Source organism: Erythrolamprus reginae, chromosome 3, assembly GCF_031021105.1.
Source record: "Erythrolamprus reginae isolate rEryReg1 chromosome 3, rEryReg1.hap1, whole genome shotgun sequence".
Classification (NCBI taxonomy): domain Eukaryota; kingdom Metazoa; phylum Chordata; class Lepidosauria; order Squamata; family Dipsadidae; genus Erythrolamprus; species Erythrolamprus reginae.
In genome coordinates, this window is record NC_091952.1 from 184,231,684 (window position 1) to 184,361,516 (window position 129,833).

The 129,833-nt window shown below is 39.0% G+C and overlaps 2 protein-coding genes across 11 annotated transcripts; one reads left to right on the forward strand and one right to left on the reverse strand.

Moving 5' to 3' along the window:
* Positions 1 to 33,890: 33,890 nt before the first annotated feature.
* On the forward strand, positions 33,891 to 48,924 carry NRSN1 (neurensin 1). The gene is made up of 3 exons (XM_070749122.1): positions 33,891 to 34,038; positions 44,540 to 44,740; positions 46,261 to 48,924. The coding sequence occupies exons 2-3, from the start codon at positions 44,549 to 44,551 to the stop codon at positions 46,657 to 46,659; spliced, it is 591 nt and encodes a 196-aa protein (XP_070605223.1). The 5' UTR covers positions 33,891 to 34,038; positions 44,540 to 44,548; the 3' UTR covers positions 46,660 to 48,924.
* Positions 48,925 to 57,350: 8,426 nt separating this feature from the next.
* On the reverse strand, positions 57,351 to 120,722 carry DCDC2 (doublecortin domain containing 2). 10 transcript variants are annotated; one of them, XM_070747355.1, is made up of 13 exons: positions 120,545 to 120,722; positions 119,266 to 119,380; positions 117,895 to 118,217; positions 115,372 to 115,423; positions 101,238 to 101,252; positions 83,017 to 83,093; positions 82,513 to 82,644; positions 74,041 to 74,187; positions 71,185 to 71,239; positions 70,290 to 70,440; positions 62,837 to 62,937; positions 60,593 to 60,880; positions 57,351 to 59,448 (listed from the first exon to the last, which is right to left on the reverse strand). In XM_070747355.1, the coding sequence occupies exons 2-13, from the start codon at positions 119,353 to 119,355 to the stop codon at positions 59,338 to 59,340; spliced, it is 1,542 nt and encodes a 513-aa protein (XP_070603456.1). In that variant the 5' UTR covers positions 119,356 to 119,380; positions 120,545 to 120,722; the 3' UTR covers positions 57,351 to 59,337. The 10 variants fall into 10 exon arrangements, with proteins under 10 accessions (XP_070603456.1, XP_070603464.1, XP_070603457.1 ...); XM_070747363.1 differs by having other exon boundaries at positions 60,613 to 60,880; positions 120,545 to 120,721; XM_070747356.1 differs by lacking the exon at positions 120,545 to 120,722 and adding an exon at positions 120,126 to 120,387.
* Positions 120,723 to 129,833: the final 9,111 nt, after the last annotated feature.

Sequence of the window (129,833 nt, forward strand, 5' to 3'; positions counted from 1 at the left end):
TGCTCTCCAAGAAAAAAAATGTTAACTTCTGTGCTATGCTAAAAGCATTTGTAAGCAAGACGTCCTTTACCGTGTTACTTCTTGAGTCTTTATATTAAGGATGAGGGCCCTGCTGATGTTTTGGACTTGTAAATTGTCCAAATTACTTATCAATAATCATGCTGATTGGGACTAATGGGGATTGTAGTCAAAAACATCTGGTTAGCTTTAATTCACCAATATTCTCTACTGCCAAGCACTTTGCAAAAAGCAAGCAATCCTATTTTGTCCTGTTTCATCATTGAAATAATCTAAGAAATGATGTTCAGGGTTCCTGTGCCAATATTATACAGTAGTACCTCTACTTAAGAACGCCTCTACTTAAGAACTTTTCTCGATAAGAACCGGGTGTTCAAGATTGTTTTGCCTCTTCTTAAGAACCATTTTCTACTTAAGAACCCAAGCCTGGAAAAATTTCCCAGGAAATTTGAGAGTGGCATGAAGGCCTGGCCAATTTCCTACCATTCCCCTAATAATCGCAGGCATCTCGGGCTTTTCTGGGCTGCCAGGATCAGGTTGGCCATTGTTGGAGGCCCGTCCTACATGTGCTGGAGGACGGGGATGAGCCATGTGCCTCTCACAACAGTCAACTTGACCCTGGGCAAACCAGTTGTTAAATTATTGGATCCCACCACTCGGATAAATGCAGGGGTGGGCAGCAGGCAGGATGGGATGGAACACAGTTCCACCGACGGAAATGAAGATATGTGCACAGCTCCAGCTGATTGGCAGCTGTCACATCCTGGATTATTGGTCTCGGCTCGGCTCTCCTTTTTTTTCCTGCTGCTGCTGCTGCATCTGTGCTCCTTGCTTTTTTCCTCTTTCCTCCTTCCTGACCTCGGACGAGCTTCCATCTCTCCTGCCCGGCTCCCCTCCAGTCTCACGTGGCCACCTCCCATCTGAGGTGCAAGCAGAAGGCGTGGGTGGAAGTAATGGTGGCAGCATTTATGCTTCTGCCAGCATCCTTTCACCTAGCTACCCAGCCTGAGGTGGGGGAGCAACCCAGGAAGGAAAGCGCAGGAAACGCGAAGCAAATTGTCACTCCAGTAAGTGACACTGGTAAGGATGTAAGTCAAGGATTTAACAGTTCACTTGAATTATGATGATTGTTTAAGCTACTCCCGCCGGATCACATGACCATTAAGCCACACCCACAAAATAAGCCACACCCACAGTGTGGTAGTACAATTTTTAGCTGCCCATTACTGGATACATGCCTAGATAGATAACAGAGGTTCAACATTCTAATCCTCTTATGTAAAAGTCAAATATCTGGCAAGGAACAGTGCATGCTTATTTGCTTGCAGTATCCATTGCTTCAGGTCAAATCTCTGCCATTCTGTGCCTGTAGCAGGATATGCTGGAAGAACAGAAGGGAAAAAGCAGCTCCTCTGTAGCTTTTGCATATGCATGACTTCATGTCTCACTTGATTACTCAGCATCATGCAGGGGATGAGACAGGGAGTTATGAATATGTAAAATTGATGAAATGTTTTGAAAGTGTATAAATATCACCTTTTCCTAGCAATTATTCCCCAGAAAACTTGATTAAAGCTGTAACTCAGGCTTGTCAGTTGTAGAGGAATGGGCGAACAAATGGCTAGAGTGAGTATCCAAGATTTGATTTGATGCTTGAAGTTCCAGGAAGGTAGAAACAAGCTTCATTATCAAACCTTTGATTTATGGTGCACCAACGTTGTGCAAAAACGAATGGCCATATGTCATATAATGAACGCAAGTATATCTGCTTAATAACTCTGATATATCTACCCAGAGTTATAATAATGGACTAATTAATCATCTATCTTGTGGATTAGATGATCAATAGATTAATCCTCTGGCCATTTTAGTTCAATGTAATTTCAAGAATACAAGGATTGTAGCCTTCACTGTCTTTACACCAACGTTTCCTAATATACTATTGAAAAACACGTTCTATTGCGGTAAACACTGCATGAATGCTCATATAATATAATTGTCTAAAATAGTACTGGAAAATGGATCTATCAAAAACACTGGAAGGAGATGTCAAAGAGCTGGGGTGGCGCAGCAGGTAGAGTGCTGTACTGCAGGCCATTAAAGCTCATTGTAGATCTGCAGGCCAGCGGTTCAAATCTCATCACCAGTTCAAGGTTGACTCAGCCTTCCATCCTTCTGAGGTGGGTAAAATGAGGACCCGGATTGTGGGGGCAATATGCTGGCTCTGTTAAAAAATGCTGTTGCTAACATGTTGTAAGCCGCCCTGAGTCTGGAGGACGGAAGGAAAAGGGGGGACATGATCGAAACTTTTAAATAGGTTAAAGGGTTAAATAAGGTCCAGGAGGGAAGTGTTTTTAATAGGAAAGTGAACACAAGAACAAGGGGACACAATCTGCAGTTAGTCGGGGGAAAGATCAAAAGCAACGTGAGAAAATATTATTTCACTGAAAGAGTAGTAGATCCTTGGAACAAACTTCCAGCAGACGTGGTTGGTAAATCCACAGTAACTGAATTTAAACATGCCTGGGATAAACATATATCCATCCTAGGATAAAATACAGAAAGTAGTATAAGGGCAGACTAGATGGATCATGAGGTCTTTTTCTGCCGTCAGTCTTCTATGTTTCTATGAGTCTAAGGAGAAGGGCGGCATAAAAATCGAATAAATAAATAAATAAATAAAATAAATGTCTATCTGATTTGTGTCAGTTGTTCCAGATCCAGAGAATGCTTCCTTATATAGGTCATGCTTCCTGGATTGGGGCAAAAAAAAAAGTAAAATCCAAGCAGGAGCAGTTAGGAATACTCCCAGTGTATTCCTATGGTTGTCCTGAAATCACTGTCGTTTTGTTCTCTTTGTGAGCTTCATGAGCATTGCTTTTTAAATACTTTTAGATCCATGCACATGTACGCATTAAAAGATTAGATCTAGGCATTAAAATAAAATAAAAAAGCACCTAATTCATTAATTCTTTTGACAAAAGACATAATTACAGTGAAAAAAATTGTTTTCCAGGCTTCTCTTGCACCAGACAATATTTCATTCTGATTGGCATCATGTGAATTACAACAACATTTCAGAATGAACCGAATTGCATCATTCCCATTTATATCCACTGTATTTGTCTTCAGTTCAATGGTCAACCCTCTACCCACCCTACTCCCTATTTGTCTCTTAAAATAAGTTTCGATGTAAACCATTTGCCTTGCAGGTTCTCTAAAACTCTCTGTAGTATCATACAAGGTAAGTGTTGAAAGGGATTGTGGAGCTCATATAATATAATCCAATATATTCCTGGGTGCAGAAATTCATTGCTTCGGTACAGTATCCCTTATATCCAGCCTTTCTTTAAATGCTTCCAGAAAAGAAAAATTCTCCAGTTCCCAAGGCTCTCTGAACAATTAATATAAAAGGGAGTCCTATATCATCCCAGCCAAATGGTTGTCCAGTCTATTTTTGAAAACCTCCAGTGATGGCGCGCCCACAACTCCATGAGGAAAGCTATTCAGTGATTATTTCTTCTCACTATCAGAAAAAAATCTTCTTACTTTTAGGTTGAATCTCTCTTTGACATGCTTCCACCTATTATTCTTTTTTCCATCCTCTGGTGCTTTGGAGAAGTCAATGCCCTCTTCTCTATGACAGCCCCTTAAATATGGAAAGACAGGTGTCATGTTCCATTTGATCCTTCTCTTCTATAGATAGACATACCCAGCTCCTTCAGCTGTTCATCATACAATTTATCCTCCAGACCCATTACCATCTTTGTTGTTCTTCTCTGCACACCTTCCCGGTTGTCAACATCTTTTTTGGTACCATGGTTATCCAGAACTAGACATAGTATTACAAGTGTGGCCTCCCTAGAGTGTGTTTTAAAGCTCTACTATCACTTCTTGTGATCTCGATCCTGTCCCTCTGTTGATGCAGCTCAGGACTTCATTAGCTTTTTTTTTGGCAGCTGCAGCATACTGCTGGCCCACACGTAACTGGTGGTTCACTAGGACATTTAGACAACTCTCCCACAGTTACTACGGCTGAACCATGTATAACCTATTCTGTATCTATGCATTTGCTTCTCCCTGCCTAAGTGCAGGACCTTACTTTTCTCATCAATGAACTGCATCTTGTTAGCTTCCAATCATTTGGCATTCTTGTGATGCTCAACTTTATGTTACAATATGTATGTGTGTGTATAATGTGGATTTGGTATTGCCTGAACAGGTCCCTGCCATTTTTCTGGCAAGATTTCAGAAGTAGTTTGCCATTGCCTCCTTCCTCAGGCTGAAAAGGAGTAACTGGCCCAAAGTCAGTCTTCCAATTCCTAGTTTAACCCAGTGATGGCGAACCGTTTTTTCCTCGGGTGCTGAAAGAGCATGCACATACCCATAATTCAATGATGAAGGGAAACAGCTTCCCCCGGCCACTGGAGGCCAGCAACGGCCTGTTTTTCCAACTTCTGGTGGGCCCAGTAGGCTCATGTTTCACCCTCCCCAGGCTCCAAAGGCTTCCCTGGAGCTGGAGGAAGGTAAAAATGCCCTCTCCCATCTCCCCAAAGGCTCTCTGGAAGCCAAAAACACCATCCCAGAGCCTCTGAGTAAGCCAAAGATCAGCTGGCCGACACACACATATACGTTGGAGCTGAGCTAGGGCAACAGTTTGCGTGTCAGCAGATATAGCTCCATGTGCCACCTGTGGCACCCATGCCATAGGTTTGCCATTGCTGACTTAACCTTTATTTATGTTCCAAATAATACTAATATGGTTTGTGGTGCAAGTTTAGCACTTCCTCTCTGTCATCTGTAATAATTCTAAACAATTTTTATTTGTTTGTTTGTTTGTTTGTTTGTTTGTTTGCTTAGTTATTTAGTTATTTAGTTATGTTATTTAGTTATGTTATTTAGTTATTTAGTTATTTAGTTATTTAGTTATTTAGTTATTTAGTTATTTAGTTATTTAGTTATTTAGTTATTTAGTTATTTAGTTATTTAGTTAGTTATTAGATTTGTATGCCACCCCTCTCCGCAGACTCGGGGTGCCTCATCTCTTACATGACAGGTGTTCGGATACTTGAAGATAGCCATCATGTCTCACCTACTTCCTCCCAGCCCTCCAACCATTCATTGTCAATTCTAGGTCTTATGTCAACTTGGTTAGTTCTCCTTAGTTCTCCACTGAACATGCTTCAATTTATTAGCAAAATGTCCTGACAGGCTGAAGCCATTTTATTTGGGATCTTTGGCCTGCCACACTTTATACTATTCCACTATGCATTTTTTCTCTGGGAAAATGGGAGGGGGGATGTATGAGGTTGTTAGTATGCAGCCATAACAAATTCCTCCTAGTAAGCCAATGTCATCCTTTGTCTCTGCACCTTTGCACCTGCACTGAAGGAGATGGGTAGACCCTGCCAGCATGGCAAATGGAGATTAGACAATGTAATGGATTTGTGGTTGTCGAGACAAGGACTTGAACGTTCCACTGGGTGGTGAAACCCAGAGGACTTCCGATTCGGGTTTCAACCAGATGTACTCACGTGGCTCTATTGATAAATTGGGACTTTGAGGAATACTTTGACTCAGACTCTGGTTTAATTTTGGATGCTATTTGGAACCCTGGCATTCCTTCTTCAATTAGAATATCTAATTAAGTAATTTTCCTTCAGAGAATACATTGACATTTTAAATTAAGAACATTTCTATTAACGAGGCTATAAATCTTTCCAATTAACTACTTTTTTCACCAGAATAACAGCTGATATTTACTTTGGCAATCCTCATTCAAGGAGGATGGGAAGAGAGATGGTGAAACCTTTGGACTCTTTTCCCTCAAATACTTATATGGAAAAGCACAGTTTTTGGTGATTAAACAATACTTGATCATTCCCAATTAGCCATACTGGAGTTTAGCTGTGACTATGCTATTAAACAAAAACTCGGAATAATAATTTCATTTTTCATACCTCGGTGATTAAAGATGCTTACCCTTTTCTAGGGAGAGACAGAAAAATAAGATATATTCTAAATAGTTCGAGAAAGGAACCAACTAAAAAAGCTTTTACTATATCTTTGTTAGATGCCTTTTGTAAAACAGAAGGATTTTGTCTTAGGATGAAAAGTAAAGAATCTTTTAATGCTAGGTTGTATTGTAAGTACGGTGATGCCTCATTTTACAAACCCCTCATCATACAAACTTTTCGCAAATGCTGCGATTTCGCTGAGGCTTCCCTCGCTGGGAAACCCCACCTCCGGACTTCCGTTGCCAGCGAAGCGCCCATTTTTGTGATGCTGGGATTCCCCTGCAGCATCGCAAAAACATGGAAGTCTAGAAGTGGGGTTTCCCATGGAGGGGAGCCTCAGTGGAATCCCACCAGCGCAAAAATGGGCGCTTCGGCTGGCAAAGGGGGTGAATTTTGGGCTTGCATGCATTAATCGCTTTTCCATTGATTCCTATGGGAAACATTGTTTCATCTTACAAACTTTTAACCTTACAAACCTCGTCCTGGAACCAATTAAGTTTGTAAGACAAGGTATCACTGTATTGTGTCTTGGCTTTCTACAGCCTTTCTTTTGGGAGCAGGACCTGGTCTTAGTGAAATCAAAATAATCTCCAGGAAATCTATGAGTAGTAAAATTGAAGGTTGCAAAAGATAGATTTTTTTTTAACCCTAGAAAAAGATCACTATTTATAGGATGCACTTACACAATGGAATGAGCATCACTCAAAGATGCTACACTTACTTTGATGCCACCTTTTCCAGGTTCAGTTCCAAAGATAACCCTGTAGGGGCGACATCAGACATCTCAGCAGACCGGATATGATCTACCAACCCAGATCATACAATTATAGTGTTTGGTGCCATGAGATGTATTGCTTTGGCAATAATGCATTCACCAATAATTATCACCAACAATGGCTAGATAAATCCTTCCCTTCTAGAAGCAATTAATAGAAGTGAGAGGTGGGCACCTTCAGAACAGACATAGCATGAACATAACATAAGATTGGTTCTGCCAAAAACCAGCTATGTGGACATTTTCATGCACAATGCATCTTGTGGGATCCATGCCGTTAGCAAAGCCTTCAGAGGCAAAGGACTTCCAGTTGCGAGATACTGTATTCTGGTTGGTTATGCATGTGAAGAAAATGTGTCAGAAGCTTCTGAGGGATGGTCAAGAGTGTCAAAATGGCAGGCAAAACCAGATAATTAAAGCCTTGCCTTTTTAAGAAACTTGAGTCATATACTTGTCAAAAGGATATGCTGCATCAATTGCCCAATTGAACCCGTCATTTTTGATAATATTCATTGCCTCTGCTGATGCACCTGTTCCTGATAACAGTTTGAGTTTGGAGTTTTATAGACAATGGTATAAGCTTCCAGTAAGCATTTTGCCTCAGTTATCCTTCAGTTTTTCGACTGCAGAAACCGCTTGTTCTACTTTATCTTTTCAATGGTCTGATAGCTGGAATTTACTTGATTCAGTGCTCTATTGCCACCTGGGAGAAAAAGCAACACAACTAATTCTCTTGAATGCAAAATCTTGCCACTATGAAAAATCAGGTAGAAGCACATTATTTTATTTATTATTAGATTTGTATGCTGCCCCACTCCATAGACTCGGGGCAGCTAACAACAATAATGAAACAATATGTAACAAATCTAATATTTAAATTAATTTAAAAGACCCTTATTTAAGAAACCAAACATTGGATGAAATAGTGGTCCTCAAATAAACAACATAGCATTATTAGAAACATAGAAACATAGAAGACTGACGGCAGAAAAAGACCTCATGGTCCATCTAGTCTGCCCTTATACTATTTCCTGTATTTCATCTTACAATGGATATATGTTTATCCCAGGCATGTTTAAATTCAGTTACTGTGGATTTACCAACCATGTCTGCTGGAAGTTTGTTCCAAGGATCTACTACTCTTTCAGTGAAATAATATTTTCTCACATTGCTTTTGATCTTTCCCCCAACTAACTGCAGATTGTGTCCCCTTGTGCTTGTGTTCACTTTCCTACTAAAAACACTTCCCTCCTGAACCTTATTTAACCCTTTAACATATTTAAATGTTTCGATCATGTCCCCCCTTTTCCTTCTGTCCTCCAGACTATACAGATTGAGTTCATTAAGCCTTACCTGATACGTTTTATGCTTAAGACCTTCCACCATTCTTGTAGCCCGTCTTTGGACCTGTTCAATTTTGTCAATATCTTTTTGTAGGTGAGGTCTCCAGAACTGAACACAGTATTCCAAATGTGGTCTCCCCAGCGCTCTATATAAAGGGATCACAATCTCCCTCTTCCTGCTTGTTATACCTCTAGCTATGCAGCCAAGCATCCTACTTGCTTTTCCTACTGCCTGACCACACTGCTCACCCATTTTGAGACTGTCAGAAATCACTACCCCTAAATCCTTCTCTTCCGATGTTTTTGCTAACACAGAACTGCCAATGCAATACTCAGATTGAGGATTTCTTTTCCCCAAGTGCATTATTTTACATTTGGAAACATTAAATTGCAGTTTCCATTGCTTTGACCATTTATCTAGTAAAGCTAAATCATTTACCATATTACAGACCCCTCCAGGAATATGAACCCTATTGCACACTTTAGAGTCTATTGTTTATCAGGTCAAGAGAAACATGTACATTAATTGAACCAATAAGATCATTTTCAGTAAACACAAGGAATCGTTTTACCACCAACAGGCAGGCTTACTACACATTTGATAACGAGTTGAATAAAGAATAGGATATTTTTCACAAAATGCATTCTTCACTTGCCTAGTAAGTTCTAACATTCAGAATATTCTGAAATAGATATCTAATACTTGCTTACAATCATCCTATATATAATTTAGTAGACACTGCCATGAAGAACCAAAATTCATCTTTTTGGAGCTAACAAGCCTTAATCTCAGATCAAAAGAATATAAGGATTAGGTTTCTGGGACAATTATAAACTGAATAAAATTTGCTTATCTAAAAAGGTATGGTGTACTCCAAAGTAAGTAGGAGAAGATATTCATGAAGAACTGCACTACGTGGTTCCTGGTTTTGGTTATACAAATCACCATAATTATTTTAGGCATGTCTGCTTAGAAATACCTGGATTTTATTCTTGTCATTCTTGTCATTTCTCCTCAGCATGCAGCGCACTGTTAATTTTAGGTGAGATTTTAAAGACACTCCATTTTTATCGCTCCTTCAAGAAAACTCAATGAGTCCGTGAGCAATGATCCTAGAACCCCCTTTTGACCCCCAGGTATTAAAAGACTGATAGATAATTAGCTCTCCTAATCCAATTACCTTGAAAAAAATTATTATCAGTTCCCAGCAGTATACAAATTAGATCATTAAAGAAATTCAAGGCTTCTTGGAAGTCTTTCTCCCCTGCAGCTATAGAAATGTTCTTTCAAATGGAGCTAATTTCTGTTTGTAGATAACAGGATGGCCTCATAATAGGAAAAGGACAAAAATCAGCCAACACTGTTAAACCTGTACTACATATGTTGCAAACTTCTGTTCTGGTGTATTACTAAACTAAGATGCCACATGATTCTATATAAGGGTGTGTGTGTGTTTGAGTTCATTAAGTCAGTAGTGATTGCTGGCAGCAAGCTAAACAAAACCCTACAGCAGTGATGGCAAACTTATAGCACGGGTGCCACCGGTGACACATGGAGCCATATCTGGTGGCACGCAAGCCATTGCCCTAGCTCAGCTCCAACATGCATGTGTGTGCTGACCAGCTGATTTTTGGCTCGTACAAAGCCTCTAGGAGGGTGTTTCTGACTTCCAGAGAGCCTCTGGGAGGGAGGAGGCTCTCTGGAAGTCAAAAATGCCCTCCCCTGGCTCCAGGGAAGACTTTGAAGCCTGAGGAGGGTGAAATACGAGCCTACTGGGCCCACCAGAAGTTGGGAAACAGGCCATTTCCAGCCTCCAGAGGGCCTCTGGTGGGGCGGGGGAAGCTGTTTTCGCCCTCCCCAGCCATTGAATTATGGGTGTGGGCACTCGAGCATGCGCGATAGTGCACGCCCATGCTCTTTTGGCACCCAAGGGAAAAAAGGTTCGCCATCACTGCCCTACAGTATTATTGGCAAGGTTTTTCAAAAGTGGCTTGCCATTGTCTTTTTCTAGGCCTGAGAAATGGCCCAAAGAAATGGTCTAGATGTCCAAAGACTTCTAGACCAGTAGTGGTATTCACTTACCTTCGCTATTGGTTCGGACATGAGAGTGCGAATGCGTGCACACTTGCTTTGCTTATGCATGGTGTTTCTGCACATGCACAGAACCTTTTGCCCATGCGCAGAGTATTTGTGATGATGGCCGGGCAGGTGGGTGAAGCCTCCCAGCTCCGCTGCTACTGGTTCGCCCGAACCTATGTGAACCAGTAGAATACCACTACTGATCTAGATTGGCATGACTAGAGTTCATGGTCTCATAATTGCTATAGTTTGATTCCTTCCTTAGTTACTACAGCAAACTGGCTCTCTGTATATAGTTAGCTATTCTGTTTTTCTAAATGCTTCTTCTGTATGATTATTGCTACACTTTCGAGAGAGTACAATTTTAAACACAAACAGGGCTTGTTATGTAAAATGGTACACATAACATCTATGTGACTATAGATACTCCATATACATATACATACCATCTCTGTGTGTATATGTGTGTATGCATCTTAGTACCTTCAAAAAATGGCTCAGAAGAAGGATTTCAAACCTTATGTATGTACAAATCATCTTTTTAATATAATACAGGTAACCCGCAACTTACAATCATACCAGTACATTTAGCAACCATTTGAACTTAGAACAGTACTGAAAAAGGTGACTTATGGCCAGTTCTCGTGCTTACTACATGGCAGTGGACCAGAATATCTCCGGAACCGCCTTGTACCGCACGAATCCCAGTGGCCGATAAGGTCCCATAGAGTTGGCCTTCTCCGGGTCCCGTTGACCAAACAATGTTGTTTGGCGGGCCCCAGGGGAAGAGCCTTCTCCGTGGCGGCCCCAGCCCTCTGGAATCAACTCCCCCCCAGAGATTAGAACAGCCCCCACCCTCCTTGTCTTTCGCAAATTACTTAAGACCCACCTATATCGCCAGGCATGGGGGAACTAAGACATCCTCCCCCAGGCTTTTATATTTTATGTTTGGTATGTATGTGCTGTATGGTTTTAATTGCTGGGGTTTTATATATGTTTTTTAATATTGGATTTGTTTTACTGCTATATTGTTTTATTATTGTTGTGTGCCGCCCCGAGTCTTCAGAGAGGGGTGGCATACAAGTCCAATAAATTATTATTTATTATTATTATTATTATTATTATTATTATTATTATGATCATTGCAGCATCCCCAGAGTCATGTGATAGAAATTTGAGTACTCTGAAACCAGCATGTATTTATGAAAGTTGCATCGTCATGTGATCACCATTGGGGACATTCCTAGCTGGCTTCCAACAACATAAGTCAATGGGGAAAGCCAATTCACTTAAGGCATGTTTTGCTTAACAACTGCAGTGACTCAGATAACGACTATGGCCAAAAAAAAAAGATCATAAAATTGGCTGCAACTCCTTTAAAACTGCCTTGCTTAGCTATGGAAATTCTGGTCCTATTTGTGGATCATAAGTTGAGATCTACTTGGATGAGTCAGAACAAGGGGTTCTGCTGGGTCAAGAAACTCTGTTCCCTCTGACGCCAAGTAAGGGGCTATTTAAACAAGATTAAAGTTCAGTTTTGTTACAGAATAATGCTATGCATATCATAAATAAGAGTCGTTCAGTTCTAGCTAAGCTGCTTTGGTTCCGGATTTTTTTAAATTGCAAGCAAGTGATGACAAAGTGAATTTAGTCTTACATAAACAGGCTTAGTTGGGATTTAACTTTATTTTTAAGTTTGCATTCAAGCCATTTCTCTCTGTGTATGTCATTCATAGGGCTTAGAATTGAACAGCATCAGGATATATTTTCTTATGTAAAATATTTCTTGCTTTCATCCCCCCCCCTCCTCTCTCCTTCATCCCAGTATAATATATCTAATTGTAGAATGACAAAATAATTTTATATACCTGTAAATGTTCGTGTGTGTGTGTGTGTGTAAGACACATCTTTTTACACACACACACCAAAAAAGAGGGTGAAAACTTGGGTGCATCTTATACACCAAATATAGCCCCACTTAGCCACCCTCACCCTTTAGCCTCTGCCTCCCAGCAATTTATCTCCTTGCAGCAAACAGAACAGAGACTGTTAAGCCAAGCAATTCATTATCAGCTACCCCAACCCTCAGCTGACTTGAGGCTGCAGACAGACCGGCCATGTGATAAACTGAAACTACCTGCAAGGAGGCAAATTGCTGGGAGGGAGAGGAAGATTTTTATTTTCTGCTGAACTGGATGCAAGGAAGTCAATAACTATAAATGTCTGTAGAAAATTCAAATTATTAAACATTTGGAGTTCCCTCTCACCGCCGCCATCCCCCAGCGACTGCCCGGGGTTGCTGCAGCCGGCAGCCTCCCATTCCTGCTGCCATTGCCCTCCCGCCGGGCCCCAAAGGACAAGCAGCACGTCCAGCAGCACATCCAGCTGCAGCCATCAGGGCTCCCGCTCGCAGTCAACCGCTCTGCCGCCACCCCTGGCTACTGCCCGATGCCACTGTTGCTGATGTCGTGTAACGAGAGAGAAAGAAAGAGAGATGGCAAGAGAGACAGAGAGAGAGAGAGAAAGAAAGAGAGATAGCAAGAGAGAGAGAGAGAAAGATAGCAAGAGAGAGAGAAAGAAAGAGAGAGATAGAGAGAGAGTTAGCAAGAGAGAAAGAGAGAGAGAGAGATAGCAAGAGAGACAGAGAGAGAGAAAGATAGCAAGAGAGACAGAGAGAAAGATAGCAAAAGAGACAGAGAGAGAGAAAGAAAGAGAGAGAGAGAAAGCAAGAGAGAGAGAGCAAGAGAGGGGGGAAGGAGGGAGAGAGAAAGACATAGAGGGGGGAAGGAGGGAGAGAGAAAGAGAGGAAGAAAGGGAGAAAGAAAGAGGGATGGAGAGAGAAAGGAAGGAAGGAAGAGAGAGAAAGAGGGAGGGAGAGCGAAATAGAGCAAAAGGGAGGAAGAGAGATTTTTTTTGTCCAAACTTTTTTTAGGGCCCCCCTCCCCTGCTCAATGTTCCCCAGAATTTTGAAAATATGAAAAATATGCCACGGCTCAAAAAAGGTTGGAAAACACTATTCTAGACAACAAAATGAAAATGCTTTTTTTAAATAAATGCTTGATCTGAAAAAGCCCAGTAGTATTGTATCTTCTTTTAAATAGCAGAGAATAATGTATACTTCCAGAAAGCCATATCAATTTTAACAGCATCTGTACAAATATAGTCTGAAATTTAAGAGTGTCCTGTTTTAGTATTAAGATAAGGCAGCTGAATTAAACCTTTACTTAGTCATGTTTGGAGTAGATCTATTGGGAGGAATTAGTGTGACTACATTTAAGAAAACTTTCTGGCATTAATATACTGCCATCATGTACATTTCTCCAATTCTTTTCTATTTCTATGGGTCAGACACACATGTACAGAAATATACAGCAAACAGTGTATACCATCTGTACTGTTTGCTGGGAGGCAGAGAAATATTTTTTCCCCTTGTTTTCTTCCCCCAAAACTAAAGTGTGTCTTATACTCCAAAAAATACAGTATTTCAGGGACGTGTTATAAGCCATGCTTCATTGAAAAAGCTTGAATTGGCTAACTTCTCACAATCCTTTAGGGTTAACACGATATCTCAATCCATTTAATTTCTGAAAGGTGTTCTGTCTGGGTCACTCCAGAAGCCAATACCAACCCAAAAAGAGAAGCCAGACACACCGATAAAAGGCAAAGGCAGTTTATAAAATTCAAGAAAAAACACAGGTAACAGAAAATGTCCTTACAAACAGGAAAATGCTGTATCTTCAGATATATCCACGAAGGCAAAAGCCCATGCAGCAATACAGGATTCTTGCTGCCAAGACGAGGCTGTAGATAGCAGACCTACACCTCCCACGGGTCTTCCAAACTGCTGGGCCACAAGCCAGGAACAGAGACGCCGAGAACAAAGCAGGACACCGTAACTCCAATTGATAACACTCCACATGGCTTCAAGGGCTTGCCTGCCTTTTAAACCCTGCTAAGGAGGACCACACCCAAGCCCAGCTGTTCCTAATTCAGTGCTGATAATACTTCTTTAATTGGTCCTTTCTTTGATCTGAACGTCTCTGTCGCATGTCAATGACGGCTTGTGCGTCATCACCTAATGACTCCAAGCTACTGGCTGGAGAGAAACCCCCCCCCCCCCGGGGCTCTCATGCTGTTCTCCTTCGTCCCATTCCTGACTTTCCTCTCCCCCGTCCGACTGTTCAGCCCCCTCCTCTTCGCTGTCCTCCTCCTCCGGGCATGGAGCCAGCAGAGACACAGCTGGTCCCTGAGCAGCCTCAGGCTGAATCACAACAAAAGGCACAAATGTTAAAGCAGCACAAGGGAGAATATTTACTTGGCTGTAAACATTATTTAGTGTAACACTGCCGATTTCCAAGTTAATGTATAAAACCTGGACTACGAAATTTTGAATTGCAATTGTCAATCTTTCAAAAAAAAATGGTTTTGAACTTTTGCTGCCTACATCAATATGTGGTTTCTTAGATGATGTTTTTCAAAGAGTTGGTGAAAAGTACCGCATACCTTTTGATTCTCTAGCCAAGAAATTGAAGGATGAAAATAAACGCCTTGGCCTGGGGGGGGGGGGGAAGTGATGTTCATTTTATTTTGAGCCTGAATGAGTCAGCAACTAGAAAATAGGTCCCAGTTATTACTCCTGGGATGCAGGCAAACACATAGAATACGAATCAAAGTTGAAGAATTAGCAGGCTGGAGAAGGAAAAAAGTAATTCCTCTTAAGAAATTACCAATAAGCTGAAAGCAGCTCTGCAGTATCTTTTATTGCACTTTAAAAATAAAAAATACAGGTTGTCCTTGACTTATGACCACAACTGAACCCAACGTTTTTGTTGCTAAATGAATGAGACATTTGTTAAGTGAATTTTGCCTCGTTTTAAAATCTTTCTTGCCAACAAGTGAATCACTGCACTTGTTAAATTAGTAACACGGTTGTTACTAATTTAACAAATGGGGAGAGTGGCTTCCCCGTTTGACTTTGCTTGTCAAAAAGTCTCAAAAGGTGATCACATGATCCTGGGACACTGCTACGGTCATAATTGTGAGTCAGTTCCTGTTGTGTTTGGGCCTGGGCCAGCTGTTGCCCCCACAGATGGGGGAGACGCGGGACACAGTGACTGTGAAAGCCTGGCTGACAGCCAGGAAGATGTAGCAGACAGTCAGGAAGATGTAGCAGACAGTCAGGAAGAATTAGCAGACAGCTCAGGGGAGGGGACTGGCAGTTCATCGGACAGTTTGTCCTCTCTCAGCTCGTCTGCAGGACAATACATTAATTTACGCAGCCGAAGGGCCTTACAAAGAAGGGATCGCTTTAAGAAGCATGATAAGGCATGATAAGCACACCTGGGCTGGGTGTGGTTCCCTTAATGAGGGCTAACAGCATAAAAAGGGAACGGGACCAAGGCAAACTGTGGCTGTTTATCTGGGTGGTTTGTGTGGCATTGTTGTTCCTGCTTTGAAGTTTCTGCTCTTGGATTTCAACTCAGCGTTGTGGGAGTTGAAAACTCTGGGACAAGCTGCTGCTTTTGTGCCGTGAAAATTCAGAGACCTTTTGGAACATTTATGCTACGTGACTTTTGTATTTGTTTGCTTTTCACTGAACATTGTAGCTGGCTGAATTTTCAACTCAACCTGTGTGTTACTCCTGAAGGTAAGGACCATTTGCTTTAGACTTTTTCTTTACTGTTTAATACAAGTTTGCTGATTAACTATGCATGTGTGTGTCTGACCTTCTTTCCTGGACCGTTAATCATTGCTTGAGGCCGGTCAGGCAGAACAGTTCCCAAGACTGTTCAAAGTTACAACAGCACTGAAAAAAAGCGACTTAGGGGCGTCTTTCACAATTATGGTCTTTGCAGCATTCCCATGATCATGTGATCAAAATTCAACCAGTTCATACCTATGACCAGGCGGGGGTTCCGATTTACCGCCCCGAGGTTTCGGAGAAGGGCGGCATACAAGTCTAATAAATTGAATTGAATTGAATTGAATTACCGCTGCTACCAGTATGATGCACGCACAGCTCCGCATCACTGGTGTACATGCATGCACATCCCAATGAGATTTTGCTTCTGCGCATGCACAGGAAGCAAAATCATATGAGGGGACGCATGCAAGAGAGAGTGATTTCAGCTTTTTTTTGCTTGCGTGCATGCGCAGAAGCAAAAAAAGTTGCTGAAATATCGCATGTACATCCCCTCGTGAGATTTTGCTTCCTTTTTAAAAAAAAAATATTTTTATTGAATTTTTCTTAAAAAGACAAGCAAAGACATACAACATTGAACATTCAAGGAGCTGCCATTGCTCCAATTATCTTAGAAGTCTAACTAATACAAAAAATAAAAACCTAACTATAATCAGATCAATAGAAAAATAGCACACATTTATTTATTTATTTTATTATTTATTTATTATTTAGATTTCTATGCTGCCCCTCTCCGCAGACTCAGGGCGGCATACAAATATTATATTAAGCATTTATTAAATTTGACTCTATATGTTAATTTAATTACTTTGTCTGTAAGTTACTTCTTTTAAAAAATATATAATATAGTGAATAGCATATCTAAGTTTACTCTACTATAAACATTTTTAAACTATTTTTTTTCCAAATCTTTTTATTGTTTTATAGATACATATATCACAATTTGTTTATACAGTTTACAGGTCTTATCCAACTTTTTTACCGGTTACAGTTGTTATATAGATAATATTAACTTAATACTATGCAATGCAAAACATGGTAAAAACATTCAAATGGTATTTTCATTTTTTTTAAGGTTTGTACTGCTATTTTGTATAGAATTATACAAATCTTTTCCTTTGAATCCACTCGTGCCAATTGTTCCACATGCTTTTAGTTTCATTGATTCTGTTTCCCTTAAGTAGGTTTGTCATCTCGTCCATTTCTGCACATGTATATATCTTGTCTATTATTAAATTTACATTGGGAGTCTGTTCGTTCTTCCATGTTTGCGCTATTGCAATTCTTGTAGCTGTGTTTATGTGAGTCAATAAAAAAAGGGTTTGTTTAGAGTATGATTTTTTCCAAATTCCAAGGAGCATCCCCTCCGGTGATTACTCTATTTCCTCCTTCGTAATTTCCTTTAACCATTTGTAAATTGTTTCCCAAATTTTTTGAATTTTAGAGCAGGACCACCACATATGGAAGAAAGTTCCTTTTTCTTTATTGCATTTCCAGCATACGTTTTGTAGTGCTGGGTAAATTTTGGCGCATCCCAATGAGATTTTGCTTCTGCGCATGCACAGGAAGCAAAATCGTATGAGGGGACGCATGCAAGAGAGAGTGATTTCAGCATTTTTTTGCTTGCGTGCATGCGCAGAAGCAAAAAAATTGCTGAAATATCGCATGTGCATCCCCTCGTGAAATTTTGCTTCCTTTTTTTTAAAAAAAAATATTTTTATTGATTTTTTCTTAAAAAGACAAGCAAAGACATACAATATTGAACATTCAAGGAGCTGCCATTGCTCCAATTATCTTAGAAGTCTAACTAATACAAAAAATAAACACCTAACTATAATCAGATCAATAGAAAAATAGCACACATTTATTTATTTATTTTATTGTTTATTTATTATTTAGATTTGTATGCCGCCCCTCTCCGCAGACTCAGGGCGGCATACAAATATTATATTAAGCATTTATTAAATTTGACTCTATATGTTAATTTAATTACTTTGTCTGTAAGTTACTTCTTTTTAAAAAAATATAATATAGTGAATAGCATATCTAAGTTTACTCTACTATAAACATTTTTAAACTATTAAACTCTAACTTATAAACTTTTAAAACTATAGGTTCAAAAAATACTAAATTCTTGTTACTTTAACTTGTAATGTTATTTTTAAAATCCCGCCATTCATATAATTTATTCCATATTTTATAACATTCTGTTTCTACTTGATTATTCAAGCGTTTTGTCATCATGTCTAATTCTGCACATTCCATAATTTTTTTATAAACTTCTGAGTTCTTTGGTATTTCCTTATCTTTCCATTTCTCCGCAAATGTAATTCTTGCTGCAACCAATATATGTATTATTAAATAATAAATTTCTTTTTTATACTTAATATTTGAAATACCAAATTAAAAAAATTCAGGAGATTTTTTAATCTTAGAAACATAGAAACATAGAAGTCTGACGGCAGAAAAAGACCTCATGGTCCATCTAGTCTGCCCTTATACTATTTTCTGTATTTTATCTTAGGATGGATATATGTTTATCCCAGGCATGTTTAAATTCAGTTACTGTGGATTTATCTACCACGTCTGCTGGAAGTTTGTTCCAAGGATCTACTACTCTTTCGGTAAAATAATATTTTCTCATGTTGCTTTTGATCTTTTCCCCAACTAACTTCAGATTGTGTCCCCTTGTTCTTGTGTTCACTTTCCTATTAAAAACACTTCCCTCCTGGATCTTATTTAACCCTTTAATATATTTAAATGTTTCGATCATGTCCCCCCTTTTCCTTCTGTCCTCCAGACTATACAGATTGAGTTCATTAAGTCTTTCCTGATACGTTTTATGCTTAAGACCTTCCACCATTCTTGTAGCCCGTCTTTGGACCCGTTCAATTTTGTCAATATCTTTTTGTAGGAGAGGTCTCCAGAACTGAACACAGTATTCCAAATCTTCTCCTTTGTTATTTCATTTATCCATTTCTCTACTTTATTCCAGTATTGTTTTGCCTCTAAACATGTCCACCATACATGATAATATGTGCCGATTTCTTTTTTACATTTCCAACATATGGGTGAAACTGTTGGGAACATTTTAGAGATTCTATATGGTGGAAGGTGCCATCTATAAAACATCTTAATTTGATTTTCTTTAAAGGAAATTGATTTTGTTATTTTCCAATTGTGAGATTTTGCTTCCTGTGCTTGTGTAGAAGCAAAATCTCATTGGGATGTATACGCACGTCAGTGAAACAGAGCTGAGCATGCAGCTCCATTTTTGTTACCGGTGCACAGCATGGGGCATACAGGGTAGCAACCTGATACTGCTTATGATCATTGCTCTGTCCCAAGGTAGTGCAATCTTCTGACAAGCCAAGTAACTGGGTTACTAATTTACCGTATTTTTCGCTCTATAAGACGCACCTGCTGATAAGACGCACCTAGATTTTAGAGGAGGAAAATAGAACAAAAATATTTTGAGCCAAAAAGTAGCTATCACACATGAGCAAGTTCTTGCATCCATAATTCTATCCTTTCTATGTCTTCCTCCCTCTTTCCTCCCTCCCACTTTCCTTTCTATCTCTCCCTCCCTCTTTTCTTTCTATCTCTCCCTCCCTCTTTCCTTTCTATCTCTCCCTCCCTCTTTCCTCCCTCCCTTTTTCCTTTCTATCTCTCCCTCCCTCTTTCCTTTCTATCTTTCTTTCCCCCTGCCTTTCTCCAAGCCCTTCCTTTTCCCTCTCCCTAACTACCCCCTTCTCCCTCCTTTCTATCTCTCCCTCCCTTCATCTTTCATTCCCTCTCTCTCCATCCCTCTTCCTTTCTCTCTTCCTTCCTCCCTCTTTTTTGTTCTTTCTCTCTCCCTCCTTCCCTCCCTCTATGTCTCTCCCTCCCCCTTCTTCCCCCCTCTCTTTCTCTTTCTCTTGCTTTCTTTCCCTGTCTTTCTCTCTTGCTTACTTTCTCGCTTTCTTTCTCATTCTTTCTCCCCTCCTTTCTTTCTCTCTCTCTTTCTCTCTCGTTCACCACGCCGGCAACAGAGAGAAAAAGAGAGAGAGAGGGAGGGAGAGAGAGTGGAGGGCGCCGTTGTCTTCGCCTCTTCCCGACAGCTCTGCAGCGAAGAGGAAACAGTCGCGCACAGCCTCCCGGGAGCCCAGCCGATTTTTGGAGCCGTTTTGTTTTCTGGGCTCCCGGGAGGCGGAGCGTGGCCGGGTACCGTGTCTTCGCCTCCGCGCGCTGCCTCCGCCCGGCCGAAAACAAAACGGCTCCAAAAGTCGGCCGGGCTCCCGGGAGGTGGTGCGCGACTGTTTCCTCTTCGCTGCAGAGCCACACGGAGGTGAAGACACGGTGCCCGGCCACGCTCCGCCTCCCGGGAGCCCAGCTGAAAACAAAACGGCTCCAAAAATCGGCTGGGCTCCCGGGAGGCGGAGCGTGGCCAGGCACCGTGTCTTCGCCTCCGTGTGGCTCTGCAGCGAAGAGGAAACAGTCGCGCACCGCCTCCCGGGAGCCCGGCCGACTTTTGGAGCCGTTTTGTTTTCGGCCGGGCGGAGGCAGCGCGTGGAGGCGAAGACACGGTGAACGGTGCTTCGAGACCTCCCCGCCTCCTGAAGCGATTTCCCTAGCCTTCCCAAAGGCTCGGAACTGCCAACGCTCCTCCGGTGCCGCTCCGCCTCCTAAACCTGCGCGGTGGAGGCGTCCCCCGGCCGAGCACTCCCAGAGGCCGAAAGGCGCGGCTCTCTTCAGGGTTGGGAAGAGGAGAGGCGGCGACAGAGGCGGGACACTTTTGGTGAGTATATCGCCGCCCCCCCCCTCTGCTCCAGCGCCTCCCCCCCTCCCTGCCTGCAGCTTCGCTCCATAAGACGCCGCTGATTTTTCATCCTACTTTGGGAGGGAAAAAACTGCGTCTTATGGAGCGAAAAATACGGTATCTCTTAAGCAAATCAACTTCTGTTATCCGACCAATCCAATCAATCAGGCATTTACAGTGGAGGTATCCCTCTGACTTTCCTGCCAATCAGCTTAAAGCTCTGTTGGGAGAATTGCTGCTAGACTTATGTTTGGGGGTCACCACAACATGGGGAACTGTATTAAGCGGTCGTGGCGTTAGAAAGATTAAGAACCGAAGAGAAATGACAGTTAATGTTTTGTGGCTACCTGACAGAACTAACAAAATATGTCTGTGATGAAATTATACGTCATTATATATAATGTATGCATTTTCAGCTTGAGTGGCTCAATTTTAGCCACAGCTACAGTTAAAATTGTATGAAAAATATTTGATGTGACAGAACTGGCAAGAATGGAAGAAAAACAATCATTAGAAATTAAATAATAGTTATCAATTCATTTCCAAATAAAATATTATTTCCATTTCTCTTTTTCCTCCATCATTTGGAGTTCATTTTTGGAATTCTTGCTTACTTCCTTTAAACTAACTGAAATACTATAAAGCACTATGTAAACTAGTATATAAATTGCATGGTTAGAATAAAACTTTAAGGTACCATGCTAGTCCATAGTGAAGTTTCTGAATTTACAGGGATTACTAAATTATTCTCTGGGTTTTACACACCATTAGATTTTGCAAGAATAGTCGAAAGTTCAGTGCTTGGAAACATACATTATGCTGAATATTTGTCCTTTCTAGAACTGGCATTTACCACATCCATAAAACCTCATTAAACCCTGGCCTCCTACCAAGAGCTTACTAAAACAATCACTAATTGAGGGTTATTTCAGGATTTCCTATCTACTAGAACAAACAGTTCTGCAACCTGCTAGCTATGCTCTAACTATACCAACGGCAATAGATTACATTATGGTTTATATTCTCTTTTGTCCTTTTTGCTGGATCGTTCTGTATGCCCTTTCCTAGAAGTAATTCTTGAGATACCACTGGGAATGAGATGCCCTTGTTCTTTTCATTGGGTGTCCCTTAACTCCTGCCAGCCACTCTTAAGACGAAACACATGACTTAGTTATGGAAAATAGAGGAAATTTTGGTTCCTTTGTTGTATTACTCACAATAGTTTAAAAGTATGCCCGATTATTATAAAACATGGAGCTCATTTTATGATTGGTTTAATAGGCGAAATAGAAATTTAACTTGAAATACGATAATAACAATGTGATAAGACATGTATCTATTGATAGAAAGATGAGATATGATATATATACAGCTGTTTTTGTGAAGACAAATTTTAATGTAACTAAATTAGTTAACAAAGAGTGTACAGAAGGCGATTTAAAAATAATAACAACAGAGAAGACATTGATAACGAAAAAGAATAATAGTGGATGCCGATGATTTTTATCCACCAGAAAATAATTTGATATCCGATAAGATTGTAACTTTCCTCCTCTCAAGAGGATATTGATAAGATACTTTTTTTATATGTTATTTGTATATTTGTAAATTTGTAATTGTTTATGGTGGGTTTTTTGTTCATTTTGGTATGTATGTGTTTTGTTTTGTTTTGTTTTCTTGTGCAATGCAATACAGTGAACCCTCGAGTTTCGCGTCCTCAAGGATCGCGAAAGGGCTATTTTGCTAGTTTTCAACCCGGAAGTAAACTCCACCATCTGCGCATGCGTGCCCTTCCACGCATGCGTAGATGGTGGAGTTTCCCCGCCGGGCAGAGGCTTCCCTGGGTCTTCCCCCTCTTGCCCCGGTAAGACCCCAGCGGCGGTGGGCTGGAGCGCGAGCTTGGGGCAGCCTAGCTCCGCTTCCCAGCTGGGAAGCGGAGCCGGCAACAGCGTGGGCGGGCGGGCGGCGCGCGCGAGCTTGGGGCAGCCTAGCTTCGCTTCCCAGCTGGGAAGCGGAGCCGGCAACGCGCGCGCGCTTGGGGAAACCCCAGATCTGCTCCCCAGCTGGGGAGCAGCCCCAGCAACGCGCGCGCGCTTGGGGCAGCCTAACTTCGCTTCCCAGCTGGGAAGCGGCCCCAGCAACTCGCGCGCGCTTGGGGAAACCCCAGATCCGCTCCCCAGCTGGGGAGCGGCCCCAGCAACGCACGCGCGCTCCCCAGCAACGCGCTGCGGCGGTGGAAGTAAAAACACCATCTGCACATGCGCAGATGGTGTTTTTACTTCCGCACCGCTACTTCGCGAAAAATCGATCATCGCTTGGGGTCCTGGAACGGAACCCTCGCGATGATCGAGGGTTCACTGTATTGCAAATATGTTAATGTATATACTTTTTTGGATTATACCTTTTAATATAATTGAATAAAAATTACTTTTAAAAAAAAGTATGCCCAGTGACAACCTAGGACAGATGCAAGGAATATAGTTTAGATCTTCCAACAAATCCCTGTTAGCAATATATGTGGTAGCTCTTCCCTGCAGTTTATTTTCATGATAGCATTGTGAGCTTTGTCAAAATAAGTGTAAAAAGCCTAAAATCTCATAAACAATACCATAATTTTGAATTTGGATTTTCCAAGACATCTGACACGCTGCATTCCTAATTTTTTTTCAGTTACAATTTTTTTATTTTTTTTCTCCAACATAAAGTAAAAAAAACAAACAATACATAGTTTCCAACACAAAATCAAGCCTTTTATCAAGCCTTATATACAATTTTTTTTCTTTTTACTTTGTAATCATTCAATGGAGGCTCTTATATCTCTTTCCCAAAAGGACTGTAGAAACATATAATATCTTTTATATTCAAAAACCTCTCAAAATATAGCTTTTCTCCATCTAATATTAAAACATTACAATAACCTTTACATTAATCGCTGGTCATCAAATTCACATCTTATTTGAGACTTACAAATCCATTGAGCTAATTGTTCCAAAAAGCAGTTTTCTTAATTTTTTCTATTTTTTTCATAGACATTTGATTGGTATGTGCACATTTGGAGAAGAACATTCTTGTGATTTGATTCACACATAATGCTAACCCATGCATCATTGTTTAAAAAGCAAAGTGCCTAATTGTGTTCATTAGGCACTGCATTGATCCATAATACACTTTGTTTAGTTTGGAGTTAGTATAATGTCTAAACTGAGCTATTGTGATTTGTTTTACAAGTCTAGGTAATGCAGAGCTTAGAATAATAGGAAAACAGTGTCTAGTGTGCACTTCATAGATGTTACCATATAATTTGTGTAGGGCGATGCTTCAATTATTTGTTGTTGATAGCAATTATATTACTATCCTATAACCAAAGAACAAATTATATTATTAAGGGGGGGATGGCGTCTAATTTACCTCGCTGCCAGTTCGCTTCCAACTGTGGCAAAAAAGGATATAAAAGTATGGCAAAGTTCACTTACCATATTTTTCAGAGTATTGGATATGCCAAAGTATAAAATGCACCTTAATTTTGGGGGAGGAAAATAAGGGGAAAAATCTGCCTACCAGGTATTTATCTGACTAATGTCTTTATTCTGGTCATATAATGTACATGTTATTTTATCCCCTGGTTAAGGCTTAAAAACACCTTATTCGGAGCAAGTAGCAATGAAAAAAAAAAGCCAGCAAATATTAAGGGCTGGAAAAAAATCTTCTTCAGAGAGAGTAGCAATGAAAAAGCTTGCAAGCTGGTAAGAACCATAAAGAATGTTAGCACCTTGTTAAGGCTGGAAAAAACATTATTTGGAGCAAGTGGCAATGAGAAAGAGCCTGAAAAGACTTAGGGCTGGAAAAAACATTATTCGGAGTGATTAGCAATGAAAGCTTCCCAGCCAGTAAGAGCTGGGAAGATCGTTAGCATCTAGTTAGGGCTGGGGGGGAAGCTTCCAAAAAGCTAAATTTGGAGTATAAGTTGCACCCAAATTTTCAGCCTCTTTTTTTTGGGGGGGGATGCATCTTATAGTCTGAAAAATACAGTAACTTCTGTCTCACTTAGCAATAGAAATTTAGGGTTCAATTGTATTTATAAGTCCAGGAGCCAACTGTATAACAATCAGAGGGTGGGATTCAAGAGTTGTTCTGCTAACATTATAACTATTGTTCTGTTTTTTTGTCAATGGAAGGACAGTTGGAGAAACAAGAATAAAAAGGATCTGTATGTGGAAGTTTCTTCTTGTAGAGATGCTGGAGCACAAAAGAAAATGTTACTCATTTAATCAGGACCCAGAGTGTTCCTGAATATGGGTCATCCAAAGCCCATGATCTTTTGAAGCAATAACTATAAAAATTCACAGAGCAGCTCCTTTGTCATAGTTTCACACTCTAAAAATACAAAGTGATGTTGCAAGTATGAGTAAGCTTTAAAAGGTAGGAGGTTGGGAAGTAACCTGTGAAAACATGAAGTTCCTTCCTGAAAACTCTGAATAAGTTGAAGCCTACAACATTTTAGGTTGTGTATTGATAGTCCCAGCACAGCCCCATTTCTCAGTAACCATAGAAGTTTTGAATCCATTTTCATTGCCCTAACACAGGGGTGTCAAACTGGCAGTCTGTGGACCAGATGTGTCACAACCTCCCCCCCACCCCAGCTCCGCAAATGGAAAAAGCATCACATGATGGCAATGTAACACTGTGAGTTTGACACCCATGCCCAAACAAAAGGGAAAAAAGGAATAAAGACTGTTCTCATTTAGCAACCACAATTGGGACTGGTAACTTGGTTGTTAAACTGCAGTTTAATGTTTCCAAATGTAAAATAATGCACTTGGGGAAAAGGAATCCTCAATCTGAGTATTGCATTGGCAGTTCTGTGTTAGCAAAAACTTCAGAAGAGAAGGATTTAGGGGTAGTGATTTCTGACAGTCTCAAAATGGGTGAGCAGTGTGGTTGGGCAGTAGGAAAAGCAAGTAGGATGCTTGGCTGCATAGCTAGAGGTATAACAAGCAGGAAGAGGGAGATTGTGATCCCCTTATATAGAGTGCTGGGGAGACCACATTTGGAATATTGTGTTCAGTTCTGGAGACCTCACCTACAAAAAGATATTGACAAAATTGAACGGGTCCAAAGACGGGCTACAAGAATGGTGGAAAGTCTTAAGCATAAAACGTATCAGGAAAGACTTAATGAACTCAATCTGTATAGTCTGGAGGACAGAAGGAAAAGGGGGGACATGATCGAAACATTTAAATATGTTAAAGGGTTAAATAAGGTTCAGGAGGGAAATGTTTTTAATAGGAAAGTGAACACGAGAACAAGGGGACACAATCTGAAGTTAGTTGGGGGAAAGATCAAAAGCAACGTGAGAAAATATTATTTCACTGAAAGAGTAGTAGATCCTTGGAACAAACTTCCAGCAGACGTGGTTGGTAAATCCACAGTAACTGAATTTAAACATGCCTGGGATAAACATATATCCATTGTAAGATGAAATAGAGAAAATAGTATAAGGGCAGACTAGATGGACCATGAGGTCTTTTTCTGCCGTCAGTCTTCTATGTTTCTATGTTAACCAAAGCAGTCAAAGGCGAAACTGCAGCTGTGCTTACAATCTTACTTCAGCTTGCTTTTGTTTTACAGACCTGCAAAGATCATAAATGCAAGAATTAGTTGCAAAATTACTTTCTCATCCTTGTTTTAATTGTGAATGGTCAATATACAAAGCAATTGCTAAATGAGGGTTCACTGTACAAAATAAATTACCACAACAGAACAATAATATAGATGAGATTCTCCTTTCAAATATTAATACATTGTTTTATAGATTCTTCACATATCCATTTTGATGATAAAGTATTAAATTTAAATATTTCTGCCTAAAAAACACCCTAAAATTGCAATGACTCCTCCAGTTTTAAAACTGCATGATCACCAGGAATTGTGGCCTGTCCACGTCCTACGCAGCTGATCATGGATTCTGGGGATCAAGAGATGGGTGTGGGTTGATATCCTAGGCTAGTGTACTTGGCATCTGAGTCTGATAGTGAAGAGGTCGGAGAGGATGTGGGGTCAGAGGCTGAAAGCCAACCAGGGCCTGTTGCACCTCCAGAAGTGCCCATGGGTGGAGGAGGAGCCTCTTCTTGATGCCAGAGTATGCAGAAGTGTGAGAAGACATGAGTGGCTGAGCAGGAGGAGGTCTCTGTGTGAATAGATCTCTAGAACTTTTGGCTACACCTTTGGGCTATATAAGGGTGAACCTCATGATGAGCTAGTGCGAAGTCAACTTTCAAATGTGAGCGATAAATGTTTGGATTTGGCTCTTATGTGAATTACCAGGTAAGAAGGTGGAATCTTGATGTCTGGGCTTCCTGCCAACTCATTAATTAGAGATTGGATCAAAGAGAAGTATTTGGGAGGTTTGGCTTTATGTTTGAGACTTTAATGAACAGCTGATATGAATGGAATTATTTCTTGCTTCACTGATACATTTTACACAGTTAAACCTTTCTGATGCTAAATTATTAGAATTACATGCTTAAATTTCATCAAAGCCGTATGTGTGTACTTATTTCTTGGAGAGCTCATCGCTTGGACAGAACGGGAATTCAACAGCTGAAGTTTTTCTCAGCAGAGAGATTTTGCCAATAAAGATTTTAACCGTTAGGTTTCTGCTGGTTTTTATTTTGTTTTGTTTTTGCTCTGTAACTGAAAGTAAGAGTAAAAGAAATGGAATACTAAATGGAATATTAAAGATGACTATGTTATGGGTTGCAAGAAAGAATTATAGGACAGGAAACATTCCATGGAAATTAAAGGTCCTATTCCAAGAAAAAATAGTTTTCTATCTTAGTCACAAAGTCACATGATTACTTTGGGCCAGGCACTCTCCCTCAGCCCTAAGAAAGGGGCAATGGTAAACCACTTTGAAAAATCTTGCCAAGAGAACTGTGCAGGCAGTTAGTTCGGGCAGTTGCCAGGAATCAACATTGACTCCAAGCTACAAAATAAATGAAGATATTTGAAGCATAGGACAGTGAAATATAAATGCTCAAATAAGTGAAAGATGGAGCCAGCCAGTCATAATACCACATAAATACAACCTCGATAATTTCAAGCATCACCTTGGAAATATTAAAAATCACCTGTCAATTCTGAAAGTACACTGTGTGCTATCAGCTGGCTCCATCTATATTCCCTTGATGGGCAGATCTGGAAGAAAATAATCTTATGTATTCATACTTAACTGCACATTCTCTATCTACTTTGTACTTTATTTCTTGTTCTTAAATATCCATATTGCTTCCCAACAGGGCATCAGCTACAACCATCTGAATACTTCATCACATTTTAATTAACCTAATAAATATTTTGATTGGAGACAAAATGAAACTCTGTACATATCTCATTTAGCATCACACTACAGCTACTGTGCCTCACTGGCACAATCATTGATTCTAATGTGTAAACTCAGCCATTGTCATTAAAGAGGCAACAAAAAAGTGCACTTTAAATATTTCAGTGTGGCTAATCCATTGAAACAGATTCCCAATCGATTTAAAATTGAAGTCACTAACATTAAAGTTGCCTAGAAGTCCCATTGAGTTCAAGGAATACTTTTGCCATATGCACAAATATGGCACCAGTGAACGCAAAAGGATCCATTTTTTAAATAGACATTTAAAAGTATCGGATTTATGTGTTAGAAAAGACTACATTCCTGAATTATTACAATTTTAGAGATGTCCTGGGTTCTGTTACTGGGCTCTTATTGGAACACAGAAAAAAACTCCTCTCAGATTCAGGGATCCTATGCCTAAGAATCATTAGTCGAAAGCAAAGTAATTGGCCTTTGAGTTTACTCTTTTTACCCTTTGATTAATCCAGTGTTTCCCAACCTTGGCAACTTATTTATTTGTTTGTTTGTTTGTTTGTTTGTTTGTTTGTTTGTTTGTTTGTTTGTTTGTTTGTTTGTTTGTTTGTTTGTATGCCGCCCCTCTCCGCAGACTCGAGGCGGCTAACAACAGCAGTAAAACAGTACAACAAAATCCAATACTAAAAAACTGTTAAAAACCCATTATATAAAAACCAGTCATACATACAAACATACCATGCATAAAATTGTAAAAGCCTAGGGGGAAAGTGTATCTTAGTTCCCCCATGCCTGGCGGCAGAGGTGGGTTTTAAGCAGCTTACGAAAGGCAAGGAGGGTGGGGGCAATTCTAATATCTGGGGGGAGTTGGTTCCAGAGGGTCGGGGCCGCCACAGAGAAGGCTCTTCCTCTGGGTCCCGCCAAGCAACATTGTTTGGTTGACGGGACCCGGAGAAGACCCACTCTGTGGGACCTAACTGGTCGCTGGGATTCGTGCAGCAGAAGGCGGTCCCTGAGGTAATCTGGTCCGGTGCCATGAAAGGCTTTATAGGTCATATAAAGCCGTTGGCTGGAGAATTCTGGGAGTTGAAGTCCAATTATCTTCAAGTTGCCAAGGTTGGGAAACACTGGATTAATCCATTAGTCTGAATATCTAGCTGTATTTCCCTATTAGTGCTAGTGTGAGAGCTAGCTTTGTCTAGTAGTTAAGGCGCCAAGTTAGAAAGCAGGAGACTGTGAATTCAAGTCCTTAAGCTATGAGAGCTAACTTGGTGACTTTGGGCCAGTTGCTCTCTGTCAGTCCAACTCACTTCACAAAGCCGTTGTTGTTAGGAAAATAGGCCAAAGAAGACATACTAGATATGCTTTGAGTTACTTTCAAATAAATAAATAAATAAATAAATGATGATTGACAAACCTCTACCCATGACGTAGCCTAATCCCATTTAATGTTATCCCAATAGGCATTCTATTTTTAACTTAATGAGACAGATTTCATCTCTGCTTGTGCAGAGATTCTTGTTCTTCTTCTTTCTGGCCCTTTTAAGTGTTGCAATATTGATTTAGGACCCTATATTGTTATTCTTTTAGATTGTTTATTTCTTTAAAAATACCCTAGTAATAAATACACATATTAAGCATATAAATACAGAATGATTATAGGAGGAGATCAGGCAGATCTTCTGGGTGGTGGAGTTAAACACGTTATCAGTTTAGAGACATTACATTGCCACAAACAATCCAAGTCCAAACCACTTTTAATCCATCTAGCACCATTTTAGTTGACTTGATTGTTTATAATTTTATTTATTAGATTTGTATGCCGCCCCTCTCTGCAGACTTGGGGCGGCTTGTGTATAGGCTTGAATAAATCTTTTGTTTTGCAACTGAATGTAGGATCCTGATCCTTTGTACCTGACAATAACCTATGAACAAAGAATACACAGAAGCCTAGCCCTTTATCCAGTGAACAGCATGATGGCTCATTTTATCACATGTTTACATGTACATGTCTGAATTTCTCACACAAAACCTACAAGCTTCTAACAGCAAGCTTCTATCAACAGATGCATAATAAAACAGAAAGCCTCATTAAAGATTTGAAGAATATGTGCTTTAACAGAATCTCATTAGTTTTCCTAGTATTACCTGAGGAGGCTTTTATTGGGAAATTAGTTAGTCACTTTATACAAGTAAACTGACCCCTTCCATAGCAGAAATCTGAGATTTACCTTAGGCAACAAAAGTGGATACTTTTGTTGCATAAGGAATTGTTGCAAATCAAGGAATATCTGTTACTAATATATTTTATTAATAACAATAAAAAAATAATACAAAAATAATACAAAAAGAGAAGATTATACAATCACTTATGACTACTTGTAATTTCTTATTCACTTCACATTTCTATAATCTTAGAAAGCAAAATTCATTTTTATTGTTATAACAGATTAAAAGATCTGTGCTGCTTGTTATCAAAATCCGAGTCGAAGTGAGGACCTCGCTAATCCTGATGCTGGTAGGCGGAGGTAGAATTCTTGTTTTCTTATTTTCCTCCCCAAAAATTAAGGTGCATCTTATATTCCTGTGCATCTTATACTCTGAAAAATATGATAATTCAAAACTGCCTGAATAATTATGTGATATTACAAAAAAGAAAGAAAGAAAGAAAGAAAATTGAAGCAGGATCACAAGTTCCAATCAGTTCAGAAACTTTAACATGGTAGTATCACATCTTTATAGCTCTTAAAAGAATGAAATAAATTTGTATTTCATGGATGAACATCTAAAAAGCCAAGTGGAATGAGATTTTATCCAGAAGTTCAGATATTTTTCATCAGTCAAGTCATATTCTCTGTGCAAAGAAATCTGGTAATATTGCATGCTTAAACTGACAAATGAAGCGTTGGCCATATCAAATCATGATCCCATTTTATAAGCAAGTTAATATCTTCTAAAGAACACTTATTTCATAAAATAGAAGTTTTGACCAATTTCAGGTCAGAAATGTATGCCTGCACACCTTTAAAAACCACAATATTTTGAGGAGCCTAATAACATACAACTCAATCATCTGCCTATACCAGATCCCCAGCAAGAACTCAAGAGGCAGATATAAAAGCCAACTCCAAGTCTGAACATCTGGCTAACTGTGTGACATACCATCATAATAAATATGTTAGAAGTTAGAAACCAGCCAGCGAGGCAACTGGACTGTTAGATGAAAAGGAAAATGTGAGCAAACTAAAATTGGCTAAGGATGTGGAGAAACTGAATGAAGGCACTCCAGATTGCATTAAAGAGCAAATTAATTCACTCAAATATGAAATGAATGATCTTCAAAGATCCTAACAGTGATCCCTGTTTCAAAGGATTGGAGAGTGGCCAATGTAATAGCCATTTTTTAAAAAAAAAATGGATGAGGGACAAATGCAGGAAATCATAGTCTAATCAGATTAGTGTATTTGCTGGAGAATTTAGTGCTAATCAAATTAAATATTCTTCTCCTTCTAAACAAATTTGGTTCCTACAAAGCAAAATCCCATCTCACCAATGCATTAGGATGGTTTGAAAGTCATAAGAAGACACATGGTTAAAGGGAGCCAACAGATATTGGCTGGCTTTACTCATCACGCTGTTACTAAGCAGTGTTGGGGCTTTGGTTTAATATAAAATGTTAATTCAACTAATAGTGACTTATTTATGAAATCATTATTGAGACAAACCTTGTACTAATAGGGATTAAATAAATATTGCTACTTTATTAAAGTCTACTCAGTGATTAAGGTTGCATATTAAAGTTTGGGCAGCTCTAGTCAAATTTTAATGAATCTGTTTCCAAACAAAACCCCTAAATGGTAAATATTTAGATAAGATGTCTTTCTGCAAACTTGGATGCATAATTACCATATGTGTGCAGTTGTTTACAGTTGCAAAAGAACAACATATTAAAATGGATGCAAAATTTTGAATATCTTTACAGCCACTGCTTTGTAACACTTTCTTTGACAGAAATACCAGTTCCCAAATTATTTCTGCAAGCAGCTAAAAAAAATTCTGGGTTTTCTCTTTTGAATGCTTTCCCCCACTGTTCCTTACAAAATTCTATTTCAGAAATATTCCTGGGTCTTTCTGTAGATACTACTTGTCTGAGATCACCCTACAGATTTTCAATATAGGTTGTTATGAATAATATTCATAAATTCATTCCAAAATATTTATCTTGTTTCCTGTAATTCCTACTCATTGATATAGTGGATTTGGGAAAACTGCAGGAGACAGTGGAAGATTGGGGGGGGGGGTTAGTTCTGTGCTATTATCCATGGGGGGCACAACAAGTCAGACATAACTTGGCAACTGAACAACAGTACAAGTCTCACATTATGCCCTCCACATTATGTGCCCCATCACTGGAGTTTTTTAACAAGAGATTGGACAACCACTTGTCTGAAATGCTGTAGGGTTGTGGTCACCAACCAATGGTCCATGGTCCATTGGTGGTTCGTGAGAAAATCTTGACGGTCCACAGAAAAATTATTTGCATTTTTATATTGCACTAAATACTATTTAGCAATAATATTTAGACTTATATACCGCTTTCACATCACTCTTTAAGTGGGTTACAGAATTAGCACATTGCCCCCAACAATCTGGACCCTCATTTTACCCACTTCGGAAGAATGGAAGGCTGAGTCAACCTTGAGCCGGTGGTGAGATTTTAACTGCTGAACTACAGCTAGCAGTTAGCTGAAGTAGCCTGCAGTGCAGAACTCTAACCATATTAGTAGTTTGCGGGATTTAAAATTATGAATTTAGGGGTCCCTGAGGTACAAAAGATTTGTGACCCTCTGCTGTAGGGTCTCCCACTTTTGAAGGAGGTTGGATTTGAAGACCTCCAAGGTCTCTTTCAACTCTGTTATACTGTTACACATTTCAAGTAAATAGCATACCTACAACTCCGCCTTCTGCCGCACGAATCCCAGCGGCCAATTAGGTCCCACAAAGTTGGCCTTCTCCTGGTCCCGTCGACTAAACAATGTCGGTTGGCGGGACCCAGGGGAAGAGCCTTCTCTGTGATGGCCCCAGCCCTCTGGAATCAACTCCCTCCAGAGATTCGAACAGCCCCCACCCTCCTCGCCTTCCGTAAAATGTTGAAGCCTCACCTCTGTCGCCAGGCGTGGGGATGATTACCTCCCCCTTGTTGTTTTTCTGACCTCTGTAGTATCATAAATTGGGTTGGGTGTGCATGATTGTGTAATTGATGATTTTATGATACTGATTATGTTATACTAATGTTTTTAATTAACTTTTTAAATTTTAATATTAGATTTGTAATGTATTGTGCTATTGCTATGTTGTGAGCCGCCCCGAGTCTTTGGAGAGGGCTGGCATACAAACCTAATAAATTATTATTATTATTATTATTATTATTATTATTATTATTATTATTATTATTATTATTATGTTTGACCCACTACTTCTTGCTGCCTCTGGGTGATGGGAAGTTTTGTGTTGTGCTGTGGGGACTTATGGTGATGAGAGCAATGGAGGCAGAGGGACCAAGATGCATGCAGCCGAACGCTGGAGAGAACAGCTCATCATCTGCCAGCCATGTACCCTAAAAAGAGCTAAGATTGGGCGCTAAGACGAGGGCAACGCCGTTAAGCGAAGCCTGCCGAACGAGCAGCAGCCACTGAGGCCGGCCAAGCGGTCTTCGGAAACGGCGGCGGCGGCGGCTCCTCCTCTCCTCCTCCTCCTTCCCCTCCTCCTGCATTGCCTAACGGCGGCGCGACTCTCAATGCGCAGGCACCGGGCTGTAAATAATACGTGGCATCTGAGGCTGGAGCAGCTCAGAACAGAGATGGCAACCGAGCGAGAGATCTGCAGCTAACGCGGCTGCATTTGCTCGCCCGGTGGGGAAAGACGCAAGAGGAAGAAGAGGCGGATCAGGTAAGCCAGCCGCTTTGCAACACCACAGTCCGCTCGCATTCCGGCCTCGAATCTCATTGCTTTTTTTTGCGTCGTGCCATTGCTTGATCCGAACCTCCGGAGCAAGCCAGGCTAACCTGCACGGAGAGCAAAGCCGAGAGAGGGAGACATCACCTCTGCTCATAGGCAAAGCGCGGGTTCGAGTCTGGGCAAACAACTCCATCCTTGCAGTTTTGGAAAAGGGGAATAAAAAGTAACGAGCGGAAGAGTTAAAAAACGCAAAAGGATAGAGCAGTAATAATGTTTTTTTTTAAAAGAGAAAGACAGTTGTTTGCAGCCCGGCTGGGATTTCGCGGGATGGGAGGGGGGTTGGAAAGCGCTGTGCTGGCTTTGTTGGAGAGGTATTTTTATTTTCCAGACTGGCCTGCCTGCTTTTCAAACATTATAAAATCAGGTCGAGCGAGGCGGGGAAGAGAAGCGACAAAATGGAAAGGAAGGGGGTTTAGAAGAGCGAACCGTTCTCTCGAAGAGCCAGACTCTCTAGGGGGAAAAGTATCAGAAGAAAGGAAAAGAAGTTTGCCATCGAAGAAGAAATCAACGAGAGCCTAAGAAGACCTAGGTCACCTAAACAATTTGCAGAACTCCTCTCTGGCCTTCAGCACCTTGGACAGCTCCCGCTTGGGAGCGACAGGACAAAGTGAAGGACATGGCGGCAGAAAAATGCACCCTCTTGAAATAGACAGTAAAAGCTACCCGTTGTGGGTTGCTATCTCAATTGCTTCTTTTCTTCCTTTAAAGGAAGGCAATATTTTCATTTATTTAGATCTCCGGTGTCTAAATTCATTTATTATGAATTTCTGTCTTCTAACAGACAGGAATTCATAATAAGTGAATTTATTAGGAATTCCTGTCTGTTAGAATTCCTGTCTCTGGTGTCTAAATTCACTTATTATAAATTCCTGTCCTCCCGTGTTTTCTAAAACTATAAGATTACTCCAGTGGGGCAGTCTTAGAAGGATAATATATTCTGTCATTTGTGAAGACTGCCCATCAAATATCTGATCGTACAGATAATAACTACTTTTGTAATTATTTTAAAAAAGGAAATTCACATCCCATTTTTAAAATGGCTTCTGCATATCATGTATTGGCTGTCATGTCAGGGATTTTTTTCATGTATTATAAGTCTATTGTAAATGTTATTATTATTTTGCTAAGGTAATGGGATACGTAACATGATAACTCAGGTCATACTGTTGGATAACATGATTTCTCCAGCAGGCTTTGTAATTTGTTCACAGCCAAATTCGATATGTGGTTCTAAGCTTCAAGATAATCATTCAGAGAATATGTGCCTGATGTGTTATTGGCTAAAAAATAAGAAAGTGATTTCTTGATCAAACTTTTTGGGAAATGTTACAGAATTATTTTTCATGCTCTGTGATAATAGTTTTTGGAAGCATTTCTGCTGTGGTAATGATTGCTCTGTAGAACATGAAAGCCTAATTAGACAGTGGCATCATAAGTAAAGTGCTGTCTGTAGCCCCTCCCAATTGGACTTCAAGGTTCATTTTTAAGTACATTTCATGTTATTGGTAAGTGTTTTCACTGTCGTATCAGTAAAATGTTACTGAATGTAGAGGTAGGTAAATTTGTGGCCATCACTAAGACTCTGTACTCAGTGGCAATAATAGTGTCCCTTGGAACTCCTTGTCTCTTTTTTAAATGTAAAAAAAAATTCTTGCAGTTCCTCTGGCTATATACATTGCTTCTTTGTATGGAAAGGGGCAGAAATGAACGATCCATGTGGACATAGAATACCATTGGATAAAGAAATTTAAAATGTCTAAAGTTGTAGTGTTATTGTTATAGTTTTTGTCAAAGAAGTCAGACAGCTTAAAGAATTTATTTCAGTTTTTCTTAACTGGAAAAAAAATGGAAATATGGAGTGAAAGATCAGTATATAGCAATAGCACTTAGAATTATATACCATTTTACAGTGCTTTACAATCCTCTCTAAACATGGTCAGCATATTGCTCCCAACAATTTGGGTCCTCATTTTACTGACCGCAAAAGGATAGAAGGCTGAGTCAACCTTGAGCCTGGTGAGATTTGAACTGTCAAATTGCAGTCAGCAGAAGTAGTCTGACAAATTAATTATTCAATATAAATATATGAAAAATATTATCTGTAACATTTTTCAAAAGTTATATTAATCATAATCTGAGCACACATGCATATATGAACATAGATTGGTTTTATCTGAAAAATAAAAACTGGATGTTTTAAATCAAGACTATCAATTATCAATTTCTTCTTGTTCTATTCTGTGGAAATAAAAAATGTACTTTAGAAATAGATGCATGGATATAAACTCTCACTCCAAACTCATTAAAATGGTGTGTGTGTGTGTGTGTGTGTGTGTGTGTGTAACATATTTTTGATGATAATGAAAATTATATATATATATATATAATTTTGCTTGTTTGAGTAGAGCATGAGATCATATGCACTGAGGTTTTGCTTTGAAAATTTTTCAATGAACTACTCATTCTTGTCAATGGCATTTTCTCTAAAACACTGTTTTGGATTTTTTTTCTTAATATAAAAGTATTATAGCTCACAAAGAGCAATATGCATAACATTTTTAAAAACTCTAGTTTTTTTATTTGACCATACACTGATTGTGACAAGTTTCATTAATTTTCCTGTTGGTTTAATGTTTAAATTAAGAATTATTTCTAGTTATTCATAAAAATGTTCCGGATTGGGTTATAAGGATTCATTTTAGTCTTTCTTCTTTTTCCAACTCTATCCTGTATACTCTATATAGTTGATTTATTCACAAATTTTATTATGCCTACAATGTACCACTGTAATAAAATCCTACTGAAAAAAAAATCATTCGAGACATTCATGGTACCATTTTACCATGGTAACTAAAGATGCTATGGGATTACCTAATATGAAACTACATGTCCTAAAAAATTGATTGCATTTTTGTCATTTCTTGATGATCTTACTGATACTATTGTTTAACCATAATTATAAATGTTTGTACCAATTAAATTTAAAAAATGTTTTTCCTTTGGAAAATTGGTTTTTCCTTGGCAGGCAAATGATTTATCATTTGTATATTGTTCATCTGTGAAAGCAGGCATCTGTTGATACTTTCTTCCTCTGTAGTTATGGCAGCTTATTTTTCATCCACTTTGCTGATCAATTAACTTTCTTCCTTCTGGTAAAATTACTAATGCAATTTGTTGCTGGCTGTTCCTATTAGATTTGCTCACGCATAAGACCAAAAAAATTGTTTTTATAAATGATATTATGAAATGGATTCACTGATGAAGAGTATGTGGATATTGAGAAGTTTATGAAGAGCTTACTTAAGAAATTCCTTTAGCAAATGCTGTTTTTTCCAATCCATATCATTTTCAGAGAAAATTCATATAGCATTCCAAATACAATCACTCTCTTGCTTGCCTTTCCATTATCTCTGATTGGCCTATCCACATGTCGAGTAGGACACTATGGCTGTATCACCTGCAGGTGAACTTTCCAAACATTCTCTTCTCAGTTTAGAGGATGTCTTGCACTGTTCATGAGATAGCAGAGAGCATTAAATCCCTGATGTCAAGAGAGCAATGATCCTCAAAAGAACTTGCCTCTATGAATCAGAGTTTGGCAGTCTTTAATGTAAAGCATTCTTTCTAACAATTTTTTAGAAAGGTTCTACCATGGGTTCAACTTCACAGATGTATAGTCTGCCTGCCTTAAGGTACCTCCAGAAAAACTTTCTGGATACTCAACCTAAAGCTGTTACTGTTAGTGTAATAATCCACTAATGGATTATTTATCCCAAGAGGGTTCATCATCTACCATATTATTTTTTTCACCGCAGACAAAGGTATATTCCTCCTCCACTCCATGCATTTTGTAGCATATACAAGACTTGATACCCATAAGATTTGTGGACTTCGACTGACAGAATTCCTCAGCTAGACATTCTGGCTGGAAATTCTGTGCATTGAAGTCCACAAAAATTTGCCAAATTTGGAGACATTAAGCTATCAGTTTATAATTTTATAATGTTGGAAGTGCAGCTTTTATTCATTTTCCCACCAATGATTATTGCAATTGTTGCATTCATTGTCCCTAATTTTAATGTTTAGTCTTATGTAATTTCTGTTATTAGATGATTAAAATTAAAATACATGTATGATTCCCCAACACAATTAGTCAATATTTAATTTATTTAGATTTTTAAAAATCCATCCTTTATTGTTTTTATAATATACATAGGTAATACTTATTCCTCCCCCTATTATCCCCACAACAATAATAATAATTATTATTTATTACATTTGTATGCCGCCCCTCTCCGTAGACTCTTCTAATTCTGATTCTTCTAATTGCTGTGTATGTTTCTCCGCAAACTTGTAGAAGCAATGAATTACGAACTCTAGCTGACCAGATTATGTGGGCTGAAGTTAAATACCCAGATTCACTTCTAATCATTTTAGGAGATTTTAACAAAGCAAACTTAAGGAAAGAGCTACCAAAATATTTTCAGCATGCTAATAATCCTGTGAAATAAGTTAGACTGAGGGAGAATAGCCGGTCCAAAGTGCCCCAGCAATAGATTATGAAATATACTGAATTGAACTTTGCTTGTGTACATGAAATACCAATTGGGCCAATAGACCACATCCCAAATTGAATATATTCAACAGCTGGGGATCCATATATGTTAGGTGACATTCAGCAGCAAATGGATAATATGGCTTAGCCAAAATCAAGTGGGAAATTTTGAATAAGCGGGTTTAATACGCAAGAACTACCGGTAAATCTGTCATTGTTACATGAGCCCTGAATTGCTTCCTTCTCAAAGTTACATGATGAATGGACTGGATTACATCCTATTGTTAAGGATGGATTATATCGCTAGTAGTACGTGTAAATAATGCTATATGAGTTTGACTGCCTCCAAGAAATGTCCACCAGGGAATAAATGAAGCATGATTCAGTAGTCATGATCATTGACTGCTTCTTCAGAATGAATTAGATTGAGAATGCGTGCAATATTAGAGAGAGGTTTATTTTTGTTCTCGTTGATATCTCTTCCTCATTGATGGAGGGAGAAAAGGAAATAGAAGATTGGCAAGAGGTAAAATGCTACATTAGAATGACTGTGATCTTTTGAACTAACTGCTTTCTCTCCAATTAGTCTAGAGTCTAAAGAAATTCCAACTGCCCTGTAGACAACAAAATTATCAATAATAAAATATGTGATACTGACACTGCTGTAGTAGTGTGTGAACTTTGTCAGATTTAATAGCCTGTTGCTAAACTGTGCACAAATGGGTTAAATGCACAAGAAGGACTTCATCGGTCTATGGATGAAGTTGACAATGTTTGTTTGGGTTATTAACCAAACAAGACAGACACAGATTTCCGAGGATAATCAGATCTGCAGAAAAAATAATTGCTGCCAACCTGCCTTCCACTGAGGACCTGTATACTGCACGAGTCAAACAAAGACTGTGAAAATATCTACAGACCCCTCATACCATGGACATAAATTGTGTCAACTTTTACCCTCAAAACAACACTATAGGACACAGTGTAACAGAACAACTAGACGCAATGACAATTTTTTCCCCAAATGCCATCACTTACTATTATTCTTCTCATCCTAGTTCCTATCTCTTCCCACATATGACTATAACCATGTTGCTTGTATCTTTACAACTTATATTGTTTTAGTTGTTTGCTAGTACGATATGACTTTCACTAAGTGTTGTATTTTATTATTCTTGATGAATGTATTTTATTTTTCTTTATGTACACTGAGAGCATATGCACCAAAAACAAATTCCTTGTGTGTCCAATCACACTTGGCCAATAAATAATTCTATTCTGTCCTGTACTATCCTATCCTATACTATACTATCCCCTACTTACATAGACAAATATGATTCTATGATAGCTAAATCAGCTTTTAATTAACTGCAAATATCATTTCCTAAAGGGTAGGCAGATTATCTGTTGCAATAAACAGAGGGTCGGTCATATGACAGGACTTTAAAGGCAACATCATTGACATTGTCTTCTGCATTACATAATTGTGCAAATAATAAAGCTTATGCCATATGTTAATCTTTAAGGTTAGTATTTCTTATTATTGGCCTTGTTAACCTAAGAGTACTAATGGTACTTATAGACCAACAGTACAATTATTAATATATTTATGGGCCAACCGTACAGAATTCTCTGGGTGTCTCACAACAAGAAATAACTGAATAATTTAAAGTATAACAATAGCAGACACAGTAAAAGTTAAACATTGTTGTGATTACTGACACCAGCTGAAAAAAACCAACTAGAGAAGCTGGTATAGGAAAATTTAAAAGGAAAATCTATTTGTCAGGCAGTTAACTTTCTTTATCCAAAACCATCAATCAATCCAATCTTTAGGGAAGAACCAAGTATTATAATGACAGGGGGCTTATGCAAATCCAGAGAACTTATTAGCTATAATTAGTCCACAGATAGGGGTGGCATAAAAGTCAAATAAATAAATAAATAAATAAATAATTCAATTGGATAGACATAATTATTATATCTCTCTTTCCAAGTTTCTGGTTTGAATTCAATATATTTCAGAATTATTTGCCAATACGGTAACTGCTTCATGCAGTGTTCCTGAGTATTGCTACTCAAAAAAAGGAAATCCCAAATATATTATTCCCTCCAAAACTACAAGAGGTTGTCTCTGAGATATGACTAAGTATTGATGATCCCAATGCAAGCATGATGCAAATTGCCATGTCCATCAGATATGTAATACATGGTCTTTGCTTATCCTTATGCAAATCATCCTCATAATAAGTCCACATACAATATTTTGGCCATACATTGCCCATTCAAAGGACAGTTCATGATAGAAGAAAGTAATGGAACATCAGAGCAAATATATATCAATATATATATTGTATTATTGTTGTTGTGAGCCACCCCACGTCTTCAAAGAGGGGCGGCATACAAATCTAATTAATAATAATAATAATAATAATAATAATAATAATAATAATATTGACATTAGCTATCAATATTATGGACTTTAAAATTATTTAGGCTAGAGGTTCTAAATTCAACATTTTGGAAAAAATAGTTGCACATTAAAAAAAGGAATCAGTCTGTTATAGCAGAAAAACAAAATTTTATCCAGAATTGTTTTTCTATTGCTAGTCAAAAATAAACTCAAAGGAGGTTGGAGAAATACAATGCATATTTATCCTGAACCTTGATATAATCTGAAGAATTTGAGGATGGTTGTCATAGTGATGCAAACATCAGGATCTATGCTAGGTTCTGTCATTTGAATGTGATTGCCTTCTGATTTCCATATAATTTAAATATGAAGGCCAGTGTTCTTCTCCATCATAGTTTATCTGAGTAGGGATGGTTGTTTTGCAGTGAATTGTTGTAATTGTCTGCTTGAAAAGGGATGTGATATCTGAACGTACTATAAGAATAAATTTAAAAACAAGAGTAGTGAGCCGTTAATCTAGTTTAAATCAAAATGTTTCAGGGAACATCTATTAAAAGAAACCACATCCAGTTTTAGATAGCAAGCACAGTGATTCACTTGAGATTCTGTTGATCTTCACACTTTTTTTATATTCTTCCGATTAAACTCGTTTTTATGGTTCAGTGCTTGCCTACATTCACAGCTCCAGTAGACCTGCAATAAACTCAACCATATTGCTTCCAGGTTTTGTCTGAAATAACATTTTAGTTATTGGTAAATATAAATGGATTTAAAATTTAAGAGTGTTAGGTCCTATATTTATTAGCAAGCAAGAATCTTCTGGATCAAGTATAGGACATACATATTTCCATGAAAAAAGTCTATAAGCATTTTTCCTGCAAGTGAATGAATTAGTATGAATACTAATATCAAATGATCTAAGTGCCAAAGCCCACTGCAACAATATTGCCAAAAAGGCTTCAAGAGTTGTAAACCTAATCCTACGCAGCTTCTGCTCTGGCAATCTCACGCTACTCACCAGAGCCTACAAAATTTTTGCCAGACCCATCCTTGAATACAGTTCATCTGTCTGGAACCCATACAACATCTCGGACATCAACACCCTTGAAAATGTCCAAAGATACTTCACCAGAAGAGCCCTTCACTCCTCCACTCGAAACAGAATATCCTACGAAAGCAGTCTATCAATCCTAGGTCTAGAAAGCTTAGAACTACGTCGCCTAAAACACGATCTAAGTATTGCCCACAAGATCATATGCTGCAACGTTCTACCTGTCAATGACTACTTCAGCTTCAATCGCAACAACACAAGAGCACGCAACAGATTCAAACTTAATATTAACCGCTCCAAGCTTGACTGTAAAAAATATGACTTCAGCAACCGAGTTGTCGAAGCGTGGAACTCATTACCTGACTCAGTAGTGTCAACCCCTAACCCCCAACATTTTTCCCTTAGACTATCCACGATTGACCTCTCCAGGTTCCTTAGAGGTCAGTAAGGGGTGTGCATAAGTGCACCAGTGTGTCTTCCGTCCCCTGTCCAATTGTCTCTCATCTCATTTATTTTTTCTTCCTTTCAAATATGTTCACCTATACTTTTATATCTTTTCTTCTATTCTTTTCTTTACTTATATTATTACATATCTTTCTCTTCAATGTGTATTATGTATTGGACAAAGTAAATAAATAAATAAAATAAATAAGTCAGGTTGGTATCCTAGTAAAGAAAAACTATGAATGATAGAGATATCATTTCAGTGACTATAGAAACATGGAAAGCTTTCTTATGTTGGTGAATATAAGAGGTCTGTAAGGGGCATGCATAAGCTCACCATTATGCCTACCATCCTATTGTCCTCATGTATCTGTACTTACTTTGCTCCTGTTTATGTTTATACCTATACCTGATATCTTGTATATGTTTGACAAATGAATAAATATAAGATATTGGTGAAATATAAGTCAGAAATGGTCAGGAACGTCTGATTCACTGAGTGTGATGAAATATGGTGCTAGGGTATAGTTTCAGTTTGCTTAATATGTGAACAAAAATGAATTATATTACTCTAAGCTCAGTTTATGGCATGTTATGTTAACCCTGCCAATTCTGCCCTATTTAACAAACTGTATTTAAAGTACAATATCCCAAGCAAACTATGTCTGCTATTGGCTTGCCTAAATAGTGCTAATATTGATAACCTGCTCTAATCCAAGAGGACTCTTGGTGGTGTAAAGAAATGTAATAAAATAAAAATATTTAATCATAAAACTAATAATAAATGATAAAATAAAAAGTCAAGAAAACACGTCTGTACTCAGAATCCTTAGGAGCTATAATCTTGCACCATTAAATTGATTGGTTTGAGGCTTTGATTCAGGTTGTACATATTTTATAGAAGTCCAACCAGTAATGAGCAGCCAAAATTTTTACTGCCACACTATGGGTGTGGCTTATTTTGTGGCTGTGGCTTAATGGTCATGTGACAGGGTAGGAGTGGCTTGTCAGCCATGTGATCAGGTGGGAGTGGCTTGAACGATCATCATTGTTCAAGTGAACTGTTATGTCCTCGACTTACAACCTCACCAGTGTCATTCACTGGGGTGACAATTTGCTTCGCATTTCCTGAGCTCTCCTTCCTGTGTTGACCCCCACCTCAGGCTGGGTAGCTAGGTGAATGGGTGTTGCCAGAAGCATAAATTCTGCCAGTGCCACTTCCATCCAAGTGGGAGTGGCCATGTGAGGCTGGAGGGGAGACGAGCAGGAGAGAGGGAAGCTCGTCCAAGGCTAGGAAGGAGGAAAGAGGAAAAAAGCAAGGAGCACAGATGCAGCAGCATGGGAAAAAAAGGAGAGCCGAGCCGAGACCGGTAATCTAGTTTCAAGTTTCAAGTTTTATTGGATTTATATGCCGCCCCTCTCCGAAAACTTGGGGCGGCTAACAGCAATCATAGACAATATACAATAATAATCCAATACTAAAAGCAAATTAAAACCCCTTAATATAGAAAACCAAACACACATACAAACATACTAATCTAGGAAGTGACAGCTGCCAATCAGCTGGAGGTGCTCATGCATCTTCATTTCCACCGGTGGAACTGTGTTCCATCCCGTCCTGCCTGCTGCCCACCCCTGAGTCCAACCCATAATCCACAAACCTGGTGACACAGCGTATGTGTGTGTGATTTTTAACAGATCCCCTCTAAATAATTGACCCAGTCATCTACAAAATAAAAGATCTGAAAGAATACTTAAGCTTGTTTTAAAAACGATCTATTCTAATATAAATATCTACTATTAAATTTATTTCACTGGAAAAATTCTCTGATGAGGTTTTTCTTTTTCTTTTTTTCCTTTTATTTTCTTTTTTCTTTCTTTCTTTCTTTTTTTTTGAGATCATTCTTATAATTGGTACAACCCAATTATAGCTCTGTGGGATCCCAGTGTCCATTCTGTCTCATTGCAGGTGGGAAGGATGAGTGCGTATGCTGACATTAATGCATCAAAGCAAGGACCACAGGGTTCCACAGAGGGTGGTTACCAGCGCTATGGAGTTCGCTCTTACCTGCATCAGTTTTATGAAGACTGCACAGGATCCATTTGGGAGTATGATGATGATTTCCAGATCCAGAGGTCACCCAACAAGTGGAGCTCTACATTTTGGAAGGTACAGCTACTATCTAACAATTATCTTGCAGCGGATTTGTGGACTGTTTGACTCCAAAGGCATCCCAACCCATAAGCACTAATGACTGATGGGTTTTTTAGCATTTCCATTATAGCTTCATGTTTTCCTTTGTAGTTTATGACTATTTTACCCTAAGCTCTATCTGTGATGGAAAGGTGGGATGTTTATTTAATAAATCAATAAATACACAAGGCATTTATTCTCAGCTGTCAATCTCCTTCTATTTTGAAAGCAGGAAATTAGAAGCTTTAGACCAAATGGTTGATACAAGCTATATAAATTTTCATTAAACTTACTGTCTCCTAAACTTTCTCCCTTCAAGGTAAAGGAATCTATAGTTTTAGAACATTTTTAAAAAATCAGATATTTGAAATGAATATTGGACGAAAAAGCAGTCCTTTTTGTTTCAGAATAAACTGCCTCAAATTCCATCATTGGGAGAATAATAGAAGGAAAACATAGCATTTAAGCTAGGAATGCAAAGGTTTACAGAAAGGATATTTTTTATTAAATCAAAAGCTCTTATACACACACACACACACTCACACACACACACATACACACTGATTTATTTATTGTTCATTTTGCTTATTAAATATGTCTAAAACTTATCAGGAAAGACTTAATGAACTCAATCTGTATAGTCTGGAGGACAGAAGGAAAAGGGGGGACATGATCGAAACATTTAAATATGTTAAAGGGTTAAATAAGGTTCAGGAGGGAAGTGTTTTTAATAGGAAAGTGAACACAAGAACAAGGGGGCACAATCTGAGGTTAGTTAGTTAGTTAGTTTGTTAGTTAGTTTGTTTGTTTATTGATTTGATTTGATTTGATTTGATTTGATTTGATTTGATTTGATCTGATCTGATCTGATCTGATCTGATCTGATCTGATCTGATCTGATTTGATTTGTATGCCACCCCTCTCCATAGACTCGGGGGAAAAGATTAGAAGTAATGTGAGAAAATATTATTTTACTGAAAGAGTAGTAGATGCTTGGAACAAACTTCCAGCAGACGTGGTTGGTAAATCCACAGTAACTGAATTTAAACATGCCTGGGATAAACATATATCCATCCTAAGATAAAATACAAGAAATAGTATAAGGGCAGACTAGATGGACCGTGAGGTCTTTTTCTGCCATCCATCTTCTATGTTTCTATGTCTATAGTCAATAGAGTTGATAAAGACCCTATTTATTTTCATGGGATTTGGGTATTGATAACTATGTTGTTTATAGACAGCTATCTCTGATCCCCAAATTCTCTAGATCTGATAAGACAGCAATTGCCATTAGTTCCACCCCAAACTTTTCCAACAGAGAACAAATTCATCTGTCAACAGGATGAAAGCCCTTAAGCAACTTAAATTTCATAGAAGTGACTATAAATATCAGTGACACTTTAGTCATGTTTAACATCTAAGGACATAACCACAAAGCAAAAGCCATCAAAATAGAAAATAGCCTTGTTGTTTTCTGAAATCTCTCTGTTTTTCAGATTGGACTCATCTCGGGGACAATGTTCATGCTGACCGGGATCATAGTTCTTGTAGTAGGGTTTCTGGTAACCCCCAAAATTGAAGCCCTTGGAGTAGAAGATTTCGTGGTGGTAGATACCCACGCTGTCCAATTTAACAGAGCCCTTGATGTGTGCAAGTTGGCGGGAGCCATATTATTCTGCATTGGAGGAACCACAATGGCAGCCTGTTTACTCATGTCCGCCTTTGCAAAAAGCTACTCCAAGGAAGAAAAATACCTGCAGCAAAAATTTAAAGAGAGAATAGCAGATATGAAAATCCAGACCTACCCAGTCACAAAAGCCCCAGCACCTGGAGAATCCAAGATCCCGGTTACATTGTCCAAAGTTCAGAATATCCAGCCATTATCTGAGACCTGATTCCTCTTCTCTTTATGCTAACACACCCTTATTGTGAATTTTAAAAGATGGTCTTGATTAGCACTTGAATCTGGGTTGGTAGTGTGACAATTCTGGATTCAGCAGCAAAAGAAGCAGACAGGGGATAGGGGAAACCCCTATTTTGATAGGACTATAGGAGTGACAAGGAAGTGAAGGTTCAGCCATGATTGGTTTTAATAAAGCGTTATCATGTATGTTGTGAAGGGATTTTTTTAAAAATCCACAGAACCATTTAGGTTCTCCCCTTCCAGAACATGGTTCGTTCTTCTCCACTTACTGTATCTCTTCCTTGTTACAGTTTATTCTTTATTTAACTAATGAATATGTCTGTCTGTTTAGTGTGAACAATTTAAACACATTGTCCTGTTCAACAAGAATGGTCAGAGTCCCACAAAAACTCTGTGGGTGCATGTATCAGAGAGCATAAAGCAGGCAATTTCTCTTTCTATCACACACGTTTATTCCCCTGGAGTACAAGCAGAACCACACCTTATGCAAACATTAAAAAAAAAAATCCATCATATGCATGTGATTCTGGTTTTTTTAATATATAAATACCCAAAGCGTTCTATCCATTCTAAATTTAGAAATTTAAATCCCTTTATCTTTGGCCTCCAAAGCCTCTTCCTACTGCAAGCGTGATTTCAGCTTGCCACTCTTTTGAGAGGGGAACACAATTTACTCATGTTTTGTCTCTCAGAGACGCTTAAGTTTTATGTTTTAAAAATATAGCACCTCGCTCCCCAAACCAGAAAACCACAGTCTTGTCCTCTTGCACAATGCAGCTTTACTTCACCGTACAAATTCATTCCCAACCATTTTATATATATAATAGTAGCTTATGATGGTGCCATTTTAAGTCAAAATACCATATTTTCCCCAAAATAAGACCATGTCTTATATTTTTTTGAACCGTGAAATAAGTGCTTGGCCTTATTGCCATGCACTCAAAAGCCCAATTGGGCTTATTATCAGGGGATGTCTTATTCTGGGAGAAGCAGGGTATGTAGTATTCAAGGCAAGTCAACTTATCGTCTTTTTAAAGAGAGTACAACCTTTGTAATCATTGAAAGATAGGCTGCATCGAACTGGTTCCTTTTTGGGGTCATTCTCAATTCCTCAGCCTACATATATCTTTATTTTTGTAATTCTCCGTTTCTGTTAAGATTAATGAAGACTATTATGAAAGGCACCCAGTGTTTTAGCATGGAAAATAATACAGAATTAATTAACAGGTCTGGCCTTGAGCCTTTATGAAGAAAAAAAAAACCATAGTCTGATTGTGCTAGACGGAGTGCACAGTTTTACCAGAACAAGTGAAGGGGCCATAAAAATAGCCTTTGCATTTGGATGTGTACATAGAGCTCTTATAGCAGAGGTGTTCAAACTTGGCTACTTTAAGACTTGTGGACTTCGATTCCCAGAATTCTGGGAGTTGAAATCCACAATCTTAAAGTTGCCAAGTTTGGGGACTCCTATCTTAAAACAGACATATGGAAATTCTTCCTTTTAATGTCATGGCTATCAAAGACACGCTACAACAGCATCAAATAACTAAACAAGCCAGAGCCACAATTTTGTATCTACTTTGATATCCAATACAGTAAAGAAGGAGTAAAGAAGAAGAAGAATGTCATGGTGGGAACAAGTACACCCACTACATAAATACAAACACTAACAAAACATATATACACATTACATACATACATACATACATACATACATACATTCATACATACATACATACATACATACATACATACATACATACATACATACATACATACCTGCATACACAGAGAGAAAAGGCCACAACAAGATTGGCCTTCTCCATTTGTGAAAACCACTATCAACATCCCTATCCGTGATTTGTTATTAATTTCAACAGGACTGTTGTAGGAAGAATGTCAGAAAGTATCCCATTTATTTTGATGTCTGAGATATTCTTCAATCTTTCCTTGAATCTGTTTGACCTTGAGCTGAAATATCAGATACCGTGTTTCTGATTAGGAAAGAAAGTTTTTCCTTAAGCAGAGAACAGCTGTGAAAATGCTTACTTACTGTTTTACCTTTTCACTAAAAATAGAAATCATCCATGTCTCAAGAGACAGTTACTGTCAACCCTTTTATCAATGGAACTAAAAAAAAACCTATGTAAAAATGTGAACTTTGTATTATTTGACATGTGTTCCCTACAATTCCATATATTTTTTCCAATGGATTAATAAAACTATTGAGAACTAACTTTCTTGATGAGGGATTTATTTACTTATTTATTTATTTTAGTTAGTTTGTTAGCTATAAATATAGCTAAAAACTAATATGAAGGTCTTGGCATATTCAGCTTTCTTCCCGTGTAGGATTCAGAGATTTCTGGCGAAGTTTCAACGAGGTATATTAAATGTTCACAGTGTCATGTAGGAGTTACTGATTGGGCTCATACATTGTTTAGCCTTAGTTTATTAAACAAGTTATAGATGTTTGGGTTCACAAAACACATTAAGCTATACATTAAATAAACAATGCTACGATTTAGACTAATTTGGCAACTTTATATTATGGAAAATGGGGGTAGGAAACACAAAGTTTTACAGTGATATTCTGGAAGCACCTTGAGGGTGGGGAGGCAATTAGACTTCAACTCTGCAATAGAATTGAAATAGCTTCTTGGATAAGAAGCGAAAAGTTTTCAAAGAAAAAACCATTGCCTTTTGGAAAAAGCACCTTTTGGTTAGCCATGACCTGGCTGCAAAGTTTAACCTAAAAAACTTTTAAGACGATTTATGATTGCTGCTGTTGTTGTTGTCTGCAAAACAGCTGGACAAATGCACACAGCATATACTGAAAACAGAGGGCTGGGAGAAGAGCAATTTATTTTTCTCTTTCCATTGGAAGTAGGGGCTAAGGGATTTTGTTATTTTAGGAACTGCCATAGCTTAGATAGGGAACCCTAATCGCAGGTTTTATATTCTCTCACTAATTAGCTGAAAGGAGCATTTCATTAGTCTGAGGTAGACAGACAAGAAGCATAATTATGACCACTAACCCTGTATTTATTGTAGGGTTACAAGAACAAAATTTTGCAAGACTGTATTTTTTCCTTCCCCTCCTTTTACTCCCTGAAAAACTAGGGCAGGTTCCTTTTGAAATCCTTCCCATGCCATCCTCTTCTCTCTGTTGACTGAGATTCCTTTTACAGGGCAATTGTTCACTCTGTGGCTCTTCCTCCTCTCTGCCAAGGCCATTCTCACACAGCAGAACAACAGAATAACAGAGTTGGAAGGGATCTTGGATGTTTCACTCCAAGAATAGAATAGAACTACAGTGGTACCTCTACCTAAGAACGCCTCTACTTATGAACTTTTCCAGATAAGAACCGGGTGTTCAAGATTTTTTTGCCTCTTCTCAAGAACCATTTTCCATTTACAAACCTGAGCCTCCAAAACTGTAACCGGAAAAGGCAGGGAGAAGCCTCCAGGGGCCTCTCTAGGAATTTCCTAAGAGGAAACAGGACCAGAAAAGGTAGGGAGAAGCCTCCATGGGGCCTCTCTAGGAATCTCCTGGGAGGAAAAAGGACCAGAAAAGGTGGGGAGAAGCCTCCATGGGGCCTCTCTAGGAATCTCCTGGGAGGAAAGAGGGTCTCCACCCTCCTTGTGGTTTCCCGCAATCACACTCATTATTTGCTTTTACATGGATTCCTATGAGAAAAATTGCTTCTTCTTACAAACTTTTCTACTTAAGAACCTGGTCACGGAACGAATTACGTTTGTAAGTAGAGGGACCACTGTACAAAGTTGGAAGCGACTTTGGAGGTCTTGTAGCCCTACCCACTGCTCCAGCAAGAAACTCCATACCAGTGAGGGCTAACCTTTTTATTGTCATGCACCGATAAGAATGCATTGCCAATAATGCCAAGTGTGCATGACTCCCGTGTGCCCTGCGCATGCGTGCATGATCCCTGTGCTCCCCGTTTTGGGCCTCCCTGCATTTATAACCCATAATGCAATGTGCTCAACCTCACCGTGCTCTCATCCACCCACGCATGCACACACGACCCCCGCACTCTCCCAACCCCGTGCATATGCACGCATCTCCTGCATGCGTGACAGAGACCCAAAAATCTGCTGGCTAGCAGGAGGCACGCACACATGGACAGTGGAGCAGAGTTGGGGTGACATCTCATGTGCCTGCAGAGAGGGCTTTGTGTGCCACCTGTGGTACGCATGCCATAGATTCACCATCACAGCTCTATGCCATTTCAGACAAATGGTTCTCCAATCTCTTCTTAAAAACCTCCAATATTGGAGCACCCACAGTATCTGGAGGCAAGTCAGTCCATGGATTAATTATTTTGTCAGGAAATTTTTCTTGAGTTAAAGTTGGTTCTCTCCTTGATTAATTTCTATCAGCAATAACGATGATCACCGTATAGCTACCTTCAAAATATTTTAGAGGGATTGTCAAATAGAAATGTGTCATGGGAAAGTGCCCTCAGCTATAAATGTCATGGAAAATGTTAAGCATCCCACTCTCTCCATAGCATCCTTTTCTGCATTAAAAAGTTAATAATAGCAGTCAATCTTATAGGACAGACTTCAGCTATTATTAAAGCAAGGTATTTGAAATGTGTCAAAAAAAAATAAATGGATAAGAGGATAGGAATTTCAGTAATTCTTGAAGTGCTTCAAGAAATAATTCAGTAATTCCTCTGGAGGTAATTCGATAAATGATTCTATTGCTCTTTTCTTAAAATGTATTTTAGAGCCATTCTAGGAAAGCTTAGCCATAAGACTGATCTTGTTCTTTTCATGGATGTCTTATTCACTGTAGTTTTTTCTCACCTCTGTCATGAAGGCAGCATAAGGGCAATAGCAAAATTGGGCTCTGTGACCTTTCCAGGGGAACTTTAATTAAAGACCAGGAAGAACAGAAATGTGACATTTTGAGTCTCCCGGTACAGTTCCATGAAGGACATTCACAGTGATGGCTGAGATAGTCACCATATTTCTCAGTTGCATTTTGATAGCACAATGTCTTGAAGCTAGACTGAAAAAATAACTTACATGAATTTTTAGAGAAAAAAACCCTAAAGCTGTCAAGAACAGTGTTGTTCAGAAAAGAGCAGATGCATTTTCAGCAGCAATGTTGTCAAGAATGAAGGATTTCAAAGTTTTGACATATTTGGTCAGTGCAAATTTTAAACTTGGCAATTCGTTTTTGCCCTTCTTCAATGTCCATAGTTGTAGGAGCAAGCATAAATCCCTTTTATAAATACAGTGGTACCTCTACTTAAGAACTTAATTCGTTCCGTGACCAGGTTCTTAAGTAGAAACGTTTTTAAGTAGAAGCAATTTTTCCCATAGGAATTAATGTAAAAGCAAATAATGCATGCAAACCCATTAGGAAAGAAATAAAAGCTTGGAATTTGGGTGGGAGGAGGAGGACGGTTGCTGTCAAAGGAAGGTGGGGTGAGGGGAATAAAAAAATCCAAAACTTTAAGGCTTAAAAAAAAAAAGAGGGACTCTGAGACAGCGAGGAGGAGCACGCGCCTCCAATACACCCAGCACGAGGCTGCCTTCCATACACTGCCTCCCATACTGGCTGCTGCTGCTGCTGCTGCTACCTGCTGCCTCTTCCTTCCCATGCTGAAGGGCTCTTCTCTCCTCTCGCTCGTAGCCGATGCCTTTCCTTTGCTGTGGTGACTCCTTGGCTGCCCAGAGCGAAGGGAGCGTTTCTTTTCTCTGGGTGCTGGCAGAGGTTTATTCCCTCTCCAAGCACCCAGAGAAAGGAAAATGCTTTGTTTGCTCTGGACTTCCAAAGCTTTCTTAACCGCCACCAAAAGGCTCCTCTGGTAGCCCAGATGGCCGGGATTAAAGGGGGAATGGCAGGAAACTGGCCGGACCTTCGTGCCACTCTCAAATTTCCTGGGAAATTTTTCCAGGCTCATGCTCTCAAGTAGAAAATAGTACTTAGGTAGAAGCAAAAAAATCTTGAACACCCAGTTCTTATCTAGAAACGCTCTTAATAGAGGCGTTCTTAAGTAGAGGTACCACTGCACTTAAGGAAGGAGGTTGGGTTTTGGTCACTAGGCTGAATTAAACAAAAATTGATATCGTTGCATTGTTTTATTATTCCATTTGTCGAATCCATTTACATTTGTTATTGAACTGATTTGCTATCCTGTCTTCCAAAAGGCACTGGATATATTTCCATTGAGATAATTTATTTGTGCATTGAGAGAAACGCATAAAAATAAGAATAGGCAAATAGATTAAAACCTCATTCAGACCAGATGCAGTAAATACTAGATTCAAATGTATGGCCAAAATAAAAGAAAGAAGTTGGGCCCATAATGTGATAAGTGAGTCACAGAAAAAAACTGATCTTGGCAATTGGCAGATGGTGAAGAAAGGACTTCAACTGTCTGACAAGCTGCTTTTAGGAAAATTCATTCTTAGACAACAGAAATAGGATAGTTTGTCGAAAGATCTTGCTTACTAAAGTTGCATTTCCCTCAAGTTAAAGAATATAGTGGGCCAACTGATTCATTGCAGTCTGTGAATCCCTGGTCCAAGGAATATTTATCAATCTTGGTATAGTAGTAATAATACAATTTTAATTTAATTACTAATAATTTCTTCTCGTTCACGGCACACTATGATAGAATCAGTCCAAGAAGTATGGATACAAATAGAGTTACCAGGAAGGTGATAGAATTCCATCCATGTGACTTCTTAGTCCCCTTTAGTCTTATCTTTTACAGTGGTTTTCTTCCCAGCTTGATTTACGTGAATTATCAACACCCTAAAGCAGTGGTCCCCAAACTACGGCCCGCGGGCCACATGCGGCCCACTGAGGCCATTTATCCGGCCCGTCGGTGAGTGACAAGAGCACAGGGGGGAAAGAGAGAGAAAGAAAGAAAAGGTTAAGAGAGGGAAGGAAGGAGAAGTGGAGAGGAAGGAAGGAGGGAAGGAAGGAAGGAGAAATGGAGGGAACAAGGAAGAAAGGGAGGAAGGAAGAATGAAATGAATGGAGGGACAAAGGAAGAAAGTACTGTTTTGAGGGGGGGGGTAATTTTTTAAAATTTTTCTCTCAACATACATTCAAACAACACAGTGTACCATCTAATTTTCCATGAATAAAATGCAGTATTTTGTTAGTAATTAATATCAATCATCCAAAAAGTTGCAAATGTTTTTTTTCTAATTTTGTCATCCAGTTACATTCATTTTCTTTTAATTAAATTTCCTCCTTAATGTTCCTTCAAAAAGTGCAACACCAATTATATTTCTAACTTATTAACCATTATGCCAAAGTGCTTCCTTCTTTCTTTATACATTTTTCATAAGCCAAGAAAAAACCTTGTATAGCCAATCAGATGTCAACAAAAGAAAATTAAAAACAAAACATAAACATATACAAATTTCAGACCTTCTCCCCCCTCTAAATGGTACGTTCCCATTTTGTTTTTTACTTTAAAACAAGGTATGTGCAGTGTGCATAGGAATTTGTTCATAGTTTTTTTTATAGTCCGGCCCTCCAACAGTCCGAGGGACAGTGAACTGGCCCCCTGTGTAAAAAGTTTGGGGACTCCTGCCCTAAAGAGAAGAAACAGCTTGCAGTGAAGTCTCATCGCAAGATAAGAGAGAGGGAGAGAGAAAGGCTACCTTAACTCTTCTTGTCTACATACACATGACTTACGTGTCAGTGGGTGACGGATGTGCATATGATTAGTGACCCCATTAGCCAGAAGGTATCAACATCAGCACTCTAGTTGAGGAAGGAACAAGAGCAGGCCTTCCTGTCACTCGGGTTAAGAATGTGAAAAGAGTCACCTAGCATCACTTAATATTGGCTGACTCCAAGCCAGAGGTCTTAGCATGGGCAGAACTGAGAGGAATGTTTTCCATCTGTGCATATTGTTCAAAAATTTAAAAACTCACATTAATTAAGAGGTAAATGTAAGTAAAATATCTAATATTACTATTAGCTGCAGTAAGCTAGACAATTCAGACAGTCTATGGTTTGTTTATTTATTACTTCAATTTATAGGCTGCCCATCTCCTGATGGACTCAGGGCAGCATACAAGAATGAAAGAAAAATACAAAATTTAAAACCCCAATATTAAAAAACATTCATCCATCATTCATTCATATTATTGGCTGGAGCAGAATGTTGTTGCTCAAAGGCCCCGTGTTTTTAAAGCCTTTCAAAAGGCCAGGAAGGTGAGTGCAGTGCAAGTCTCTGAGGGGAGTTGATTCCAGAGGACTGAAGCTGCCACAGAGAAGGCTCTTCCCCATGGTCCTGCCAGCTGGCATTGTTTGGCTGACAGGACCTGGAGAAGGCCATCTCTGTAGGATCTAATCAGTTGGGACATGTTGGGTGATATATTTTGGATGATGTAGGACAGAGATAAATAGAATAAAAGAAGGATATTTGTAGCTCAGGACTGAAATGAGGGGGGGTCTTTGCTGCTCTCTGAGCTTGTTTTCTTGCAGACTTTTCATTACCCAAACTAGGTAACATCATCAGTTCAAGAACAGAACTATTAAAGTGCATCACCCATATATGAGGGTTTATGGCCCAGTTTCCTTACCGCCAGGTAACACCATTGCTGTGATAACTACATAAGGTAACAGTTTTGTTTCCAAGAACTTACTTAATCTGATTATTTATTTATTTATTTATTTATTTATCTATTTATTTATTTATTTATTTTGTCCAATGCACGTGAGGGTTTTAGTGGGTATATATCTATATACACATAGTAAAATACATGATGAAGGTTATAGAGGAGATACTCATAGTAAAATATATCTAAGAAATAATAGAAAAGAAGATATAGTAATGGAACATATCAATGAAAGAATAGAAGAAGAGATATAGGAATAGAAGAAAGGTATAGGAGATATAGGAGAGCAATAGGACAGGGGACGGAAGGCACTCTAGTGCACTTGTACTCGCCCCTTACTGACCTCTTAGGAATCTGGATAGGTCAACTGTAGATAATCTAAGGGTAAAGTGTTGGGGGTTTGGGGATGACACTATGGAGTCCCACGCTTCGACAACTCGGTTACTGAAGTCTTTATCAGTGTGTCAGCAATCTTTTTTAGCATCTATGTCCACTTGAGAATATCTTGATTTGGGGTTTTAGGGCAGTTAATTTTGAGCTTTTCCTCCCTAAAAAAGTCCATCAAGCCCCAGAGACTTCTAAGGGTAACCCGGGGTAACTGAAAGGATGGTGGCATTGTTTGTATAAAGTATCAGAGCAAGAAGTCCCGTCTTTTGAGTTTGCAGGAGGTATGGGAGGAGATGAAATTCTCTTTTAGTTAGGGCTGCTATGACAGCGTTTCGACACTGCAGTTGTTAAACAAAGGGAAGCCAAGGTCCAGCTCTGTTTCACGCTTTGCTTATTGGGATAACTGCAATGAGAGACTAGTACAGTATTACCATTTTTAACCCGCATTCAGAAACTTTAAATGATGCAAAATGCAGTGATCTGCATGTTTACGGCCCAGTTTCCTTACTGTCAGGTAACACCATTGCTGTGATAATTGCATAGGCTAACAGTTTTGTTTCTGACTGTAGTTCAATGTACTGGTTATATAAAACCCCAAAGAACTCAGGACAGAGGTGGGTTCCACTGACCTTCGCCACCAGTTCGCCTTGTGCCCCCTCATGAAATTTCATTTCTGTGCATGCTCAGTAGGAGGATACAGCCTGAAACACAGCTGAGGAACTGATCGGCTGTGCTTCAGGAAAAGAAATAAAGGTATTAACCTGGAGGCAGGTGGTAGAGCTCTTTTTCGAGCAGCGGAAGAGGAAGTGAGCTGCCCCAAGTCTTCGGAGAGGGATGGCATACAAATATTATTATTATTATTATTATTATTATTATTATTATTATTATTATTATTATTATTATTATTAGCCATACACACAGAAAAATTACCCAAAAATTCTCCAAAAAAGATGGTGGTGCCCATGGACTAGGACTGGCCAAACCGGATCCGTTACACCATTGTCGCATCACCAGCAGGTCGCTAACAATTTGGGCGATCTGGTCCAAACCGGGAGGAATCGACCCCTGGCTCAGGGCCTAGATATCCATTAATCTATCTTCTGTCTGTCCAGCTGGAGTGAACAGAGGCCCACTGAACATCCCCATCTACTGACAAATATACCAGAAGGGAACCTAAGGACAGGAATTCCAAGTGGCACTCCCCTTCTGTGGAATAGCTTGCCTTTTAGAAACTATCAAAAACATGATTATTTCAGCAGATCTTTAGGACTGACAGGAATAATTAGTGACAGATGTATTGATTTATAATTATATTATTAATATAATTTTGATATTGTATTTATTATTGCTTTGGATTCTTGCTGTAATTCTTTGTGAACCACCAATTTTAATATTAAGAGGATTTAAGGGTCTTATAAATCAACAAAGCAAGCAAACCAAAACGAATACAGCAATAAGTAGATACGATGGTTGTTATTCCACAAATAATAAGCAATATTTAACAAGCTAATCTAGTGAAAAGTACATCATTTCTTGTAGCAAATATTTTTACTGTATTATTTAACTGAATACTTTTACTAAATCTTTCTTTTCAATTAATCATCACATCTGAAATTCCTTTGGAAAAGGATACTAGGAAAAGGCATCAAATAGAATCAGGGCATATAATTTTATTTATAATGCTTTCATTAAACATGTTTGACAAAACTTACAATATAGTATTTTTTATATATTTGCTTCCAAAAGTATATTTTCTTTAAAATATATTTTAAAAAATATTGATGTTTTAATAAACTGCATCCATTTATCCATCTCTTATACAAACAGCCAAAGCAGTTTTAAAATGGGTACAGAAATGGATCCAGAATCTGATAGGAGGAGAATTACTTTCAAAGGTCAGTTAATCATATTTGAAACATCAGTATATAATGAGTAAATGTGTTCGGTGGCCACAAAACAATCTCTCACTATTACTTCTATCACTGAAAACAGACAGTTGAGAATCTACAAGCAGCATTTATTCAGTGTCACATCAGTTTAGAGATACACTAATTTCTAGGAACACTAATTGAACTGGAAGGGTCACATTTTGAATTGAATTACATTCCTTCTGATTAAAATGACATTAGCTAGCTACACTATCTGCATAGTTAGCAAATGTCAGTGGCTATCTATAGTATAAATATGGATATTGTTATTAGAATAGAGTTGACAAAAATTCAGACTAGCTGTCTGTAGGTCAGCCTCAGGATTACATGTTAAAGCATGTCAGGTATTCATATATAACAATAACTACAAAGATATTTTAAGGTGGTCAAATTATTTGTAAAGGACAAGCTAAACATATCAACGCAAAATAAAGATTCAATCTATATAATAATAATAATGGCTTGAACAAGGGCTACCAGCAAAATTTAGAAGTAGCAAATTACAAATCTCACATAAAACAAATAAATTACCCTAATGAGCATTAACTCCCATGACAGTTTAAAACTAAGCCTTTTTCTAGAGTCTGAGTCCAGAATAAATCAAGCTATATACAAACTATCAATATTTTTTTCAGTATCTGAAAATATCAGCTTTTCATGAACTGAACTTTAAGACAGAGAGAACATGATTTGTAAATTGGAGTTAATTTTTAAAATATATTTTTTTAAAAAGAAATTACCAAACCATAATATTGTGATTGGTTATGTGTCCTGGGGTTTAAAAAGTGGACATAAGAAATCAGTTTATATGACAACTTGCTGTGATTATTCAGATCGTTCCTGATGGGAACAATTAGAAGAATCTTTTGACTTGGAGGAATATTTGACTTAAATTAGTATAACCTGCACAGAACAAAAATAATGTTGGATGAATTTATGAATGTAATTACTTGCAAAGAATTAGCATCCAATCATCAAAATTCACTATAATGTAACTACACATAGGATATATTAATTAATGTGCATGCAGGAGGACGTCTATAGTTAACTGAACTATTAAACCTTCTTTGTTTTGTGACCACATTCTGCCAACTGATTCAGCAATTCATTCCAGGCATGCTGCTATCTTATACATGCATTCCTTTCAGTGGGAGAGCAGATCCACGTGTAAATATAAAATGAGTCTAATAGAAAAAGCCCTTAAATATAGTAGAAGTTGGTTAAAGTTAAGGATCAAGTCTCATGTAGTCCTAGCCACATTCACCTTATCACAAAAAGTCATACCCCTAGTAGTAATATAAATTCTTTAAATACACTGCAGCTTATATAAATAGATTTACCTTAAAAATGTTTAGTCTTTTTTTAAAAAAACACAAAAATATAATTTAGCTCATTCACCTTTTTTAAAAAAATCTCTTTCTTGTGAACTTACCTAGGGCTAATGTTTCAATATTTCATCTTCCATAATGACCCTTTTCATTAATAAATTCCCTTAAAATTTTGTATCTTGTTTACAATTTAAACTTCCTTTTAATGAACATCCCTTTAATGATATTATGTATGAATACTCCTTTCATATCAAGGGCTAATGGGTAAAAAAGTTCCATCATATTATTATACCATAAATTAATCAAATGCGGGAAATGACATGCTTTGTTCCAAACATAAAATTCTTCATTTTCTGAGAGCATACATCTTCTAGAATATCTCTATGCTACTGCTGCATAGTCACTGGTTTGTTCATTCTTCTCACTTTCTTGTGGACTGGTGATGGTGACTCTTGGAGCTGGGACTTTTTTGTAAGTTCCATTGGAGTCAACCTAGAAGAAAGAAAAAACACATTTGAATTGGACATATTTTGTCATAGAGTCATATTTAGGTTCTTAGTGTGTATTAGTAATGGGTTCTAAAACCTGTTGCTACCGTTTCGCGCATGTGCAGAAGCATCCAGGACAGGTGGGTGGAGCCTCCGGCCACCGACGCTACCAGTTCATAGAACCAGGCCAAACCGGGAGCAACACACTACTGGTGTGTATGTATACTGCTCAAAAAAATAAAGGGAACACTCAAATAACACATCCTAGATCTGAATGAATGAAATATTCTCATTGAATACTTTGTTCTGTACAGAGTTGAATGTGCACAACAGCTTGTGAAATTGATTGTCAATCAGTGTTGCTTCCTACGTGGACAGTTTGATTTCACAGAAGTTTGATTTACTTGGAGTTATATTGTGTTGTTTAGGTGATCCCTTTATTTTTTTGAGCAGTGTATATTCATAATGATAAAGAAGCTCTGAATTCTGCAAGTTGGAAGTCAGCACTGAGCATGCCAATTGCTTTTGCTTATCTAACACTTCTCTATGTGTATGGATTAGCTTCACTTGGCTTTTTTTTGCTATTAAAAAATAATAGTAAAAATGAATAGATTCCTAGTTATCTTGCAGAAATAAAAGGAAATGGAACAACTGAGGATTAATGTAGCTATATGATTTTTTTTAAAAAACCCATCCTTGCTTAACAATTTATTTAACGTAACTTCCTACAGATTATTCTGGGAAAATCCATCATGGCAACTAAACAGCATCTGCTTTTGACTGGTACCAGATGTTCTCATGGATGAAACACATGATGCTTCACAGACCTCAATAGTTTTGTGAATGCATGTTTCCTCTGGTTTCATATAAAGCAAATACACTCAATTTAGCAAATGCATTATTTGAGAGATAGTGTTATCAATTCTAGTGTAGAACTGTGATCAAATGTATAGAGGCATTTTGCAGGTAATATTCTTATAGTACAAGGTTCAGTATACGCTATGAAAATTCTAGTACAATCATCCACAAAAAGAATGGTTTCCCTAAAACTGCGACACCAAGAGTGATATAAATTGATTGCAGACTAACCTATTGCTATAGCAGACAAGCATTTTCACACAGGTACACAAAAGACAAAGACATGTTACCTGGATTTGATCATCAATACCTTCTTTTGTTTCTTCTGGATGACTATTGGGATCCATTTCCTCACCATTTTCTTCATTGGTGTTACCATGCATGTGGCCATTAGACTCTTGGTCAAGGTTCTGCCCTTGTAATGCATCTTGATAATGGTCATTCTGTTTCTCTTTGCTTTCCTCGATTCCATTAATAGCATCTCCATTTGCGCCATTCATTGCTGCGTATTCTCTCTTTTTAAAAACTTTATGTTCTGGTGATACATTTTCTTCCTCATCCACAATTTCTGCTGGTCGCTGATGAATATAGGAAAAAACTTTTAATTGAAATAATCCAGGGAAAATTACGAAAATAAAAAGTAGAAATATTATAGCATGCACATTGCAGGATATTAGTAGTAAATTGCCAAAATTGAATCTGGGCTTCAAAAAGAAAATCAGTCAAAAATGTCAACAAATAGTGGAATATAACAAGAGGAATGAGAAGATTTTTAAGAAGATTAAAGCAATCACAGAAAAACTTACAACTAACAGAGAAATAATCAGCATTAATTATAGAAGAATCAAAAACATCTTAAGAAATGTCAAAAGGACCTTACAGATCCTTTACCAACAGGGTGGCACATAACATAAATATTTGCAGAGAAAGAATATATTCATAAATCAATTCCATTAGAACGTGAAATGTCAGACAATAGGTCAGATCAATTATCAAGTAAAAGAAAACACCCGCCGAATTGTTTAAAGTGGCAAAGGGCCAGTTAAAGTGTTAACAATTCTATGTCAACAAATATGAAACAAGACTCTGCAGCCTGGAGATTGAAAAAAACCTAAAAATATAAGGAAAAAAAGCAAACTATTGAATCTGCACTCATGTCATAGACATTTGCTTAAAAATTTACAAAAAGAAGAGAAAATGACATACCAAGCAAACAGTAAAGTTTCAGACCAAGGTGGATAATGAAGGAAACAAAATTAAAAGATGTGTCATCTTTGTTTTGTCAGCAATATTGTCAGCAACACTTTCTGATTGTGTAGATCATGTTAGAATACAGAATATGCTATAATACATTTGCTATAACACATAACTATTCTTTTGAAGAACTTTTACAAAGAACGATATAATATGTACAGTATGAAAGGAATTTGAGAATACTGAGTGGTTTAGAATAGAGAAGGGAGATACAAAGTGAAATAGGTATATCTGTTTAAAACATATAACAAAAATATAACATGGCAGAATGGAAAGATGTATCAGCTGAATGAAAACAGGAAGCAGGGACAAATTTTGAGATACACAAGTGACATTACATTTTCAGTCAAAAGTAAAGATATAGGAAAACTCATTATAAACTAACATAAGGAGATAAAATGGATCTGTTTAGGAAGGGATTGGTTAGGGAAAAATAATGCACTCATCCCAATGATATGACTCTGTTCTTTAGCAAATGTGACCATTTCTCAAAACAACAGTGGGCATTATTGCTATCATACATCCAGTGGCCCACCGATACTATAATACATTGGTATCTGCTGGTCTATCTTTCAAAGTTTAAACTGCTAACAAAAATCCTGACTTTTTCAGTAATGCATTTTTACACCGAAGAATGGATGTATAGTGCTTTATTACTGATTTAAGAGGGAAAATTCAGTTTTCAATTCTGGAAACTTGCTGAACCTTTTCTGTAAAAAAACCCTAAAAACCTCAAAGTGATCAAATTTAAACTGTCCAAAGCTACCCAGAAGACAGGCTAAGTTACCTTCAGGGGATTGATGAATTGTAAAAGAAGAGCCAGCAGAGCTGGAGGACAGAATTAAGCACATTATCAAGTTAAATAAATCATCTATGCTGCAATTTAACATTAATTTAAGTGCAAAGGATCGGGACCATCCATTAAGTTGAAGCCAGATAAGGGTCAACAGAATTCAATGGACCACTTGTGGGAATGTAATAACTTTAAGCTGATGTGGCGCTTAACTATGCCCCTCAGCTCTGCTTGAACTTCTGCTATATAAATCTGCCAAATGAAAAAATCAGACAGATGTCTTCTATGCTGCATCAAAAAGTGGTTCTTTTAAAAGTTATATTTTCTCTTCTGTATTCCCTGCATTAAAGATTTACTGCCTAGCTTCCCTATTTTTTTCCTAGAACTCAGCAGCCTTCACATTAGTACACATCCAAAGCATGCGATATCAATGTGAAAGTGCAAACCTGTTTAAAATCTGGGTGTTTATCGAAACTTTTGAGATTACCTGGTCAACTGGGACCTCAGTTTGAGTGTCTTCATCTTCCTGGACTTCGATTGCCCCTCGCATTTCAGATCGCTTTTTTCCAGCTTTGTAAACACCGTCATCTGAAGTGGAAAGAAGCAGAGCCAATTTTGTGACACTGAGTGGTGAAATGATTCTACGGCATCTAAATCTCATTGGCTATCTTTTGCATTATAACCATACCAGCATTAATGAAAAGGTAACTTAAAGCGGTTTCTTCTTCAAAGCTGTACTTCTGTTTTTCCAAGCAGATACAGTATACTATACAGTATACTATACTTACCATACTAACATGATAACTCGCAAAAATAACAGAGAGAATAACAGTTTTATCAATATAAAGACTAACCTGTAGAGAAACTCTATACCTGTGTCACCTCTATATATTAAAAATGACCCTTGAGGTTTTCCTTAGAGTTGGCTTTATTTATTTATTCAATCAATCAATCAATCAACAAAGCCTCAAGAAGGCAAGGTGGATAGAATAACATCACTGATGACACAAACATACATTTAGAGGAACTCAAAAGCAGCACTTATTATAAAGTAATCCTAGTGAAATGATGTCCATTCAGAATGACTAAATGAACAACAGATACTCCATTACAACCATTTGACTACAATAATTGCCAGCAAATCTACTGTTGAACTACTTGAAAACAATGTTCAGATTTATTGGAAATAAAAATTGTATTTCATTATGTATTTTATTAATAGGATTATCAATACCACATCTTATCTGAGAAAAGCTGGAAAAATATTTTAATAATGATATGCTTGAGTGAGAAGGAAAGGATAACTGAGCTAATATAAATTTAGAAAGCAGAAGCAAAAAGCAATAGATGTTGAGCTCTTTAAAATCTGATAAAGTTCACCTCTTGCTTTTGAAACTAAACATGGACACAGGAGAGGGCTTTTTTCAGTAGTTATATATATATAGATGGTTCTCTACTTATGATCATTCAAGCTTAACAACCACCACATAAAGGGTGCTGTACAACTCTCGAAGTATCCAACTGTCATAAGTGGTCACACCAGCCCCCATACGGTTATATAACTGCAAGTCAGAAGGAGTCAGCTTTATAACCAATTAGGGTTCTGCAATCATATGACAGTGGTTCGTGGTTTTTAACAGTTTCTGGCAAAAAAAGGTCATTCAAATGAATGGTTTAATCATCAACTATCGTGTTTAATAACCACCACCACCCCAATATTACTTCCAGTCACATGGTGCCTCAACTTACGACCATAATGACTTACAATGGAATTGTAACAAATCCAGCCCCAATTATGATTGTAAATTGAGGACTATTTCTAGAGATTCTAGCACAAATTGACTGCACTGCTCTCTTTAGGGAAATATTTGGCTACTGGGTGAAAAATATCTATTCAGTTAGGCCGCTGGACTATGCAGCTGAAAGTATTTATTTGGTACTGCTGATGGGTTTAATTTAAGAAGCATGTTGTAATATTTCTGGGTTTTTTATTTTATTTTATTATATCATACATTTGGTAATTTTTACCTTGCACCAAGGTATACATTTAAACCATTATTTCTCAAAATGTGCATCAATATAACAGATGATCACTCAAAAGAGCCTTTTTCACATATATTTTTTGTGGATGAACTTGCTTTGTTGCTTTGCATTCAATAGCATGTCGAATGCAAAATGATCTATCAACTTCAAAGTCCTGCATGGAACTTAAATACCATTTATGGTTTTTTTAAAAACAAACATATACCATTTTTCAAAGGAGTAAGACATGGAGTTTTCTGTGTAAAGCTCTGAACATCTGACCTGAAGCTCACTCTACAGAGGAAATTACAACAGAGAGAAACAAAGCAGAAGTGACAGATTGCAACATGGAGGAAATTGCAAGAATGGGTAGAGAATGTTATAAGCAGAAAATATGAGGCTGAGTAACAAAGAAAACAGTCTACAACTGGCATCTCATTCTAGCTGCACTGGGAGAAAAAAGCACAAAAAGCAAGTTATTGTCTACTAGTATTTTGCAAGTCACCACATTTAATACCATTGTCCCCCTGTAACATTTTTTATTTCTTTCCAATGGCAGTTTTATATTTATAGTTTTTAAAGACTAGACACAGTTTAGTATAATGTATAGATTAAAATTCAATTATTAAAAGTATAATTCTTGATCAATTCTTGCCCCAATTAAATCATTACTTTTATTCATAGGGTGATGTTGCACAAATTCATTTTGTCATTTTAAGGCGTTACAGTATTGCAAGGTTAAAAAAACTTTGATGAAAATAAGCATAGCTAAACTAAATATAAATCAATTAAGCAATACATGCCATCTCAATTCATAGAGTTCATATAAGATGCTTCCAATGCAAAGTCCGCCTTAATGGATACTGTCATTCCCAAAATTCCCAGCCTTGTTATGGAAGATTTGATTTGATTTGATTTAATTTAATTTAATTTAATGATTTATATGTCACCCAATCCCGTGGGACTCAGGACAGCTTACAACAATAAATGGTACAATAATACAACGAGTCAAATATAAAACAATAAAAACAGTAAAACCCCAATTACGCTAAAAAACCCTAAACAAAACTAAACAGTCACATGCACATACACACCAAGCAAAGCAGAATTCAGCCGTGACTAGATGTTAACTCTCACGGCCTCCAGGCCTGATAGCAAAGCCAGGTCTTCAAGGCCTTTCGGAAGGCCAAGAGGGTGGGAGCAGTACGGACACTGGGGGGTAGTTGATTCCAAAGGGCCAGGGCAGCCACAGAGAAGGCACTCCCCCACGGGCCCGCCAACCTGCACTGTTTAGTTGGCGGGACCCAGAGAAGGACCACTCTGTGGGATCTCATTGGTCTCTGGGAGGTATGCGGCAGGAGACAGTCCCATAAATAATCTGGTCCTAAGCTATGTAGGGCTTTATAGGTAATAACCAACATCTTGAATTGTGACCGGAGTCCAATTGGTAGCCAGTGCAGTGTGCAGAGCATAGGTGTTATGTGGATGTACTTAGGTATACCCATGACAACTCATGCGGCTGCGTTCTGGACTAACTGCAGTCTCCGAACACTTTTCAAGGGTAGCCCCATGTAGATCGTATTGCAACAATTAAGACATGAGGTGATAAGGGTCTGAGTGACTGTGCGCAGAGCTTCCTGATTCAAATAGGACCGCAACTGGTATAACTGATTGAAAGTTTTAAATGTATGCTATGTTCATTTATCTTATGAATATTAAATTTTAAATATGTAAGCCTATGGACCAAATCATTACACTTCCCACACACAAAGCTATAATTGCAGCTTTTTAGAATATTAATTAATAAATCTTGACAGCCATTGAGTTTGCTGAGAAAGACATTTGAAAATGAAGTCTCTGCCTACAGCAATGTTTTTCAACCATGGCAACTTGACATGTGGACTTCATCTCCCAGAATTCCCCAACTAGCCATACAGTCCACATATTTTCAAGTTGCCAAGGTTGAGAAATACTGGTCTACATTCATTGACCATATTGCTCTAAATATTTTTTTAAAGTATCCTATAAGAAGTATAAATTTATAAGGAAAATGGGATAGTTTTCTAAACAAAAAACACCCCTAACCAAGTTATCTTGTCAGGGGGACGGACAAATTTCTTGCAAAAAAATAACATTTATTCAACAAAATGTATGAGATGAAAACAAAGGTATATCACATCCCAGTGATAGTAGTAATAACAGAAAAATATGGGAATACTATTAGAATCTACTGTATGTAACTACATAGTTAATACTTGCTTAACAATAGTATTTTGGGACCGGCAACTCCATCGCTGAGCAACACAGTCATAAAGTGTGATGTCACATGACTCTGCCACCTGACAGCAGTTGCGGCAATCCCAATTGTGGACATTAGGTGAATCTTGCACAGTTGCAGCATCGTGTGGTCAAGTGATCGCTGTTTGCAACACCTTCCCAGCTTCCCCATTGACTTTGCTTGTTGAAAGTTGGCAGCAAGTATCACACACTGTGATCATCTTATTGTGGGACACCGCAATGTATTAATTGCAAGCTAGTTGCTAAGCACCCAAACTGCAATCAGATCACTGTGGAGATGTTGCAACAACTATAATCTCAAGGATCCATTGTTCAGCACCATCGTAACTTGAAACATTGGCTGAACAAGTGGTCCTTCAACAAGGGCTACCAGTCCTTGGTAGGATTCTATGCCAATTCTTCAATCATGATCTTGCTTGTAATTATGCCACTTTGCCCATCCTTGAAAAGTGCTAAAAGTACTAGTGGAAAGAACAAAACAATGACATCACAGAATCTATCATGCACATCTATCATCTATCATGCACATCTATCATCCTATATATAGCACAAAGCAAATTTAATCTTCCCTTCATGAAAATTTCTATGAGGGTGGTAGGATTATATTCACACTTCACCACAAAACAGCCAGAACCAGATAGAAAGGAATCAATCTAATACTTTTATTAATCTATTAATTCATGACATCTAGATTCTAGCTTTCTACCATCAGGCAGAACTTAATACACCGAGCATAATTTTATAATAGTATCATTGAAACACCCACACAAATGTAAAAACATTTCTCTTGTGACATTCTTAGTAGTAAGATAATCAAAACAGAGGTAAATTCTTATGCTAAATATTTGGAAATATCTGAAATGAGCAACAAGTGAGAGAGATCCATATCTGCCACAATTGCAAGAACAGAGCCATAGGTGAGTCACAACTTTTATTAAAAAATGTTAATGGCATACAATGCATTCTTTTATGGAAGGTCTTTAAAAGATAGCCAAGCAACAGATGCAGATATTTCCATCATACTGTTTTTGTTTATTTTTTTCTGGCTACAAGTGCACCTATTACATTTCCATCTCTGAAAGGCCCAAGAGTCTCAGGACAAAGATAGCAACTTCAGAATGGAACAGCTGTTATTATCTCTTTTTTCTGCAATCTCTGGAATTCCTGGTGGGAAATACTTATGCTTCTGGGAGTGTTGGATAGCTGCATTGATGTCTGTGGAAAGACAAGAGAAATAGTGCTGCATAATGCATAGTAGTTGTAACAGAGTTGTAAATGTGTGATTATTGTACAAGTGACTGAAAAGGTACACCTATCTGAGCATTCTGTCATTTCACCTCAACTAAATTTCCTCACCCTTCCCAGGGAGATAAGCCCATGTCATGTAATAATAAATAATAAATATAATAAAGTAATACTCACCCATCCACGGGAAACCGAACAAAACTTGGTTTGTGGTTTATAATTTGTTCTGCAGCTATATGCCTTGGCTTTGCCTCTGTAAGAAATAATGAGTTAGCAGTGTTTGGTTCCATATCCATTTTTCAATAAGAAAAGAAACTGGGTTCCCCATTTCTACCCCATGAAGAGCTCTGAGATTTTGTAAGAACAAGGTCTCTCAGACTGTACTCCCTGAAAACTGAGACAGCATTGCTTAGCCACTATATAGTATCCACGTATTCCTAAAGGAGCAGATAAGCCATGTAGGGATGCCATCTCTACATGGCATCGGACCAGAATATCTCCGGGACTGTCTTCTGCCACGCGAATTCCAACAGCCGATTAGGTCCCACAGAGTGGGCCTTCTCCGGGTCCCGTCAACTAAGCAATGTCATCTGGCGGGGCCCAGGGGAAGAGCCTTCTCTGTGGCGGCCCCGGCCCTCTGGAACCAACTCCCCCTGGAGATCAGAACTGCCCCCACCCATATTTAAAAAAAAAAAAAAAAAAAAAAAAAAGAACTGCCCCCACCCTCCTCACCTTTCGTAAGTTGTTGAGAACTCACCTTTGCCGCCAGGCATGGGGAAACTGACATCTCCCCTAACTTTTTTGGTTTAAGTATGGTTTGATTGGGTTGTGTGGTTATTTTATTATAAGGGTTTTTTTAATTGTGTTTTTAAATACTTGATTTGTACAGTGATCCCTCTATTATCGCGAGGGTTCCATTCCAAGACCCCTCGCGATAATCGATTTTTCACGATGTAGGGTTGCGGAAGTAAAAACACCATCTGCGCATGCGCACCCTTTTTTTCTATGGCCGCGCATGCGTAGATGGTGGAGTTTGCGTTCCCCGCCGCCCACGCAAAGGGGAAACCCCGATTCGGCTCCTCGCTGCTGCTGCGCTACCGAGCAGATCAGCTGCTGGGCGGCCGAAGGAACCTTCCCTGGGTCTTCCCGGCCGCCCATGCAAAGGGGAAACCCCAGCTCCTCGCTGATGCCCGCCGCTCGCCCGCCCGCCAGCAAGAGGGGGAAGACCCAGGGAAGGTTCCTTCGGCCGCCCAGCAGCTGATCTGCTCGGCGCAGCAGCAGCGAGCAGACGAAGATCGGGGTTTCCCAGCCGCCCACGCAAAGGGGAAACCCCGGCTCCTCGCTGATGCCCCCGCTCGCTCGCCCGCCCGCTGCCCGCCGCCCACCAGCAAGAGGGGGAGAGATAGAGAAAGAGAGAGAAGGAAAGAAAGAGATGAGAGAGGGAGGAAGAGAGTGTGAGAGAGGAAGAAGCAAGATAGAGAAAGAGAGAGAGAAAGAAAGATGAGAAAGGAAGGGAGTGACGTCATCGGGTGGAAAAATCGCGATATAGCATTTCGCGAAGATCGAGATCGCGAAACTCGAGGGATCACTGTACATTGTTTATTATTGTTGTAAGCCGCCCCAAATTCTCGGAGAGGGGCGGCATACAAATCTAATAATATAATATAAACACAGACTGTAATCTTGTATGTTGCCTTGTTCTACAAATCTCAGATATGGTTTTGGGGCCATGATTTAGAAGAGCTAATTTAAAGCCCGAATTCCCCACACCATAATGCTCCCTTGCTTACCTTTTATTTTGTCCTTATATCCTTCATTGTAGGAAAAAAATGGAAGTTCTTTGTGTTTGATTCTGGAGTCTACAGGTAGAATACCTACAATGGTTCTGAAAAAATATATTATCAATCCAGCCTTTCTAGTTTGTTACTGATTTCAGTTGTTTGCTTTAAGCCATGTATCTCAAAGTCCTCATCACCAAGTTGTGCACTTATACATTCATATTGTGGGGAAAATAGAACCTAAATGATGTAAATCTTTGACATAAATGTTGATATATGAACTCTGTTTTCTTACTTTATGATATAATCCAGTGTAATCCAGCTACTTTTAATGTTCATTATTACATATTTAATTATTTAATTATGTTCATAATGTGTCTGGCAACAAGATGCTGGACTAGAAACAAGGGGATTGTAAGTTCTAGTCCTCCTTTAAATGTAGAAACCAGCTAGGTGATTGGGGGCCAATCCCATTCATTTTACTGAGTGTTTCTTGACGTTGGAAAAAAGAAGCCTTTATTGAACAAAATAAAAGACCACATATAAAACAAATCAATCAAATACAAAATAAATGGTACCCTAATTTTATGTACTTACCATTAACAGGAAAAATGTAAGATTTGGTTACAATTTTTGTATCTTCGTTTGAACTTGTAGGTTTTTTAGACTCTTGAGTGTGTCCAATCTTTTCCTTTCTCTTTGGAGGTTGAGGTGAAGACAATGTGTCTCCTGTGTCAGTCGATTTTGACTAATAGAATAGATGGAAAACAGATAATTTATTTGCAGAAACCCGAAAAGTGTTGTTAAATATTAACATCAAATGTATGCAGTATTGGGTTGCTACTGGAACCAGAGGGGGGATGCCGTCCCGGTAGCGAAAATGGAGCTGCGCGCATAGCTCCAGCTGACCAGAAGGCAGGTGCACATGTTAGCACGAGATTCAGCTTCTGTGCATGCGCCGGAATCATCTCATACAAGGATGTACACATGAGTGAGATTTTGGTGATTTTTGCCATTTTTTTGCTTCCGCGCGTGCACAGAAGCAAAAACATTGGGGAAAATCGCCAAAGTCTCAAGCTTGTGCACATCCTCACATAAGATTTGTCTACCAACGCATGCGCAGAAGCCGAATCTTGAGCCGACACGCATGGGCGTGTGCCAGGGTCTCAGAGCTCTGCGGGAAGTGCACCAGTAGCGGTGGCGACGAGGAGCCTTTGCCTGAATGTATTACATATAAAAGCTTCCTTAATATAAATATTCCTAAATTGCAATTTTAACACCATTATACTTTAGCTTTAATATGAAAAAGACAACTTATTAATAGCTATAGAAATTCCAAGCAGACAAAAAGATCATGGGAAAGCCCTATCTGTGTGCTTCCTTGCCATGTTCTCACAAGGTATCTATGAGTGAACCTGTAAAGGAAATATTATTTTATCTGATGGGATTAAACACAGTAGACCATGAAATCCCTATTATATTTGATACTTACACTCCCCTTGGATTTTCCAGAACCACCAACCGTTGGTAGTGAGGATGCCTTTGAGCTGCAAAAATAAATACATGTTTATTTATTTGTACACTAAAACAGCTCAACTATTGTTAAATTTTGTATAGAAACAAAATTATGCTATGATATATTTTGCTGTAGTTTCTTTCAGCTGTGGCGAGGAGGACGTTTGCCCAGGTTCGCCTGGTGCACCAGTTGCGGCCCTACCTGGACCGGGACTCACTGCTCACAGTCACTCATGCCCTCATCACTTCGAGGCTCGACTACTGTAACGCTCTCTACATGGGGCTACCTCTGAAAAGTGTTTGGAAACTTCAGATTGTGCAGAATGCAGCTGCGAGAGCTATCATGGGCTTTCCTAAACATGCCCATGTTACTCCAACACTCTGCAGTCGGCATTGGTTGCCGATCGGTTTCCGGTCACAATTCAAAGTGCTGGTTATGACCTATAAAGCCCTTCATGACATCGGACCAGAATATCTCCGGGACCGCCTTCTGCCGCACAAATCCCAGCGACCAGTTAGGTCCCACAGAGTGGGCCTTCTCCGGGTCCCGTCAACTAAACAATGTCATCTGGCGGGATCCAGGGGAAGAGCCTTCTCTGTGGTGGCCCCGACTCTCTGGAACCAACTCCCCCCAGATATCAGAGTTGCCCCCACCCTCCTTGCCTTTCGCAAGCTCCTTAAAACCCACCTCTGTCATCAGGCATGGGGTAATTGAAATTTTCCCCTCCCCCCTAGGCTTATAGAATTTATACATGGTATGCTTGTATGTATGATTGGTTCTTTAAATTGGGGTTTTTTAGATTGTTTTTAATATTAGATTTGTTTACATTATCTTTTTTATTGTTGTTAGCTGCCCTGAGTCTTCGGAGAGGGGAGGCATACAAATCTAATAAATAAATAAACAAACAAACAAACAAACAAACAAATAAATAAATTATTATTATCCTATGCTAACTTTGATGCACGAAGTTGCTAGAATTCTCTGAGGCAGAGTCCATTTAGTATTGGCTGGATGGAGAGATCAAGCCAGGAAGTCCTCCTATGGATGGGGTCTCGGAGCCTGATGCTCTTGCCTTTCCTTATTTAACATCTATATCAGAGGGTGAGGACATCTGTTGATCTAGGATCTGATACAATCAGTATATTAATAAGTCCTGAGTCAGTCAGCTGATTCTGTCAAAATCTTGTCCCAAAGTTTGGAGGTTGGATAGGTCTGGATGGGGAGGAAGTGACTTTGGTTCAATTCTGATTAGATACAGTGGCTGTGGATGTTTGGACCTCCTAAGCCTGGAACAGTTCCATCTTTGCTCCTGAATGTGACTGCATTTCCCTCCTCAATTGCCATGGCTGAAAAATCAAACTGAAAAATCAATTTGTATGCCAAATGGGCTCATGCCTAGACCCTCGGAACTGATAATTTCATGACTAAACTATGAACTGAACTGAATTGAACTGAACTGAACACGGCCTGCCCGTATGAGACATCTACTCTATGAGCTGTATTGTTTGCCAGTAAGCTTCCACGTATAATTTGAGATTCCGTTTTTTTTAAATAAAAAAAATCCTAATAGAAAAGGACCTTTTTCTCTGAGGACTGCCTGTCTCTTGTAGTTTCTATCTGTCTCACACAATCTGACAGATTTAGCTTAGTTGGATGTAATTGAGCTAACAACTTCACTTGGAAGCAAGAGTTTTCTGTCATTACGCTTGTCCTCTGGAACACCATTCCCCTTGAGATTTGTTCAGCTCCTTCTATCCCATCCTATTTAAATGAGCCGTTAAAATCTGGCTCTGTTCCCAGGCTCTGGGTTAAACTGGGTAATAGACCACCTGTGTGATGTTCTGTTTTTTTCTAAGTTATTGCTGTTTTCTGGACTTTTGAAGGTTTTTTTTTCTTTGATGATTTCATCTATTGCTGCTGTAGATTTTATAAGCTATCTAGAGTTGTAATGTGTTAAGGCAACATTTATTTTAATAAATAAATAAATCTTATTGAATATTACAAAGTTTAACCATTTCACTAATTATAGTAACTTTGCCTTGGTACTATGAGAAACAGACAGGTATTATTAGTGCCTGCTTACCTATATCTGGCTAATAGCATTTTATCTGTTTCTCTCTTGATGTCTTTACCTCTCTCTCTCTCTCTCTCTCTCTCTCTCTCTCTCTCTCTCTCTCTCTCATGTGTGTGTGTGTGTGTGAGTGTGTAGGGAGCGAGGGAGGGAGAGAACCAGATAAAATGCTATTAGCCTGAGTCAACCTCTACACCAGTGTTTCCCAACCTTGACAACTTGAAGATATCTGGACTTCAACTCCCCAAACCCCCCAGCCAGCATTCGCTGGCTGGGGAATTCTGGGAGTTGAAGTCCAGATATCTTCAAGTTGCCAAGGTTGGGAAACACTGCTCTACACAATGGCTGGGAACAGCATTTACACATGATTATTCATTTTGTGTAATCTTACATAATCTGCAGAGGAATATTACAAGCTTTTTTGAATTATACCATCTCTTTAAAGAGCAATAGTATTTTAGGTTCAGCGTATAATATGTAATCCCAAACATTGCTAGATATAAATACTTCCCTACCACAAATATGACGTGAATTAGGCAATCAAATGAACAAAGAGTATCAGCCATTATACCTAGTTGTTCTTTCTTGTATCCATAGAAATCTACAGTCAGCAGAATCTCAGTTGTGGCTACTCAAGTGATATCTCATTGTTGTTAAGGACACAGAATTATTACCACTATGGTAATTAACTATGTTAATATCAACTACCAATACCAGCATTCTGTTCATCAGTAAAGCTAGGGCAAGAAACATTTACATACCCATAAGATCTCTTCACCGTGGACTTGCTGAACAATAGTTCACTGTATGGCAATTTCTTAAACTTATCTCTGCCAACTGCTACATAAAACTGTCCATTTTCCAAATCCATCCCACTTTCCACTGGTTTTCCATCAAAAGTGTAAAGCCTATAAAAGAGACAGTACCATATTAACCTTTTGGTAAATGTGTTCTCTAACATTGAATTGTACTACCAACCAACAAACACCTCATAGATCTCATTATAGATTATGAACTTTATTTCAGAAAACAAATCTTGAGTCTCATCACAGGAAAAAATACAATGTGTACAAGAAAAGATCTCATGAATTTGCTGTACTTTACAAAGCTGTGATGATCAGCAATACTCATCAAAATTGTCTACTATTTGTTCTGTCTGGGTGCCCCCAGACTTCAACACCAACTGGAAAAAGCAGCCAGACACGCTGGTAAAAGCAAAAGCACTTTATAGTTTGAAAAATAAACACAGAGAAAAACCTGTTCTTCCCAACAGGCAGGCTATGAGGCTTCACAGCAAAGTCCTGACGGCCAGACAATACAGCAGACTTCTTGCTGGCACACACACCACTGTAGAGAATAAGCTCCCACGCCTTTTTCCCCAAGGTTTCAGCCTTCAAGGCCACAAGCCAGAATCAGAGACGCCAAAGATCACAGCCAGGTCCCAGGACTCCCAAAGATAATACTCCACAATACAGGAAGGGTGGGTCTGCCTTTTCAGCCTTTCTGGGGAGAACCACACCCAAACCCAGCTGTTACCTATTTAGGACTGGAAGTACCTGGCTAATTGTCCCCTTCGTTGTGCTGCTCTTCTCTGCCTGTGATCGATGATGGCTTGAGCATTTTCATCTAAGGACTCCAGGCTGCTTGCTGGGGAGAGCTCCACCCCGGGGGATTCTGGCTGTTCTCCCTCTCCCTCGGCCTGATATTCCTCCTCCCCTTCTGCCTGGGCCTCCTCCTCCTCCTCCTGTTCCTCATCCTCCCCCTCTGAGCAGGGAGCCGGCAGAGGTTCAGCCGTTCCCTGAGGAGCCTCAGACAGAATCACAACACTATTTCTCCATAGAAAAAACAAAAAGTAAATTTGTATTCTGCACACAGCCAGTATGAAAGGCTCACTTGCTTCACAAAGCCAATAAATAACAATCTCAAGAATAAACAACTCAGAATAATGTAGCAGCATAAAACAATTTAAAACAATTTAAAAGCAAGCAAATATCATAAAATTGCTGCAAGAAAACAGTAGACCGTGAGTATTAAAAACACAAAATCATCAGTTATTGCTGTAATTAAGATATAAATACTATGGAGGAAAAATTAAAGAATAAAAATATGTTTCACAATTTCTTAAATCTTGTCAGGGTAACAACTGCGCAAATAAATTTGGAGGGAGTAGGAAAGAGTAGAAACTGCCACTAACAAAGTCCTAGCCCAGGTTGGACACTAGCAGGACTTCTGCCCAAGGTGCCATATGCAAGAAACTATAACAGCAGAAGAAGCTTCTTGGATGAGAAGCAAAACGCCTGCAAAGAAAAACAAGAAAGCACCTTTGAGGCAACCATGACCTGGATGACTGAGAATCTCCATAGACATTTAGCTATTACAGCAGAATGTGATGCTCTGGCAGCAGGATATAGAAGATGATCCATTAAGTTGAAGGAGTTTAATCATATATAGTGGTTTAAATATAGTAACAAAAATATTGAGCTTAACTTGGGAAGAAATAGGAAACCCATACAGCTGAACCAAAACAAATAACACATGCTCCTGCAGGGATCTATCAAATAAGTTTAGCAAACCTTTTTTCAAGGCCATTTTCCCCTGGAGCCCTTTGCAATAATCAAGGAACCAGGCCTGATCTCACAAAGCAGGGATGCAGCTAGTAATTATCTGCTGACAGAATTAGGAACTCCTGACTACTGTGCTGACCAAAACATTCAGGATCAGAATAGGGCCAAGTAGCTTCCTTACACTGCAGATCTGACTTTCAGCTGTTTGACAGGAAAAGTCCCTTCAGTTTGGTTGAGACCTCTCCCAATCCCAAGCATCAAACTACTCTAAATAGTTTCAATCCATTATCATATTGTCTTTCTCATAATTAATCCAGTTTGCAAAGGGTAAGAGGGGGGGAAGAGTCTTCACATAGCTTTCCCAGTTATTCCCACCTGCCCTTATTGATAATTAAATGGCCCTCTGTATTTAAGAGGCAAGGGAAGTCTCTTGCGCTTCAGACTTAATTGCTCAGACTTCTCTTTCTTCTGGATATAGGCTAAATAAAAGCAAGTTTCTATCTTTGTGTATCTCTTGATAAATCTTTTACTATAAATACGTGAAATATATTCGGCATTTGGTTATGACAGCAACATATTGTCTAACAAAGATTCCTGCTGAATTTATATCTCCAATATGAAGGCACTAGAGACAATATCCTGGTCACTGCTGTTTTTAAAATACAACTGGGTACAAATTACTCCTATAAGGCTTCTTTAGCAGGTCATCCATTAGAGTGACCAGCGTCCTATCTGTGCTATGGTGCAGACCAAAGCTAGATATTAATAATCTGTTCAATGCAGAAGTATTTATGTTGGCCGGGATTTGAAACTGTTTTGAAATTAGTAATAAACATTGTTTTTTTTCAAGTTGAAGCACCAGAAAACATGGTTTCTTATTGTACTAAAATACTAGCATGTAGGCAGTCTTAATTTTAACACTTGACTATTACTATTATTACTGAGAGCAGGTTAGGTGCTGTGGTTAAGGCATTGGGCTAGAAAACTGGGAAACTGTGAATTTCCATCCTATATTAGGCATGTAGCCAACTGGGTGGCCTTCAGCCAGTCACTTTTTCTCAGCCCTAGAAAGCAGAGAAAGGAAAGCCATTTCTGAAACCTTGCCAGGAAAACTACAGAGATTTGTCACCAGGAGTCAACACTGACTTGAAGGCACCACACACACACACACACACACACACACAAAATTATAGTTAACAAAAATACAGATTTAATAGAATGCTTTATACAAAAAAAATCTATTTCTACCTCATCTATATCTTGAGAAATTGTTTCATATCTGCACCGCTAACAATAGCCACTAGATGGGAATATCAGGCCAGCTTATTTACAGAATTATTCAAAATGTTGATGGTTATGGTAGTTCGAAGATGAGCTATAAAGCTAAAAATCAAACCCTCAAATTTTTCTGTGGATGCAAGTAGTAGACTGTGCTATTTCTAATGTAAACACTATTTTATACATTTTAATGTATCTGGCTTGTATGGCTAAATAATTACTTATCTCCTGGAAATCTGCTGGAATCCCATGTTTTCCTCTGTGCATGTCCTTGATAACTCAAAATTTCTGCACACTCCTTAACAGGCATGTCCCCCCCATCAAGCACAGTTTCAGGGTAAATATACAGAGCGGAGTTCTTCCATACTAGTCCTTGATATATCGATATTTAAATTTTCAAACATGCTTCTTAGAGCCAAAAATGTTTCAGCTTTTCAAAAACACAAAGCAAAACAAAAACCCTAAAGCAACATACATTTTTAGATTTGCATGGATCATGTTAAATGGAACACAAATATTAAATGTTTGAGCTTTCCATAATTTTCATAACTTTATTCAGCTCTTGCATACTTTGCAGAACTACATTTTAATATTCAAAACAAATATTTATTGTACAGGGTCTCGAAAACGTTTCCTGTATAATGGTGCTAGCTGGCTGAAATTTATCATGATATTCCAAAACAAAAATATTTAGCATGGACAGAATTTACCAAACAGGCTTGATACAAGTACCTTTTTTCAAAACAAAAAACAAAAATAGATTTAGCTAATTTTCCAGTGCTGTGATTTTAACACACCAATGATGTAGACTTACTCTTCCATGAACTAAAGCTGTGCATCAGAATAGTATTTATGATGGGGATTACCATTAGTTTTTTGACCGGATCTCAAAATTCATGAAAAAAGAAAGTAATAATATGAGCCTTAATGTACTTCCCGATAAGGCTTTTTATTGTCCAATTCCTGTAGGCTATTCACAGAATATTATTTGGAGAGGGAAAGACCACATATAACTCTATTGTATATTTCCTTACTATTGTTTCCTTCTTTTTTCTAATGAGGAAAGAAACAATTAAGAAAAGCCAGAAGAGGTAACAATTACCTTTGACAGATAGCTCTAGGGCTCTGTATCTAGAAAAAACCCAAAGAATTTTGGCATTACCTTATGTGTCTTTGATAGACACTATGCCAGCGTCATTCCTACATCATAGGCAAATGACATCTTTGTAGTCAGGAATCACTTTTTTAAAATTCAGTTTTGTTTTGTTTTGTTTTGTCTTTGTTTATGATAGTGATACAATTATGTTGACTAAGAGGTCAGAATAGAAATATCTGTCCTTTTTATTGCTTTTTTTTAATTTTAGCACTTGGTTTAAGAAAATAATCCATTTACCTTTTAAAACGGAAAAAAAATCTACGCCAAAAATTCACAATTCTAGTAGATTTCAGCAAACCCAATCTGGAGGATTTAATCAACAACATAGACACTAAGGGCTGCAAATTGACCATCCCTTTTATAGGGTCATGCTCCTGTTTTTATGGACCACCTCCTTTGACACCCTAGCTCATGTAGTTTTTATTTGCCAATAAAATAAGTGGATTTCCGTATTCATTTCCAAATCTAATATAATATAATATAACTAAAGGGTCACCATCAGTGAACAGTTGGACAATATTACTCGGTTAGTCATGTAGATGGTTGAGTGGTTTAGGGTGGGGAATTTGTAGTGGGTGGGACATTTTATTCTATTTTTTAAATTCTATTTTTTATTTTATTTTTAAATTTACCTATTCTAATTTTATGTACAGTGGGACTGGTCTCTGGGTGTCACAAGACTTTCGTTGCCAATACTAATTCGTTGTTTTGACAATGACAATAAATTTATTATTATTATATTTCAATTAGACAGGTTCAATTTATTTGTGCTACAATAAATGGGGATTAACAGCAATTAATTTTCTGTTCCTATCTTTAGCTTAAGGAGCTGTTAAAAATGAGGTGAGTTGGTATACAAGGAATAATATCACTAATCCTATAAATGATGAGCATAACTGAGAGAGAGAAAAGAACCAGTATTATTGTTGTGCTGTACTAAAAAAGTAATTGCTCATTCATTTAACACAGAGCTTTGTCTTTATCAGAATTAACAGTCTTTACTGGAATTTTGACTAATGGAGTCTTGTTCCATAAATCACAGTAACTAACCTGTTAATTATTAAACAGTAATACATGTTAGTAACTTTAGTGTGCTCTCTCTTAAGGTATCAAATAGAAAAACCTGATTTACAGAAAACTAGGGAAATCAAATAAATAAGCATAATGCACTGTTGAAATATCTACACACTAATAAAACTCTTACCAACCTTTAACTTAAAACATTTAACTGGGCAAAACAATGCAGCATAGGGCAAATCAAGCAATATACTTCCAATGGGTTAACTTGCAGAATTCTGGAACCCATTTCGTGGGAATGAAATTTTATTTATTCATTTATTCATATATTCAATATATATATTATCTGCATATGTCTTCTTTTTAAAATAACATGTGTGTGTGTGTGGGGTGCACGCATGCATATTTATTTATTTTATTTATTTATTCGATTTTTATGCCGCCCTTCTCCTTAGACTCAGGGTGGCTTACAACATGTTAGCAATAGCACTTTTTAGCAGAGCCAGCATATTGCCCCCACAATCCGGGTCCTCGTTTTACCCACCTCGGAAGGATGGAAGGCTGAGTCAACCTTGAGTCAGTGATGAGATTTGAACCGCTGACGTATAGATCTACAGTCAGCTTCGGTGGCCTGCAGTACAGCATTCTACCTCTGCGCCACCCCAGCTCATAAGCCAGGGTGGCGCAGAAGTTTTGAAAACTTCTTGCCATTTCATACTGTGTTTAGCACCGCTGCCATAGTTCCCTGACACCTTCTCACAAGGCAGTGGCACTGAATGAGGGCTATTAATGACAGATCCTCATAGCTGTGGCTGTTGCAGCATTTCTGTGATCATGCAATTGGAATTTGTGCACTCAGCAACCAGCTTTCAGTTATAACATGACAGCATCAGGAGCCAAGGGATTGCCATTTGTGACAATTTTCCCACAAACAAAGGGAATGATTTGGATTGAGTTAGCAATTCTAAAAAAAAAAATCAATTCTAAAATGGAAATGAATGTCCTTCAGAGTTACCACTAAAAGGGAATACTATGATAGCAATAGAAGGCACTATCAATTTGAAACTTGTTTTTCATTCTTTATATTGAATAGTTGCTTAAGAGTAACTTACCTAAGAATTGGTTAAAATGCAATAATCCTATACTTCCAAAACTAATATCCCCTCCAATCTAGTTTCTAAACTTAAAAATAGGTAACTGAGAATAAGATCATGAATCTTGCAAAATAAAAAGGTAACTTAGCTCTTAAAATGGTAAAATATAAAAGAAAAAGCAGAAAGACTGCTATAATGGAAAGCATTCACAAGGAAAAACAGTCATCAGTATTGTCAATTATTAATTAAATGACATCACTTTCAGCTTTGTCAAATGTAATTCTTTTGGCTAGAATGGAGAAGAGGATCACAACAGAGGACTGCAGTGTTCTTAACAAATGTTGGATAAATGTGTTCCCTCAGTTTATTCTATTCATCAGGAAAATGTTAGCTCAAACTTCCAAAGGACATATTTTTAATAATATTTCAGCTACTTCAAAGAAGAAAAGCAGAATATATTAAAATAACTTAATAAATAAAGTAACTTGTTGCTTGTATCATTACGATTTTTATTAATATTAATTGTTTGCTCATTGCTTATTTGACCCCTATAATCATTAAGTGATTCTTGACAAATGTATCTTTTCTTTTATGTACACTGAGAGCATATGCACCAAAGACAAATTCCTTACATGTCCAATCACACTTGGCCAATAAAGAATTCTGTTCTATCCTATCCTACCCTACCCTACCCTATCCTATCCTATCCTACCCTACCCTACCCTACCCTACCCTATCCTACCCTATCCTATCATATAAACCCAAATAAATAATTTGGGTAATAATTTCCGTCTCAAATGTGATATAAAAAGAGGATGAAAGTTGAATTTATGGAGAAAGATTAAAGTCTCAAAATTAAAGAGAAAGACTAAAGATTCGGACTCAAACGAAATATTTAAAGGATGTTTTCAAACACAGAAAGCCTGGAAAAATTGAACAATACTGTATTGTGAAAAGTGATTATTGGGAGAAATTGCTTTTCTAAAATCTATTTTCAACCCTCTGAATGGCTGATAGTCAGCTGTTTTGACTTTTACACACTGTTGAAGGCTGGAATCGGGAGTAGGGGAGCCATCTCTTGGAGAAAGAAGATTACTGCAATGTTGGAAATTTGACTGAAAGTGATGAAAGGAGAGAAAGCAAACAACATCTGGAAGGTTATTTGACCTTAACTTTATCTTAGTAGGCTATCTGGAGGCTTGGAAATATTTACTAAGCTGTTTGAATATTTTTAAAGTAACTGAACTATAAATAACAAAAATTTATTGAATTGTTCATTGAAAGATGGATTTGAAAGATTTGAGGAAACCTGGTGAGCTAAGCTGGATTTGATTCACTAACATCATTTGATAGATCATTTTATGAGGCAAATGAAGAAAAGGGGGGGGGTATAAGAAAACACACCAATTGAGAAGGTGTAAGATGGAAACTGTAAAGACTGTAAAGTATATATTTATAGTTTTTAAGGACCAGAAAGCTAGGGGAGTTGGAGGAATAATTCTAAGATTGATAAATTTTATTAATAATTGACTTTTTTGGCTTTTTTAGATAATGGGACACTGGAAATATTAGAAATATATGGAATTATTTCTAATATATTAATTTGGTACAATATGACTCAGCAGGAGACAATAAAGTTCTATGAAGAAATATTAATGATAACTAAAGGTTTTTCTGAAAGTGTGACAAAGAATCATGAAATTATGCAAACATAAAAAGTGAGTGTAGAAGATCCTCAACAAATGATGGGAAAGATGAACAAAATAAGCTACAAGAAAATAAAACAATGAAAAGATAATAACAATATAACCTAAGAATAATAAATAATTCCTTAAGAGCTTACAATAGCGGAGGGTGGGAGAGAAGAAGAAAATAATGAAAGGTTATGGATGTGCATCCAAATAATGCAGCAGAAGGAGATAAGGAGTAAGGCATGTTAAGGTTAGAAGTTGGAAGATAAAAACCATGTATATGTAATTGTATTGTTATTGTTAGCACTGTGTAAATATTGACCCAGTCATTACATTGTCCACAAAATATGTTGGTTGTTAAAGGAAAACTGCAAATAAAACATATATAAATAAAAACAACCACCAATATCTGTGATAGGCAATTTTATATTACCTGTGTACAGCTCCACTTCTGAGTGTAACTTTCTCAGTAACCATTTCAAGAACTCGATCCCACTGATTTAGTGCTTTCCTTGGGATGAAAAGACGTACTGCTGGGCTTACAAGATCACCATTAGCAACCAGGCTAAAAAAAATTATAGAAAATTAACGATTAGCTATACTTATTTGGTAATAAGTATGCTTTTTTTTTTTTAAAGCAAGGCTGACTTATACGTCATTTTTTTCAGACCTGGTCACACCCCCAGTGGTCATCTAATCACCAGGTGAAGGAAAGGAAAAAGCATTCTACTTACATGTTAAGAACTGTCATGTTAATAATCTTTATTTCTTTTTTAATAATAATCTTATTACTTTTTTATAATCTACTACCTTTTCCTTTTTTATGTCTTTTCAGTCTGTGAACTGCAGGGTAGGAACTCTTTTCATTAACCTGTACGTTACACGGAGAGACTCTCTAACTAAAGTAAGAGTATAAATGAATTAAATAAATACTTACAATATAGTGCAGGGCTCCTGAAGTGGTTTTCGAAAGCGAGCAGACACATTAATTCTGCTGTGGGTAACTGGCTTCACCTGAAAGACACCCCACCCCCCAAAAAGTCATGTATTTATACTGCATTAATTTGTTTTAAAACTATTTTTTTTAAAAAAATTCCTTCAGTACTTCAATCAATGATACCACTGCATGTCACTGTGTAATTTTAGGATTTCTCTTTTGCTTTTCTCATCCAGCATCTGGTTGCGCTTCAGAAGTGAATTAGTGCCATTGTTAATATGCCAGGGGATGTTGTGGAATTAGCAATCACAGAAATGTTGCCTTTCCACTGTTGTCATTTCTGCTAATTTCTTAGCTGTTTTTCATAGTTCATGCCTAGTGGCTTGGAAAGACATCTCTCTCATTTGTCACTATGACCTAGTACAGTGGTGGCTAACCTTTTCCGGATGGAGTACCCAAAGCATGTGCATGCATGCATGTGCCCAAACCCTCAAAATGCAATGAGTGCTCGTCCTGCGCATGCACATGCAGCCCCTCACATGCTCCATCTCCACCCATGCCCAGGCACCCCTGCACAGCCCCATATGCATGTGTGACCACCACATGCACCCAGCCCCCCTGCACATGGGCATGTGATACCCTACACATGCCTCAAAACCCACACACACACACATGTGCATTTGACTGTCCTTCACTCTCCCCCAGCTTCCTGTGCATGCACGTCAGAGACCTGACAACCAGCTGGCCAGTGAGAGGCACGCACGCATGTGCAGCGGAGCCGAACTGGGGTGACAGCTCGCATGCCACAGGTTCGCCATCACGGGCCTAGTGCCACTAGCTGGAAAAGGTTATGTTTAGCTTTAAACTTTCTTCCATTCAAAAATGTTGAAGTATAGTATATGTTATAAATGCTGCTTAAGCTTAGTTTGGATGTAATATGTATTAAATTACTAAAGTTCTCTTTCAACACATTAGGATTCCTGAGATTAATTCATAACAGTTTCTTTTATGCCCAAAACAGGAAACTAGAATGACCAGATATGGAACAGATCAGAATTTGTAAAAAAAAAAAATCCTTCCATTTGTGTTTTCCAACTGTGTTTTATTTTGAACTCAAGAACCAGTTTTACATTTTAAACACTTAACTCACATTCTTAAACTGTAATCATGACAAGCAGACAAAAATATAAGGAAATGGAAGATACTGCACAACAATGTTATTTTAGAACTTATTCAGAACACAGAACCAGAAGGAGTAAAAGAAAAGGAACTATCACAAGACTTGTATTTGTATGTGTGGGCATGTGTACTTTATATATATAATACACACAGAGGCTCATTTTAAATATGTTATATTTATATAGTATAATTAAATATAGTGTCAAACATACATGATACGTAACAATCTCTGACTTTTCACATTGCATTCAAATAGTCAAAAAGCAGAATACAGGTAGTCCACCTGAAGATCATTTGTTCATCAACCATTCAAAGTTCTGGCTGATGCAGCATGTCAATGGTCACATGAACAAAATTCAAACCCACTCGTAGGCCCACCTGCATTTATGACCACCCTTTGGCTGCCTGACTCCCATTATGGCCAACTTCCCTTACCACCTTGCCCATATCTATTTATGCCCAACACATAACATGCAAGTACTAGATAGGGACTTCTTTCATGATGGTGCAGCCAGAGCATCTTCTGTGTTCTGCCCAAAATGTCCTTTGGTATTCCAGTATTCACTACCTCTCCTTTTTTCATGCCAGCACCCCTAAGTTCTTCATGTACACACTAGGAATTTTTTTTTGCATGAAATAAGACTCTGCGTGGGACACAAACGGGAACCTGAATGGTGTATAAACAGGGACCCTGTCTGGTTCACAGTAGTGGCACAAAGTGTGGTGGGCAGAGCTGGGTTTTGGGGATAGTTGGCAACAGCAGGTAGATGGAAGGCCAAATGGACAGATGGTGGGGGAGATAGGCAGGCGAGGGTAGTTCAAGAGCAGGCTGTCCCTTACCTTACCAAGGCAAGGGGTTGGAAAAGACTAAGCCAAAAATGGCTTGCCTAATGATGGATCCTACCTAACAACCAATGTGATTCAGTTAACAACAGCGAAAGGGATTTGCATCTCGCATCATATGACTGACATCCCTAAGTAATATACTCAAGTGACATCACACTATGGCCACATCACTTAGTAGCAGAAATTTATGTCCCAATTTCTATCGTTAAACAAGAACTAACTGTGTATGCTTTTCTTCCTCTATTGTATGGTAATAATTAGGAACAAATTGCCACAAAACAGTGCTTAAATTCTCCAGAATTCTGAAATCCAATGAATTTTGAATTTTTTGGGATGATCTTACATTGACATAATAGTATCTTTTAATCTTTGTTAATGTTGAAATAAATGATATTTTTATTCCATGCTGCTTCTGCTTTGAAGCACAATAATTTCTAATTTGTAGCTGAGGTTAACTGGATGAAATTTATTGGGTTTTGATATAGGTCCCTAGATTTTGTGCGGAACATAAACCTGAAAGCCATATAAATGATTCTATATTATTCAAGAATATATATTTAGATGTCTATATAAATACGAATTGTTTTCATCTTTTTCTTAATTAATTAATTTATAAAATCATGTTCTTTAAATGCATACATAATAAATATATGAAACACTTGGCAATATATAGGAAATTATATAACACGTTTTCTTGCTTTGAAGATATTTTCCCATTTGATAGCTAGCCACAATTCAACTCATTGTCTCCAAATATTCTGAAAAGCAGCATTTTTTAAAATGTTCAAAAAAAGTATTCAAATATGTTATTTATATACATGAATCACTCCTTTAATCAATGGAACTGCCTTAATAATTTGAAGTCTCACAAATGAACATGTACACAAGCCCAGTGAAAAATATTATGTGTAATGCATCATAGGAAGCAGACATAGTATTCAGCTGGTTCGCAACGGTTCAGGCAAACCGGTAGTGAAAATTTTGAGCAGTTCGGAGAACTGGCAAATTCCACCACTGGTTGTCCCCGCCCCTGATTGCTCTCTCACCTGCCCTCCTGTTTGCTGATAGCTGCTGCCCACATGCTCTGCCCGCCCACTTGCCACTCGCCCTGCCCACCTACCCCATCCAGTCACTTCCCATATCGCCTCCCCGGCATAGCTGTTGCTTCAGTTTGGCTCTTCACTTGCATTGACCACACAGTCTCTGTGGGCAGGCCAGATTGCTTGTCTTCCCACAGTCCAGGCGTAGGCAAAGTTGGCTCTTCTATGACATGTGGATTTCAATTCCCAGAATTCCTGAGCTAGCATGATTGGCTCAGGAATTCTGGGAGTTGAAGTCCATAAGTCATAGAAGAGCCAACTTTGCCTAACCCTATGACATGTGGACTTCAACTCTTAGAATTCCTGAGCTACCTTGACTGGCTCAGGAATTTTGGGAGTTGAAGTCCACAAGTCATAGAAGAACCAACTTTGCCTACCCCCGTCCCACACGGTGCCCGTCGCCCAACTGAGCCACCCTGATCAGCCTGGGTAAGCCTGCAAGTCATGGCCTAGTTAACTGTCTGCCCCCATCCCACGTAGCATCACCAGCTTGCCTGCCTTTATTACAGCCTACCACACCAGCCATACAACATAGTTAACCATACCTTGCCCGTTCTGCTCACCATGGCTGTATGTGAAGATAAGGTGCTTGCCTGAAGGGCTGCCTCAAGGTGGACATGTTGAGGCTCGGCTGCATTTTGGGTTTGGCCCTTGCCAATCGCATCATTTTGCCTGCATACCGCCCACTCTCCCTTTACCTCGGGTTGGGGGATGCGCGAGCCTCTGGCTCTGGCCTTCCTGGGTTCTCCTCCTGCAAGCAGCCTGGGCTTGAAAACGCATGGCTCGGGCAGAGGAGAAGTCCTCCTTAACAAACTCCAAAATTGCTCCAAGCCTGGGTTCCTTATGGGCGCTGGAAGTACTGGCCTTCCCCGCCCAGTCAGGCCATGCTCCCCTCTCATTCCAGACACCAATTTCCCCAGTGCCTCACACGCACAACCCTCCCAAAATTTTCTGCAGGGAAGAAAGGTACACTGAGGCCAACAGCGGGCTTGTTAATATTGCAATATACTGCCGCTAAGCTCCTTGGCTTTCTTGAATGAGGGGGGGGCGGGAATTAGACACTGCAGCCAGAGCCGGGCTTGGAACAGCTGCTCAATCTACTCCTCTAGCTCCCAATGCCCAAACCAGCAAGCTGGAAGAGAGATTTTTCTTTGTGTTGGTGAGTATGTACAATACAGACCAATTGAGATTTTTTCTCCCACTTCCCCTTTGTGATCCAGTACAGCACAGACAGCCGAATGGAGGAGGAAAATGGGACATTTCCATCAGCCCTTCTCTTTTTTCCCCCAGCCTCCATTTGCCAGGCAGGCTCAGCAGACAGCCGCACTTTTTGGATGGGCTTTTATTTTGTCAGCCCAAGAGAGGGGGAAAGCACTCAGGACAGTACCTAGAAATAGCCCTGTCTCTGCAGCATCGGCCCACCTGTGCCACCCCACTTTGCCATGAGTGACATCGAGTTGGCCACACCACTCAGGCACATGCCCACCCAGCCATGCCCACCAAGACATGCCCACAGAACAGGTAGTAAAAAGTTTTGAATCCCACCACTAATAGGAAACATTATCTGTGGAATGACAGTGGTTGTTTCAGCCATCGAATAATAAAACATTATTTTTTATTCTGTGGAATTAGGAAAATGTTTTAGTGCATACACGCCAATACTCAGCTAAAATCTTTTTTTGTACTAATTACTAGAAAGAAAAGGTAAAATCCCTGCAGCAACAGGTTTACATAAGTATTCTAAAAACAGGTTTTTCATTAAACAGGCTTCCAATCCTAATCCTTTCAAAAATCCTATGCTGAAAGGCCTTTGGGAGACATTCAAAAACCAATATTACGATTATAATCAAACTGCCCACTTATTCTAAAAACTATTTTAAAACTTACAGTACTTAACAAGCTTGGAATGTACCAACACTTTTTGTCAGGCAACAATTTTTGTCATGCAAAAGCAACTAGAACCTGAACTCACAAGCAGAAGTTTTATTGCTAGTCACCTATGTCTGGGATCGACAAACCCAGGCGCCTGGTCGCCAGTGGCGCCTAGAAAATGTTGTCTGGCGCCTAGAAAATGTTGCCTAAATATTACTCTCAATCCAATCCCACCTCCTGCACGGAGTCATCCAATCGGAGGAAGCAGGGACAGTATCGCTCAGGCCGCCTTCCCCACTTTGCTCCGCCCCCCTTATGCTCCGGGACTGGACAGGGAGAGTTGGGTTACGGGGGAAGGATCGCTGTGGCCGGGGGCCCGTTCTCATCTCCCGCTACCTGTGTAAGTACATACAAAGGCCGTGCTCCCCGGGGAGACGCCGTGTGTGAGGGGGTCTATATGTACATACAGTGTGTGCCCCACCATCCCCCCTCCCCGGCCGCGTTCAATGAGGCCGCAGTACTGTTTTGGGGGGATCTACTGCACGGATTTTCCTAGGACTAGCGTGTTAGTGATGCATAGCGCATCACTAACACGCTACTGCACCCACTTTAACATGATTTTTGCAGGTGACAGGTTCCCTTTAAGCACTGTGTGGAACGGTCATGCGCGCCTAGCGCGCATGACCGCAGCTGTTCCCTGCCCCCTGCACTGACGTCATCTTTCCAGAGCAGATAAGCGCCGGAAAGATTGCGACCGCAGCCTCTGCACCCTACTGCGCATGCGCGGCTTCTGTGAGCGCGCATCGCAGGCAGTTCATTCATTCACCTCCCGGAGCTGAACCAGGACGTGCAGGGAATCTTGCAAGACGTCGCTGGACATCGCAGCTCACCGCTGAGTAGGTGAGTATGTTGTTTCATTGATTTAGAAAAGTGTTGTTCCTACAAAAAAGGATTTGAAACTTCTTATGGTTAGAAAATAAAATACATGGATAATAAGGCAGATTGATTTTTAATCTTCTCTAGAAGTGCTGAGAGACCCTATCCTGCTGGACCACCACTGAATGGAGTTTCCTACATTGCTAAATCTTTTTGTAAGTAGGGTATAGCAGTATATACACAGTATATGCTGTAATTATATGGTTACTATATGGCAGTATATTCACAGTGTATCCCATTACCAGTACTATATGGCGGACTGCGGAGTGCTGCTGGAAGAACAAAGTCGGGTGCCGCCAGGAGAACGAAGCCGGAGTACTGCCTCGTCCACTCGGACAAAGAAGGGTAAAGAGTTCATGTGTAAGTTATAATTGGCATAGCAGAGCAAAGTGCACTTTTTTTTTTCTTTTCTGGGTTCAGGAAAAAAATGAAGCGCAGAGCAACAGAGAGAATACCAGAAAATGAAAAGCAACTGAAAATGACACAGTTCTTTACAAAGACCTCTCTTGAAAGCGCAGTGCAACAGGTAGAAAGTGCCGGGCAACAGGTAACTGAAGAAACAAGAGAAGACCCACCAGCAGAGGAGTCCCCATCAACAAGCCGTTGTCAAACTGCTGGACCCAGGAGATTTAGGCAAGAGTGGTGTAAAGAACTCGCATGGCTTAAATTTGACCATACAACTGGTATAGCTATATGCGAGATTTGTGCTTCCTTCCCTGGCATTGCTGACCAAGCATCTAGGATCGTAAAAGGATTTTCAGGACCCTTTAAACTTGAAACCTTCAAAAAGCACGCAAAGTCTCTCCAGCATCTAAATTGTGTGGAGGCTACACATGCAGCGTTGGCTCCAGAAGCTACTCCATTGGCTGCTTGTATAAGGAAAATGGATGAAGACATGTTTAAACATATGACCATTCTATTTAATGTGGCCTATTATATTGCCAAAAACAACAGACCTTTCACAGATTTTGAAGGGTTGCTAGAGTTGACGGAGAAATTAGGGAGTGCTGTGCGACAGGAATATGCAAACGATAAAAGATGCAAAGAATTAATTTCCCATATTGCAGAAATAATCAGGAAAAACCTAATCAGTGAGCTCAAAGAGGCAAAATATGTCAGCTTGATGCTAGATGGCTCAACTGACAAAGCAGGGGTTGAACAACTGATTCTGTATGTCAGGTACATCAAGGACAACAGGGTCAAAGAAGTATTTCTTTCTGTTTCTCCTCTTGAAATGGCTACTGCAGATGGATATTTAGAAGCGCTCACAGAAGAACTTAGAACACTTGGTCTTGTAGGCTGGCTTTCTTCAAGTCACTTGATTGCCATTGGTACAGATGGTGCTGCCAGCATGATTGGGACCGAAAATGGCTTGGTGCAGAAAATACGCCAAAACATCAGTCATTTAATTGGCATTCACTGTGTTGCACACCGATTGAACTTAAGTGTATTAAGTTCAGTAAAACAAGCTAAATTAATTGATGACCTTGACTCTATTTTAAAGAAACTCTACCAATTTTATCAATACTCACCTAAGAGAATGCGACAGCTGAAGCAAGTAGCAGAAAACCTGCAGCTTACAATTCTGAAATTCCAATACTTGCATAATGTCAGATGGGTAGCAAGCAAAGTCGGTGCTCTGTCTGCACTTGTCAAAGACTGGAAATGCGTGACAATCCACCTAGAAAGTGTGGCTGCGGAAAAAGACAGTGCCTCTGCAGCTGCCCATGGTTTACTGAGAAAGCTCACAGATTTTAAATTTGTTCACATGCTCCATTTTCTACTGGACTATCTGGAAATTCTTAAAAACTTGTCACTTATATTTCAAAGGGAAGAGCTTTTTTTAAGCACAATTGAGTTGCATGTGAAAAGCACAATTTCAACAATCAATTCACTTAGAGATGCACCAAAACAACATGAGGCCAGATTTGTCTCAGGAACATCTCTTCAAGGACTGTTTCAAAATGTACAGCTACATGGACTGAGCAACACTGTAGCTGCATCAATTCAGCAGGAAAAAGCTAATTTAATTAATCATGCAGTTAAATACTTGACAGTGCGATTTCTAAGTGATATAAATATTGAAAGATCCACCGCAGTGTTTGACACCTTTGCCTGGCCAGCAGGAACAACATTGCAAGACTACGGTGTGGTTGAGATTACTGCATTGGCTCATCATTTTCGTAAACAGCTATCTCCACCTGAAAGTGATGACCAATGCATTCACTCACTCCTCAATGAGTGGTATGAGTTTAAGGTCCTTGGAAAAGGAAAGAAACTGTGTGAGCTTCTGGATTTGGCACTCTCCAACACCGAGAGATTTCCAGTTCTGGGAAACCTGTTGTCGATTGTAGCGGTGCTCCCTGTCTCAACCTCATGTTGTGAAAGAGGATTTAGTTTGATGAACATGGTCAAAAATAAATTCAGATCAAGGATGCAAGAAGAAAGTTTAAGTGACTTGTTTATGATCACCATGAATGGGCCATCTGTGAAGGCGTTTGATCCTGCCAAGGCTGTGGACCACTGGTACTTCAGCTCTAAAATCACAAGGCATGTTCATGGCCACAAAACGCAAAGTGAAAAACACTAGAATGTTGCCTAAAATCTAAAATATCAAAATATAATATTTATTATCTTTAAAAGTAAAATGTTGTTTATAACGTTTGTAATGTTTTTTTTGTTAAATTAAAAACCAAGTTTGCTTAAAAAAAATTCTGGCTCCTAAATTTTTTGGCTGGCTCCTAGATTCTGAACAACTTTGTCGACCACTGACCTATGTTACAAGAATCTCATCAAATTGGCTACATTCCCTTGGGAATAGTCAGATAAGGCTTTAGGGATTCTGGGGAAGGTCCGGCCTGGGCCGCTTCCTGCAATGCAAGGCCTCTAAACTCGGCCCTCTCTTAATATCTCCCTTCTGTCTAGCTGGAGATTCCATCACACTTTTCTATATACTCTGCATTTTTATGACTCTAAAACATGCTACATATACTGAAGAGCTATACTATAACAAGCCACTCAAAATATTCCCACGAGTGTGCAATTATATTTTCTGCACGCTGATGAAACCTTACAAAGTGTCTCAACAAGTCAACATATTATAGAAGACAGTTGTCAAAGCTACATACTGTATACCTAAACAGTACCCACAAGAGGCTTGAATGTGAAATTCTCCCGAGAGTCCTTTCAAACATTACTCTCAATTTATTATTTTAATATAACAGAATAAACTTATGATAATAGAATAAATATACAAGAAATACTATACTCATATTAACTGAATTTAATTAATGTAAATCTTTTTTGAATTAATTAGAATAAAACCAGGCTTAGCTTTTGTCCTGTCCAACATTTTTGTTCCTGATCTGGTCACTTTCCCTAAGCCCTAGAAAGAAGGCGGCAATGACAAAGCATTTCCAAAACCTAGCCAAGGAAACTGCAGAAATCTTTCCAGCCAACCCTGTCTCAAAAGTGTGGGAGCATACACACATCCCAATCAATTTATTGGCGTTTGATCCCTAGCTTGCTACTCTAAGTCCAAGTATAGTTTAATATTCTTGTTTTTCATTGGAAATAAATGATCTGAACTTATTATTAATGATGTAGCACCAGAAACGACTAGCTCACGTGTGTGTGGGAACATTTACTTATCATTATATACTTCTGGAAAATTCTGTGTCCCAACTATAAATATTGCAGAAATCTGTTTTTAGACAAGCCTCTAATAATAAATCATTAGCACTTCAGACTGCCTTGGCCTTTCTAGAAAACAAGTTCTAAAATAAGACAAGCCTATGGGAGTATATGGAGTGACTAAGGCATTTGAGATTTGCAAAGTTATGCTGATTTGTAAAGTGTATTGCACTGGCCTATATCTTATTCCATCTATTCAACATTTAGATAACAAAAGAAATACATTAAAATTTACTAAAACTCCAAACATGTTTTATAATTCAAGTATTTCATTCAAAATATAGCAATCTTAAAAAATGAAACAAAAAGATAGCAATACCCATGGACCAGCACCGACTGATCCGGTTTGATGACATTGTGAAGTCACCAGTGAATCGTTACCAATTCGGATGAACCAGTTCAAACTGGGAGGAACCCATCCCTGGGCATGGGGGAAGTGAGCATGCAAAAAAACAAGCCAGAGATTTAAAGACACCATGGCTGCCACCCTTTTTTTAGGTTTAGAAAGCCAGTTTCGTGAGTTTCACCACATTTTACAGGTTGGCTACTCCCACTCAGTCACATGACCACCAAGCCAAGCTCACCAAGTCATGCACACTAAGCCACACCCACAGAACCAATAGGGAAAATGTTTACATTTCACCACTGGTCTAAATGATACTGAATGAAAACACAGCTGCCATGAATTTGCAAAAAACCCCACCCTTGTGTATTGTATCTATATATGCATTTAAATAAGTTATTTAAAAAACCAACAAAACCCTCTTCCAGGTTTCATCCCCAAAGGAGAAGAGCTGGATCTCTAAAAGAGAGAGATCATTTTCTGTGCTGGTACTCCATACACAGAATGTTCTCCCAGAAAACAGGATTTGTGTCTTTTTATATTGATTTCCCAAGGATATTAATTCCTATGAAATCATTTCTATAAATTATTTAAAACAGATACACCTTAAAAAAATATTTATATTCCCATTACTGAAGAGCCTGCCAAACAGAATATTAGATTCATGCTAATTTTTCAATCTCACCTGCAAAGGGACAGATCTGACAGATTATACATGCACGATCAGTTTCAGAAAATCAATGGTATATGCAGAAGTCAGGTATGAGATTATCCCTCACTTCTTCCATTCACTGATTATTTGGAGTTATCTATTGGTACTAAAACATAATGTATGTGAATTAAGGATTATGGATTTATCCTCAGGTACCAACCAAGTAGGTTCCAAAAAAAGTTGTGACAAATTATTATACTGAATGCAGAAGTACATACATTCAGACCAGTGGTGGGATTCAATTATTTTTACTATTGGTTCTGTGGAAGTGGCTTGGCGAGTGTGGCATGGCTTGGTGGACCTTTCCCACTCCAAGGGAAGGTTACTGCAAAGTCCCCATTTCCTCCCATTCAACTGGGACTCAGAAGGCAGAGAATAGATGGAGCTGGGCCAGTCAGAGGTAGTATTTACCGGTTCTTGGAACTACTCAGAATTTCCACTACTGGTTCTCCAGAACTGGTCAGAACCTGCTGAAATCCACCTCTGATTCAAACAGAATAACTACTCCTATATCTTGTCTACCTGTTTGCCTTTCTATCCATCTATATATCTATCTTGTGTGAGAATCAGCATTCCTAAGCACAAGAAGGAATCCCTATGATAATTCCTACTCAACCAATAGGGCACTCTGGTGCTGATCTCTAGGAAAATTTAATTTTTAAATTGTTAGATCATTTACAGTCAGCATAGGTTAATTATGAACCACTATGGATACAGTATACCTATCTATAATTGCATTTTCTGTGGAATTCTCTTTCTCCAATAATGAAAAGCTTGCACAAAAGTGAAATATTAAGGGGGAAACTGGTAAGGTGGGTAAAGAAAGGAATTCTTTAGTCCTGTTAATCATTTGCCTGATGTAAATTCCATTCCTATCCCACAGATTTGAGATTCATTCCTTCAGTGAGGTTGAAGTAGCAACTATAAGATACTAAGTAGACAAATGGATGATAGTGAGAAGATTAAACAACTCTGACATCTGTCCTCTGTTCAAGACATTAGTAGTTTCTAAGTAGGTTCCATCAAAATAAGGAGTGGAGGGAATTAGATAATTACAATTTATTGGAATATGAAAGATTGAATAGGGTGAAGAATGAAGCAATAGAGTTCAAAATAAATGTGTACTAGATGAATGTTGATTGAATGGTATATGACCATTGCAAAAGAAAGTTTGAGTTTGGTTTTACAGAGATTGCAGGATTGCATTTCAATACAGTACTTTTATTATTTATTTATTTATTGGATTTGTATGCCGCCCCTCTCCAGAGACTCGGGGCGGCTAACAGCGACAATAAAACAGTGTACAATAGTAATTTGGTATTGATGATTAAAAATCAATTAATATAAAAACCAAACATACATACATACATACCATGCATAGAATTGTAAAGGCCTAGGGGGAAAGAGGATCTCAATTCCCCCATGCCTGGCGGCAGAGGTGGGTTTTAAGTTGTTTACGAAAGGCAAGGAGGGTGGGGGCAGTTCTAATCTCTGGGGGGAGTTGGTTCCAGAGGGCCGGGGCCGCCACAGAGAAGGCTCTTCCCCTGGGTCCCGCCAGGCGACATTGCTTAGTTGACGGGACCCGGAGAAGATCCACTCTGTGGGACCTAACTGGTCGCTGGGATTCGTGCAGCAGAAGGCGGTCCCTGAGGTAATCTGGTCCGGTGCCATGAAGGGCTTTATAGGTCATAACCAACACTTTGAATTGTGACCGGAAACTGATCGGCAACCAATGCAGATTGCGGAGTGTTGGTGTAACATGGGCATATTTGGGAAAGCCCATGATTGCTCTCGCAGCTGCATTCTGCACGATCTGAAGTTTCCGAACATTTTTCAAAGGTAGCCCCATGTAGAGAGCGTTACAGTAGTCAAGCCTCGAGGTGATGAGGGCATGAGTGACCGTGAGCAGTGATTCCCGGTCCAAGTAGGGTCGCAACTGGTACACCAGGCGAACCTGGGCAAACATCCCCCTCGCCACAGCTGAAAGATGTTTCTCTAATGTGAGCTGTGGATCGAGGAGGACGCCCAAGTTGCGAACCTTCTCTGAGGGGGCCAGTGATTCTCCCCCCAGGGTAATGGACGGACAGATGGAGTTGTCCTTGGGAGGTAAGATCCACAGCCACTCCGTCTTGTCTGGGTTGAGTTTGAGCTTGTTGACACTCATCCAGGCCCTAACATCCTCCAGGCACCGGCCCATCACTTCCACTGCTTCATTGGCTGGACATTATATGTTATAAATTATACACAAAATGACTGAATGGGTTGAAAGGAAGAGGGGGGAATGAAGAAAGAATGATTGAATAGAGCTAATGAGCTTCTCAAAGAGACAGATATAAATTCTAAAAAATATAAGGCTTTTACAAAGTCATATATGGACATATGAGGGAAGCAAATATGGAGTACCAGAATAAGGTATGGATAGAAATGAAGTCCGCTGTTGCTGTTAATTAGATTTAGCTATGTTTTTAAAAAAATTATGTGGAATTCTTGATGCTCTCTGAATTGGTTGTTTGCCTGCATTACCCAAGTAGATAACATCATCATCAATTTGTATGCCCTGCCATTTTGGGAAGGTTGTGGATTTCTTCATGGAGATCACATTGCTTAGCAACTGCAATGCCAGCAGGCCCCATTGGCATTGTGTTAGTACAGGGTACAGGGATGTTTGGCAAATGACTTGACTCAATCCAAGCCATTCCTACCTTTTCCTCATCTCTGCCTTCTGGGCTGCCCTGCATCCTGTCTTGAAGGGTGACAAGCAGCCCCAAAACCACATAGCTCTGGGGCTGTTTGCCTTAGCCTAGGAAACCTCAGTCACTCCAGCTTAGTCCAAGTCACACTTACTACCCATCATCCCGCTCAGGTAAACCAGACAGGAAACACAAATAATTTATTCTGAATCTTGCAAGTCTGAAGATCCAAACCTACCAGCATCATTTTAATTGCCTAAACAATTAGGGCAGGTCCTTCCTAAATTTCTCTCTCTTGCTGTTAATCTACCGTGTTTTCCTGAAAATAAGACCTAATCAGAAAATAAGCCCTAGCAAGATTTTTCAGGATGCTCGTAATATAAGCCCTATCGCCAAAATAAGCCTCAGTTAACACAGTTAAGATCATCAGCCAGACGGAAGCATATTTTCCCCAAAATAAGGCCTAACTGTTCTGTCTTGCCGGATCAATTATCAATTATCAATAAAGACCCACTCACACTTTAGGCAAAATCTCTTTATAAAACAAAATTTTGAAATATAAGAGTTAATACAAGGAATGTGAGGTTGGCCTGTTTCTCTCATTAGCAGAAGATAATGAGAGTCTAGGATGCCAGCCAGAATAGCCATAAATCTCCGCTACTGAGGTGTTTTCTTTAATTAACTACTCACACAGTCCAGGGGAATATTACAGCTCATGCCAAAAGCAGGAATCGAAATCCATGGGAACAGAAAAGTCTCTCAGCTCCGAGGCACTATTCTCTATGACCTCGGCAAGTGGCGGCCCGGGAGCTGCATGTGGCCCACCCGCTGTCTGTGACCAGCCCGCAGAGGCTGGTCCAACCTGCATGTGCGAACACGCACACAGGCAAAATCCAAACACCGCGCGATGGAATCGGACAGCCTTGCCACCTGCAAAAACCAAGAAAAATCCAAACACCGCGTGCCTTTCCAAACGCCGCGCGGTGGAGTCAGACAGCCTTGCCACCTGCGAAAATCCAGGCAATATCCAAACACAGCATGCCTTTCCAAACCCCGCGCGGTGGAGTTGGATGGCCTCACCATCTGCGAGGGGGGGAAAGGCGGTCGTGTCGTGTCGTGACTGCCTGTTGCTCAGCTGACTGCCTACACCGGAGCTCTCGCCTTGCCCTCTCCACCTTTCGCATAAGTTGACTTAACCTTTTTTGGGCATTCATGACAGAAAGAGAGAGACAAAGAAAGAAAAGGAAAAGAGAGGGAGAGAAAGAAAAGTGGAGAGGAAGGAAAGAAAGAAGGAGAAATGGAGGGAACGAGGAAGGAAGGAAGGAAGGAAGGAAGGAAGGAAGGAAGGAAGGAAGGAAGGAAGGAGAAATGGAGGGAGGAAAGAAGGAAGGAGAAATGGAGGGAGGGAGGGAGGGAGGAAGGAATATACAGTATTGGGTAGAACTGAGTTAATTATATTAGTCCGGCCCTCTAAAACCATCCCAATTTCTCCTACGGCCTCCTGGCAAAATTAATTGCCCACCCCTGCTCTATGATGAACATTGTTTGCCACACCCCCTTTCCCATGAACCTGTCTTTATATACTGCCAAGGTGTGGCCAAATGTCCCATAGATGTAATCAATGCCAAGAACCCTTTCTAGAGAGATATTTATGTCTGGATCTCATCCTCCTTACTCTTGCATCTAACAGGGGGTCCTGATCCTCAAAGTCCCCATCGTCCTCTGATTCAGACAATACCCAAACTGGGAGTTCTACAGGCTCTAGTAGTTCCTCAGTCCCTAACTCTTCCTCACTCTCACTCTCACAGATGGCAAGACCACTGGTCTGCAGTGCCAGTACTCCTCTGTCTCCTGGTCCTTGAAATCTGTGACCAGCTGAGCCGGGTGTGAACCACTCACAACACTACCCAGAAAATAAGCCCCAAAGCTGAGGCTTTTGGAGCAAAAATTAATATAAAACCTGGTCTTATTTTGGGGGAAATGCAATCTGCTTCTCTGAGATTGTTTCCTAGGCAATATCTTTCCCCTCATCTCAAAGTCAGCCTCATATTTCATTATATCACTCGGCACTTTGAGACCTCTGCTGCCCTGTCCTATGCTACATCAGCTGACATTCACTGCCTTCTTGCTACCACAGCTGACAAAGTATGCTTGGCCTGTCTGCTGAGCCAAACTAGCGTTGGCTTCGCACTGTGAAAAAGGAGGCAAAAACACAAAAGCAATCCCTGACTGGAGGATGCCTACATGCCCCTTTGCAAAGAGCTGTTGGGTGGGTCAAGGGTTGGCTTTGCATTATGAAAAAGAGAGAAGAAGAAAAGGCAGGGGTTTTTTTTCCTTTTTTACAATGCAAAATACAGTCCTGGTCTGGCGCAGCAGACAGGTCAGGGATGTCGCATCAGCAGTGGGAATAAGGAAACACTAAAGATGAACTGGTGCAGCAAAGCATAGGGTGGTAAGTACCACAAAGGACATGGCAAAAGGGGAGATGGGGGGCTGGAGTTGCAGCACTCCCGTAGTTGTAATTGTGGACGGTGCCAAGTGCCCAAATGTTGATCCAACGAGCACATGGATACTGCAATGGCTATACATTTAGACACAAGTCATAAGTTCATTTTGTTCAGTGCCATCATAATTCTGAATAGTTGCTGAACAAATGGTTATAAGTCATGACTACCTGTAGGTAAATTAGTTAGTACTTTAGCCCCCAAAGTAACAGGCAATGTTTTTCCAAGTCCATTCAATTGTGGTATATATCTGAGATACAATAGAAACAATTTTGGTGACTTCATGGACAAATGCAAGCAGTTTTGTTGACTACCATGTTACAATTTTATGCATGGTATGTCTGTATGTATGTTTGGTTTTATAATAAGGGTTTTTAACTGTTTTAATATTGGATTGTTATATGCTGTTTTTACTACTGTTGTTAGCCGCCCCAAGTCTACGGAGAGGGGCGGCATACAAATCCAATAAATGAATGAATGAATGAATGAATGAATGAATGAATACATACATACATACATACATACATACATACATACATAAATACATACATACTGTACATACATAAATATATATATAAATAAACAAATAAACAAACAAGCAAGCAAGCAAACAAACAAACAAACAAACAAATATAAAACACTTTGTTAATGGATTCTGCTTCTTTTAGTTCCAAATGTAGCCTATAACTGGTGTCTCCTAGTAGATTTCCACCCAGGCACTAACCAACTTGGTTTAATATAATGTAAATGACCTTTCAAACAATCTGCCACCTCAAAAGTGACATATTCGTTTAAAAAAAGAGTTTGCTTGGTTCAATATTGTACTTTAAATTTTGATTTTAACTATCTTGCCAGCAATAGTAAATAAAGATTTAGGCAATCCTCAATTAGTGCCTGCCTCATACTGCAACCACTTGTGGTTATGATCATGACAGAAGAGAAATTTTGTGACCAATTCTCACATTTACAACCTTCACAGATCTGTAAAGCAAAGGAAAGCTGAAATAAGATCTTAAACACAGTCATGGTTTCATTTAGCGAGCACTTTGCTTAACGATTAAATTACCAGTTTCAACAATGATCACTAAACACGGACTAGGTGTACAGTTTAAAGTAACAATCAATTCATACCAAGCTCTTCCTCGTGTCCTAGCAGCAGTGGAGATTGAAGAAAAACAATTACTGCAAGAATATTAAATATTTTGGCATAATATAGTCAGAAAAGAACTATTATTTTTCAGTTTGAAAAGCTACAATAAAACCAAAAAGGCACCAAGCTTACAGTATGAGCCCAGCAGACACAAAACAAATATCCTGAAATATCCATTGAATATATCCTGAAATAGTTTACCGCCTCCCCAAGTCTGGGGTTATCAATACACTTAATCTAGATTTAATCTGAAACCTTGAAGCACCAGTATGAGCCCAGCAGACATAAAATAAATATCAATAAATAGAAAAGACTTTAAAAATCCTTCAAATAAAAAGATGCAGCAATATACTGTATTGCATACATCTGTATCACCTTGAGTGATATACTTGTATCCTTGGCATGCTGGAACTCTGAAATTCTAGCTGTGATTAATTGTCTACAACCGCAATGTGAATCTCTTCAAAGAATAGCAGGGAAAAATAAAGATCTAAAATCAGTCTGTCAAAGAAAAGGCTGTTGCTAGGGTCTATGCATACTAGAGCCTACATCACTAACTGAAGAAAGGAAAGACATTATACAGGTAGTTCTCAACTTACAACCACAACTGAGCCCAAATTTTATGTTGTTAAGTGAGAAATCTGTTAAATGAGTTTTACCCCATTTTACAACTTTGCTCGCCACATTTGTTAAGTGAATCACTTAAGCTGTTAAATGAGTAACATGGTTGTTAAGTGAATCTGGTTTCCATGTTGACTGTGCTTGTCAAGAGGTCACAAAAGGCTATCACATGACTCCAGGGCACTGCAACAGTCATAAATATGAGTCAGCTGTCAAGCATCGAAATCACATGACCATGAGGATTAAATCACATGACCATGAGGATGATACACTGGTCGTAAGTGTGAAAAATTGTCATAGGTCACTTTTTTCAGAGATGTAACATTGAATGGTCACTAAATGAACTGCTACAAGTTGAGAACTACCTGTATAGATTAGAACTTTTCAATTTATGCACGTATAGTCAGACATTATTGACAGCGATATTTTGATGACATTCATCCTGATTTTTTAATAGAAATTTACATTTACTTTCTGCTTCAAGAGTTGGATATTTTACATGCAGCCATAGACTGTCAAATATTTGGGAAACAGTTTAATAATAAACACTAATAATAAACAGTATAGACACTTACATCTTCCACAGATAACTGTTGGCAAAAGAAAATGACATGTTTAGCATCTAGGTCATAACTTTGCAATCTACCACTTATACTATATAAAGAGTTATCAAGTTCACCCATGTTTATTAACAATCTTTTCTTGAAACAGTTGTTTCAATATTAATGAACAAGATATACGTTGCTCAGAAATCAAAAATATATATTTAAAAGTAATGATTAATTAAAGCTTTAATAATTATCAATAATAATATTTTTTTAATTATTACTCTCACATTTTCAGGCCTCAGTCTTTACCATTTGAGGGCTTTCATTAAGGCTCTGAGTCAATCAATAAGATGTAAAAAGTGTAACTTCTTCAATGATTTTGCTATGTATACTAAATACTGTACCTTCCATAACTATCCAATCAATAGGGTGCAAACAGAAGTGTTAAGTAAACTCATATATAAAGTATGGTCTGAAAATGTTAAATTTTAAATGTTAAATTAACTATATTAATATTATAACCTGTTTCATCTCTTTTGACTATGGTATTGTAATGTGATGTAAATTAACAAAGATTGTAAATCATGGTGTGTGTTTTTCAAGGTAAAAAATTAAATGATATATTTAGCACCTTGGTCATAACTTTGGATTACACCACATATAGCATATACTGTACTGTATATAGCATATACATATTCTGAAAGCAGTATAATATTTGACCTGCCTCAGGAGTTGGATATTTCTTTTACGTGCAGTTATATAGACTTGCTATTTTAATTATGCAAAAGCAGAATTAAAAGCAATTTTAACAAAAGCAATTTTCACTTTGGCTGATGCAAGGGAAAAAACTTTTTCCCCCCAATGTTAGTATTTTAGGTTCTAAGATAAAAACGGATGCCTAACAAATTAAGCTTACAACAATATCAGTTTCAAATTCTGGTACCTTTTAAATAAAATAAAATGATAAAATGGCGCACATAAAGATTTTGACTTTTTAGAGATTTTACAGCTGTTTTACATGTATGTTTTGTTCTTGTGATTACTATGAGGGGAGAAAGAAAGAGAAAGGGGCATATAATCCTTTTTTAATATTGCAGTTTGCTGACTATTACCATACTTCTCATAGTAGGTCAATTACATACATTTAAATAAAATTATTCTAAGTAGACCTCTCAATCAGAGACGATATGAACTGCATGATTCTTAAATTCTAATTACCTTGTTTAAGATCACATATGTATAAAATATTCATTTCCATAAACACGTAAAAGGCCAAAAAACCTTTATAGCATTTTGTGCATAAAGTCACACAATGTATATGTACAGTATGTCTTTCAGTTTAAACTGAAATTATGAAACAGTTACTATACTGAAAAAAGCCTGGATTCCTCCTCAAATCATACAACACTATCTTCACATTAAATATTTATTTTTATGCTTCAGAATTCTCACTGATCTATTCTCACATGTAGCTATCCTGGTGAGTCTTTAACATTGATTTTTATAGTGCTCAATAAATACTCACCAGGATAGCTGCATGTGAGATTACCAGGAAATGTGAGAGCGTCCAAAGGCCTGGCCAGTTTTCTGCCATTTCCCCTTTAATCCGTCTCGGGCTTTTCTGAGCTGCCAGAGGAGCCTTTTGGTGGTGCTTAAGGAGGCTTTAGCAGTCCAGAGCGAACAAAGCTTTTTCCTTTCTCTGGCGCTTGGAGAAGGAATAAATCTCTGCCAGTCCCCAGAGAAAAGAAACGCTCCCTTTGCTCTGGGCAGTTGAGGAGTCACCATAGCAAAGGAAAAATGCCGGCTACAAAGCAAGCGAGCAAGAGGAGAGGGAAGCCTTTCAGCATGGGAAGGAAGAGGCAGAAGGTAGCAGCAGCAGTAGCAGCAGCCAGTGTATGGGAAGCAGTGTATGGGAGGCAGCCTTGCGCCGGGTGTATTGGAGTTGCATGCTCCTCCTCGCCGCCTCAGAATCTGTCTTTTTTTTTTTAAGCCTTAAAGTTTTGAATTTTTTTGATTCCTCTCCCCTCCCCTTCTTCCTTTGGCAGTGACTTTTTCCCTCCTCTTCTTCCTCCTCCTCCTCCCACCCAAATTCCGAGCTTTTATTTCTTTCCCAATGGGTTTGCATGCATTATTTGCTTTTACATTGACTCCTATGGGAAAAATTTCTTCTACCTAAGAAGGTTTCTACTTAAAAACCTGGTCACAGAATGAATTAAGTTCTTAAGTAGAGGTACCACTGTACTATTGCTTTGCTCCCTCATAACCTTTACACTTACCATGCACCCTTGCTATAAATTCCCCCTGCTTCTCCGTCATCCATTCATTTCTCAACACTTAGAAGAAAACATACACTAGGACAGTGATGGTGAACCTATGGTACAGGTGCCACAGCTGGTACACAGAGCCACATCTGCTGGCACATGAGCTATTGCCCTAGCTCAGCTCCAATGTGCACGTGTGTGCCGACCAACTGATTTTTGGCTCACACAGAGGCTCTGGGAAGGTGTTTTTGTCTTCCAGAAAGCCTCCAGAGGATTGGGGAGGGTGTTTTTAACCTCCCCCAGCTCCAGGGAAGCCTTTGGAGCCTGGGGAGGGCAAAACACAAGCCTACTGGGCCCCACCAGAAGTTGGGAAACAAGGTGTTTCCAGTCTCCAGAGAGCCTCCAGGGGTGGGGGAAGCTGTTTTCGCCCTTCCCAGGCATTGAATTATGGGTGTGGGCAGTCATAAGGTGTGCAATAGTGCTGGCGCACACTTTTTCGGCACCCAAGGGAAAAAAGGTTTACCATCACTGCACTAGGAGAACGGAAGACCATTCCATTTACACATCACTATTAAGACTGTTGAGTGGGAATGTATAATTTAAGATGAAAAGTATCTGGTTCAAAATGTGGTGGCTCATGTGGTTTTCTGCAAGGCTAGATTTTGCCGAGCTGCACTGGCTGTTGGTTTGCTTTGAGGTTCAATTAAAGGAGTTGATTGTCATCTTTAAATCCCTGATCTGCAACCTGGTTATTCGAATGACCATCTTTTCTGATTTATAATGATTCAACTCTCAAAACCAAGATGTAGGGATATATATTGGATCCCTTCTCTTAAAGGAGGGTCATCTGATGGGACCAAGGAGAAAGACCTTTTCCGTGTGGCTGCCTCTCTGTAGAACATCATCGCTGCATAAATAAAGTTAGCTCCCACTCTGACACTCTTTTGAAAGGCAACCTGAAGAATTGGTTTTGGGGGCCTGAAGATTCCAGAATGATATGTAGCTCATCAAGTGGTTGGTTGGATTCTTTGTAACCAAAGGGATGGGGGTTTATTAAGTTTTGTATTAGGGTTTTATTTCTGCAAACTATCTGAAGTCACCATGAGTGAGCTGGGCAGCCATATAAATTTTCTAAATAAATATTTATTTTTTTTACTTATTTATTAGATTTGCATGCCGCCCCTCTCTGGAGACTTGGAGCGGCTGACTACCGGTATATAGACTTGTCCACTGTAATGAGATGTACTTTACCTGTTACAATTACTATGACTTTCCAAATGTACTATACATTAATAAATCAGCATATGTAATTTTGCTGAAAGTTGGAATCATCTCTTCAGACACAATTACCATTACCAATACACATATAAAGTAGGGATCACATTTTTGTTTCCACAGCCTTTCTGGTCAATACTACTGTACATTGAATCCTCAAGGTATTCACTTCAAGAGAATAACAGTGTATGTCTTGCAGTGCTCATTAGGTTACCAAGATACTAACTACCAAACAACTTACAGAGCTACATCTTTAAAAACATGCAGTAGTTAAGAGATGAATTATTTAAACCATATAAAAATTAAGTGCTTTTTCTCCTTCTCCTGTACAGATTACAATATTTTCTTGTTTATTCTAAAGCTATACAGCACTGCTCAAAAGATGCAATTTTTTAAAACAGTGCAAAAGGTTCATAAAACAAGTATTTATTTTGAATGCCATTTTAAAATAAACATTTGTCTTTTTACAAAAAGAGGATTGTTGTTCTGGCATCTTATAAACAAGAGGTTCCTGGAAGATCCCAGGCAGCAACTTTTTTTTTGAACATGACTTATATTTACAGTCTTTATAGTTAGTTAACAGTTATCCTCTGGGAAGATTATAATCTAAAACAAAACAGAACAATTGGTACAACAGCAATTATTGCAGATGTTTCCAAGAGACATAAAGAAGTAGTGATGGGAAGCTTCAAGATAACTACTAGGCTCCGTTTAAATATGGTGATTATGCAGAATTCCCTACTTTTCTTACTGATGACTTATCTTTCAGAGGATGAAGAAGAGATGTTCCTGACATGATGATAACCAACAGGGAATGTTAGATAGGGTGAATGGAAGAGGCAGATAGAAGTGGCTTCAAAACAACAGCTCTTTATTTGGCAACTATTTACAACCCAGCAAAGGCTCTGTCTGACAGCCAGCCCTTTTATAGGGAGCTGCCAGACAGTCTAGCCCAGTGATGGCGAACTGTTTTTGGCTCGGATGCCAAAAAGCTAGGGTGCACGCAATAGTGTGCATGCGGGTATCAACACCTATAATGCAATGCCCTCCACACACACATGCACATAACCCCCATACTGAAGACCTCTCTAGCCGATAACAGAGCTCCGGATTGATCTGGACCTGTATTATCACCGCAGAGGCCTTCAGGAAAGTCCTGCTGGCTGCAGAACAAATGGGCAGAGGTTCCTGAAGACCTCTGACAGTGAAAAGGAGGCTGGGGGTGAACACACAAGTTAACTTTCAGTTGGACCATTTTTTACCATCCCCAGGTTTCAGGAGGCTTTCCTGAAGTCTGCTAAGAGTGAAAACTGCCAAAAAGATGGTGGAATATCAGCTGGCCAGTGCGAGCATGTGTCCTCAGATACAGCTCGGCATGCCACCTGTGGCACGAATGCCATAGATTCACCGGTCTAGCCTGTCAGCAGTCAGTATTTTCCCTCCAGAAAGGAGGATCTGACTGAAGCCTATGTGCTTCAATCTGAGAATATAATAGAGAATACTTACATTGTTAAAGAAGAAAGCAGGAATACCAGAAGACTCAGAGAAAACCAGTCATATAATGCTGGAATTCCTGATTTTAAGGAAACCAAAGCTGAATGTAGTTAAGAGATGTCTACGGAGAGTCTACGGAGAGGGGGCGGCATACAAATCCAATCAATCAATCAATCAATCAATAAATAAATCAAATAAATAAATAAACAAATAAACAAACAAATAAATAAATAAATTAAATAAATTAAATAAATTAAATAAATAAATGTAATTGAACGCATACTTCAGTTTTAAGAAACTATATTTCAACAATTCAAGCAATGATAAAGGATTCCATGGCAAGAGCAGCTAATTGGAAAAGGAGCTCAAGATTGGTGAGAGATTTTAAGGAGATATTAAAAACACAGCTGGAAATATGATAATGAGCAGAATAATGTAGGGCAGTAGAGGCACCCAAAGTAACTGCACAAAAGATTTATTAAAGATACTTATATGAGATGAAAAGAGGAAGATTGTGCACTGATTGTTAAGAGTTATAGAAACATATCAGAAGAGTTACAGCTTCAGATGAGCTGAGATTCACAAAAAAAAAATTTTTAAACCGCCAAATGGGTTTCTTTAGGTATCTTCAGAACAAAAGGAAGACCCAAAAAAATCAGTACATAGCTGTTCAGGAAAAATGAAAAATTACTAACAGATAAAAATGAAGGAATTATCCAACGTTTCTGTTTATTCAATATTCTCTAAGAAGAGGGAATGTGTTCCATAAGGCAATTGTGAGGAAAATAGGCGTTGATTGCTTACCTGAACGCCTCTTCTCGTACGGTGAGTGGGTACAGCAGTCACATGGGTTGCTCCTGTCCAATCCGTTGGAACTGAGCCTAGTATTAAAAAAGACTGCTGGATCCGCCCCTTCCCCAGAATTCGCGAATCCGTAGACTAGGCTCAGTAGTGAAGCTCTTTAATGTTCAACTCTCATGTGTTATAAGAAAATAGAATAGAAGGTAAAGAAGACCACACATAGGGAGGGAAGTGACTGCTGTACCCACTCACCGTACGAGAAGAGGCGTTCAGGTAAGCAATCAACGCCTATTCTCCGTACTGAAGGAGTGGGTCCAGCAGTCACATGGGACATACCCAAGAGATAGGTCCCTAGGGTGGGAGTACATTGCTATCGTGAGAGATAACGGATTGGAGTACTCTTCTGCCGAAGGCAGCGTCCGCTGATGCGTACGAATCGATTTTGTAGTGCCTTATGAAGGAATTTGGCGAGGCCCAAGTGGCTGCTTTGCAGACTTCTTCCAACGGAGCCTGAGTCGCCCAAGCGGCAGATGTGGCAGCACTTCTGGTGGAATGCGCTGTAATATTCCTTGGAATGGAAAAGGGAAGCTGTCTCGTAGGCCTTAGAGATGGTCCCTCTGATCCAACGACCTATTACTGTAGAAGACACTCTGGATCCCAAGGATCTGGGATGTTAGGCTATGAAGAGTGCTTCAGATCTCCGGATGGATCTTGTGCGTTGGATATAAACCTTTAGCGCTCTAGTGAGATCCAGAGTGTGCCATCTAGTTGCCAGGGGATGCTCTCGTTGGAGGCAGAAGGAAGGTAATATGATATCCTGAGATCTGTGAAACATGGAACTAACCTTTGGTAGAAAGGTGGGATCCAGTCGCAGAACCACTTTGTCCTGGTGAAAACTGGCAAAGGTCCTGTCTGATAGAAAGGGCTGCCAACTCAGATATGCGTCGGGCGGATGTAAACGCCACCAGGAATGCTACCTTAAAGGATAGGTACCTGAGGGACGCAGAATTCAGGGGTTCGTAAGGTGCCTGAGTAAGAGAGTGGAGAACCCGTGGCAAGTCCCAGGTAGGATATCTGTGGATTTTAGAAGGCCTGAGGTTGGCCACTCCTCTTAGAAATTCTTGGATTTCTGGAAAAGAGCGGAGGGGCTGCCTGCGAGGCCCCGCCAAGACAGGAGAAATGGCTTTGGCCAGGTGTCGGCGGATGGTGCTGAAAAACCCTCCTGCGAGCACCACTGATGGAATTTGGACCAAGAATGGTCGTAGATCCGGTTGGTAGACCCTCTTCTAGACTTCAGGATGATTTCCACTGTGTCCGGGTCATACCCTCGCAGGTCTAAGTCCCTCCGGATAATAGCCAGGCGGTGAGGTGGAACCACTCTGGGTCCGGGTGGAAGGAGGCCCCCTGTCGCAACATATCCTCCGAAACGGGGAGTCGCCAGGGGTCCTGGACGGACAGTTGTTGGAGATCCGCGAACCAGGGCCTGCGAGGCCAGTGAGGGGCAATCAGAATTACTCGGGCCTTCTCCAGGAGGATTTTGTTGATCACGTCTGGCAGAATTGGAATTGGAGGGAAGGCATACAATAGACCTGGAGGCCAAGGGCTCCTGAGAGCATTGATTGCCTCTGTTCCCGGAGACGGGAACCTGGAGATGAAGCGAGGGAGCTGGGCATTGGCTTTGGTCGCAAATAGATCCAACACTGGATGGCCGAACCTGAGGCAGATTTGGTGGAACAGTGACTGATGGAGATTCCACTCGCCTGGATCTAAGGTCGCTCGCGAGAGCCAGTCCGCTTGGACATTGAGGCTCCCCGAGATGTGGTCGGCTAGAAGCGACTGGAGATTTTTCTCTGCCCAAAGGCCTAACTTCGGGACCTCCCTCATGAGGGCCTTGGATCTTGTGCCTCCCTGTCTGCAAATATGGCTTTTGATGACTATATTGTCGGTGAGAATCAGCACATGTTGGTTGGAGATGTGAGAGTGGAATTGTTTTAGAGCTAGAGACACGGCTCTTAATTCTAGCCAATTGATGGGCCTGGAAGCCTCCTCCGGTGACCATGTGCCCTGAGCTAAAAGACCCTGGGCGTGGGCTCCCCAGCCCGAGAGGCTGGCATCTGTGGTGACTACAAACTGGTCGGGGCACCGGAAGGGAGATCCCTTGTCTAGGGCTGGAGAAGTCCACCACTTGAGGGATCTGCGAACCGTCGGTGGGATGGTGATGCGACGATTCGAGTTGCTGTGGCCCGATCTCTGGAAGGGTAATAGAAGCCACTGTAGTTCCCTGGCGTGAAGACGGGCCCAGGGAACAATACCAATACATGACACCATTTTACCCAAAAGGGAAGATAGGGTGGCAATGGAGGCAGATTGCTGGGGCAGGATGCGAGCAATGAGATCCAAAATGCTGCGTTTTCTCTCAGTGGAGAGGAAAACCTGGGATATCTCAGAATTAATGATAGTTCCCAGATGCAGAATGGAAGTGGATGGATCAAGGTGGCTCTTTTTAAGATTTATGGAGAAACCATGATTCTGTAGAACCGACATGGTAAAAGAGAGGTCTGCAGCCACACCAGTTCTGGAATTTCCATGAATTAAAATGTCATCTAAATAACATAAAATATGAATGGGAGAGGCCCGGATATGAGCTGCCAAGGATCCCAAGAGTTTAGTGAAGACTCTGGGCGCTGAGGAGAGCCCAAATGGCATAGCCCTATACTGAAAAGGCCTGCCTTGAAAGGCAAAGCGCAGAAAATTCCTATGGACCTTGGCAATGGGAATATGGAGGTAGGCCTCCGTGAGATCCAGAGACACCATAAAGTCTCCCTGATGTAGAGCTGCTAAAATGGAAAATAAGGAATGCATTTTGAATTTCCTATATTTTATGAACCGGTACAAATTCTTTAGATCTAAGATGGCTCTCCAGCCTCCAGAGGTCTTAGGGACCATGAAGAGGATGGAATAGAAGCCTAAACCTCTCTGGAGAGAGGGGACCGGTTGAAAAACTCCAATAGTCAACAAATGAGAAATAGCCTCCTCCATTCGGATACGAGATGGAGTGGAACTGGGAGAAGGACAAGAAATAAAACGGTTAGGGGGAGGTGAAATGAACTCTAACCTTAGGCCCCTTTCCACAGTGTCAATGACCCAGGGGTCCTTACAAGAACGGTGCCAGGCGGAAGAGAACCAGGCTAGGCGACCGCCTATGGGAAAGGAGGAAAACTTACCATCTGGCTCTTTTGGAAGCCCTGGTAGAAGAGGATCCTCTCTGAAAACGGGAACCTCTGCCCCTGGTGGTTCTAGATTGGGATCGAAACCGAGGGGAATACTGACCTGGATTCCTTTGAAATGCGAAGCCCTGATCCTGTTGACGCCCTGTGCGCCGAAAGGGCTGCGGTTTAGGGGCCTTCTTGGTGGTAGGTCCCAAGACCTTTTTCTTGTCTGTGGTCTCCGTAAGGAGAGGGTCCAGAAGGTCTCCGAAGAGGAGGTTACGTTTCAGCGGACCCATGGCTAACTGCCACTTCTGTCTTACTCCCGCCTGCCAAGGGCGGAGCCAGAGAAGTCTTCTGGCCGTTGTGGAGGCTGCTACTGACCTGGCTGCAAATCTGGAAGATTGGAGGGAAGCATCTGCTACATATCGGGGAGCTGCGAAGATTTTGTTGAAATCCTGTTGGCCCCGTAAGTCATCTGGAGGCAGGTGTGGTTGGAGCTGACGAAGCCACAAGAGCATAGCTCTGGAAAGGAAGGATGCCGCTGCAGCACTCTTAATGGCCCATGAGTCTGCAAGGAGACTCCTTTTGAGCATTTGCTCAAGTCGTTTGTCCTCTGGCCGGAGGACCTCCTCTGCTTCGCCCGGTATGGTAGCAGTCGAGTGGAGTGTCTTCACTGGTTCATCTGGCTTGGGACATGTTAGGAGTTCCTCATAGGAGGAGGAGAGCTTGTAGAGCTTCTTTTTTGTCCTTGGGAGTGGGAGTAAAGCCAGCGGTTGGGTGGTCCCACTGTTTGAGCAAGGCATCCTTAAACAACTTTGGGCATAGGAATTACCTCATTGTCTTCCTGTTCTTCCATGAAATAAGGAAGATTTTCCTCCGGAGGGTCTGAGGAAGAAGTAGCCTGTTTTTCTTGCCCGGCTAGCCCCGTGGATACTCTAGCTTTAAGCAGGAGAGATTTGAAAAGCTGCGAAGGAAAGATAGCAGCTGGGGCTGGAATCTTAATCTGAGATTCCTCATCTTCCGACAGACGCTGAAATGGGTCATCATCCTCTTCTGCATCCACATCCTCATCCTCTTCCTGAGAGGAGTCAGAGACCTCCATGGCTGGGGCTCTGTAGGAAGGAGAAGAACTCACGGGACGGGAGGAGCGTGGTGGGGGATGAGACAGATAAGGCACATTGAAAGATGAGAGTTTAGCGTCAATGGTGTTAGTCAGAATAGTCAAGATAGACTGAAACTCCGGTGGCAAGGAAGAAATATCAGCCGGAAAAGCCGGAGGATCCCTGAGGACCTGAGCAGGTTCTGGCTGGGAGGAATCCTCGGTAATATCTGGCTCCTCTGGACCTAAACCCCATAGGTTAGGTTGGGGTGGATTTAGGTTTGGCTCATCCAGGGATAGCACAGGAACCCCAGAAAGAGGCAGGTTAGAGGCCTCCGGGGGGGTTGGATTGATATGCACTTGGGCCTGCACCTTAAAAAGTTTGGCTGATTTATCATGTATTTTTTGTAGGGCTGGGTCCCTTCTCTTCTCAGCCCTGGTGGGCTTGGCTAAGGAATGGGTGCCTGAGGAAGAGGAGGAAGAGGCCTGGGGAACTTCAGTAGAATTACCAGTAGGCCTAACCTCTTTGGGACCTTTGGTAGTGCCTCTCTTGGGAAAAGAAGCCATAGTCTGACAATTAACAGAAGACAAGGCTGAGCCAATAACTGAATAATAAGGAGAAGAATTTCAAGGACTTCCCAAGAGGAATGGATCCTGCTTCGAGGCCTCGAAGCTGCTGAAACTTGAGGACAATCTGGGCAAACCCAGAGTTCGTGCCCCCAAATCCAGCGGGGCCAGCCTCCCTAAACTTTGTAATTAAGTAAACCAAGGCACTCTGGTTGGAGGCTTAGCCGGTGGAGAATTTAGCCTGGGACCCCCAAGGCCCGCTCCGGGATCCACGCGGTGGACTGAGGCCTACGGGGCTGGCAGGAGGCCAACACGAGAGGCCTAGATTTAAAAAGGGCGCGAAGGCCTTCGCGCCGAAAAAATCGCTCCGTAATTACTTAAAGGGGAAGCGATCGACTAAGTCCAGGAGACTAGAAGGCGTCTCACTCCGCAGGAGGTATTTCTTAAGCCCTTAAATATTTTGTATACAATAAATAATCAATATATAAATACTTGCACCAGGACCTCCAGGCCAAAGGATTAGAAGAATCCACAAGCGGCCGCAGGAATCGTAACCGGCAAAAACCGCCGGGGGAAAACGAAACCGCAACTTCTCCCAAGGAAAAAAGCCGAGCCGCTTTATTTTTTTCTTTTTTTCTTTTAAACGGCTGGCGCAATTAGTGCAAGTAAATGAATAAAGACAATAAATCTTACTACTTTTTGAAGGAAAGATCGAAGGGAAGGTGTTAGAATGTTGAACGAGCTATCACAATACAACCGCAGGATATGCGAACTGAGCGAATTCTGGGGAAGGGGCGGATCCAGCAGTCTTTTTTAATACTAGGCTCAGTTCCAACGGATTGGACAGGAGCAACCCATGTGACTGCTGGACCCACTCCTTCAGTACGGAGAAGGAAGAAGAGGCAGAAAGAAGATGTGATTGATAGTCTAAGAATACCTATTTATTACAAATGAATTTTAAATCTTCAGGACAAAATAAACTGCCTTATTAGTATTAAAGTAACTAGCTAACAGTTTAGGTAACCTTTATATCTTATCTCCAAGCAAACTTAAAGGACAGTACAATACCTGATAACTGGGAAGGAAAATATCCATATGCTCAAAAGAGCAATAAGAAACAAAAAATAAAACTACAAACTAATCATTCAGGCACTATTTCCTGAGAAAATTCTGAAGTTCATATTGATCTATATAGATGCTGACTACCATGCAGTAAATATCAGAAGTCAGAATGTTATCAAGAATAAAATTTGCAAGACTAATTTATATTTTCATTGGGTTACTTCCCTGAAAGATTATAAATAATGCTGTATAGGTAGTCCTTGACATACAACAGTAGTTGAGCTCAAAATTACAATTGTAAGTTGTGCCAGTCGTTAAGTAAGTCACCACATAACTGCACCCGATTTTACAACCTTTTCTGCAGTGGTCATTAAGTAAATCCATTGTCCATAATGGACATTTTTGCCAGAAACTGGAAGTAAATGCTGAGCACCCAAAATATGATCAGTGGCCATGGGGGGATAGGGGGACCAGCCATCAGAACTTTAAATCTGGGTCATTAGTAACATTGGAAGGTCTGCTGTAACTTTAATCATTAAGCAACTGGTCTTAAATTGAAAACTATCTGTAATTATAATATAATTTGAGTTCAGCAAAACATTTGGTGCCCATGACATTTAGTTTGATTAGCAACTAAATATGCCCAGATTGGATGGATGATAAATTTACAGTGGTACCTCGGTTAAGGAACACCTTGGTTAGCGCACATTTCGGATAACAACCAAAACTTTTGGCAAAAATTTGCTCCAGATATCAAACAAAAATTCGGATACCAAACAGAGGTTGGGAACCAATTAAATCCATTTCCATTATTTCCTATGGGAAAAATTGTTTCGGATAACGACCATTTTGGTTAACAACCAACCTTCCGAAATGGACTGTGGTCGTTAACCGACTATGATAACTGGTACTAGGAGAAATATTAGTAATAAGTATTTAAATGATCTTCAAAATTTGTTAATACTACAACTGAGGCAATAACCATGGAAAGAATTCTAAAGAAAAATAATTCAACAGCATTGCATTACTTTTTAATTTCATCTAAATTTCAGGTTCTTTCTATCTATCTTCCATATTATGTAAATAAGTACTGTACAGTACTTCTCTTCCTTTTTAAGACCCATTTTCATTTTGTCACATACTGTACCAAATAGAGTAGACCTTATATTTGCTTATTGTTCTCAATATTTCATTCTTTAAAATCTTTTCTCTAGGGGGAAAAAAAGACCTTGAACAGAGTATGGCAACGTAACCAAAAAATCTTTAAAAGTATAAAACTAGAGCAGAATGTATCTGAATATTAAAATAATGCTGTCATAAACTAGTGGTGGACAAATTATGGTTTACACCTTTGGTTCCTGATTGTGTAGTCAGATATCAATAGTTAAGTCAATACCTCAGAATATATAAAATATAATTGTATAGGATTCTCAGAAGTTGCCTGCTTCAACTTATGTCATTTTACGATTCATTCTTAGATAGGCGCCTTCCAACAGTTGAAGAACAGCCACTATCATGAACTATCAACACTATGTCAACACTAATAACTTTGCAAAGATGTTATATTTCTTTATGCAGATTAATGTAGCATATCATAGTTTGGGTTTCAGTAGCTCAATAAATATACAATTTGATGAAAATCCTATTAGCCTAAATCAAGTCCTGGCTTTGGAGGAATATGCAGGCAATTCTCCATGACCTCAAGACCATAAAGTCCCAATTTCCAGGAGTCCACTTCAGCAATATAAAACAATAGAGAAGTGTCACATAAATTACAGCATGGGAAATAATGTTGTCATTGCATCTGCATGAGAAACTGAACAAAGTTACCATATTGGTTTATCTCTCTGTCTTATTTTAATCTGCCCAGTCCCCGTAAGGCTATAAAGGTTCAAAAGGTTTTTAGAGGTAGCAAAGATTAACAGAAAACTGTAACTTTGCTTCCATCTAGTGGTCATCTGGACGTTTGCAACTCAAAGATGGGAAAACTAGCTTGATATAGAGCAGGCAGCAGCACAGGATGCAACAGCTGTAAAAATAGCAATCGGACTGGCTTGACAATACAGTTTTCTAGATTTTAGTTTTTTAAATCTCTCTTTAAAAATTAGAGCATATGGCTGCATTGAGACAGCACATTACTTGTTTAACTATTACTGCATGAGCAAACAAAAATATCTGGGTTCATAAAGCTCATTCAATCAGATCAAACAAACCATTTTTTAGTTTAATATAATCTGTAAATGCTGCTTTATAAAGCAAAGCTATAGTCATTTAGTCAAAAATGTCCCTTTGATTTCCAAATAAATCAGAACAGACTAAAAACTAAATAAAAGTTTATTTTGTTCGTACTTCAAGTGTAATACAGATTTATATTAATATGTAATATATATTACCTCATTATTATTTTCCACAGGTCTTTTCTTTGGCTCTCCAATATCCAAATAACTGAAAAATAAGAAAGTAAAAAAGATTATTTACTAATATGAAATGCAAAAAATATATTTACAAGAATATTCTTTTTCTTGCCTTATATTTTCTTATTTTCACTATTTTTCCTAATAACCAGCCAAAACATTATACCCATGCGACAAACCCAATTCTTAATAGGATGTTAGGAATATTTCCTCATGTTTTTTAATTACAGTGGTATATCTACCTAAGAACGCCTCTACTTCAGAACATTCCTAGATAAGAACCGGATGTTCAAGATTTTTTTGCCTCTTCTCAAGAACCATTTTCTACTTAAGAACCCACGCCTGGAAAAATTTCCCAGGAAATTTGAGAGTGGCACAAAAGTCTGGCCAGTTTCCTGCCATTCCCCCTTTAATCTTGCCATCTCGGGCTTTTCTGGGCTGCTAGAGGAGCCTTTCGGTGGTGCTTAAGGAGGCTTCGGCAATCCAGGGCGAACAGCGTGTTTTCCTTTCTCTGGGCGCTTGGACAGGGAATAAACCACTTCACTGTGGTGACTCCCTCGAGCTGCCTCCCATACACCTGGCGCGAGGTTGCCTCCCGGAGCGTCTGGGCATGCAAAGGCAAAAGGGGGCACTTCGCCCCAGTTGGATCATGAGAGGAGAGGGGAGCCCTTCAGCATGGGAAGGAAGAGGAAGCAGGTAGCAGCAGTAGTAGCAGCCACCTCTCGGTCAAAGGAGTGGGACGTTCCCCCCTCTCGCCCGTCTGGGTTTCTCTCTCTGGCACAGTGTATGAGAGGCAGCCTTGTGCTGGGTATATGGGAGGCGCATGCTCCTCCTCACCGCCTCAGAGGTCCTCTTTTTTTTTTTTAAGCCTTAAAGTTTTAGATTTTTTTGTTATTCTCCTCACCTCAACTTCTTCCTTCGGCAGCGACTGTCCTCCTCCTCCTCTTTCTCCTCCTCCCACCCAAATTCCTAGCTTTTATTTCTCTCCTAATGGGTTTGCACGCATTATTTGCTTTTACATTGATTCCTATGGGAAAAATTGCTTCTACTTACAAACTTCTCTACTTAAGAAACTGGTCACGGAACAAATTAAGTTCTTAAGTAGAGGTACCACTGTACTACAAAAGCTTGACAACTTTGGGTGGCTCTACAGTGCATTCACCAGACAAGTGCTTAACCAATAAGCCACATTATAGTGATTATAAATTCAATATGATTTATGATTCCAGCAAATAACAAGATACGGGATTCATATTATATGATGACAGGGTTTCTCTACATTTTAGAATATTTTCTTGTTATTTTAATAAATATTATACATTCTACAAATTCTACAAATCTGAAAGTTCATATTCCTCATTTTTAACAGTTTATAAAACTGTTTCTTGTCTAACCATATGAGATGAAATATTTAAGCATTCATTTCAGTAAACTAAAACAAAATCTGTCAAAAGTAAAGAAAACAATCATATAAAGCAATGATTATATAAAATATATATTTCTAAATTGGTGTGATGTACTATACTTGCTTAATTTAAAAAGTACAATTTTCTGCAGAATTTCAAATTTTTTTATTAATAATTTATTAGCCACGGGAGAAGATTGTAGGCAATGCTGTTTAAACCAAACCAAAGAGAATGCAATGCACAGGGATGGATCAAACAAAATGTGCGTGTGGGTGTGTAGACGTGTGTACAGTACATATATATTACCGCTGACATTACTTTATTAACACATATTAGAAGAACACAAGAACATCAGCAAATTTTACTTCTAAAAGCAGGCAATAAAGAATAAGCTTATACTAAAGCATGTTATAATAAACTTATACTAAAGCATGTTTCTTTAGGTTTCTAAACTCATAATGATTTACATTATGAGAATAAGCCTCTCTTCTACTTCTCATAATGAATTATGGGAATTATAGTTTGGCTTCAATGCTGTGAATGTTCTGTTAATGATCCATGAACTTTCATCAGGAGTAGCTTACATGATAAGCTGAGTCTGTCATACCAGTGTGTTCCACGCTACTGTTACCAGTCCTCTTTTTTTTTTTAGTTGCTCTAGTATGTATACTGAGGTAAGTAATGTGACACCTTTCAGATATTTAGGATTAGATTTACAAACTCTTTTTTATTAGTCATTGTAACTGCAAATAAAGACATTAAAGATATATAAAGAATTTCAAACGGCTTCTGAATGCTAGGTTTAAATCAAAATTTAATTAATCAAAATTGTTAATGATGTTGGAATGATGTTGGAATTTCACATCATTTCTGAAAGAAAAAAATGTAAAGGAATATAAAGATACATATAGAGAAAGCCTGGGTAACTGGGCCTATGAACCTTTGTTTAGTTAAAAGAATGGCTCATAGGTTTTTAGTAAAATCTAAGAAAAAATAATGCTTTTAACCTCTCCTTGGAGGACTCGTATATAAAAGATTGCACATTTCAATTTCTCCATCATGTTGGTTGGAATAAACATACAGTATGCCTACTTACTTTAGTTTTTTGAAAGCTTCTCTGCCACCAGCAACGTAGTGCTCTCCACTTTGAATCTCATCTAGCTGACGAATGCGATGTCCACCACGGGGTGTATAAATATTCCGCACAGCTCCAAAAGGAGCATTCACACCACCTGTCACTTCCTTTAGAAAGACATCAAAACTGGACACCTTCTTCTCGTGGATAACAACGCGCCGGCCAGGGAAGAAAGGGTCTCCATTGCGATACACCATCACACTCTTCACCACAGGTTGTGACAGACATGTTGGCTTGGCACTGGGACTACTCATAGCCGTCTTTGCACTCTGCTGTCCTGGATGCTGTTGGTAATGAACACAGGGGTTTGCAAACTTGTAGGTTTAAGAAGAATATAATTTATTTTCTTTCACTGTTTTTCTCTGACAATTATCTTTGAATTCCAGTTTTGCATTATAGGCACTGCATACACATCTAGAGCATGACTGGCACTGCCAGAGCAACTGCCAATAGTATTTCTATTTCTAAAAAAACAGGGAGCCTCTAAAAGTCTCCCAAAGGTTTTAGTTCCATAACAGTTCAAACAGTCCTTCTGCTAGGCAACCAACTCTTGCCAGTCTCTTAAGAATAGTAAAGTCATCACGATATCCTTCTCCTACATATTCATACAAAGCAGAAATGTTTTTTGCATACAGTGAAAAAAAACAAATTCCTCCCTAACTCTGCTCTTATGGAAGCCCCAGAAAACCCACTTTTAAAAATATTTCAATTAAGTATCACATCTTTACTCCTTTTTTTTTTGTTCATTCTGTTCTGTTTTGCTTATTTTCTTCACTTAAAAAATAAATAGCCATGAAGTGGCTGCCTAATGAACCTACCATGAAATTCAGAGGATAAAGGAAGTGTTTATTATCAAATATTAAAAGGCATGCAAAATTTACAGTAATTTTAAGAGCAGCTAGCAGAAGCACAAAAAGAAATGGAAGAATATAGAAAAACCATATAGGGTCAATAGTTGCAAAGTTTACAAAGAAAATTGCAAAAGTTATTTAGAAAATGTTCACATTAAAATGGAAATTTTTCAATGGAATAAAAAGTTGAATGAGATATTAGCATTGTTTACTGCTTCTACTGAAAAGATTAAACAATAAGCAGAGAAGGGAAATTTTAAAAGTGATTTCAATTACTGTATACCATTCACCAATACTGAAGTTAAAGGGTACCATGATTATTGGGAAATTATTATTATTATTGAGTAGAAAATTTTTTGTCTATACAGTACTGTTATCAAATTACATTAGCAGAAAGGGGTGGGTTTTTTTACAAAGAGATGCATTAAAAATTGAGAGGCCTCTATATATAACCCTCCAAATTTATCATACACTGAATCACCTCAAGGTCACCACATTTCATTCCTCTGTCCTTTGGTTTCATGGTACCGGTTATGTGGCTATAGTTTGACTCCATTTTGGCCCATTTCATTCATTCAGATTTTGTCCTCCACCACCTGAGTAAGGTAAGAAGGAAAACAGAGGACTCCAACCTGCTAGTCCAAACTTCTGTCGATTTGTTGCAAATACTGTATGTGTCCTACATACATCATGCAGACACAGACCTAAGTAAGTGTACACCAGGCCAAAGGCTGCTTTGGTGTTAACTACAATATTATTATATTTTCAGCATGATCCAACCACCAAGAAATTGAGTTCTTTCTTTCTTTCTTTCTTTCTTTCTTTCTTTCTTTCTTTCTTTCTCTTTCCTTCCTTCTAAATAATTTTTACTCATTTATAAACTTTTAAAAAGACATGAAAGAAAAAACAAACAAATAAGACATACAATACAAAACAAAAATAAAAACTATGCACATACTTTTATATCTTTAAGGTTATTTTACAGTACACACATCAGCTAATACTTCCGCTTATTTGCTATTTTTACCTATTCTATCATTATAATCAATACATCTCTAAGGATCTTAATTAAAACACCATTCCTTAATATATATATATATATATTTCTAAGTATGAATATAATGAAGTATTATGTTGATTTGTCCTTTCTTTCTTTCTTTTTCTTTCTTTTTCTTTCTTACTTTTTTCTTTCTCTTTCTTTCTTTTTCTTTCTTTCCTCCCTCCCACCTTCCCTTCCTTCCTTCCCACTCTCACACACACATCACATGCACACACAAAAGCACATTTTTCTCCCTCATACATCTCCCAAGAGGCTTTTTTTTTTTTTTTGCATTTCATCACCCCCAATAATTGTGGTCACTCGGAACTTTTTTCCCCAAAGGCGAGAACTTTTCGCCTGGGGACCGAAAGCAACTCTGCCGTTTCCGCCCACGAGCTACCGTAACTGTCAATGGAGGAGGGGAAGAGAAAAAAAAAAGGCGGCTTTCCAATCCAGCTTAGACACATTGCCGTCGACTCGCAGAGAGCCAGGCGCTTCACTTCCCTAGGTGAGAATGCCTCGAAAGCCGCAAATCCGGAACGGAGGCGGGGGGAGAAAAGGGAAGGGAACCGCGCCGAGCCAAGACCGGCGTCCCGGCGTCGAGCCACGAGCGGGAGAGGAGAAAAGCGAGAGAGGCACCTGAGCGCAACGAAGCCCCCTCCCCGAAGCCTCCGTTCACCCGGGAGAACTCGGCCGCCCTTCTCTCTTCCTCTCCGCCTACCTCAGGCTCAGCTTCTGGCACCATGAGCTCTCCTCCCCAGGGGCGACCGAGGTTTCCTTGGGGTGCCGGAGCCCCGGCTGCCGCAGCCGAGCGCCCTCATGGTTCCCAAACTTGAAGAGGGAAGGCGGGGCGGTTCCTGACCGCGGGTTTCTCTTCCCGGAATGCTGGACTTTTTTTTTTCCTTCCCCCTGTCCGCCGTTGCCAAGGCAACACACCTAGCTCGGGAGCAAGGTGTATGTGAGGGTTTGCAACCTAGAGGTCCTGCCTCCCGGGAGAGAATAATTGCTCGGGGTCGTAGCTTTCCTAGCCTGGACCCCGAGCAAGGTGGGGGAGAGGAAAATGATGGCACCTGCTGCAGGGGTGGGGGACAAGAGGGCCCAAAAGGGCACCATTGATATCCTAGCCTAAGCAAGGCTCCTGAGTACCTGTGGAAGTTGTCTGTCCCTGAGGAGATTCAGTGGGGGAGAGTCTTGTAAGGGGAAAATGGCAGCTGGGACTCCCTGATTGCTCCCCCAGTGGATGGGGGGTTCCAAACTATCCAATTAATAAAATAAAAAAATAAACTGCTTTTGTCAGCTCAGCCATTCTTCATTTCTCATAAGTGCTTGAAACACTTATTGTCTTTGCAAACTACACCTAGTCCCCACTCCCAAGATGATGGTGATGATAACAACAACACAGTCCTAGACACTTGGAAAGTGTTCGACTTGTGATATTGTGATACAAAATCCAGCATATAAATTTGTTGGCTGTGTAAAATCATCATCATCATCATCATCATTACCACACAGTCCTAGGGAAGTGTTCAACTTGTGATGTTGTGATACAAAATCCAGCATATAAATTTCATTTGCTGTGTAAAATAATAATAATAATAATAATAATAACAACAACAACAACAACAACAATAACAATAACAACAATAATAATACAACAGAGCTGGAAGGGACCTTAGAGGTCTTCTAGTCCAACCCCCTGCTTAGGCAGGAAATCCTACACTATTTCAGACAAATGGTTATCCAACCTCTTCTTAAAAACTTCCAGGGTTGGAGCATTCACAAACTCTGGAGGCAAGCTATTCCTCTGATTAATAGTTCTAACTGTCAGGAAATTTCTCCTTAGTTCCAAGTTAGGACGTCTATTCTAAGTGTCTTCAGTGGAGAGCCATTTGGCATACTCCCCCACCCCCCTTCCCCAGAATAGGAATTAAAGGAAATTGTAGTTTGGCATGTTTTCATGCAACCATGTTATTCTGACTGAGAGGTGGTGTGATTTAGTTACTGGGTTCATGTCCTCCCTGAGGAGTGATTTGAGTCAAGTCATTGTCAGCCTAATTTTTAGATGAGCACCAGGATAGCCCTTTTTTACAAGAAAGAAAATAGGGATTTTTTTATCCAGTTTATTTTAAGAATGATAAATGATTTCTTATTACAGAACACCTAAAATCTTTATTTATAAATGAAGCTTTAAAATCATTATTTGTAGTCAATTAGCTGTGCCATTAAAAAAAACACTTATAAGACAGCAAAACCAGAGAAGTAAGTCATTTTTTAAAAAAAACCTCGAGATTGGATGGAAAATATATTTGGCACTTTTTAAAAAATGTTCTCTGAGTGGTCCTTGTCTATTACCATGATGTGTGGTTGATTGGCCAATGCATGCCTGTCTGTCTGAATCTGAAAGTTCGACAAAATTTTAGTTCTCTTAGATCCAACCTTCGAATGCTGGCTGGGGAATTCTGGGAGTTGAAGTCCAGATATCTACAAGTTGCCAAGGTTGGGAAACACTGTCTTAGATCTCCCATCTCGCCTTGGGAGAATCTAGTCTGTACACTGTACAGATGTTCCTTTACGCAATGTGTCATTCAGTATATTCTGGATCTGCCTATATCTTATAATTTGTTATTGGACTCTCTCTGCATAGTCAGTATCTCAGGTCCTGTCTAGTGTGATAGACTCCTGTTTTTATGGATCTGGTGTTTAGTAACTGTTTTGTGCTGCAATGATCAGCGCTTCAGTGCTGTCTTTTAGTCCAGCCATTTCCAACTACAGCTAGAATTTCCCAATGTCTGCCAACTTAGCTGCCTGTCAGTGGTGCCCGTCCCATGCAGAATCATGACTTGCCAAGGATCCACCTTTGCTTGATCCCATGTCTGTTGCTGCCTCAGGCATTATTTCAGTAATTCATCTTTGGATGTCATGTATTCTTGGATGCTCTTGGTTTCTTTCAGGACTTGGCTTTGACACTCAGCAACCAATCAATTTGCATTCTTCTGTTGCTCTAGGAGCAGCGAACTGAAGAGAGGCACACTCTGCTCCACTCTCTCAGCTATGGACTCTCTGTTCTTCTCAGGAAGAACATTACAGAAAGGAACAAAACAAAGAAGACTCTTAGCCATTGATTGATCAGCTGCTAGGCGGATTGCTCCTTTCATTTGCAACAGGTCCAAGAGCAACCTCTTTCTTTTCGGTCAAGCATAGCAAGCCAAAACCATTTGATAAGAATGCCAATATGAAGAACCACCCTCACCTTTTACCTTTGATCGTTTAGTCTGATGGAAGGGCCTGTTTTTCATTTTTAACAGATCTGGGATACCTTGGCGGACAATAACTTTCTTAAAAGTAGTATAAAATTGAATGCCAGCCATACCCTCTTATCTAGGAATACTTTCACTGAAAACTTTTATCAAGGACTTTGTAGAAAATGACTAGGCTATGCCCAAGGGAGGGGTCAAACACTTCACCAGTCTCAAGTCCACCAAGAGATCTATCAAAAGTCCAGCCCACCTTGAATTCCATTGACTCTTATCTACTGCCTATTTGCCTTAACCATTAATCGCTCATATTTTTGTAGAGAGCTTCAAGCTAGGTTCTAGGACTTCTCATAGAAACATAGAAGATTGACGGCAGAAAAAGACCTCACGGTCCATCTAGTCTGCCCTTATACTATTTCCTGTATTTCATCTTAGGATGGATATATGTTTATCCCAGGCATGTTTAAATTCAGTTACTATGGATTTACCAACCACATCTGCTGGAAGTTTGTTCCAAGCATCTACTACTCTTTCAGTAAAATAATATTTTCTCACATTGCTTCTGATCTCTCCCCCAACTAACCTCAGGTTGTGCTCAGATTCTTGTGTTCACTTTTCTATTAAAAACACTTCCCTCCTGAACCTTACTGAATCCTTTAACATATTTAAATGTTTCGATCATGTCCCCCCTTTCCCTTCTGTCATCCAGACTATACAGATTGAGTTCATTAAGTCTTTCCTGATATGTTTTATGCTTAAGACCTTCCACCACTTTTGTAGCCCGTCTTTGGACAATTTTGTCAATATCTTTTTGTAGGTGAGGTCTCCAAAACTGAACACAGTATTCCAAATGTAGTCTCACCAGTGCTCTATACAGCGGGGTCACAATCTCCCTCTTCCTGCTTGTTAAACCTCTAGCTATGCAGCTAAGCATTCTACTTGCTTTCCCTACTGCCTGACTGCACTGTTCACCCATTTTGAGACTGTCAGAAATCACTACCCCTAAATCCTTCTCTTCTGAAGTTTTTGCTAACCCAGAACTACCAATACAATACTCAGATTGAGGATTCCTTTTCCATTTGTTTGAGTGGAATCACCCACTCAGAAAATCAGAGTCAGTTAAATAAATTCTGCATAACAATTCTATGCATGAAAAGAAAAAAAAATATGGAATATAGTACAATTTTCCCAATGCTCAGTTTTACATCTTTGCTGGTAGAAACTTTATTGAATTTTATTAAGAAATCAAAGGGTTATTGGCAATTCTCTAATGTTTTTGTTCTTATTTTTCTTGTGGGTCAATAATGTGCTTTCATTTTATGAGAAATGGTTGGATTGCAGAATGAGGAAGTAGGAGAGGAGGAGGTTAAAGTAATTTTGCTGACATGCAACAAAGCTGACACACAAAAGACGTGATACACAAGCTAGATGATCCAAATAAGTGTGAGACAGTGTTGTGGAATGTTATCTATAAGAACTTATTAGTGAACCGAATGTGATTTCATAGTTAAATTTTAGCTGAGGAAAGGTCAAATATAATTACTGCAGACAACCTTTCATAACACTGCTAAAGTGATAGCATGTCCAGCTGTGGAAGTAGACTCAGAAAAAGAGTAAAAATATACACATTTTTCAAATTAAGGATTTGGAGGTAGTCCATGGACTACAAAACTACCAATCAATCAACCCTGGATCATTGTTCCTTTGTAACAGCTATCAACAAAAAGAATATCACATATTGTACTTTGGGAGAGATATGAACAGAACACAGATTAGAAAAAAATAATTATACTTGGCAAGACTGAGAAAAGTATTGTACAATGGCACTGGCTAACAGATGGGATCAAATAGCAAATATATGAATTTCTAGTTAAAACAGGTCAGAATGGCATATGTGTATAAAGTCATCGTATGTAAAAACACCATATGTAAAACACGACTCAATCAAACACAGAGCTGAAGAAGCTCCTTCGATAAGAAGCTAAACATCTTCAAGGTAAAACAAGGTCCAGTTGCCTTTTGAAAAAGCACCTTTGGTACAACCATGATCTGGATGACTGAGAATTTCCATAGAGACTCAGTAGAACCCAAGAAATCAGTACTTGTTACTCATTAAGATGTTTTCCGAAGAAAGGCAAGTATAGTACTTTTTTACCTTCTGAAGAAGCAGACTACAGACTTTAAAAGACTATTAAAACAGGGATCATCTATGGGGCTAGTGGGAATTGGGGCAAACTGTTGCTATCTTTGCTGATGGTGGTGAGCTCCATTCTTTAATAGGTTTTCAACCAAATATAAACAGTACAAATGTTAAGTTAGATGACTAAAGAAAAAAGAGTAACAAAGAAATAAAAAGAAAAATAGAAAACATTTTTTCTATATGATGAAGCGGAGAAAAAGAAAAAGTTACAAAGAAGTGGCTTCCTATCATAAGACAGAGTTGAGTTTTCCTTTTTTTCAGCAAAAAGTTGACAAGGGAATTTATTTTATTGGTTTGAATGTCAGAATGTCAGAATAGTTGGGTGATCTAGCAAATTTTACATTGATATTAATGTATTTTTATTTCTTTTTAAAAGACAAAAAAGGAAAAAATACAAAGATAATTATGATAAAAGTACTGTATATACATTGTCAAAGAAAAGAAATAAAACGCATAGAACATGCTTTTAAAAAAACTGAAAATTACAATAAGGAAAAAGGAAAATGTATATCATTTTAAAAGTAGATAATTACAATCAGGGGTAGGCTACTGCCCGGATATGGGGCGGGGGGAACGGGGACGCAGTGGGGTAGCGAAAATGGAGCTCCACTCCAGAGCACCCAATTTGCACTGAAAGATGTTGAAAGAAAATGCATAAGCCACGCCCACAGTGTGGCAGTAAAAATTTTGGTAGCCCTTCACTGGTTACAATTCTATATATGTGTATATAATTGTGTATGGTGTGTGTGTGTGTATAAATTCAATTTTTAATATTTATATGACTATCAAAACCTATTGTGATTTGTATTAATTAATCCTATATTTTAATATACTTGTCCATATAAAATCTACATCTATTGGCAATTCACTAATAGAGGAATATCTTTTTTAAAAAATTAATGTATACTTTTAACCTTTTTTGCAGCCATCTTATGTATAATTCAAAAGTCCTCATATTGTAACTCCACATTTAGCAATACTAATTATAACACTATGCTAACTAAAAATTTAAAAAAAATTATTCTGAACACAAAAAGATTATTCATGCTTTAAAAAAATTATAGATTTTGACTTCAATGGACCTTTCTCGTACTCCAAGTAGGATTAGTGATTTTGAAGAAATACATTATTAACCAAGTTTCAAAATTAATATCAAATCAGCTGAGATTATCTGGGCTCTAAAGCTAAGAAACATCAGGCCTGGGTAGTATGATGAAGGAAGACCACCATGGCTCACCAGGGCTCTAGGTTAGTTTGGAAAGTTTAGATTTAGAACACATCCCCAAGAAAACTCAAAGCAAACCAATTTCATTTTGTTACCCAAAGAAATCCCCCAATTTGGATGTTAATAAAGCCACAAGATTGGAGCTCAACTCAGCAGAAGATTGCTGCCAGATTGGTTTTTATAAAGTCTGAAAACTTTGTTTGCATGTCTATCTTTAAAAAAAACCAGTCTGCTTTCAAAGCAGGTGATGATAAAAGCACTCAGGAATTTTTCCTTTCTTTTTATCTCAGCATTCAGGAAAGAAAATAAACTCTCCCCTGCTGTGAGTTACAAAAAAGATAGTTAACCATTACCAAAAAAGTAATTTGATGTAAAGCAGCTTTTGATGTACTGCAGTTACTGGTTAACACTACAGTAGTTGTGTTTTTCAATTTAGTCCTAAATGAATACATATGAAACTGGAGTATTATCATTTCATCTACAAATTCCTCACGTGTCTGCTTTTTAATTTTAGATGATTTATTGTTTTTTTTAGTCAGTGGGACAAATAGTGAAGTTTTAAAGTTTTGTGCTGCTGGATTCAATGGTTCCAAACTAGCTCTGAGAAGTATTTAGACAAAGATACCATTTGTACACATTGTTCCATAATTAATATGCATAACAATACTGCTAAGGAACATGGTCCAGTATGATCCATGCTTTGTTTCTAATCAACCTATAAGCTGTGGGGTGGAAAAGTTTGGCCACATAGAGAAAAGGTTATTTGGTTTTGATAGTGCTAATCACTATACAGTGCTCAGTTTTAGTTTTGGAATTGTCTATATGGTGTTATATAGAATACCAGTAGTATCGAATACAGTTGAAAACCAGGAATTGCTACTCCCTTGTAGCTGTTTATAAATAAAGCCATTTTCCATTTAGATAAATGTTATATTTATATACATTTCTTAAATATATATTATGTCAATTATAATCCTTGTTCATGCTCTTTAACTTAAGTTTGAAAATAGCTTATAATGTAAAACTTGGAAGGCAAGAAACAGTATTTAAATATCTAAGTACTGTATAGTAACTTTAATCTATTAAAGTTAAATCAATTTTTAGCTACGTAGAGTAAAATCAGTTTTGTCTGATAAACGCAACTATTTTGAGATTTTACACATACACACATATCACATATCACTGCCATGAATGTATTGCATTAACAGGTGTATCTATGTACAGCTACAGTAAGTTTCATTTGCATATTTTTGCTTCAGAATGTAATGCCACCAGCAGTAGCTTCTCTTGTATGTTGAGAAGTAATGTTTAAACTGATATGCTGCAAACTTGTTTTGAATGTTTGTTGTGGACTTTGCAGGAACTTGCCCCAGTCCTCCCTAAGAGCTTCAATATACCTAAATGAAAGTAAACTTTAGCAAAATAATTATGCTTTTTGGAAAGAGATGCAAGATGAGATTAATAGGATGCTGAATATAAAATGGGTGATTACAAAGGAGATGGTAGTACTAATAACGAGGAGGGATATGGGCAATTTCAGAGAAATTAAAGAAGCAGCTATAGAAAGTGCCCAAGCAGTAATAGTTTTAGGTTGGAAGGTGCAACAAAATGGAAAATACAGAACTGGTATCGGTACATGGTGGAACACATCCAATTTGAAATTATGGAAATTAAAATGAATACAATCGATGAAAATAAAGTGGAAAAACTGATGGGAAGATGGGACAAGGTCAGAGGTTTTTATGGCTAGTAGAATTCGAGACTGAGCCATAAAGAATACATTGGAATCACTCTACACTTTGTAAATACGTTGATGTTCCTGGTTTTAAAATATTATTAAATATTATAAATTAGTACACCCTCATTTGGTGGAGAGACCGAATGATTGTTGTGGTGGGTGGTAGGAGCACATTTCACACTGTGCACTGTTTTGTGTTGTGTGTATTATTTTATATTTTTAAAAAATCAATATTTTTTTTTAAAAAAGCAAAATAATTATGCTTTTTTATTTATAAATATATACACTTTTTAGGGGTATATTTAAGAAGGCCAATATTATGAAAAACTTAGCCCAGATCATAAGATTGTAGATTTCATAGTCTACAATCTTAGACCATGAAAAGAGAAGAAATAATTCTTCCTCTAATACAGAATTATTGTAAGGTTTAAGTTCCAGCCACTGGACAGAGATGAGAGGCAGGAGTGGCTCCAAATGGAATTTCCTACTTCTTTTTTATTCATCTGTAGGACAGTAAATGAAACAAGAACACCTAAAATACAGTGTACCAATGCACAATGTTGTTTATTGAAGAAATGTAGGGTTGTTCTTGAAACTAAATTGTAAATGTGTGTCAAAAAGTAATTTGATTACTTCCTAAAAATAATATAGAGGATGACAAGTAAAACGTGTCCAACCTACATCAAATCATCACAGGAAAATAGTACTCATGATTGTTTTAAATGATCTCTGTGTACAAAGAAATTAAATGAAGCTATGCTCTTTTAATAGTCTGGTATTAATATAATTCTTTCTCTAGATATGTTCTGGCAAGAAAAAAAAGGGGATGGTGAAAATATTTAATTTGTGCAACTCTACTGTCCTCAACAGTAATTGAGAATGTGCTCAAGAGCAATAGGCTAGAATGATTTATAACTACAGTATTAGTATCCACTTTTTTGAGAATCATGTCCTAACATCTACTAACATCAAAACATTTAAGTTACTGCCACCTGCTGCAGGCACACAAAATGACAAGTTTTTTTACACAAAAATAATTTATAAGGTTTTAGAGATCTAAGCAGATTGCTCACACTTGTATTTTCATTTTATGTCTATTCACACACAGATTAAGAAAGAAAGCTGGAAAATTAAAGAATGCATTGCTCATGAATTAATGTATTAATATACCAATAATTTGACCTCATACTCATGAAATCCAATTGTTTTACTACGGTTGTATGGGTGGGCATGGTATGGCTTGGTGGGCGTGTCAGGGGAAGGATACTGCAAAATCTCCATTCCCGCCCCACTCATGGTCAGTCAGAAGTAGTATTTGTCAGTTCTCTGAACTGGTCAAAATTTCCACTACTGGTTCTCCAGAACCCGTCAGAACCTGCTGAATTTCTGCTCATGATCTTAGAAACATGCACCCCATTCCAGTTTCAAAATTATCCAAATAAGTCAAATACTTATGCTGTCAAGTTGTCCATCGTGTTCGAAGAGGACCTTGACATCTAACGAGTTGTGGGCTGTATGCAATGTGTCCATAGGTGACTGGTAAGGCCTATATGGGCATGAAATGTTCTGCCACATGTTGGGCAGACGTGTGGG

Excerpts from the sequence above, each read along its gene's own strand:
- NRSN1 (XM_070749122.1), top strand. The coding sequence starts at position 44,549 with ATGAGTGCGTATGCTGACATTAATGCATCAAAGCAAGGACCACAGGGT. Across the intron at positions 44,741-46,260 it reads GGAGCTCTACATTTTGGAAG|ATTGGACTCATCTCGGGGAC; the intron begins GTACAGCTACTA and ends TCTGTTTTTCAG.
- DCDC2 (XM_070747355.1), bottom strand. The coding sequence starts at position 119,355 with ATGAAATGGGCCAAAATGGAGTCAAACTATAGCCACATAACCGGTACC. Across the intron at positions 118,218-119,265 it reads TGAAATGTGGTGACCTTGAG|CATCCAGGACAGCAGAGTGC; the intron begins GTGATTCAGTGT and ends CATTACCAACAG. Across the intron at positions 62,938-70,289 it reads TTACATTTTTCCTGTTAATG|ATGACGGTGTTTACAAAGCT; the intron begins GTAAGTACATAA and ends TTTCCACTTCAG.